We start from the raw sequence: 123,026 nt of genomic DNA, 5'->3' as shown, positions 1-123,026 counted from the left end.
TTTACAGTGTCCGCCCCTCCCCCCCCCCCCGAAGAAAGTCTACCGCCACCTCCCCCGAAAATTTCAAGTGACCCCCCCCCCCCCCCCCGGGGAAAAAAGTCTGGAAGAAAACACTGTAGTCAGCTAAAATAAAATGACAACTTCGTTTCAAAGAGAACCCTAATAATTCCTATTTCTATTCATAGAAATATATAGATCTATTACATTTTCTTTATAATTTCTATGAATACATGTCGTGATTCTATTGAATAAGATTACCAACTTGTGATATGAAAGATACGATAACAATGTACCCGTCGCTACATGATCGTGTTTATGTCGTGGAGCATCCTTTCGTGATTGGTGCCTCAGTGGTGCAGTGACGTGCAGAATTAAAGACACAACAACATTCTCGGTCAACATTATCACAACGCGTATTTCTGTGGAAGGCCATTATCATTGGAGACTAAAACAATTTTTTAACAATGTAATAAAAGCCAAAAAAACATTTTTACCTCCACTTCCCTTCGTCACACATCATCACATCATTACGACCCATCCAGAGGCGTAGCGAGGGGAGGGGGGGGGGGGGGCGGGGGTGCGGACCGCACCGGGTGACACCATTTAGGGGGGGTGACACCAAGGCAAAAAATAGCAAAATATATAGAGAAAAATTTGAGAGGGGAGGGGGTGCAAATCAAAAGTTTGAGGGGGGTTGCAAATCGAAAATTTGAAATTTTTTCCCCGGGAAGGGTCGCTACGCCTCTGGGGGTGACAACATTAAGTGCCGCACCGGGTGACACCCGACCTCGCTACGCCACTGGACCCATCCTTCCCAATAGCTAAAAAAGAAAAAAACTCTCTTGCATTTTTACCCTCCCCCCCCTCCCTCCCCTCTGTCACACATCGTCACCAAAAACCAGACCCCCCCCCCTAATATGAAGTCACACCTCAGCATACTACACCTCCCTCCCCTGAAAGTTGCAGTTTAACAGTTTTAAACATTGATTTCTTTCTATAATATTGATTAACCTCTGTCAACATAGAGTATTTTCATAAATTTATTAAAACAGTTTTCTAAAACGCAAAATAACTGCTAAAGTTTAGTTTCTAACAATGCTTTTTTAAAATGCAAAAGTGTGACGTTACACTATTTGAAACCCCCCTCCCCCTTATCACACATTGTCACAAAATTATGAACCCCCTCCCCCTATGAGTGTGACGTCATTTATGGCGAGTTGTTTGGTTATATCCTTAATGAAAAAGAACAAAATTGACGCCAATAAAAACAACAACTATAGACTATCAATTTTTTTTAAAGATTTAACTGCCTTGTTCTCGGCCTACTACTGCACATTAGAGTTGTAAAGGTAAACAACCCACTTGTTGAGTTACAAGAATTTACTAGAGTAGTTTCTCTTGTTTTCTGTTCTACTTCCGATTTGTCATTGTATTTTTTTTTTGTATTGGTTTTTTTCTTTACACTGTCGTGTGCCGTATTTCTTGTGGTTTGTGTGTAATAGGACAACTAGGCTACTGTGTGATAACCGCCAAGTGCCACTTTTATGTGCCAAACACAAGTTAAGGCCCACTGTACGGACTGAGTTACAGCATAACTTAACAAGTTAGTATCAATTTCAGAAGTTGTTCAATTTGATGATTTATCTGATTTTGATCAGTGTCTCTGTCAGTCAGTAGATCTATGATTTTGATTATTTAGTATTTAGATCTAGATCTAGATCTAGATCTAGATCTAGAATCTAGAATCTAGATTTAGATCTATCTAGATCTAAATTCTATATCTAGATCTAGATCTAGAATCTTAGATCTAGAATCTAGAATAATCTAGATCTAGATCTGGAATCTAGAATCTAGATCTACTGATCTAGAAATCTAGACTAGAATCTAGATCTAGAAAATCTAGATTCTAGATCTAGATTTCTAGATCTAGATTCTAGTGACAATTTAATCAATTTTCAATTTAGTCAGTGTTAGAGTTTGAGTCTGTTATAATGTGTCTGTGTAGTCTCAGTGCTGAGTGTGGGTGTACTTGAGTGTAGGGCAGGCCTAAGCAAAAGTTAAAGTATAATAAAGTATTAAATCAGAAGAGTCTCTGGACTCTAGTCTAGATGTATATTCTAGTTCTAGACTCTAGATCTAGAATCTAGATCTAGATTAGAAACTAGACTCTAGAATGCTAGATCTAGTAGATATCTACTACTGGATCTGGATCTAGTTGTAGATATTCTGATATCTTAGCCCAGATCTAGTCGACTTAAAGTAGTCCAGCTAGATTGAGATCTATATCAAATTTAATCTTCAAAATATAATAAGGTCCAAAAATCCTAATGAAATAATTTATCCCCACCCCCATCTGTTCTAGATTTATAGATCTAGTTAAGATCAACTATTGACTGTAGTCTTCATAATTATTTATTTAGTTAGATTATTCTAGATCTAGTATTAACTGGTGTGTACTTGTCTCACTGTACAGCGCACAACAGAATGTGTGTGTAAGTATTTTACACTTTAGGCGTACACCCACTCAGCTAGTCAACTATTGCGACAAGGCACTGCACTGTGTAGAGTAGATTTTAGATTCTAAGTCTAGCCAGAACTGAACTGTAGGGATGGCGTGGACGTGGTTGAACAGTAGATCATTTGATTGCTTACTTGGAAGTCCACCCAACTCTGATGGGTACATGACTCATGTTAGGGAAAGCACAAGCATGGCATAGTACTGACCACACTGTCCCTACATACAAAGAGGGCCTGCCCTATGGACCGTAAGGTTCAAAGAAAACTTTACTTTTTATACTACTGAACTGTGCTTTATACTCTTAATTACTATTAGAAATCAGTATAATAATATATATTAGATAATATTATTTATTGGTCCTAATTTGTTAAGAACTGCTGCTAACTTTTAGAAATAAGTGAGTCATTAGAGGGAAGTATTGTTCTGTTCTATAGCTTAAGAGTTGAGGCAAATATTGCTACTTGAGAATAGGTTAGTGCTAGGAAATAATAGTAGCAATTTCAGTACAATGTTATTGCCAGTTCCCTAAGGATATTGCATCCACTAAATTTGCTTATTCAAGACACCTTGTTTTGCCATACTATTACTTAGGTAGTTTTCTTTTTCTATTTGTAGTAAATTAAGAAATATAAATTCAAGTTAGGATTATATAATTTCTGTACTATTGTTTATCTTTTTAAATTTTTTGTCTATTATACCATACTATTATTACAATTTAAAAGGCAATCAATAATGCTACAGAAACTGTTTGATGCTTTATGTTTGTCTTGCTTTTAAAAAAAAATTACCCTAGATAGTTATTCTGCTGTGAGATATTTCGTTCATCGTAGCTTTTGTCCCGCTATATTTTGTTGCTAGATATTTTGTCCTGGAACCGGTCTAAACATCCAGAGTACTGTTTTGTCATCATTAAGTTCAGTTCCATAGTGGGGATCAAAGTATAAACATGTCCTGCAACCAGTAACTTAATGAAGTTCTTCTTTGTTTGACAGCATGATATCTTGTTGTGGAATGTTTGTAAAGTTTGTGTTGTCTATCTTCCCTATTTCCCTGAACAAACTGAAAAATAGAAAAACTTTATTAACCAGTGTTATAATTTCTAGCCTCCCCCTATCAAAATATCCAAAAGAAACCCTGATTATATCTAAAATCAGGGGAATAAAAAAAATTTTGCTATAGAAAATGGCAGTTTGATTAAATCAAATGTTTTTGACAGTTAATCAATTTTAAACAATGACTCATCTTGTTTGGAGTGCATGTTTCTGTACAACTCATCTTTCAACTGCCAACACTTTGTTGATGTTATTGGGCAGCTGAACATATCAGGCTCACCCACCTGTTAGCAGCCTAGGCTACCTTCTATTAAATTAAACAGTGGTCATCACTGGCCAGGTACCAGGTCAAGCCAGGTCAAACATTGACAGGTGTCAGGTATTTTAATCAGGTGGGGAGTTCACCAGCTCAGTCAGAGGCTAGTTTGTGTGTTGGACCTTTGTGGAGTCAATCTCACCATCACACAGTACAGTTTGTTGAGTGTATAGGACCTCTGTGTGATATGTAGGACCTATGTGTAGTCAATTTCACCACCACACACTACTGTTTGTAGTGTGTCTTCCCCTACATTGAATAGTTTTTAAGTGTGTGTAAAACATCTATGTTGTGTTTTGTAGGACCACTATGTAGAGTGTGTAGGAATACTGTGTTGTATGTGTAAGACCTCTGTGTAGAGTGTATAGTACCTCTGTATAGAGTATGTAGGACCTCTGTAGAGTTGTAGGACCTCTGTAGAGTTGTAGGACCTCTGTGTAGAGTGTGTAGGACCCCTGTGTAGAGTGTGTAGAGCCTCAGTGTTTTGGGTGTAGGACCCCTGTGTAGTGTGTCCATATCCACATAGCACAACGTTAGGTTGTGTGGTCTATCTCTATCACCCACATAGTGTGCCTTAAAGTTAAAACCGCCCACAAGGGAAGAAACTACCTTATTTATCCCCATCAGAAATTTATATTTGAATTATCCCCATCTCTGTTACACCCCCGTCCCCCAACAAAAGATTAGTTTTATCGATGTGGCCTTTACGTTTCTCATCAATCTATATAGAACACACATTAACCTAATTATCACGAGTGAGTAGTGCGATGATATTACCCTATCTGGTACATGTGTGCTCTCAAGGGTACACAGAGGATCTCAAACGGTGAACAGCAAAGTGTGCTGGTTTAGATCTCAATATTTTTGGTTCCTCAGGTTCGATGGAATCTACTAATCACAGACCTAGCTGGGGAGGGCTGCCAAATATAAAATCGAAAGTTGTATCCCGACCATTATTACTGTAGAAGTTATGTTTTTTCTCAATTTTTATGGAGGGGGTTATATATTGAATTGAGGTTACTGGCTGAAACTTTTTAGATCTAGAAATAGAAAAAAAAAAGAATTTCTGTTGATAGCGTTAAATAGTAACAATGAGCAGGACACCCCCCCCCCCCACCGGTTATTTCCCTCCAATCGCCCCCCCCCCCGCATAAAAAACTGCAGTAGGATATCACCCCGGCCATTGAGAGCTATGTCTCTTTCGTCTAGTGCAGGGGTCTCCAAACTACGGCCAGCGGGCCGGATTTGCGGCCCGCGAAGTCCTCTCATCCGGCCCGCGGAGATCTTTTTGTCCAAGGAAAAATCGTTTGTTGGTGATAGCTGAGGAACTTTGGCCAAAAAAACCAAAGACATGCCTGGGAGAAACTCCCCCCCCCCCCCCCCCCCCCGAACTGAAATTTGATAGTTAATGCGACCCTCGGATTCAAAAGTTTGGAGACCCCTGGCTCTAGTGAATATTTTGTTTAACCCACAACCAACTGCTTACCTCTTCCTTTACATCTCCCAGGAAATGGTCTACACCTAAAGGTTTTCTCTACAATGAATGGTTTACTGCCTTGTGAAGTGAACATTTACACGAGTCTATACAGTAGTTTCTTTTAATCTTTAGTTTTTTGCCTTGTTTTAAAATTGAGTTGTAGAGATATAAAATCTGAGTCTAGACCAAATAAACAGAGCTTATAGTTTTTAAAGGGTTTGAAGTTGTTGTTGTTTTTTCTAGAAAAAATATGTTTCTCGTGCTCTGTTGTTTTATAAAACTGAATTCTATCTTGATCAGGTCTAGACCAGACATCAGGCAAAACATTTTTAGATGTTTTTCATTAATTTTTCTTTTTTTTTTTTTTTTTTTAAAGAGGTGAAATGCTTAGATGCTAGACATCCGGCCATAAAGATATACATTTGTTGCGAACACAATTTTTTTTACTCTTAATGTGTTTTTGTAGCCCGTATTTCATGTTGTTTTTCTGTTGTTCTGTCTGGAAATTTATTTTGTTTTGTAAGATTTACAAAAAATAATTTTTTTACATTTACTTAAAAGCCCGCGGTTTGAATCGGCGTAACAATACCCACAAGGACAGCGATAAAACGCACGATGACCAATACCGACGTGTCGAGTTCGTTTCATATCCGTAGGTCGTCCCCGAGTCTACCCAGCTCTGATGGGTACCTGGCCCTACTCGGGGAAAGTAAAGCAGATATTCATTGACTCAAGTAGTACTCACTTTGTTGGTTGCGTTGTCTGTTTACAGCCCACACCGCCCGTAGCTTTTTATCTCATTTACCCAACACCACTTTAAGCACGGCGCGAGTCTCGGGCTAGAGGCTACCATATTTACATGAATAACCTGATCACTTGCTAGACACAACCTCAATACACAGTACCTGATAACTTCATAGACACAATACGATTACACAATACCTGGTTACTTCATAGACACAACCCCATTACACATTACATGATAACTTCATAGACACAACCCCATTACACATTACATGATAACTTCATAGACACAATCCCATTACACTATACCTGATTTCTTCATAGACACAACCCCATTACACATTACATGATAACTTTATAGACACAATCCCATTACACAATACCTGATTTCTTCATAGACACAACCCATTACACATTACATGATAACTTCATAGACACAATCCCATTACACATTACATGATAACTTCATAGACACAATCCCATTACACAATACCTGATTTCTTCATAGACACAATCACATAACACAATACCTGAGCACTTTCTAGACACAATACTATTACACCAACGATGTTATAACATCAATGATGATATTACACCAATGATGGTATTACATGAATGATGGCATTACACCAATGATAATATTACACCAATGATGGCATTACACCAAGACGCCCACATGGTGGTTGTACCAAAATATTGCAAGTCACTCCTATAATAATAAATAAACAAGTAGTACTTTGAAAACAATAGCCAATCTTAACAAACGACATTACGCACCTAGGTCTATGTTAGCATACAGCATCTTCGTTATTGTACAACTGTTTGAGGTGTTGCCGTCTTGTATATCCTACACTGGACGCAATTTGTGATGGCGTTAATGTAAGCCAGATAGGACTCTAGGTTGATACCAGGAAAAAACTTATATACTGTCCATATTGGTCACTGTAAACTGTCCAGCAGTTAATGTATCGGACGATGGGCAGCGGATGGTTGTGTAATATTGGACAGACTTTGAAGTGTGGGTATTACGTTAGACTTCTGTTGTAATCATGTTTATCAGATATAATGGTGTTGCCTATATTGTGCGAATGGTTCGCATTTTTCCGACTGTGTATATTTTCAGCAATACAGTTTAGTATACAAGATTTTCATTTCTACTTGTATGATTGTCAGGAGTTTGGTGAAGTACCCAGCTAATTAATACAATGGTTTAGGTATGACACTGTCGAAGCACGTAACTGCCAATTTATATATTGATATTCGTGTATATTTAAAACGGCCACATTCGTGGTGCACCGGATTCTGTTTGAAGGACAAAGTACCAAATGATTCTGTCCTGAGGGGAGTAATCGATGTAAGTGAATGGCAGTTAGCTCCCCTGGATGAACCCATGGGCTCAATCGAGTGCTTGGGCTAGCTGAGCAGTAGTTTATAATTTATATAGACTTTAGGGTAGTTTATAGCTCTAGTTTCTAGACGTGATTTATAGCTCCAGTTCTAGACGTGGTTTATAGCTTCAGTTTCTAGACGTGGTTTATAGCTCCAGTTTCTAGATGTAGTTTATAGCTCCAGTTTCTAGACGTGGTTTATAGCTCCAGTTTCTAGTCTTGGTTTATAGCTCCAGTTTCTAGTCTTGGTTTATAGCTCCAGTTTCTAGACGTGGTTTATAGCTCCAGTTTCTAGACTTGGTTTATAGCTCCAGTTTCTAGACGTGGTTTATAGCTCCAGTTTCTAGACGTGGTTTATAGCTCTAGTTTCTAGACGTGGTTTATAGCTCCAGTTTCTAGACGTGGTTTATAGCTCCAGTTTCTAGACTTGATTTATAGCTCCAGTTTCTAGACGTGGTTTATAGCTCCAGTTTCTAGACGTGGTTTATAGCTCCAGTTTCTAGTCTTGGTTTATAGCTCCAGTTTCTAGTCTTGGTTTATAGCTCCAGTTTCTAGACGTGGTTTATAGCTCCAGTTTCTAGACTTGGTTTATAGCTCCAGTTTCTAGACTTGATTTATAGCTCCAGTTTTAGACGTGGTTTATGTATAGCTCCAGTCTCTAGACGTGGTTTATAGCTCCAGTTTCTAGACGTGGTTTATACCTCCAGTTTCTAGACGTGGTTTATACCTCAATTTCTAGACTTGGTTTATAGCTCCAGTTTCTAAACGTGGTTTATAGCTCCAGTTTCTAGTCTTGGTTTATAGCTCCAGTTTCTAGACTTGGTTTATAGCTCCAGTTTCTAGACGTGGTTTATAGCTCCAGTTTCTAGATTTGGTTTATAGCTCCAGTTTCTAGACGTGGTTTATAGCTCCAGTTCTAGACTTGGTTTATAGCTCCAGTTTCTAGACTTGGTTTATAGCTCTAGTTTCTAGATGTGGTTTATAGCTCCAGTTTCTAGATGTGGTTTATAGCTCCAGTTTCTAGACGTGGTTTATAGCTCCAGTTTCTAGATGTGGTTTATAGCTCCAGTTTCTAGACGTGGTTTATAGCTCCAGTTTCTAGATGTGGTTTATAGCTCCAGTTTCTAGACGTGGTTTATAGCTCCAGTTTCTAGACGTGGTTTATAGCTCCAGTTTCTAGACGTGGTTTATAGCTCCAGTTTCTAGTCTTGGTTTATAGCTCCAGTTTCTAGACGTGGTTTATAGCTCTAGTTTCTAGACTTTGTTTATAGCTCCAGTTTCTAGACTTGGTTTATAGCTCCAGTTTCTAGTCTTGGTTTATAGCTCCAGTTTCTAGACGTGGTTTTTAGCTGCAGTTTCTAGACTTGGTTTATAGCTCCAGTTTCTAGTCTTGGTTTATAGCTCCAGTTTCTAGACGTGGTTTATAGCTCTAGTTTCTAGACTTTGTTTATAGCTCCAGTTTCTAGACTTGGTTTATAGCTCCAGTTTCTAGTCTTGGTTTATAGCTCCAGTTTCTAGACGTGGTTTTTAGCTCCAGTTTCTAGACTTGGTTTATAGCTCCAGTTTCTAGACTTGGTTTATAGCTCTAGTTTCTAGACGTGGTTTATAGCTCCAGTTCTAGACGTGGTTTATAGCTCCAGTTTCTAGACTTGGTTTATAGCTCCAGTTTCTAGACGTGGTTTATAGCTCCAGTTTCTAGACTTGGTTTATAGCTCCAGTTTCTAGACGTGGTTTATAGCTCCAGTTTCTAGACTTGGTTTATAGCTCCAGTTTCTAGATTTGGTTTATAGCTCCAGTTTCTAGACGTGGTTTATAGCTCCAGTTCTAGACTTGGTTTATAGCTCCAGTTTCTAGACTTGGTTTATAGCACTAGTTTCTAGATGTGGTTTATAGCTCCAGTTTCTAGATGTGGTTTATAGCTCCAGTTTCTAGACGTGGTTTATAGCTCCAGTTTCTAGATGTGGTTTATAGCTCCAGTTTCTAGACGTGGTTTATAGCTCTAGTTTCTAGACGTGGTTTATAGCTCCAGTTTCTAGATGTGGTTTATAGCTCCAGTTTCTAGATGTGGTTTATAGCTCCAGTTTCTAGACGTGGTTTATAGCTCCAGTTTCTAGACTTGGTTTATAGCTCCAGTTTCTAGACGTGGTTTATAGCTCTAGTTTCTAGACGTGGTTTATAGCTCCAGTTTCTAGTCTTGGTTTATAGCTCCAGTTTCTAGACGTGGTTTATAGCTCTAGTTTCTAGACTTTGTTTATAGCTCCAGTTTCTAGACTTGGTTTATAGCTCCAGTTTCTAGTCTTGGTTTATAGCTCCAGTTTCTAGACGTGGTTTTTAGCTCCAGTTTCTAGACTTGGTTTATAGCTCCAGTTTCTAGACTTGGTTTATAGCTCTAGTTTCTAGACGTGGTTTATAGCTCCAGTTCTAGACGTGGTTTATAGCTCCAGTTTCTAGACTTGGTTTATAGCTCCAGTTTCTAGACGTGGTTTATAGCTCCAGTTTCTAGACTTGGTTTATAGCTCCAGTTTCTAGACGTGGTTTATAGCTCCAGTTTCTAGACGTGGTTTATAGCTCCAGTTTCTAGACTTGGATTATAGCTCTAGTTTCTAGACTTGGTTTATAGCTCTAGTTTCTAGACTTGGATTATAGCTCCAGTTTCTAGACTTGGTTTATAGATCTAGCTCCAGTTTCTAGACGTGGTTTATGGCGCCAGTTTCTAGACTTGGTTTATAGCTCCAGTTTCTAGACTTGGTTTATAGCTCCAGTTTCTAGACTTGGTTGATAGATCTAGCTCCAGTTTCTAGACTTGGTTTATAGCTCCAGTTCTAGACTTGGTTTATAGCTCCAGTTTCTAGACGTGGTTTATAGCTCCAGTTCTAGACGTGGTTTATAGCTCCAGTTTCTAGACGTGGTTTATAGCTCCAGTTTCTAGACTTGGATTATAGCTCTAGTTTCTAGACTTGGTTTATAGCTCTAGTTTCTAGACTTGGATTATAGCTCCAGTTTCTAGACTTGGTTTATAGATCTAGCTCCAGTTTCTAGACGTGGTTTATGGCGCCAGTTTCTAGACTTGGTTTATAGCTCCAGTTTCTAGACTTGGTTTATAGCTCCAGTTTCTAGACTTGGTTGATAGATCTAGCTCCAGTTTCTAGACTTGGTTTATAGCTCCAGTTCTAGACTTGGTTTATAGCTCCAGTTTCTAGACGTGGTTTATAGATCTAGCTCCAGTTTCTAGACGTGGTTTATGGCGCCAGTTTCTAGACTTGGTTTATAGCTCCAGTTTCTAGACTTGGTTTATAGCTCCAGTTTCTAGACGTGGTTTATAGCTCCAGTTTCTAGACGTGGTTTATAGCTCCAGTTTCTAGACTTGGTTTATAGCTCCAGTTTCTAGACGTGGTTTATAGCTCCGGTTTCTAGACTTGGTTTATAGCTCCAGTTTCTAGACGTTGTTTATAGCTCCAGTTTCTAGACGTGGTTTATAGCTCCAGTTTCTAGACTTGGATTATAGCTCTAGTTTCTAGACTTGGTTTATAGCTCTAGTTTCTAGACTTGGATTATAGCTCCAGTTTCTAGACTTGGTTTATAGATCTAGCTCCAGTTTCTAGACGTGGTTTATGGCGCCAGTTTCTAGACTTGGTTTATAGCTCCAGTTTCTAGACTTGGTTTATAGCTCCAGTTTCTAGACTTGGTTGATAGATCTAGCTCCAGTTTCTAGACTTGGTTTATAGCTCCAGTTCTAGACTTGGTTTATAGCTCCAGTTTCTAGACGTGGTTTATAGCTCCAGTTCTAGACTTGGTTTATAGCTCCAGTTTCTAGACGTGGTTTATAGCTCCAGTTTCTAGACGTGGTTTATAGCTCCAGTTTCTAGTCTTGGTTTATAGCTCCAGTTTCTAGATGTGGTTTATAGCTCCAGTTTCTAGACGTGGTTTATAGCTCCAGTTTCTAGACGTGGTTTATGGCTCCAGTTTCTAGACTTGGTTTATAGCTCCAGTTTCTAGACGTGGTTAATAGCTCCAGTTTCTAGACTTGGTTTATAGCTCCAGTTTCTAGACGTGGTTTATAGCTCCAGTTTCTAGACGTGGTTTATGGCTCCAGTTTCTAGACGTGGTTTATAGCTCCATCAGTTTCTAGATGTGGTTTATAGCTCCAGTTTCTAGATGTGGTTTATAGCTCCAGTTTCTAGATGTGGTTTATAGCTCCAGTTTCTAGACGTGGTTTATAGCTCCAGTTTCTAGACGTGGTTTATAGCTCCAGTTCTAGACTTGGTTTATAGCTCCAGTTTCTAGACTTGGTTTATAGCCTCAGTTTCTAGACGTGGTTTATAGCTCCAGTTTCTAGACTTGGTTTATAGCTCCAGTTTCTAGACGTGGTTTATAGCTCCAGTTTCTAGACGTGGTTTATAGCTCCAGTTTCTAGACGTGGTTTATAGCTCCAGTTCTAGATGTGGTTTATAGCTCCAGTTTCTAGACGTGGTTTATAGCTCCAGTTTCTAGACTTGGTTTATAGATCTAGCTCCAGTTTCTAGACGTGGTTTATAGCTCCAGTTTCTAGACGTGTTCTACTCACACACACACTCACACACTTAAATGATGTGTGAATATGGACACCCAGCGTGATTGTATTTCATGCTTGTGACACATTAATTGCTGTCATTTCACATTTTATCCCATAGTAGGCTTATAGTTTTTGCTAAATTTGATAATACGTTTACGAGGGGGTGGGGGTCGGTCTGAGAGTAGTTTACTACTAGTTCCACCACTTGTTTGTTGATCCTTCCCTCTATTTTCAACACGTCGGATTTAGCATCTAACGGTGTATTGCCAGTGGCAACTAGAATACTTTAGCCCTGGACTGGAGGAAGCTTATGGCTACAAGAATAAATGACATAAAAATAAACCGGGAGTGATCTCCCCTAAACTTTCTCGAATATTTTTATATAAAATAACAGGGGATGGGAACTCGGGCTATAGACATGATTTTTAATCCATTTTAAATACTTAAAGTTTTAAAAATAGAATAAAATCTCGTAGACAAATTAATTGCACACCAAGTGAACGCGAAATAAAAAAGCGCATAATAGTGCGCAATATTATTAGTACTTTTAAAATTTACATTAGTTTTTTGAGAAATCGGAAGTGGCGTAAATTACTACTTCCAGTCAACGGAAATTACTCAAAATTTAACAGAAGGTAGAGAATTAGATCTTTTACTTACATGTGAAATTTCATTTATCTATCTGAAATAGTACTCAAGTTATAGGCTTTTAAAAAATTCAAAGTAGGAAAAGTACCACTTCCGGTTATCGGAAATCGCTCAAAAGTTGATACGGATCTACGATTTTGATGAAATACTTATATATGAAATTTCATCAACCTAGCTGTAACGGTACTCAAGTTATCGTGTTTACACACGGACAGACAGACAGACACACACACACACAGACATACGGACAGAATTGCAACGCCCAGTTTTTCAAACTGGATTACGCATAAAACCTCTTAATTTTGATAAATCTGGATTGATAATTTTTGCCCGATTAAAATAAGTCCTCTATACTTCGGATGTGATGAAGGACTGAGGTGTAATACGGTAAAAATTGTTAAAATTTCAATTGATTTTTGTGCACGATTACAATACTTTCTCTATACTTCGTATATACGAGAAAGTAAAAAAATTAAGAAACGCAAACCAAAAAGAAGAATCTGAGTACAGAAAATAACGCGCCATATTCGTACACAACAAATCTTGCCCCCCCCCCCCCAGTAACACGATACCTATGACACCTTTGTCCATAAATCAGAGTATGTTACCTAATAGTGCTGACCTTATGAGTGTTACAGCCACCTTTTTCCCAGCATGCATCAGGACAAACATGTTTCTTTTTCCTATCATACATCAAAACAAGATCTTAATCTAGCGGTGCATGCAAACAAGTAAATCAAGTATATATTGTTTGTACGAGTAAATCAAGTATTTATTGTTTGTACGAGTAAATCAAGTATTTATTGTTTGTACGAGTAAATCAAGTATTTATTGTTTGTACCAGTAAATCCAGTATTTATTTTGTGTATCGTTAAATCATTAATATTAACTTCTTATTTAAAAAATATTTTTTAAAACTAGTTTTCGTGATTTATATGTGAATAAAATAAACTTGCATAAGGCAGGTGAAGTAGAGCTCATCTATTTCTTTGACTCTGCGTTGGTTAAGAGCTGAGTATAGTAAACTTCGATACGACAGATGAAGTAGAGTTAATATATTTCTTTGACTCTGTATAGTGTGACCAATTCTATTGCGGGCTTGCTTGCACTTTATACAGAGAGCGGGGTGAAATATGTTACTTAATCCACTAACACAGTACATCTTTAAAAGACTATTGCTTCCAGGGCTATTGAGAGCATTGACATCGTCTCCACCCTACTGGAAGAACTCGCTGTTGGTTTATCAGCCCCAATAAACACAACGTTTTTCTTGCTGATTGAGAAGAAATGAATGAGGACGGACCCACCCTATGTTGGGGTGACCTTTACACCCCCCCCCCGCCCCAACACCCCACCACAACAGTGTACCAGCTCTCGTTTTAATTTCAACCTGCACGGTCGTGTTCCGTGGGCACCATCGGCTTGAGTTCTTCCTCAGACACCATCGATCTACCCCCCCCCCCCCCCACCCTCCCGTACATTCCCCTGGTGCCGAGTCCGCCAGCTCATCAAATGTTTTCAAGGGATAAAAGTTTAAATCACACTAGTGGATCCGTGTGAAGACCCCCTGAAAAAAATTCAGTGAATGAGTGGCAGTGCAGTCTGACCCTTACACTATCCGATTCATAGATTTTTTTTTGTTTTTTTTTAGAAAACCAGGTCACCTTTGACGCATGAGGAAATAACGTCATCGCTATTTTTAGTCTGTAAAATCGAACCCCCACTAAGTAAATCCCTAATGCGCTTGGTACATGGAGTCTGTAAACGGGTTGCTTGTTGATAGCCCGGGGCGGTTTTTTACGTCTGAAGCATCATCGGCTAGCTAGTTGATCATACCAGCTGATGGTGTTGTTATTCAGTTTCTTTCTTCCATTTATACATTTTAGATTAAATAGACATTCTCACCTTTTTTTCAAGATATGTTAGACGGTATCATAAATTGATTATTATCTTTAAAAAAAACAACAACAACAGGTTAGTGCATGATATTGCTATCCCAAAAGTCCGGAGTTTGGATCTCAGGTCGACAAGGATCGTTAGCTGAGGCCATCATCTCGTCATGCAGAGAAACCTCTATAATCAAACAACTGCTGCCTTGCTGGTTGTTGTTTAGAAGACAAAGTCTATGGAAGCAAATCCAAAAAGAAAGGCAGGCTGAAACTGGAGTTAGTGGTCCATAAAATTTAGTTATATTGGAGGAAAGTCCCTCCGATATTAAAAATAAAAACAAGATGAAAAAACTGTTCCTACCGTGGCATTTAATTGCTTTGTTATTGATAGGGAAAAAAATAAATTCGTTGTCTGAGTGTCGAGAGGAACAAGTAGCGCAAGAGCCGGTACCCGTGGGGGCTTGGGCCACTTGCGTCTCTTGGAGTGTGTTGCTGTGGTTCATTTCTTTTTCAAAACTTTCCTTTCATTTATTCGCGTGGTAATTGATGTGGTCATTGTCTGGTCATTGTGGTCACCGTGTGGTCTGTGTCAATGTTAGTGTCACCATCTGGTCAATGTTAGTGTCACCATCTGGTATATGTTAGTGTCACCATCTGGTCAATGTTAGTGTCACCATCTGGTCAATGTTAGTGTCACCATCTGGTCAATGTTAGTGTCACCATCTGGTCAATGTTAGTGTCACCCACCATCATGACATTTTCCTGATCACTATCATGTCAGCGTTATGTCAGTCATATCACACTGCTACAACCACACATAACCTACCTCTTCTACATACCATTACCCCACACACGCTGATCCCGACCCCCACAGCGCCGTGAAACACCTGTGTACTCTCACTTTTTAAAACTTGGTTCATCAGTATCGATTGGTTTTATCGATCCTTATCGTCCTTACACATCTAACCTATTATGTTGTTAGAATCCCCCCACCCCCATCCCCTCCCCACTTGCTGTCACGCCCCTACCCGATCCATTACGTCAACTACAGCCCTGAAGTACCATCTAATACTTTAATACAGTTTTTTTTATTTGACATGACCGACATGGTTATATGAGAAAAACAATTAACATTAATTGTCCCGTAAAAAGAAATAACAAGTACGATTAATATTTATTAAAGGCTTCATGATATTGCAGCGAATCATTTTATGATTAAATTAATGCTTAACACAGGCCATTATGGTTGAATAAAAATGGCTCAGCGTTGCTATATAGAATCTAGTACCTGACTAAGATGTTGATGGTTCAGTTTATGGGGTTCAAACTTCCGCTATATTTAATTAAAAACTGGACTTCATCTAGTTTATAAAACTTTATATTTTGTTACATTATTAAACGTAATAATATTAAACCTGGGTATAAAAAGGTTTCAAAATATTTTCATTGTTTTTCATTGTTTTTAGATCATTGCAGTGTTGTCCTGTTCGTGGCTTTTTGTTTTAATCGTTGTTTAGAATTATGGCTTTTTCGTTATAATTGGTGTGTAGAATTAAAAATTATGGCTTTTCAGTTTTAATTGGAGTGTAAAAATCGTGATATTTTAGTATTATGGGTGGAATTTTTATAGAAACATGACCTTTCAAACATTTTTATTTGCGTATAGTATGTAAGGTTTGCCCCTTTTTATAAGCATTGACTTGCAGTTGTATTTACATAATGTTTGGAGTTTGTATGTGGTTTAGCCTGGTTTAACTGGTTACTCTAACATTACCAAACATTGTACCTGTCTATTGATTTTGATCTCTTTGTCCAGCCCCTAACAATGCACCATTTTTCTAGCCGTTTAAAAACAAAAGGCGAACACGACCTATGACCCGGGTTAAGACGCTGTCAAACCCCCACCCACGGGGTCATTGAATCCGTTTAATTCCTGATGTTGTCCCAGCCACCTGCTGTCTTAGCCTGCCCGTCCTGGGGACACCCTGTTGTCTCCACGTGACCAGATGAATGGGGCACACACCGCCCCATTTTTGGTCTGTTTGTTTAACGTAATGTAAAGAGTCGGCGTATTCTACTATTGTTTGTCCCTGCCCTCTGCTAAAAGAAAAGAGTATCTTCTTACATAGATACGTTTTTTTCACAAGTCTTATCAATTCAATTAGTCTACTCAGAGATGAGTCATTTAGAAGGTTGTTTGTGTGTGTGCGTGCATTTTGATTCGTGCTGCATGTTGTTTCATTTATTTACGACTGTTTTCTTTTCGTTAAAAATTGTTTTTAAGGGGACGTAACATTCTTAATTTTTTTAAAGGGACGTAACACGTCCCAGCGAGTGCTAATACAAGCACGTATTTACACAGCATTCCGATATAAGTTTTTCAGTGAGAAAATTTAAACGGTTTGAAACTCCTTCAAGTTGATCATCTTTTGATATTATTTTCTTCTTCTAGTATTGCTCACATAGTCGAATAGCTAGTCCGTCTGATGATACAAGACATTAAACTTATTCTAGCTCTAGGCCTTACACTTACACAAATTACATCCACTCTCATAGCGGGTTACATACTAACGTTGGCTGGCCAACGCTTACATCAAACACTACGTGTACACATTCAAAAATCGGAAACATTCAACAAAACAAATGACGTAGATGACGGTGAAATTTTTTTAGCGAGTGATACTTTCACTTCTAAAATATTTTGTCCTCCAGAAAATTTTGTCCTGAAGATATTTTGTACGTGAGATAAATTGTCCTTGCGATATATTTAATCGTGGAATCCATTTGGCAATGACTACTTTTACTATTTACAACAAATAACCTTTGAAGTAGATTTGCCTCTGGCTCAAGAAATGTGTGTGTGTAAACTTCACTGTTTTAAAATCCCGTGTTTCTATAGACTTTGTAAAGGAGAGCGTGACAACTTGTGTTGTAAGTAGGGTGTGGGAGGATTTTCACTCCTGTAAGCGTCACCCCAGGGGTACATACATACATACATGGCGTATTTCTGTTTTACTTGTGTCGTTACATTAACACCAGCTATGACCTTAATCCTAATCCTAATCCTGACAATAACAGCGGAAGGAAAACGTCGACGTCATACTGTACTGTTCAACTGGTGGTTTTATTATAAGGTACCTAAAACAAAGTTTTTGCCGGTTCATCAATGCAAAAATAAAAAAATAATTAATAAAATAAAAAAGTGAACAGGTAGAAAGCTTTTGTAGACATGTAACGAGTGAGGTGTTAACTAATAAAACCTAGACCTAATCACCAGGGGGTAGTTCCCCCCCCCCACTCCCTTATTTAAGTAACTGAATTATAAATGCGAAGGGCCTTGACCCCTGGTGTGAGGCTGACGTAACCACGTGACGTCTGGGGGACGTCGCATCACGTGACGTCTGGACCCGAGTGCCGGAATAATCCGGCAAAGTTAATTGAAGGGGGAAAATGTAGGGTTGGCGGGATGGAAGTGATGTAGACTGGGCTGTCTGTGTCTGTCTATCAGAGGATGGTGTCTGTCTGAGGATGGTGTCTGTCTGTCAGAGGATGATCTGTTTGAGCATGGTCTGTTTGAGGATGGAATCTATGTCTGTCTGAAGATGGAGTCTGTGTCTGTCTGAGGGTTGAGTCTTCTCTGCTTCTGGTGTGTACTCATTCTTGCCTGTCTGTGTCTCCCTGTCGGCTCATGGTTTTAAAACTCTGTACTCAGTTGGCTTTGAACTTATACTGATTTTAACATATCAATGAAGATATCTAAAGATTCAAAATGTACGTGTAATGTGAAAATCTTGTATTTTTCTGAATTTAAACGGGGCAAAATACACACTTTGACTGTAGATTGGGTGGAGCATCTGTTCCGTGGATTGGGTGGAGCATCGGGACCGTGGATTGGGTGGAGCATCGGGACCGTGGATTGGGTGGAGCGTCTGGACCGTGGATTGGGTGGAGCATCTGGACCGTGGATTGGGTGGAGCATCTGGACCGTGGATTGGGTAGATCATGTAGACCGTTAAGTTAAAAATTACGCATGCTTCGATGAGACTTTTATTTTACAGGGAAACATTTATAACTATTGTTCTAGTTAGACTACATCTATATTTGTCTCTAAATTATATTTCTTAAAAAAAAAACAACTTTAATTTCACGTACTGTTAATGTTCTTGGTTTCCCTCTAATTAAGAAAAAATGAAAAGCCTCAACTACAAACCAAACTCAACTTGACCCCCGACCCCCGCCATTACCATTGACGTCAACTGGTTTACACCCCGTGGTTTTCCTCCTAGGGAGACAAGTCTGTACCCATTCATCAGCTCATGTGTTCAACTTTTATGTCCTCTACAACTTTTTTTTTTCCGCTTGCGTAAAAAAAAATTCTGAAAAAAAAAATCAACCAAATTCGCCTAGGCCACAGCTGAGTTCTATTTATTAGTAATCAATACACATTTCTCGGTGCCCTGGGCGGAGGGGTATCGATTTTGACTAGATATTGGAAAAAAAAAAACCACCGATCGAAACAGAGCGACCTCATCCCGCTGTCGTAATAAACAAATACAAATGTAGAAATGGGATCCCCCTTACAAATAATTGGCTCCATCAACAAACCGCCCCCCCCCCCCCTGCCGCCCAACATGGGCGCTAGCTGTCGACACGACTTACCGCCCATCGATCTACGAGCGCCCCGGCTGGGAATTGGATGATTGGAGAGTTTTTATCCGCTTGTTTGTTGTCTAGGAACATCGTAACTAATTATCGAATTGACGTGAAATTTTGATGTGTGCTGTTGTTAAGCTTCGACAGATCATAACAAACGATTGTGATATAAATTTTTTATATTTAGAATTAATTATGTAGGCCAGAAACATCAAGCGGATTGTTTTTATATATGTTAATATTTGGTATTTTAAGCGTGCATACTGTGAATCTTGAAGCTGCGCACATTTTCTCTGATCACAAATTATATGCGATCTTTTAAGCAGTTTTGATCCATTCCTTTTTTTTTTGTCAAGTTAAATCGCTGTGATTTTAATTTCCAAATTAGATTTCACGTGAATCCTATACAATGTGCAATATTTTAAGCACATATAATTTTAAATTTTGTATGCAGAATTTCAATAGTGTATTTAAACAACAGTTTCCGGCTGACCCAGTACTTAATGTCTACTCCACTCTCTGATAATTTTATTTGTAAAAAATTTAGATCCTCTTCAAAAGAGATAAAAATTGCACTTGGCGTGAATTACAACACACAACGTTCAATATATTAAAAAAATACAATCTGATTGGAATACAAATCTACCTTGACATATGAAGCGGTTTTCATTTTCTGTGAACCTCCTTTCCCCCCTCCCCCCTCCCGCATGTTCTCCGATTTCCCCCACTGTTGTGGCCGTCTAATGTTTGAACAATTTTTTTTCCGAGTGTTATTGTTTTTTTTTATCGTAGTATTTTTATTTTATTGATAAAGTGTGATAGTCCATTAGAAATTTAACGGAGAAATAAGACCAACTTTCTTTTTATTTGGCTGAAGCAAACAGCACTTCCGGTGGAGACAGTAGCATACTTTTAAAACGAGGCTGAGCTCGATTAGTCACAGTACAAATATCTCGTCAAAAACTTCTGTAAAATAACTTGTGAGAAAAAGACCACTCCAGCATATTGCGAAGAAGAGGTGTGTGGGGTACTATTGTATAAAACTTTGATTCACACTTACAAATTCATGTAGCCATTTAATTAGCTAGTTTGTTCCTGTGACTGTAGGTCGCTTTGTTTAGTAAATCACATTTTTCTTTAAAGTCAGCAAGTTTTTAAAATTCTTTTCTGGATTTTTTTTTTCGCAGCAACATGTATTTTGTTTTTTAATGCTCTTATTCCTAAAAGTCATTTCTTGTTAGAAAACAAATCACCTAAAGGGAAAAAACCGCCAAAAACAAAAACAAAACAAAAACAAACAATCAGTAGAACGTCAATCTTCTATCTCACACATCAGTAATACATGAAACGTCGGATCCAGTTACCTCAGTCTGTGTCATTTTATTTTTACAAGAAACACATAAAAAATTACATTTAGAAAATGTTGATAAATATTCTGCAAGACCGGGCATAAATTGTGTGGGGACATTTTTTTCATTTCGGCGGGAGGGTTAGGCCCAGATTTGTAATGAACTCAATAAGATTTATGTCTGGGGAGTTTAGCAAACCAACGTCTGACTGTTGGTATAGTTCATGAAGTAGCCAGTATCTTGGTAGTAGTAGTTGGTCTAATAACTGAAGCAGCCAGTGTCTGACTGTTGGTCTAATTACTGATGTAGCCAGTATTTGACTGTTGGTGTAGTTACTGAAGTAGCCAGTATTTGACTGTTGGTCTAATTACTGATGTAGCCAGTATTTGACTGTTGGTGTAGTTACTGAAGTAGCCAGTATTTGACTGTTGGTCTAATTACTGATGTAGCCAGTATTTGACTGTTGGTATAGTTACTGAAATAGCCAGTATTTGACTGTTGGTGTAGTTCATGAAGTAGCCAGTATTTGACTGTTGGTATAGTTAATGAAGTAGCCAGTATTTGACTGTTGGTCTAATTACTGAAGTAGCCAGTATTTGACTGTTGGTCTAATTACTGATGTAGCCAGTATTTGACTGTTGGTATAGTTACTGAAATAGCCAGTATTTGACTGTTGGTGTAGTTCATGAAGTAGCCAGTATTTGACTGTTGGTATAGTTAATGAAGTAGCCAGTATTTGACTGTTGGTCTAATTACTGATGTAGCCAGTATTTGACTGTTGGTATAGTTACTGAAATAGCCAGTATTTGACTGTTGGTCTAATTACTGATGTAGCCAGTATTTGACTGTTGGTATAGTTACTGAAATAGCCAGTATTTGACTGTTGGTGTAGTTCATGAAGTAGCCAGTATTTGACTGTTGGTATAGTTAATGAAGTAGCCAGTATTTGACTGTTGGTCTAATTACTGATGTAGCCAGTATTTGACTGTTGGTATAGTTACTGAAATAGCCAGTATTTGACTGTTGGTCTAATTACTGATGTAGCCAGTATTTGACTGTTGGTATAGTTACTGAAATAGCCAGTATTTGACTGTTGGTCTAATTACTGATGTAGCCAGTGCCTGACTGTTGATGTAGTTCATGGAGTAGCCAGTATCTTGGTGGTAGTAGTAGGTCTAATTACTGAAGTAACCGGTGTCTGACTTGGTCTAATTACTGAGGCAGCCAGCATCTGACTGTTGGTCTAATTACTTTCACCTGGATCTCAGCGCTTGACGAATGATTCGACTATCTGCCACGATAGAGAGCAAAAATCGATGGTGTGGGGAGAAAGTTCCGGTATGACACGCGAGAATTCTGGCCATAAAGACGTGAGAATATTGGCCGTACTGAGACGGCAACTGTGGCCATGCAGACTTGAACGTTGTAGGTATAAAGATACGGGAATTTGGGCCATTCAGGCATGAGAATTTGGGCCATGTAGGCGTGAGAATTTGGGCCATGCATGCATGAGAATTCGGGCCATGCAGAAACGAGAATTTTGGCCATTCAGGCATGAGAATTTGGGCCATGCAAAAACGAGAATTGGGACCATGCAAACATAATTTAAGCTTTACGGATAAGCGAATAATGACTATACGACTGTAGAAAAAAGTCACAGGAAAAAAGTCACAAAAAAAAAGAATCAAAGAAAAAACTCATAGGAAAAAAATTCACAGAAAAATGTCACAAATATTTATTTGCATGGATTTTATATTAGTGTAATTATTTTTTCAAACACTAGCTTTGAATTCGCGTGAAATGTGAAGAAGAAAATTTTCTATCACAATTTTATAAACCACAATAATGCTTTAAAAGTTTACTAATATGTTACCTAAAAGTCACCACCCACATTTATAAACAACCAAAATTTGATAATTCTCAACAAGTACATCAAATTATTTCTTCTTTTTTTTCTGTGATTTTTTTCCAATTAATTTTTTTCCTTTGTGACATATTTTCTATGAGTTTTTTTCCAAGCAAAATCGGTGGCCTTTTTTTTCTTGTGACTCCCACACCCCGACTAGACAGGTACACGAAATTTGTGAATGCAGACACGAGAACTGCATACAGCTACAGGCGCCTGTGTCCTTACTGACCCCGTTCTACAGCACATTGATCCATGTCCTTCAAACAGCCAGTGCATATTGCTGATGGCTATTTTTTATAATACTCCATTCTTCTTTCATACTGCCCTGTTTCTTCTCTTATTTGATTACATTTAGTAATTTAGATGTAGAAACTGTAGAACAAATTATTAATTTCGACTATCTCAGAATGGTTTCTGTATTTTATTATTGAAAATCCGAGTTAGGTCTATATATATATATTTTTTTGCCAAGAAGAACTAGATCTAGCTTTATAAAGTTGGACTATGGTTTGCACTTGTTCGAATACGCACGTGTGTGTGAGTGATAAAAAGCTGAGAGCTTTGGACGTATCGGTTTTTGATGGTGAGCCGACAGGAGCTGAATGATTTAACATTGGTGATGTGTTTGTAGCGGTGGGGTGTCTGGGTGCTGCCTGCCGAGCCAGGCCTGGTCTGTCATACACACGGGCCGGACGTAGGGGGAGTTGAGTTCAAATCCTGGAGTTACAACCGGTGCAGTTGTTACAGGTGATGTGATGGTGCTCTGTGATGATGGCAAGAGTTACAATCGGTGTAATATTTCAGGGGTGTGATGGTGTTCTGTGATGGCAAGTCCTAATGGCGGATGCAATTCTTTCTCGCGTCATATAGTGGTCTCATTCGAATTCCAGAGGCGTAGTCTGTCTTACACCAACCACTTTATCATACCAAAGTTAATATTCAATTTGTTGTACACGCGGTCTCACCCCCCCCCCCCCCCCACCACCCACCCCAATAAATATGTTTGAATACAGAGTATTTATAGACTAAATATTGGTTTTGCTATGGGAAGTTAAAATAAATAAAAAACGACTCAGTGATTTTAAGTACTAAATAACTAATGAAGGAGATTCAAACTGGTTTACACCGTTACTTTTATTAATTTGGCGTCTGGATATCTGTAAATCATTTATTGCAGTATAAAATGAATGCATTTTTTGGCAAGCCAATAGCAGTAAAATATTAACTGTGTTTTTAAAAAAAATTGATAGCGATTTTTAAAAATCTCTTTCTTTGGCCACTAGGCAAACATATTTGAGTTGAATTTACTTACGACCCTCGTTGAGAAGAGTCGGGAAGAGGTAATTGAAGAGTTTTTTTTATAAAGATTTGCCAGGTTATAGTCGAACCCTAAACTCAGCAATCCAGTGCTGCACTACCACCCTTCCCACAGAGGCCTGATTAAATGTTTGGAGTTTCAGGTTAAAACAGACGCAACAGATTCCACTTCTGTGACCACGTCATGGAATGTATGTTGATGCCCTTAAGCTAAAAGAAATTGTCTACCATTCACATTTATGGATTCTCCCCCCCCCTTCCCCACCGGTACACATTGTGACATTCTGTCACAGATGGACGACCAAACACACCATCACATCCACGCTTCCACCCCACCCCCCCCCCTGCACACATTACACAATTCTTACACAGATGGATGACCCAACACACCCTCACATCCACGCTTCAACCACCCCCCCCCCGTCGTACACATAACACAATCCTAACACAGATGAATGACCCAACACACCCTCACATCCACGCTTCCACCCCCCCCCCCCGTACACATTACACAATTCTTACACAGATGGATGACCCAACACACCCTCACATCCATGCTTCAAACTCTACCCTCTAGTAAGCAGAAAACTTGTACACATATTCTTTACAAACCCAAAGTTTATTATCACAGATCTATAACAACATATTCAATTGGTTTCCCTACATCTCTCTCTCCCGGGGGAGCGGCGGGATGATGTCATACCGTGACATACACGCCCTTCCCCCACTCAACAATGGACGTGCACACACTATTTTTTTTCTCTCTGACCATATCTATTTCCTATTCCAGCATGACTTGCTTCGTGCGTCCTACAACCATTCTATTTCCTATTCCAGCATGACTTGCTTCGTGCGTCCTACAACCATTCTATTTCCTATTCCAGCATGACTTGCTTCGTGCGTCCTACAACCATTCTATTTCCTATTCCAGCAAGACTTGCTTCGTGTGTCCCACAACCATTCTATTTCCTATTCCAGCATGACTTGTTCAGTACGTCCTACAAGTGGATGCCGACCATTGTAAGATGATCGCGTCGTGTATCGATATCCAGGCCGTGGTTAACACGGCGAGCTCGGTGTGTTCAACACGCTGTGCTACGTGTGTTGGTCTCTGTGGGTATTGATAGATTTCATTGTGTTTGTCTACGCTAGACGGTGCATGTGTATCTCCGTGTTTAGATCGCAGCAGGGGATCCTGAAATAGCATGGGATTATTGTATTCATGATATATGTGCATGTCGTACTCAAGCGTGAGTTGAAGAATTTTTTTTTGTATATTGGAAATAATCAATAGTTACATTCGGTTCATTCGTGATTTTGTTTATAAAAAATATAAAGCTTTTTGAAAATTATTCCATAGTTTTTTTTTGTTTATCAACGAATACAAAGCCATGTTAATCCTAGTGGTTTATTTATGTGATGCAGCGTCCGGCACTGATGATGATTAGCCGGTTAATGCCGGCTCATGTCCCGCGTTTGTAGAGCAGTGTCGATAGGGGGGGGGGGGGCTTAGAGTGGACTCTGTCGCATTCAGCACGGCATTTAATGTTGGGGTTTTTGTTTTTTATGTAGTCGGCTGTACGTGGGGGCTCCACTTGACGTCATGTGGGTGTAGGTGTGTGTGTGGGGGGGGGGGGGGGGGGGGGGGAGGGGGTCTAAGTATGGGACACAAAATAGGGTGTTCTGTAAAACAATGATGCCTGTGCGAGTGTATTTCAAGAGCTGACTTCATTACAGATACACACATACGGTAACATACGGATTCGATATTGGCAGTCACATACACTTGACTTCATTCATTCATTTAAAATGTGACTTTAGTAGCCGTACACATTCTGAACACAGATGGTCTATCGATGTCACTTAAAAGTTGACTTAATTCTTAGCACACTGAAAGTAAGACTTCAGTTGTATTACATTTAAAAGCTGACTTCATTCTAAACATACATAACATGTAATTTGCTTGTGAATACTAAAAAGGTGACTTAAGTAATTGTAATCCTAAAAGAATACCTAATTCACATTTCCTGTAAACACCACTTCCAGCAATGAATATCGGACGGTTAACTAATGACGTCAGCATCTCCACATGTGATCTCTGTTTAGACAAAATGCATGACGTCATTATAGGACCACACTTAAGATGACGTCAGTAGATGGACACTTGAAGCCGATTAATCAGCATAAAAAGCCCCCCCCCCCCCCTCCCAACGTTTCCCTTGAATATTTTTTTGTCCAGGCTATTATGTTATCTATATTTTTTAAACCAGTTATTATTCTGTGAGCTACGTGTCTTCCATGTCAATATAGCGCTAATTCTGTATGATGGCACATTGTGGCATAGAAGCCTCGCTAATGTAGTGTGGAAGAGAGAATCGTTTTGTCCGAATGGGGGGGGGGGGAATTATGATACATGTAAACAATTTTTTCTGTTCCGAATCAAAATATTAAAACAATTTTAATTCATTTGAACATATATTTTTTGGTCCGAATCAGGATACATTTAATACATTTAGACATGTTTTGTGTCTGATTCAGGATAATTTTTATACATTATACATAGATAATGTTAAAATGGTATCCATATATATATATATATATATATATATATATATATATATATATATATATATATATATATATATATATATATATATATATATATATATATATATATATATATATGCCCGCTTTAGCTGGCTAGTTTTTAATATAACTAATGACTGATTAGACTAATGACCCGCCTTAACGAAATGATCTACTCTGGCCACCGTTTTCCCCTTCCCCTTCTACCCCTCTCTGCATCCATCTTCTCTGCTTTGTGTAGCTAATCATCAAGTACTTGCTATAATTACCTTTTCTTTATCTCTGACAGGTGGCCTTGACCTTCTCACCAAAGACTGAACACCCTGCGATCGCCAGACGTACCTGCGACAGGTAACTGACCAGCCGTCTGGTCGGCCCGTGGGGTCAGCGGTCAAGGCTAGCCCAAGATGAGATAAGCCTTGCCCAGCCCTGGTCGCGACTGTCGTGCATACAAATGCGGGCGGACGAGGGGAGATCAGTCCCCCGCTTAGGTTTGACGCCGCGGTCTTTATCGGCCGAGTACTTGGATTATCGTCCCTGACCTTTAGACGGAACGACGGCGGAAGGCGGAGAAACTGCAAGTGAGTCGATCTGTTTGTGGATGCTCGTCTTTGTGTGGGGTTCTAGTGAGGGTGTCTGTTTCTTGTCTTGCTGTTTGTCAGAGGTTAGATGTTAGCTCAAGGGTGGCTCTGTCTTCTGTACCTTGTTATCGATTTGGTGTTACTGTTTATGTTTTCTGTATCTTGTTATAAATTAGTTACATCTTTTCTTCCACCCATTCGCCCAGTACGTCCACCTATTCAGACTGTCACTTCTCCTAAGAATAATTTACCACTTGGAATCTAACTGTCCATAGGGCTGGTATAGTAGAGTTGACCTGATTCATTGACCTCGGCATATAAAAGGATAGTATGGTCAGCACTATGCCCATACGCCTTTACTTTCCCTAACATGAGTCAGGTACCCATCAGAGCTGAGTGGACTCAGGGACGTCGTACAGACGAGATGGGGATCCGAACTGGAGACTTTCGGGTTAGCAGTTCGACCACACCGTCACAAAGCTACACCATAAGTTGACGTTAGTTTACAGCCTATTAGCTCCTGTCTTATACTAGTGTATGGCTTTTGACTTTCAACCCGAAAGCCCCGAGTTCGAATCCCCGGATTGAGTCTCTGATGGGTACCTGAATCATGTTATGGAGAGTAAAGGCTGCTGGGCATAGTGCTGACCACTCTATCTTCATATGACAAGATAAAAGAAACAGATGTAGCCTACTCTACCATAGACCCCCTGGTTCGAAAGTGTAACAATGCTGGTATATGACCTAGTTAATAGAATAATATCCAGTTGAATGGCTATCAACAACATCCAGCCACCAACCCACCTTGATAGAATCATCTGTTTACCTGTAACTGTCACCTACATACTAAACTAATCGATATTTAACGTGTAGATCGTGAATACACTTCTAACTTTTCTGCACTGTTCAATATTGTATAGACATTCGTGTATGCCTATGCAAAACCATTGATTTGATCAACATATTTTTCTGAACCATATAAATCGTCTAAGCTGCTTTTTAAACCAGCATTTATTTTTACTTTTGTGTGTGTGTGTTTATGTGTGTGTGATAACTTCCTATTTATTTTACCATTGGACTCTGTAAACAAGATTTGAGTAGGGCTTCTATTGTTTTGATTAACGGAGGTTTATTGTGACTTGATGGTCGTACATCGTAGGTAAACTAGTACAGCGATAAGATGTGCACTGATCTGATTGTCAGCTCGTGTCGCGGCCTGCAAGGTTCTTTGTTCCAGCGTCAGTCTAGTACTGTAGGCTTATGTGTGTGAATTTATAGGTCATATTGACATATGTGTGCGTTTAGTAGGTCATACGAACATGCGTGTCAAATTAGTAGGGCATGATGACATGTGTGTAAATTTAGTAGGTCATAATGACGTGTATGAGTTTAGTAGGTCATATAGACGTGTGTGAATCTAGTATGTCGTAATGACATATGTATGCATTTAGTAGGTCATACTGACATGTGTGTCAATTTCGTAGGTCACAATAACATATTTATGTGGGTTTAGTAGGTCATATGGTCATTTATGTCAATTTAGTAGGTCATAATGACGTGTGTGTGAGTTTAGTATATCATAGAGACGTGTATGAATCTAGTAGGTCATAATGACATTATGTGTTGATCATACTGAGAATTGTGAATCTCTTAAGTTATGCTGGCATTACGTGCGAGAGTCTAGTACAACTAAGCAGGTCATACAGACATCTACAATGTCAAGTCAACTAAAGATTTAAAATTATTTTCTGAGTTATGTGTATCTGTTTACAGTTTAGTTTGAGTTCACACTTCTAGGTTCTAACTCTGCTAACTACACCAGCATACAATTCAACACTTTGATAACGGGTTAGGTTTTTGGTTAGGGTTTAAGGACAGCTTAAAGAGAAACCCTGATACAGTAGAGTTATTTAGTCAGATCTGTTGAAATGGCAGGTTGTGTGACAGTTACGTGGAAATGTGAGTTCAATCTGTTTAATGTGTCGCTAAAGTCAAGTACCTCTACTTTTTTTTTATCTTAAGACAATAACATGTTGGGTAAGTTAAGAGAGGGCAGGCAAGATATGGGGCTGTAAATCAGAGCGGGCGGTAACTTATAGAGTGCAGAAATAGGGCAAGGGACTGTCGGCACATATTACGCACTAGCAGTGTTAAGAAACAGGGTGAGGTTTAGTTGTGGTGAAAACAGGTCATCGGCCCGGTTGTCTTAACTTTGAACTAGTTTCTTTGACCTAGTTGTGTCCTCATGAATTCCAGGGTGCTCGTTTCTCGACCTCTAACCTATTTACGTACATGTTCAGTTCGTGTTATCACAGTCAAGTTGGACTAGTAACAAAAGACATCAGACAGGACAATCTGTGTGTGGGAATAACAAAGATGTGTCCGGCTGATAAGCGTAGAGCTTTGTTCGTGGTGACATGGCTGGGGTGACGGGAGGTGGGACGGGTGGTAGCCGGGGGTGGGAGAAACTGTGACGTAGATATGCATGATAACAGTCACAGTTCACTGACTTTCTTGCCGTTAGGCGCGGTGTTTCTCTAGCGTACAGGTGATTAGTAGCGTACATGTGATAAAGAACATATTGAGTTCTTTTAGCAGGTGAGTGATTGCCTGCATACTGTTTCGTTAAGTGGGGTAAGTGTGTAAAGCTTACGTTTAACTCATGGGCCAGGGGTCGTGTGTAAATCTTACTTCACTTGTTGTGTGTAAAACTTACATTAAATTCAAGGATTGTGTTCATAGTCTACATTTACTATCAAGTGTAGCCGTGAAAGCGTATAAATTATTCAAGGGTCAGGTTGTAAAGATTACTTTAACTCGAGGGTTATTTACGTTTTATAGCGGAGACAAGTCAGTGTTATTGATTTGTCTAGTTGCGATGGAAGGTAAACTACGAATACCAATATATAATCAACATTTTGGTGGTAAATGGTTTATATTTACCGTAGAAGAAAAGCGGTACATATTTACAGAAGAATGGTAGCTGTTTATATTTACAGTACAATGGTAGCTGTATATATTTACAGTAGAATGGTAGCTGTTTATATTTACAATAAACAGTTAAGAGATTGTATTGCCAATAGATCTCTAGAGGAAACTAAACTGGTAAAGGAAAGCGCGAAGTGTTCAGAAGTAAATTTTAACGTGTTATGACGCTTCGATTTTATTATTGTGTTTAGCTAGCGAATTTCCTACTGAGGTAATTTAAACAATTCTCAATAAACACGCATTTTACTTAATTTAAATGCCGTTATTTATTTCATGCAGTTGATTTTTAAAAATGGTATTGCTTCTTGGTATTAAAATTGTCAAAACGAAATACATGCATTCAATACGTAAGGGTACATGCTGTTGTTTTGTAATTATTGATTTTAACATCAACGCCTCCGCATGTGGTAGGTTTTTTTTCATTTTTTTTACCAGCTCCACGCCTTCCCCCCTGCCTATTTTAGGATTTTCTCGGTATGATTTACGGTTATGATGTACTTGCCATTTTATCGCTACTCCGTACTGTAAAGCGGCCACTTTATCGCTACTCCGTACTGTAACTACTCCATCAGTCACGGAGACTGACCAGCCCGGGTGACACCGTGGAAACGTTTGGATAGAGCCATCGGTTTTACATTTGGGCATCTGATTCAGTTCCAGACACATAACCTCTCGAGTGGGATTTTCTCAGAACTTCAAAAATAATAATAATAATAAAAACCGCTAGCACCAGGGGTATGCATGGCTACACTGTTAAAAAAAAAAGAAAGAAATTTTGACTTTATTTCAGATTTAAAAGTTAACTTATCAGGTATGTAGTACCTAGTGATCATTGCTTATCACTAACTCACACACAACTTTCACCTAAACCCAGTATAACTGTACCACATTAACCCTAACGTTCTAACCTTATTCTAACTCACCCAAACTTATCCTACCAGTAATACAAATCTTTATTAGCGACGGTGGTGTGCCTCCAAATTTAATAGCAACATCAGCTTACTTGGTATATCGAGTGATTTAATACTTTTTTTTTTATCTCCCCTTCTGTTATTGAATATAATTATCTGTAAGCTAAACTTTTTATAGCTAATATAATATTAAATTAGATTTTAAAATTGGAGATTCTTGCGTTGTCGCCAGAATTGCGCCTACTTGTGAAGTTAAAATTGACTTCGAAGATTTGATCATTACCATACAAATTGTTGTGACCGAAGTTTCGCAAAAGAAAAAAAAATACAAATAAAAAAAAAAAAAAAAAAAAAAAAACAACAACCTTTCAATGCATAGTTATGTTTAGCTGGGAGATAAAATACCAAGGAAAGGTATCCTTCCTGGCACCTTATAACGGAAGTGAGCCCCAGATGTGATGATATTGATGACTCGATACAACAGCAACATCAGTCGAACGGGAAGGCAAATGTTTATTCAATAGACCTGTTGCTTAGCTCCGGTGTCTGCTGGTGATTACGTAACCTGTTTCATTCGGTGCCTGTCTGCTGTCTAAAGGTTACCTCGACACTGCCTCGGATGTGCATGGCGTGAGTACACCTAATCTGCTCACCTACAAGAGGACGTGCATTCTTGTGGCATCTAACGCCGGGGTCCACGCGCCGGGGGAGGGGCGGAAGAAAAGAGTTTTGAGACCGGCGACTGGTCTTTGCTGGTGAAATGTGACACAGACAAACATGTTTTTTTTTTGTGTGCTGTAGATAATATTTGTCAGAGGTGTGGTTAGTTTGTATAGGGGGCGTGTAGGAATAATACAATGGTCGGTGAGTGAAAGAGATTTGTTGGTCTCAAATCTGAAAATCTGAGTACCGAACTCTTGACTTTAGCGTTAGTTATTGCGCGTCCATTAGTTAGACCATGTTTTACTGATATGAAATGGTTAAAATGGGTCTAGCTTCATCTTTTGGTTGGCTTGAGACAATGCGTCTAGACCAGTGGTTCTTAATCTGGGTTCAATTGAACCCTAGTCTCAAGGGGTTTGGCTGAGGTTAAGACACACGCCCGACTCATGATTCAGGATCGGAATTTGTCAGTGTGGACGATACAACTATTAAGGGGTTCGGTGAATGCGTATATGAAACTGGTGGGGTTCAGTACCTCCAAAAAAGTTAAGAACCACTGTCTAGATCGACGATACACTATTGATACGAACACGCTATCTAGACTCCCACTAGACAAATGTTCTAGACCGACGCTAAACTATTGACACGAACACGCTAGACTCCCACTAGACAATTCTTCTAGACCGACGCTAAACTATTGACACGAACACGCTAGACTCCCACTAGACAGTTCGACTAAACAGACGCTAACCAATTAGACCCCTCCCCTCTCCCTCCTCCGTGTGTTACCACCAACGTGACCAAACCACGGAACGTTTCATCCCTTCAGTTTGAGACACACGACAGCCTTTCATTTCCGGCATCTCCCCCAATGTCTCGAGATTTTCCTTTTGGAAACAATCCCAGCTCTGACAATTTTCCAGTGCCGGCGCTCACACAAAAAAATTGAATTCAATTACACTTTTAATCATCTGCGTTAGATGGATCTACGTATGTGGAATTTCATTCTTTGAAGTTTTTTTTTTCTTCTACAAATGGAACTTGATATTAGTTTTCACAAACGTGCCCGTCAATTGAAGGTCTCTGTCCAGTATTCCGAATAATAGATCTATATATTGACATTGCTCGTATAGTTGTTTGATAGAGAATACAGTTATACGAGATAGTTCATTTCGAGTTTGAATGGTTCTCGGGTTTCACGGCGCCATTGTAAGAAACATCAATATTCTGTTTTAAACTAACAACATTCTGGGGTTTTGACAACCAAAAATCCTGTTAGTAGTGGTGAAGCTGATAGCTCACAGAGGGTATACTCAGCTGGTGTTTATACCTTTCTTATGTATCGTAATGGATTTATCAATCAACTAATTATTCCATAACCCGAAGGGGGGGGGGGGGTCGTTGGGGCACCGTTTTTTATTTGCTTCATAACTATTATTTTTTCATTGTACAGTCTTCTGCTGCTTAAGGTAGTTCTATAACGGGCAGCCTTGTCCATTTCTTGATGTCCTTCTTCCATTGCCGTCTTTTCCTCCATCGCCTTCTCCCCCCTGGCACCGTGCTTTTGATAAGCCGATAGATCGCGCCACGTGTCTCTGACAGCTGTGTTTCTTTGCATTGATGATGGTCATCATCATCTCTCAACGCCCATTGGCGCACGAGGCATCAACAAGTGAGCACCATTTGATCCTGTCTGGACCCAGGGGTATTGTATAGGGTTTTAAGCGGAAACCTAACATGTTAGCATTAGCGTGCTCTAACGCTCGACCACATCGATCGATATTTTGTTGCCCGGGCCTGTTCCGTATGGTAATTCCACAGCTGACACGTATGGTTACATGGTCCGCTCCGTAATAGTTTAATATCTGGACATTATGTTAACTTGGCCACTTTTAAAGTTAATTTGTTAACTGGCCTCTATTTCACAATGACTCGTTTACTATGCTAATTCGACATGTTGCCATTAGGGGTCATCCATTTATGACGTCCACACGCGGGGGGGGGGGGGGGTCCGAAAAAAACTGACTTTAATCAGGAAAAAAGTGGATTTTTGTGGACGGGGGGGGGGGGGGGGTCCAAAATCCAAAGAAATTGTGGACGTCATAAATGGATGACCCCTTACTCAACTTGTCTAGTCCCTCCTGTTGTACATGAACATTGTATAAGACCGGGCTGGTCCATTGAATGTGACCGGAATGCCGCACTGACCCTTCATGTGAGCGTGTTGACACGGGGCTAAACATTTGTTGCCGTGTCGGCCTTGAGGAGATTATTGACCTCTGGTCCCCGGCGCTGGCCGCCAATCTAATGGCCGTTAACGTGTTTGCTGTGGCGCGTTTGTCCGCGTGTTAAAGGCGCCGAATTAATGCATGGCTTGCCCGGGGGTGTAATCCCCCCCCCCCCTCCCGTCATCACAGACATCATAAGTTATTTACTTCATAACTTTCAGCTTGACCTACTTACAGTATTGTAGTCTTTAACAGCGATCATGGGCTTATAAATTATTCTCTATGTCGCATTTATCGTAGCATAAATCATGTAGCAGTTTTAGTGTAGAATCGAGATCTATAACGAATCATTCTTTTAGTTTTTGTTTCGAGAGTTCACTAACTAAAAGTACCTATGAATAGTTTTGCTACGTGTTTATTTCCTAAAGCTATTCATCCCGTGAAGTTTATTTGTTAAAACTTTAGCTAGAGCTTAGCGGCAGTTTTTTCACCGTTTGTCCTTTACCGCATTCATCGCTACCTACGGTGGTGGTGTATCGTAGCTGCGCAACCACAACAGAACCCCCCCCCCCCCCTCCCCCACCTCGCTCCCTCCGACCCTAACGCGAGGCGAGCGACGCCGACTATCGAGGACAGGACCGAGTTGTCTAATTCTTGATGTGGCGCTTGAAAGACGCGAGCGGTTTCTTCATAGAGTGCAGCGCTAGTTCATTTACTGACGCCAAATTTTTGTTGTGATTTTTTTTTCTCTCTTGTGGATAGTTACATAAAGAAAGAAGTGTTGTTTCTTTTTCCTGGTAAATTCGTTTTTAATTTAGTTGATTTTAATTGGACTGTGAAATTGTTTACTTTAATTGGACTGATTTATTTACTTAAAACATTAAAACAACAATACGATTTTAGTGTAAAATTATGCGCAGTTGTAGGTCAGTAAATTAAAATGTATTTATTTAATTCCGTGTGTTTTTATGTAGATAGACCGCATACGATTGTGGATTGCCTGTTAGTCGTGGATTGCCTGTATGTTGTGGATAGCCTGTATGCTGTGAATTGCTTGTATGCGATGGATTGCTTGTATGCTGTGGATTGCTTGTATGGATAGCTTGTTGAGCAACTGTTGACTGTCAACACGGTGTCATGTGGGTTGGTGGTGTTGTTACATTGGCGTTTAAGACCAGCCCAAGTTAGGCATTGAATAGTGGATGGAGACGATGCGACTGTTGATTTTATTAGATACATGTTTCTTGTTGTTCCTATAGCAGATTACTGACTTCATTGACGTTTTTTTTTTTTTTTTTTTTGTTCCTATAGCGCTATAGCCGATTACTGACTTAATAATGACATTCACTGACGGTTATTTTTGTTGTTCTTATAGCAGATTACTAACTTCATTAGGACATTCACTGACGATCATTCTAGTAGCATAAACACTTAGATGTCAAGATTACGACATTAAATCGTAGGGATTAGCCATTAGCACACTGCTTATAGAACTAGTATTTTAACACAATAGCTATATCTCTACCAGGCTATCAACTAATAAACTATAACATCACAGCTGAAAGCGTTTGCTGTATAGCTATTGCCACAAAGAGTTTGCACTATAGAATGTACATTGATTAAAACTTTAGCTATGTAGTTATTGCTGTTTACAATATAAAATAAAATCCACACTGATTTTAAACTTCAGCTAGTCTATATGCTGACTTTAATCCCACCTTTAGTGGAGTCTACACAGTGTAAGGCCCTACCAACTTAAGCACTACAGATAGGCCGACCCCAGCTTAACGGTCCAATACCTCTAGACAAACACGGGGAGGGGTGGATGTATGTTGGGACCTGGTAGGGCTGGAATATTTAGACCATGACAAACCTGTATTGATACGCCCCTTGCCTACCTCGCGTGTTATATTAGCTGAGGAATAGACGCCTTTATAGAGATCTATTTCAAGGACACGTTCTTTAAATAAGATTATTTTTTTGATGGATAGGGTTAATAAAAGAAATTTACATTTATTTAGATTAAAAAAGACATTTTACCATAATAGAATGGAAACATAAAAGCTGTGGACATAACTTCTGTGTTTTGAATAATTTCCATTGAATGTGATTTCCTGCTTCGTAGTCGCAGAACTAAATTGGAACACTTAATATTATGGATAATTATCTTTTATTGGTTGTCTTGGCAATAACGGAACGAAAATCTGCATGAGTTATTGATTATCGATATCTGGACTTCATTAACGTCACCTTTTGATGTGGCGTCAAAAGGGTTTTCGACCTGCTTCTAATGCGTGGACATTTCCGGTGTGGTGTTTAGTTATGCAGCGAGCGCTGTGGTCTGATTTTGTTTCCTTTACATGGTAAGTTTGACTTTTTACATTTTTAAATTTTTTTTTCCCTGCTGAATAAGGTTTTCTCTGCCCGCGTTAGGTAAAGACAGGATGTGATAAATTTCAACGTGTCTCAAGTTTGTGGTTTTTTTAAATTTGAACAAAACAACGCTTAGCTCAGCTGTATTGAGTGAGACTACGTCCCTTTGTTGACGTTGTTAGCGTGATGTAAGAGTCAATAGCTAGATAACTGCAGCGATTCCAACATTTGTAACATTGTTCTTACTGACTTAAAATGTTAACAATTCTTACAGACGTATTACAGTGCTTAAACCAACCATTACAGTTTAATAGTGCTTACAAAAACTCTTACAGAAGTATTCTAGTACTTACACAAACTCTTACTGATGTATTGTATTGCTTACACAACCTAAATACTTGTTTATGTACTTACGTCACCACTTACAGACTTTTTAATACTGCTTACACCAACCCTTACAAGCTATGTGTAATGCTTACATAAATTATCACCGATGCTTTGTAATGCTTACACCAATCGTTACCCCCCCTAGTCCACTCTCTACCAGCCCTAGACACGACCTAACCCTGTCAAGATGTTGTCTAGTCCACCCTCTACCAACTCTAGACACGACCTAACCCTGTCAAGATGTTGTCTAGTCCACTCTCTACCAGCTCTAGACACGACCTAACCCTGTCAAGATGTTGTCTAGTCCACTCTCTATCAGCCATAGACACGACCTAACCCTGTCAAGATGTTGTCTAGTCCACACTACGTCCACCATTTGAACAGCTCACTGGAAAATTGAAAACATTTTCTTGGGCCAATGAAAAAAGATTCCTTTTAAATATTAAAACGCACATTGATTTATAGAACACACTAATGAGAAATTGAAGTGATCCCTTTACATGGAACAAATTCTTCTCGTGAATGTGTTTGTTGTTTGCTCGTTAAAAAATAAAATGTTCTGTTTGATTTTCATGTGGGGGGGGGGGGGGGATTTGCATATCCATGTTATTCATCAACAAACTTTAAGCCCCCCCCCCCCCCCATTTTCATCACACAGCTGCACACCTTCACACCCGACCCCACAGCGATGTTCAATAATTAATCCCCACAAGGACCCGGCTTTGCCCTCCACCCCCCACCCACCCCAATGAATGTGATTAAAGGAAAAATACGATGATCAAATACAATATTACACTTGTATAACTCCCCCCCCCCCCCCCAACTCATCATAATAAAGTTATGGTTTAAGTTTTTTAATTGTTAATTTATTTTTCTCTAATATAAAGTTCGCTATAAATATAATTGTGTTATATTTATCCATAAAACCCCCATTTTGATCAGATGTATTGTTTTAACTATCTAACCATACAAACAGTACACTAATTTTCAAACTTTTTACTTCACTAACATGCATGCAGTGTTTTGTTTTTCATAATAGGCTGAATCGTGTATGTGTATAGTTGTTTTTTCATTATAATCTGAAATGTGTGTCCGTGTTAGCGGTGCCGATAGGGCTGTGTTGGCATAGCCTTAGGGCCCAACAGTTATCGTCAGTTATTGATATTAAAAAAGGCCCTAATGGTGACAGTATAGGCCTACATTTCACGGGTTCCAACCTTTGCTGTGTTTGTTTGTGTGTGTGTGGGGGGGGGGGGGGAGTGGTCGTTGTATTCTCCACGCCACTGGTAAACCTGTTGCTTCTAAGCTCGCCACTTGAGGTACTTGATGTGTTGCTGTAGATGTAACTGTCTGCTCCCGGGGGTACGTCCCCGTAAGGTGGGTATCTGATATTCTACCATGTTGTTTAACGAAGACGGAGTAGAGTACGTGATGTTCCATAATGTTGTCTCATGCACCGCGTCACAGTAAAGCCACAGGACGGGAGAGGCCGTGCACCCGGTGATCTCATTTAGGAGGGGGGGGGGGGTCACTCCATATTGAAAATTGTAAAATTGACTGTCAAAACGTTGTTTCTAGTTAAAATGATAAAAATATTAGTGGGGAGGGAGTGACACCTTACTAAAAAAGCAAAATGTAGATGGGGGTGGGACCCTCGGTGTCACCCTCGTTGACACCCGACTTAATGACGTCACTGCCACATCATCAGCAGTAGCCCCGGCTGCTAAGACTTACCAACCAAAGCCTTAACTCCCGCTTATTTTTCAACTGTTATTTTTTATGTTACTACTTTCTTTATCGTATTTATTTTCTCAACCTTAATTTGTTTTTTGTAAGTCAACGCTTTTTTACTTCAGAGTTGCTACTTAGTCAAGTTTTGCTACTCTGATAAACTCTAGCTACATAATTTAACTGTAGTTATTTCATCACCTTTAACTCTTTTACCCCAACTGTCGCTACACTCTCAACGGGAGCGAGGGATGTGACGTCAGTAGCTAACCGCGGGGGAACCACTGACGTCATTGGCGAACTACAGACAGATATTCGTCACCCAAAGTATCCCCATAAAAGTAAGACGGATGTCTCTAGGGGGTCCTCAGTTCCCCCTTCACTGATGGCTAGTATTAGATCTGTGGGAGGGGGTAGGGGTGTAAGGGGGGGGGGGGGTAGACGTTAGTAATAGTTAGTATGTTTGGGAAACGGAGGGATAGGCTTTGTTGGGTGGGAGTAAAGTTTTAATAGTTTATTGATTATCATGTAATGATTGGAGATGGGGTTGGAGTAATGACCATATTAGAATTTTTTTTTTTAAAGTAGAACAAAACGTAATTTTTAAATGCTTATATTTGCTAGTTTGAAACATGTTTTAGTATAGTTGTTGCATTTTTCAATGTTGAAAGTCTGCTGAAACTTTGGTATTCGAATACAAGAATGGTAGGAAGCTGTGTGGTCGCGTGGTAGAGTTGTTAACCACCCACTTCCCACGATACCGGTCATTTGGAGGTTAGGTTAAATAGTCTAGAACTTAGGGGGTAGTGCCGGTGTGAGTTGAGTTAGTCCCGGGGTGTCTAGGTATTGTTATCCCTAGGTCGAATGCGTGTACAAAAGCGGCGTGAACGATTGTGGGGGGACTTTTTATGTGGTTAGGTAGCTGGTAGAAGGTTGTTGACGGTTGGGAACTGTGTGGTAGGATATGACAATAAAGGAGTAAAAAATGCGTTGTGTAGTCTCTGATGAAGTTCTGTAATGCGGCGCTAACACCCAAGTGGTATAGAGTAACCGCGGCTGTTCATGATGCTGACCATCCATTCAGTCCACAGAAACACGTCGACTATAATGTATCTCTTACGGACCACTAAGGCCGAAAGTGCTCTGTCGTGATGATGTAGAGATCGTGTGGACGACGACCCCTCCCCCCACTTTACCCTCGACGATAGAGATGGTAACGAGGGTCATATGGTAACGCCCGCGCATCAGTATAAGTCACCGCGAGTACTATCTGTAGAGCTTTTCCTGGCCACAAGAGCATGATGGGAACGGCGAGGGATGTTCTATTAATAGACCACTGCGTCCTTGGTCACGTGGCATCTGTGTTGTACTATCCAGCGATATCGATCTACAACCGAGTTAATTTCTAATAATATAAAAGATGATAGCTGTGACGTGAAGGTCGTTTGCTCAAGGTCACCGGCTAGAAAATAGCACGTGATATAATATATTCACCCGCCGTGTAGTGACAGTACATGTGTCTGTTAAAGGTGACATTCTGCCATGACACTGCCACCGTGACACTCCACCGTGACCAGATTGTCACCTTAAGTTTTAAATGTCTCCTGACTTACCTGTGTCAATATGTTCAGTCATGCGGTGATCTTGTTGTGTGTGGGCTCTATTTTGTACACGCAGTTTATCTTTGCTTTTATATAATAAAATGAAGTGTATTTTTTTGTACGTATACATCTATCTATATACTACTAAAAGTCAACTTTGTTTACATGTTTGAATATTTATTTGTTTGCCTGATCGAAAATTGTGATATGTTCGACTCTATCTGGAAAGCTGTAAAATAGTATGCAGGTAGAGAATAATTTTTTAATGCAGACAGACTGTTGATCACAAATTTATTTAAAGACGTTAATTAATTTATTGATTTATTCATAGTTAAATTAACCGTATTTTTTTAAAAATGTTAATACTTTGAATAAACTTTGTGGGGATAGTGACGTCCCTTGATGTGTTTACTTTTTGGTTCAATAAAAATGGCGGACTCATCATAGACTTTGTGGCCCATTCAAAAGTTTAACGCGTTACAAAGCTAATTTTCTGCCGGCTATAACTTAAACAATACGTCCGTTTGCTGTATTTATTACGTTCCAACACTTATATCAATTTTCAACTGTCTTTTTCATTTAGTTTTACGATAAATTTCTCTAGATCTAAAGATCAGCTGTCGAAGGGAAGTTATGAATCTAGCCTAGATCTAGCCTAGATCTAGATCTAGATTCTAGGTCACTACTAGACTCAGTGTTAATTCTAGATCTAGACTTAATGTAAATTCTACATCTAGAATCTATTTCAGGCCTTAATACATCTAGAATCTATTTCAGGCCTTAATTATTTTATATAAATCTTTGTTTGGCTTATTTAAGATTAAATTTAATTTGAAAGTTACTACTACTAGATCTATGCGCGGAGACTCAAAAGTATAGTATAAAAATTCATTTGTGATGTCACGAGTAAATAGCTAAGTTGGTAGCGTAGCCCGCTCTCGTGTGGGTGGCACAGGTTCTAGACCAATATGTCAATGATATTTTTTTTTCAATATTTTTTTTTTTAGATGTGAATGATAAAGTTGCCTATCTGAACTTGGCAGGATACAGGGCAGGTGAAGTAGAGTTCATCTGTTTCTTTGTCCTAAGCATATGAAAGGATAGTGTGGTCAGAGACATGCTCGGCTGGAATCGTTTTTTAAACGATAAAAACAAGTTGTCTGAGACTTGGCGGGACACTGGGCAGGTGAAGTAGAGTTGAGTAGGTCACATGTGACGTCAGTATATGAAGGGATAGTCCGAAATCGGTGTTTTCGGTGTTTTTAAAAGATAAAAAACATATTTTTGAATGTGGGGTCTGTTTTTTGTGACCATAAGTGACACTGCAGTAGCGTAGCGAGGAGGGGGGGGCGGGAGGGGAGGCGGGGGGGAGGGGGGAGGCGGGGGGGGGGGGGAAGGGGAGGCGGGGGGAGGTGGAGGGGGGGCGGGGGGGACATATGTTGGGGCGCCAAAATGGTTTGGAAAAATAAATTGAAAGGTTGAGGGGGGTGCAAATCGAAAGTTTGAGGGGGTGGGGGGGTTGAAAATCGAAATCTTGGGGGGGGGGGGGGTTAAAATCGAAAAGTTTGTCCCCGGGCGCCGGGAAGGGTCGCTATGCCTCTGAGTGACAGACGTGATGTTTTTTTATGGATGACCCCCGAAACCCACAGTTATCCAACGGATGACGGGTATTCTAGTATACTACTAAAAGTCAACTTTGTTTACATGTTTGAATATTTATTTGTTTGCCTGATCGAAAATTGTGATATGTTCGACTCTATCTGGAAAGCTGTAAAATGGTATGCAGGTAGAGAATAATTTTTTAATGCAGACAGACTGTTGATCACAAATTTATTTAAAGACGTTAATTAATTTATTGATTTATTCCTATGCAGAATAACCCATTTTTTTAAAAAATATTTGAAAAGCCACTAGACTCGGCGGGACCGTGACGTCACAGGTTTTTGTTTACTCTTTAGTACAATAAAATGGCGGCGTCTATTGAAGAAAATTGTGTTCCCATTCAAAAGTTTAACGCGTTCTAAATCTAATTTTCTGTCGGTCATAACTTTAACAATACGTCCGTTTGCTGTATTTATTACGTTCCAACACTTATATCAATTTTCAACTGTCTTTTTCATTTAGTTTTACGATAAATTTCTCTAGATCTAAAGATCAGCTATCGAAGGAAATTTATGAATCTAGCCTAGATCTAGATCTAGATCTAGCCTAGATGTAGGTCACTAGATTCAATGTAAATTCTACATCTAGAATCTATTTCAGGCCTTAATTATTTTATATAAATCTTTGTTTGGCTTATTTAAGATAAAATTTAATTTGAAAGTTAGTACTACTAGACTTATTTTTAGATCTAGATCTAGAATCTATACGCGTAAATCAAGTTGCATAAGGAGACACATAGTATAGTATAAAAATTCACTTGTGACGTCACGAGTAAATAGCTAAAATGGTAGCGTAGTCAGCTCTCATGCAGGAGGCACGGGTTCTAGACCAATATGTCAATGAAATTTTTTTTTTCAATTTTTTTTTTAGATGTGAATGATAACGTTGCCTATCTGAACTTGGCAAGATACAGGGCAGGTGAAGTAGAGTTCATCTGTTTCTTTGTCCTAAGCATATGAAAGGATAGTGTGGTCAGATACATGCTCGGCTGGAATTGTTTTTTAAACGATAAAAACATGTTGTCTGAGACTTGGCAGGACACTGGGCAGGTGAAGTAGAGTTGAGTAGGTCACCTGTGACGTCAGTTTATGAAGGGATAGTCCGAAATCGGTGTTTTCGGTGTTTTTAAAAGATAAAAAAACATATATTTGAATGTGGGGTCTGTTTTTTGTGACGATAAGTGACACTGCAGTAGCGTACCGAGGAGGGGGGGGGGGGGCGGTAGGGGAGGGGAGGCGGGGGGTGGGGAGGGGAGGCGGGGGGTGGGGAGGGGAGGCGGGGGGTGGGGAGGGGAGGCGGGGGGGGGAAGGGGGGGGTGGGGAGGTGGAGGGGGGGAAGGGGGGGGGGACATATGTTGGGGCGCCAAAATGGTTTGGAAAAATAAATTGATAGGTTGAGGGGGGTTCAAATCGAAAGTTTGAGAGGGGGGGGGGGTGCACATCAAAAGTTTGAGGGGGGGGGGGTTCAAATCGAAAACTTTGTCCCCGGGCGCCGGGAAGGGTTGCTATGCCTCTGAGTGACAGACGTGATGTTTTTTGATGGATGACCCCCGAAACCCACAGTTATCCAACGGATGACGGGTATTCTAGTTATATTTAAATATCACAAATGTCTTAAATGTACCACTTTGTTTCTGCTGATATCAATCAAGTATTTGTAAAAGCTTGGTCGTCTTATGGCGTTACATTTGTGAATAATGCTCGTTAAAAAAAATTCCGCACTTTAGACTTAAGAATGTATTTGTTTAAAGTAAAGTATGTTTTTTTTAAAGCTGAGCACGGCAGATATCTTTAAATTTAGAAAACTTTCTAAACGATGCTTGAGTTTTATGACTGTCCCATCTTCTGTCAAGAGTGCCCACCCCTGCACGTAGATATCCAACTTTACGAGCAAGGGCAACTTACACTATCAACCCGATTTCCTTTTTTAAAACCTGTAACACACGCTTAAAGCAGAAAGGAATGCATAATGTCGAGTGTGCAGTTCATAAGTGAATGCATGATTTAGAATGTGTGAAGAATAATCCACAAGCTAGTACCATACAAGCTAACCTTTACCGTGCTATATATTTTTGGCAGGCGAAGTAAAAAAAATAAAATCTTCATGGTTGATAAATCCCTTTGATAAAGTTTTATGTTCTATTAACACTGCATATACGTGTGCTTATAGAATTAGTGTATGAAAAAATACGTCTGAAGGTAAACATTAGGATAGATCACATAAAGACAAGACACGTAGCTAACCTCCCCTAGTCTACACTGAACAATGGAACACGTGCATGTCGGGTACAGGTAGGAGACAGCAGCTTTGTCACCTGTTTAATGGGGACAGCAGCTTTGTCATCTGTTTAAGTTTAATGCAAGGTTTGTTTGCTTTTTTTTTTTTTGCTGTTTTTTTCTGGACACGCCACATCGACAAACTACGTTTAAAAAATGTGTTTAGGATTGTGTGTGTGTGTGTGAAAATCCTACGAGTGCAATTAGTTCACGCAATGTCTTATCAAGCCCAGGTAGTTATGGATTTAATATAAAACACGGCACACCTGTGCAAGGTCATGAGTGTTGACAGTCTCAATACACGTTAACATCTACGGGCATTGGCACATTTTGTAGACATCGTTAACATCGTGTTGTGTAGAAATATCGTTTATATCATATTTTGTAGAAATAATGTTAATAAAATACCCGATATGCTATTTAGTCAACCCCATGTATAACTAGGTAACCGAATCTTAACATTACCGTATTTTTAGAAATAATAATTTTCCCGACATCTAAGTTCGAGTTATGCGTCATGATTTATGGTGGGGGTCCTAGACTTTGAGAAGCACCGGAGGAGTTACATAAATCTCCGGCTGATTGTGTTACTCCTGCCACGAGTGCCGCCCCTGCAACAAGTACTGCCCCTGCAACAAGTGCTGCCCCTGCCACAAGTGCTGCTACGTGTTAAAGATGTCTCCCAGTGGTCCACGTCCCTCCCCCCCCCCCCATTACACCACCTCGTACGCCGCCCCGTTGTAATCGTAAAGTTTCGTTAAGATATCACAGAGAGGGCAGGGGCTTTATTACGCCCCCTCCCCCTATTCTAGCGATTATGTGGTGTACGTCATTACATCCTTCTGTGTGGTCGTTTATTTTATATTTGTTATTCTTTCGTTTCACGTGCTAGTCTTTTTATGTGTGTGTATATGTGTGTGCTAAGATAATTAAACTGTATTGGAAGCATGATAAAAGTAATCGATGACCGACCGATGTGTCATGTAAAACTTATTAGTGTCACCCTTCTCGCGATGAAAATGTTATCATAACATGGCAGACTCCTGTCTGTTTAGTCTGAGAGACAGTAAACAAATAACTTGACTGTTTTCATTCGTGAGACCCTTTTGTGGAACACCCCCCCCCCCTCCTTCTTATATATTCTCCACCTCACAACTTGTATCTTGAGTCCTGTCTACCGTTGTCAGGTTTTAGCTTCACACACCCACTCATCCCTGTTGTTCTTATAGTTTGTACTTTAGTCCACTACATATTTCTCGATCTTGTAACCCCCTTGTCAGTTTTTGGTACCACCCACCCACCCAGTATTGCTCATCTTATCAACCCTTATTGAGTTTTTGGTATCGCCCACCCAACCATATTGCTCATCTTGTCACCCCCTAACCAGTTTTTGGTATCGCCCACCCAACCATATTGCTCATGTTGTCACCCCCTAACCAGTTTTTGGTATCGCCCACCCAACCATATTGCTCATCTTGTCACCCCCTAACCAGTTTTTGGTATCGCCCACCAAACCCAGTATTGCTCATTTTGTCAACCCTTTTCAGTTAATTGCTTCACCCTTAGACTTGTATTTCCCATCAAGGTAAGACCACCCCGCTTACCCTATCGTATAGTGTTCAAGATGTCCTTGTTTAGCCAAGGTGCCTTCAAGTTGTTTGAGGAAAAAAAACAACACTACCAAACCTCTGATTGGCTCAGCACGTTATGTCCAATGCTGGCTTTAATTCTTGATCCTTATTCTGTTTATCTAGCGTTTGGTCCCCTGTGAAGTTTTGTCAAAAACAAAAACAAGGAAGTATTGAAAAACTATCTGGGTACAAAAACAACAAATGACTTATCGAGCTAAGGAATGTCAGAATAATAACGACAATATGAGTCTGGTTTACTAAACGTCCACTCTGTATTAGATATCTCCATCTGCATTAACGTTAAAATGTCAGTCAAATTACACGTCTGTCCCCTCCACTCTAGCGAAACGCCCAAATAGCTCATTGGATCACATTTTAAAGTCTTAGTTTTACTTTTATAAATAAAAACTTTTTTGTCTTTATTAAAAACATTTCTAGTGCATTTAAAAAACTTTTTTTTTGTTATCTTTTTTGTAATTCTATTATTTCTGATTTAATTAATTAATTAATTAATTTATTTATTTTTATTTTTGCCGTCGATCTGTATTAGTTACTTCTGTATATTTATTTTGCTCCTGCATTTTTACCTAATCTTTACGTCATTTGATATTTTTAATTTTTTCTTCATTTTCCTCTTATTTCTGTGTTTTTAAATGACAGTTTTCTTTGAAGCAATCACCTTGCTCCAACCCGACTCTGACACACCGATGCGTGTGTTTCTTCTCGTGAATATAATCACGGACGGCAGATAGAACCAGGCGCTGCTTGTCTCAACGAATGAAAATATCCGGTTAAAGACCGGTTAAAGACCGGTCTAAGGTGTACCAACTCTGGCACCGCCGGCTATTAAACGTCTGCCGGGAGAATGATAAAAATGAAATGAGCTCTCGTAGAGTAAATGAGTATATCTGTCGTGGTTGCTGGGGAATATGAATTATCTGGCATGCTGAGGTAGCAAGATGATGTTGTGTTTACCTGTGGAGGTTGGGGATGAGGTGGGCGTACGTGTGGAGGTAGCGCAGGAAAGAAGTTTGGACACCTGTCTATCCACATAGGTAGGGTGGATGGGGGGGGGGGGGGATAGAATCAATATTTTAAATTGTTTTAATTTCATTGGCTCAGTTTCTGGTAACCTCTTGGTCCAATGTGGCACGTCCAGTTATATTCTAGTCTTATGTGAGGCTCCCAGTTGGCCCACATAAAGGTTTTCGGTTACCTGTAGATCAAACGGTACATTTCCGGTCACCTGTAGTTCTGCAAGAAGATTTCCGGCAACGAATACCTGTATGTACAATTTGAGTCCCCTGGTTACCATTCGGTAACCTGTGAAAATTTTAGTGATCGTTTTTTTGGACTGGCGTGAGACTTCCGGTTACACTTTGGTCCACACGAAAACGTACGGTTACCTGCAAGTTTCACCAAAGCTTTCAAGGTTACTTGCAACTTCACATGATTTCCGGTTACTTGCAAGTTTACGTTATTTCCGGTTACTTGCAAGTTTACGTTAAAATTTCCGGTTACTGGCAACTTCACATGATTTCCGGTTACTTGCAAGTTACGTTATTTCCGGTTACTTGCAAGTTTACGTTAAAATTTCCGGTTAATGGCAACTTCACATGATTTCCGGTTACCTGCAAGTTCACGTAAAGATTTCCGGTTACCTGTTGATGCTTTCTCTGGGCAACTTCCGGTTGTTTGTGAAATTTCGAATATTCAACTTCTGATTACCTTTTTAAAAAAATACTTTCGTTTACCTGTTGGTATACATGAAGACTTCCGGTACCCCGTTGACCGCGAATAGTTGCACGTGGAATTTTAATTCCCTTCGTCAGCCATTTACCTGTGTACAAAAAAAATCAAGCCAGCCTATCATTATCAAACTAATTACAGCTCATCTCAACTCTTGAAACTGGATAGAAACCAAAATTGTGCTGATACATCGGTCTGAAGACATGGCAATGGGGCTAATCGACACAGTGGTACTTTGAAGGTTTCTTGTCCTTTTGTGTAAAAAAGATAGAAATATTGCCATATGAGAAATATGATGTAAAAGTTCAAGAGGAATGGAGATTCAAGAGTGGAGGGGGGGGGGGTCGTTCTAAGGGAGTGAGTTGATACCTTGAAACATTCCGTTTATGACTTGAATCATATGACTTGTACGACATGATTTGTACCATAAGACTTGTATCACATGACTTAAACCACATGACTTGTAACATATGACTGGTACCATATGACTTGAACCCAATGATTTGAACCCCATGATTTGTACCATATGACTTTAACCATATGACTTGTACCACATTACTTAAACCGTATGACTGAAACCACATGACTTGTACCTTATGACTTAGACCATAATTCCGTGAGATGAAACCCACATTGTACCAATATTCCACCTTCCGCCACATGAAAGAGAGCGCCAAAAATAACCCCGGCTTTATCGTCTGCGCTCCGGTGTCACGTGTGGTTATCCCTCACTTCTGCGCTCAGGTGACCTGGAGACAAACATCGTCTGCGGATACCGTTAGTTTTTTCTGGAAGGATTAGCCGGGCTTAAGCCCCGCTTTGTGGCCGGGGGTGTTAGGGTAGTGGTGTTGAGGCCCCGCCACTTTGTACTTTGTCTTCAGATGAGATCCAGGGTATTAGCTGGTTGGAGACAAGTCCAGTTTGGTTTCAATTCGCGAAATTATGTCCCTTGTCGACGTGATCGTAAAACATTCAAACAATTCCTCAAATGGAGCTAGTCTTTGAAAAGATTTGTTAAAAACATGTTTATAAATCCCGTGTTTAGTTTTTATTTTATTGGTGACCTTTGAACCCAAATACATGTGCCAGTTTATTTATATAACTATTTAAAATATAGTACCAAAGTTTTATCCCAGGCGATTAAAAAGATGAAATTTGATTCTGCTTGAGGCGTGTCTGCTTCTGTGTAGCCTGGCGACCAATCAATGAGAAGTAAACAAAGAACATCACGAGGGTGAACTCTTGCCTTAACCATACCAATACCATCGTATGGTTAGAGCTATTTTATTGTAACATTCGAGCTTTTAGAAAAAATGAGATTTGATCTTTATATTTAAGACAATTTTATAATAACGATCTTTATGTTGTCTTAGTTCTGCTTAGTTCAACATTCCTTTTCTCTGAGTTTCCCTTCCTCTCTATATAAGCTATGTTAAACAGATGGCATAGTTGTTTCCCTTCCCCTCTATGTAAGCTATGTTAAACAGATGACATAGTTGTTTCCCTTCCCCCTCTATGGTAGCTGAGTTAGCCACACGACATAGTTTAACCCAATCACACATCCCCTCCCCCATGCTCCATCTAATGTTCCCCCTGGGAAGATCGTCCCCATAACCTGAGGGTAACAGCAGGTCACACTGACCCCCTCAGGCGACCCCTGGCAAACATTTAAGTGACCGGAGACGGCCGTTTTAATTGTTGCTCGTGTGTGTGGGGACACGGCTGGGCAAGTTGTCTCCATCAGCAGTGGCTCGACCTCTGTGTAGCAGAACTGGGATAACTCGGCCTCTGTGTAGAAGAACTGGGATAACTCGGCCTCCGTGTAGCAGAGCTGGGATAACTCGACCTCTGTGTAGCAGAACTGGAGTAACTCGACCTCTGTGTAGCAGAACTGAAATAACTCGATCTCTGTGTAGCAGAACTGGAGTAACTCGACCTCTGTGTAGCAGAGTTGGGATAGTTCGACCTCTGTGTAGAAGAACTGGGATAGTTCGACCTCTGTGTAGCAGAACTGGGATAAATCGACCTCTGTGTAGCAGAACTGAAATAGTTCCACCTCTCTGTAGCAGAACTGGAAAAAATTTGACGTGTCTGTAGCAGAACTGGAATAACCTCTCTGTAGCAGAACTGGAATAACTTGACGTGTCTGTAGCAGAACTAAAATAACCTCTCTGTAGCAGAACTAAAATAACCTCTCTGTAGCAGAACTGGAATAACTTGACGTGTCATTAGCAGAACTGGAATAACCTCTCTGTAGCAGAACTAAAATAACCTCTCTGTAGCAGAACTGGAATAACCTCTCTGTAGCAGAACTAAAATAACCTCTCTGTAGCAGAACTGGAATAACTTGACGTGTCATTAGCAGAACTGGAATAACCTCTCTGTAGCAGAACTAAAATAACCTCTCTGTAGCAGAACTGGAATAACCTCTCTGTAGCAGAACTAAAATAACCTCTCTGTAGCAGAACTGGAACAACCCGACCTCTCTGTAGCGTGGCCGCAGTACCGGCGTGACAGGAAAGAACGGTTTTGGCATCAGTTGGTTTTGGATGTTGAGCATTTCTGTGGGATACCAGCTGGCTCATGTAAGTCGCATGTTTAGGTTAGCTTCTAACCGGTTTAACGTGTACCGGTTTAGTGTGTTAACTAAGGTTAGTTATAATGTGCTTTAGTGCAGTTCCTCTATACGGTTAACTTAGTTTACTTACGTTGTTTATTAAATTTTTTACCTTAATTTAAATAACGACTTAACCTGGTCTAGTTAATTTGATAACGTGGTTTGGATTAATTGGTTTACTTTAACGTAATTTAGTTTACTATCATGGTTTAGCTGGTAAAATAAAATTTATAATTAAAAAAATTAACTAATCTACCTAGCATGCTGCGAGATTTCGTTATTTTGATGTAAATAATTATTAATTACTTTTAGGTGAAGTGTACTCTTAATACCTTGGCGTGGTTTATTTAGTTTTAATCTTCCAAACCCTAGGCCGTAGCTTCAATCTCCATTCTAGGCCGGTGTATTTTAAAGACGTGGATGTTTTGAATGTCAGATAAATCTGAGATGAGACTCAGCGTAGATTTGATACGCTGTGTACGACTAGCAACACCTGCAACTGCTCGGAGTGCCACGAGTGTTTATGTTCGTCCGCCTCAGATCTGGGTCGATGTGCGTGACCTACATACTGCACGGTGGTATGAGGAAACTGGGTCAAACACCGACAGTCGATGTTTTTTTTTTTTCTTCCTGTGTTTTTTTTTTCTGACACGGATTAGCTTTCGTCATAGGCACGTGTTGTGATTACATCGGGGATCAGCTTACACCTGGTCTGGGCAGAACCCTCGCGCATGACAGTCGAAATGAAACATCAGCCGGCTAAATCTTTAGACCAGGGTCCTGATTTAGCCACGTATTTATTTTATCCCGTGCGTTACGTCACGTACCACACACAAAGTCCGATGCTGTACTCACGGTCAGGGGGAAGGGATGAGGAAGGAGGGGGATGCTTTGTGCGGATTATTTCTCATAAAGGACATTCTACTTTACTGGAGTAGTCGTCGCATTTTTTTTTCTCGCGTACGAAAACATCAAACTAATTTGAAAAGTTCCAGAATTAATATTTTATTTTTATTACATTTTACATTGGTTTCTTGTCGAAATGTTTGCTGAAAGAGTTTCTATAACTTTCGTAAGCTCAGGAACAGGAGCTGGTAAACTTTTTAGAGTAAAGGGCATTTCACAAACTAGGTGTGCTAACAATTATATTTTATCTCAGACACTTCGAACTAAATTGGTTAGTAATGCACTTTTTCGGACCTGACTTTCTACTGGTGAATAGAAAAAAAAATGTTTCTCTGAACATGATGTGGTGATGGTGTAGTAATTTTTTTTTCAACTGGAGTCAGGTGGTCATCAGAGCTGGGTGATCACACACAAACACAAACCTGGGGATCGAACTCGCGACGTTCGGGTGCTCTATTACTCTATTAATCTGGTTAAACAGTTATTGCACGGGTTGTATGTATAGGTTCCTATTTGGTGTATAGTCATACATATAATTCAAGGAGCCGAATCAATGAGTCGCATTTGGCTCCGGAGTCGTATGTTCCCGTTTCGTGCTCTATGACCAAAAAAAAATGTATAAGAAAATTTTCTTTAAAAAAAATCATTAAACTATTATTAATGTAACAGTCAATACAAATATTACTAGGATCAACAGTTTTATGGATTACATTGTAGCATAGCAATACCTAAAATATCTTCGGTTTTTTAACACGTTTTTATTAACTCAGCTTCGCGTGTGTTTGTTGTTAAAATTGACATCGAAAATTAGCCCACTTCTGATTGTTCTATAGATCTGAAATTTGGCATGCAGGCTACTTTCGCCTAACAATTTCAGATGCAATCATAAAAACTAGCAATTAGAGACCGTAATTAGCTTAATTTAATTACGCCCTAAGGACCATAAAATTGAGGACATGATTTCTAAAGATACCGACAAGACTGGAGGCCTATTGACACAGTTACTTCGGCCCCTATCGATGTGAGCGCGCTGGCCGTGATCGTATAGTGGTTAGTACTTCGCGTTGTGGCCGCGACAACCCAGGTTCGAATCCTGGTCGCTCAAGATTTTTAGTCCGTGTATTTATAAACACTTAGTCAAGTCATACTTAATCAAGTCATTAGATAAAGTAGAAAATAAACTATATAAAAAACTTTTTTAAAAACCACGTTTTTCATGTGTAGCAACGGACTGAAAAGGAGAAAATAAAATACTTAAAAAAAACTTTTTAAAAAACCACGTTTTTCTTGTGGACTAAAAAGTAGAAAATAACTATTTACATACATTTGATGACAAAAAACGTGGGTCGGGCAGATGGGTCGGGAAATTTGATGGTGAACGTACCCACGTTTTTTGTCATCAAATGTATGTAAATAGTTATTTTCTACTTTTTAGTCCACAAGAAAAACGTGGTTTTTTAAAAAGTTTTTTTTAAGTATTTTATTTGTGTTGATTTTAATTTTTTTTATCTTTGTTTAGTAGTTTAGTAGGACTAAGAATGAAGATAAAGTAGGGGGGATAATGCGAGTTGTTGTGACAGGGGAAGCTACTGGCGTTCCCCTCTAACTAACATGGCCTCGTTTACTTAGCCACCATTCAGCTCACGGAGCGGTGCTAAAAATAGCTCCCCCTACAGCAGTCCATGAAAACAACAGCGACTAATTAATATAAAACAATCAGCTAATTGGTTACTTGACTTGCTAGCCCTACTATTGTTAATCTTATAACTAGTCCTTGCTGAGTTCCGCTTACGTTTGACTTTCAAAGTCTGAAGTTGATATTGTTAGATAGATAATGTTAGCTAACTTTAGTATGAGACATTATTTCTGCCATCAAGATGAGTTAATTTTTGCTAGGAATTGAAAGTCGAGTTAATGTTTTAATCCACACCTTCCTCTAAAAGAGCAATACAAATGTACGAGCCGGCCCGCGGCATAACATACGCCGCTATTTAGTTGTTTCTAATTTTCAATAATTCATAATTTGTGAATTCGACAGTACCAACGCTGACACTGAAAATATTTCTTTAAAACACTATAAGTAGCTCGTTAAGGACCATAACCCCCCCCCTTCCTTCCCCCCCCCCCCCTTCCTTCCCCCCCCCTCTCCCCCCCCCCCCCCCTACGTTTAAAATCGTTGGCTCTGCTTGTAAACATTTAGAGTGAACACAGCTCACTAAAACCATGTAGGGGTGGGGAGGTAGGGAGAGCGTTTGCAGCTTGTTTTCTAACGGCTCGAAGAAGAGAATTATATATATAGAAGATACTAGGACTTAAGATAAGAGACATAGGTAGCGAAGGTACGTGTCTTGTAATCTGTCGTAAGTGGTTTAAAATGTAAGGTTGGATGGTTGGGTTGGGTTTGTTATCAGGTGATTCTCTGACTAAGACATTGGTTGCACAATAACATAGGGCGGGTCCTGTCACCCGGGGGGGGGGGGGGTCTTTCATATGATGGGCATTAACACAGGGTGGGTCCACTCACAGAGAAGCCCCATCACATTGTGGGCCCAAAATGGCCATACAAACCTGCCTGAATGTTGGGCGTATCACGTGCTACCAGACTGCTGCCCGCCCTTGCATGATTAGCCCGTCATTACTCAGTGTCGTCATTTGCTTTTTTTTTCAACCCGTAAATGGTGATCGATTTCTGTTTTCATGGATAATCGCGGACTGCCTTTATCTCTCGTGCACTTTAAATATTTGCAGGTATCGATACTAGTCAAACCTGGGAGTGTGATTATTGGGGGTGGGGGGGGTTGGTGGGGGGGGGGGAGTCAATGATTATTTTGAAGTCTGATTTTACCCTTGTAAGATATTTCCATTTCTCTGTTAGACAATAGGGGAAATAGTCTCATCTCTGGATTGTGGTAGTCTAAACTCTAGATTGTGTGTAGTAGTTTAATCTCTGTCTGGATTGTGGTAGTCTAATCTCTGGATTATGGTAGTCTAATCACTGGATTGTGGTAATCTAATCTTTGGATTGTGGTCGTCTATTCTCTGGATTGTGGTAGTCTAAACTTTGGATTGTGGTAGTCTAATCTCTGGATTGTGGTAGTCTAAACTCTGGATTGTGGTAGTCTAAACTCTGGATTGTGGTAGTCTAAACTCTGGATTGTGGTAGTCTAATCTCTGGATTGTGGTAGTCTAAACTCTGGATTGTGGTAGTCTAAACTCTGGATTGTGGTAATCTGGATTGTGTTAGCTGCGGGTATGTTATTGTCACCAACAGAATTAGCTTATTAACCTGAATCATTGAATGGACACCTGTTCATTTAATTTTGTGACTATTTTTATCTTTTGGGATGATGGTGGTGTGTGTGTTTGTAGGAGGGGGGGGGGCATTTGTTGATTACTGCACGCAATGTTAGCCGGCTTTGTTAACCCCTTCCATTCGGAAGTGACGTAACATATGGTAGACCCCCCCCCCCAACCTTGCACATAATTGTGCGTGCGTCACAAATGTGTGGACACAATGCACCCGCTTCTTTTCTCTCATTGACTGTGTCGGTTCAAAATTTCTCGAGTAACTATTCTCTCCCCCTCTTCCCCCCCCCCTCCCCCGGGCTGTCACTACACCCCAAACTGTCTCTGTTATCTAGCCCTGCACATGTCGGTGAAATAGGACAGCCGAGGCTTAAAGATATTCACATCACAACCTGACTTAAAACAATCAACACATTTACATACGCTGCGAGACAAACACCAGACGTTTCGACCTAAAGTCTTCGTCGGAACGAACGATAAATACAGTTTTATAAAACTCACAAAATCCTCTGGTAGGTCCTAGTTGTATGTGACTATAACCTTAACCCATGTGTTAAATTTTTTTAAAACCCTAACAACGTGAGCGATTCACTCGTGATATCGGCTACGAAAAAAAGTGATGTACATGTGTTTGAAGTCAAAAGACGTTGAATCATTATATCTTAACGTTTTAACCAGTCTAGTAAGACATTGCGAAAGACAGCCGTGCTATCATAGTTTTACATATACACCTTATATTTGCCACAAACACGTATAGTCGTATAGTGTTTCGTTCTTTCTTGAGAAACTAGGCCCACCTTATGTAAATACTTGTGTATTTTTATCATTGGAACTTCCCGATTCAATATTTTTATATTGATACAGGTATCCGAAAAGGTTTCTGCCGTTTATTTGAGCAACGCTCCTAAATCGGGCTAGATGTTTTAACGTGTCCATGAAAAAATAGTGCACACGATTCAGATAATAGCGTGTAACATAACACCGTGGTTGCGATGTGTCTAAAAATAGCACCACTTATGACTAATAATATAACAAGACAGCCTCTTTCCAATATTGGATAACATTAGTAGTGTAGAAACTCGGTTAAAAAAATCATTTCGAGCTTAAGTTTTAACCTCTGTATACCAAAACCACAGCACTAAATTTTATCCACACCCCCTCTACAAATCCATGTAAAGTTACCACCCCCTTCAAAAGAAGGTAAATCTTGACTTACGACAACTTTTGACTCAACAGTTACAGCTGTTGCGAGATTATTTGTCGTCAACTGGGAGGCGTTTCGTTTTGTTTACTTTTGACAATCTTGGTCCCGTTTTCGCCAAAACTTTTTGAAAGGCTGTGATGTATACAAACACGGCTGAAAGGTTATGCGTTTCTTTTAAGACTAAGGTCTACACTAGTCTACAGTCTATTTCTTATTTTCTAGAGTCTCTAAATAGTATTAGTCACCCTGGGGTCACCATGCTTGTACTTCCTGGGGTCACCATGCTTGTACTTCCTGGGGTCACCATGCTTGTACTTCCTGGGGTCACCATGTTTAGTACTTCCTTGGGTCACCATGTATAGTACTTCCTGAGGTCACCATGTTTAGTACTTCCTGAGGTCACCATGTTTAGTACTTCCTGGGGTCACTATGTTTAGTACTCTGGGGTCACCATGAATGTTTATCGACTGACCGTACGGGGGCGTATGTTTCTATTTTGGTACGGACGGCTCCGGCCAGATGACCTAGTCCCACACGGGCGATAAGCGCTGGATGAGATCTGAAACACGAACCAAAAGATACGGTTATCCTACATTCCTCTCTAGTGACATAATACGTCTTAAACATTAGCCTTGTTGCAGCCCCCCCCCCACACACACATACACGCTGACAGATGTACTAATACATGGAAACACTCATGTCTTTAAAAACCTTAATAGTCTTGTTTGGCTGACTCAGAATTTCGTAGTGACACTATCAGTGGAGTGGGTCTAAAAGTATAGTGTCAGTACCCTAGAGTTACATGCCATTTATGTTGACGTCATACATCTATTGTGTAAGGCAAAAGTTTTATAATAAATATGTTACATTTGTTTGAAGTTTGAAGTGTAAGCTTTGCCGTAAATTTAAAAAAAAAAATGTTTCCAGAAAAAGGGGTGTTTAATTTTTAGATTTAGAACCGCTGGCTTAAGCCCAGCAGTTCGTTTGTCTCATGTGCCTGCATCATGTTCTAGAGCAGCGGTTCTTAACCTGGGTTTGATTGAACCCCAGGGGTTCGGTGAGTCAGTCTCAGGGGTTCGATGGAGGTCAAGACACACACTCGACTCAAATGATTCACGACTGAATTTTATCAGAGCGGACGTTAGAACTATTGAGAAGGCTGCGTATGACACTGGTGGGGTTCGGTACCTCAAAAAATTGTTAGAACCGCTGTTCTAGAGAGTAGTTTAGTGCAGATGTCTGCGAGTAGCCCTCCGTGACATTTTTCTTAACTGAGTTAAAGTTGATATAGCCGATAGCTGGTTTTTTTTTATTTCTCTCGGTGAAAAGCGCCCAAGGGTCCTTAAATGAAACGATATGGTGGGGGGGGGGTCCTTAAATTAAAAGAGATGGTGGGGGTGGGGGAGGTAGAACGCATAAATAAAACAGGGCCCAGGGGAGGTCGTCTACTTCGCTAATTATTTAATCGGCAGTTATGGATTAGCCGTACCCGTGTTCTGGAAATCGATAACGATACTTTAACTCTGATGGTTTAGTCTTCGGTTAGACTTGGCTTACCTTTAGGGTAGATGTCTTTACCTGGGCTTAGAGTTTTATCAGGAGCTTAAAAGATGTCTGTTCCTGTACCATTTCATTATAATCAGTCACGTGATACCCTACTTTCTTACTTAGTAAAAACTAACTTATTTTAATTCTGTATTAACATTCCCAGATCTTTATCTGAACCGGCGCATGACGCTCGCTTGTAGTTCCTTCTTCTTTCTCTTCTCTCTCTCTAACCCCCCCCCCCCCCCCCCCCCCCCCACCCCCCACTTTTTATTTTTTTCATTTTTGCGTCCGGTATTTTTAGATGCTTGCGACATGTGGACCAAAATTCCAAGACATTTACACTGTTTACCTTCTCGTTAGAAAATGTCCAAACATTAAAGAAAGAAAAAAATCAAACTAGACGTTGTGTCGACCTTTTCAGTTGTTGACCAGCACTGGCTACCGAGTTGTTGACCAGCACTGGCTACCGAGATGTTGACCAGCACTGGCTACAGATATGTGGACCGTCGCGTGACGGCAACCTTCACTGGTCTAGTCCTCTGTAGCCAAACATTGGATTGTTGGCCTCGTAGGGCAGTTTCTTGTCTCGCAGTGTTCGCTGGTTTGGGGGGGGGGGGGGGGGGACGACAACGACGACTTGCCTGTCTGGGGATGGAGCGCTAGGGCGCCGTGTAACCAGCGGGGCGCCACCCACACATAGATACAATTATAACTTGGGACCTTTAAAATGAATGGATACCGCTTCGTGTTATTAAAAATCTAAATACATTTTAATTTATTTCGTTTGTCCTTGTAGATAAACCATCGGCATTTATACATCGATTTTTTTTTAAAATCGTCATTAACACCACTTACATTTTAAAAACTATGTTTAGGGTTATGCTTGTGGTTATGCTTAGAATTATGTTAAATGTTATGCTTAGGATTATGCTTAGGGTTAAAGTCATGCGATGATAATCAACGAATGAACAACTAGTACCCACTAATATGCTTTTTTAAAAACTAATACCTTCATTGGTTAGAAATAAAAACTCGATTTTTTTTTGAGTTAAATTTGGCCTATTGGCATCGCTCCTAATAATACGTTCTATCGCGCATGATCTAATGGAGATTAGGCCTCTGTAGTTCAGGGTTTAAAGAAGATTAGATTTTAATCGCTATTAATGGTGTACAGCTGTGAGCAGGAATTGAAGAAAGCTGTTCGTTTTGATCTAACCCAACAGCTTTGGTTGCATTAGTCACCCCAGCAACAACAACACGACAGGATGTAATGGCCTCCAACAATTAGCCCCGGCATTGATCTATTATGTCTGATCTATTTAATTATCTTCTGTCCGGGGAGTTCTGGAATACTTCCATACATCACCCCGCCCTCCTCCCTCATTCCTAACAAAAAAAAAACGTGAATAAATTTACACGTTTCCTGTTAGTAAATGTTTCTGTTGTGTGTTATCGTTACTTGTTAAAAGTGTTTTACCAGTCCAATAGAGCCGCCCCCCCCCCACACACACACCAACTCTCTGTTCCTTAGAGCCACCCACTCCCCCCACCCCTCTGTTCCACAGAACCACCCCCTCCCCCCACCCCTCTGTTCCTTAGAGCCGCCCCGTGCACTCTTATGGCCTGTACTTTATGACCTCGTAACTTCCTCGCTAACTCTTTGATCTTTGTCCCACCCTCCCACATCCACTTCCGCCTTGTGGTAGGTCTGTGACCCCATTTAATTGGCACATTCCCCCCCCCCCCCCCACACACACAACCCCCGACCCACGTTGAGAGTTCCCTTACCCCTGTCCTAATGTATCCCTGCTTCACGTTTTTCTTGGGTTTGTACTCACATCCAGTCCCGGGGGTCAGGCCTGGCACTGACCGATTAGCGGTGAGTTAAGGACATGGTATGAGCCGGACTGAATGACCATTTGTCTGGTCAATGAAGACAAATGACCAAGTAAGGACATGGTATGGGCCGGACTGAATGACCATTTGTCTGGTCAATGAAGACAAATGACCAAGTAAGGACATGGTATGGGCCGGACTGAATGACCATTTGTCTGGTCAATGAAGACAAATGACCAAGTAAGGACATGGTATGGGCCGGACTGAATGACCATTTGTCTGGTCAATGAAGACAAATGACCAAGTAAGGACATGGTATGGGCCGGACAGAATGACCATTTGTCTGATCAATGAAGACAAATGACCAAGTAAGGACATGGTATGGGCCGGACTGAATGACCATTTGTCTTCTCAATGAAGACAAATGACCAAGTAAGGACATGGTATGAGCCGGACTGAATGACCATTTGTCTGGTCAATGAAGACAAATGACCAAGTAAGGACATGGTATGAGCCGGACTGAATGACCATTTGTCTGGTCAATGAAGACAAATGACCAAGTAAGGACATGGTATGGGCCGGACTGAATGACCATTTGTCTGGTCAATGAAGACAAATGACCAAGTAAGGACATGGTATGGGCCGGACTGAATGACCATTTGTCTGGTCAATGAAGACAAATGACCAAGTAAGGACATGGTATGGGCCGGACAGAATGACCATTTGTCTGGTCAATGAAGACAAATGACCAAGTAAGGACATGGTATGGGCCGGACAGAATGACCATTTGTCTGATCAATGAAGACAAATGACCAAGTAAGGACATGGTATGGGCCGGACTGAATGACCATTTGTCTTCTCAATGAAGACAAATGACCAAGTAAGGACATGGTATGAGCCGGACTGAATGACCATTTGTCTGGTCAATGAAGACAAATGACCAAGTAAGGACATGGTATGAGCCGGACTGAATGACCATTTGTCTGATCAATGAAGACAGATAACCAAGTAAGGACATGGTATGGGCCGGACTGAATGACCATTTGTCTGGTCAATGAAGATAAATGACCAAGTAAAGACATGGTATGTGCGGGACTATGAATGACATTTGTCTGGTCAATGAAGACAAATGACCAAGTAAGGACATGGTATGAGCCGGACAGAATGACCATTTGTCAGGTCAATGAAGACAAATGACCAAGTAAGGACATGGTATGAGCCGGACTGAATGACCATTTGTCTGGTCAATGAAGACAAATGACCAAGTAAGGACATGGTATGTGCCGGACTTGATGACCATTGGTCTGGTCAATGAAGACAAATGACCAAGTAAGAACATGGTATGTGCCGGACTGAATGGCCATTTGTCTGGTCAATGAAGACAAATGACCAAAGACATGGTATGGACCGGACGCTGGATGACCAGACGTGTTGACCACCCTGGTCTCAGCTTGACCGTGCTGGTCAAGCCAATCAATGAGCCCGTGTCCGGTTTGAAATGACTTCCTTTTCTGATGACCCTTAGAGTTCTATCCCTTGGCCCAGGGTGGGTTTTTAGTGTGGAGGGGAGACATTGTGTAGGTAAATAAAGTAGAGGTGGACAGAAATGGTGAGAGAGTTTTGTGGCTGACTGTACACAATAGCGGTAGAATGCTGGGCTGTTAACCCGAAAGTCTCGAGATCGAATCTGGCTTCAAGCAGTAGAGTGTCCCTGAGTCCACCAAGCTCTAATGGGTACCCAACTCATGTTAGGGAAAGTAAAGACGGCTGGGCTAAGTGTTGACCACACCTTCCCTTCATATGCCGAGGTCAAGAAACATCTGCCCAATGGATCGCTAGGTCTTAAGAGAATTCTTTTTATACACAATTTTATACTCAGTACCACATTGAAAGACAATGCTGCCACTTTCTCTAAACTGTGAGTACACCTACTCTTGTAGCTGGGAATTAAAACCTACACCTTATCGCTGTGTCTAAGATAGACAGCTATTATGCAGCTGTAGGAGTAATATAAACAGTTTTTTTTACCGCTAAACAGTGTACGATGTACAGCAAATAGGGGTCGTAAATCTATCACTGGCATGTTGACATTACCCAAGAGTTGTGGGACGTGTTACCATAATGATCAAGGTCGTGACCAGCTCATGTTGTTAGAGAACTCTGGCATACAACTCGGGCTTACGTCCCCTTAAATCAGTCACCTGTCAGTGGCTTGTTGATCACATGACCTTCAATTGCCGTGTGTTTACAGCGGGTGTTTACAGTGTCAGGCTTTTGGCATGCTAATTTCACGGAAGGTATTCGGTCATGGTTAAATACACAAGTGCTAACCCGAAAGTCATGGGTTCGGATCCCGGACACATGTTTGTAGAACGTCCCTGAGTCCACCCAGCTCTGATAAGTACCTGACTCAAGTTAGGGAAACTAAAGGCGGCTTGGCATAGTACTGAGCACAGTATCTTTCCAATGCCGATTTCATTGAACCTTTATTTCATCTGCTTTATGGCATAAGATATGATATATGTGTCCAGTAGTTGGATGGTGTCTTGTCGCTGTCCAGCGTCGTAGTAGGTTTCTGCGTTACGTCATCATGAGCTATAGTATAGTACAGTGTCGTGACATCGTGGACCATTGTATTGGCCATCCTGGCCAGTTGTATTATAACAGTTGGCCATTGCCCAGTGTCATACCATCAAGGTCTACAAATGGTGAGTTGTTGCTTTCAAGTTGAACTCACGCATACAGTGATGTCCAGCACACGACCACACCAAGCCGACAGTTGTGGTCCACACGATCACACACAGCTCCCTATTGTGGTCCACATGAACCAGACTAGCGGGACCACCGTGGGCCCGCACGTCCAACATATTTAACTCACGTTATCGGCCCCAACGTGAGCTATGATCTAAGCCCCCTCACACTCACTCACCCACCCTCACACACACTCACACACACTCAAGTCTGGGTGTCCAGAAATAGAACGGCCGAGGAAATGCCGTGACTGCCCCCTGTAGTTAGACCCAGCCCACCCCGCCATTTGTTGCCATTGATGAAAGACTTTTCAATGTCTGCATTAAAGGGGGGGGGGGGGGGCTACTTTACCCTCAGACCGTGGGTCTAGTACAATGTCTGTCTTTACACAACCGTTTACGTTTTGTGGGGTTTCAATTTAAATGTATGCATCTCCCCCCCCCCCCCCCCTTCAAATAAAAATATTAACTTTTTTGTTATATTTTCTAACGAAATAACTTTCAATTCATGATATCCCAGTCGTTAATGTTTTAAATTGATTTAAATCGTGACCATATTAAACGTCGACTTGCAATAACGATCCGCGTAAAGAACGTTACCACATCTTGACGCTCGTAACTCTGACTACCACTTCATCTACACGTAGTTTCCGCGTGGTTTTAGTAGCTCTACATTCCATTGTCAAGACAATGCCTACGTTGCCTATTGCCATTGAGAAAATGGCTATGTTGTCTTAAACGCCAATCGCCATTACAAACGGTCCGAAATACCAATAGCGTTATGACCGCTCCAAAACACCAATCGCCGTCAAAAAAGGTCCCAAATTCCAATAGCGTTATGACCGCTCCAAAACACCGATCTCCGTTACAAACGGTCCGAAATACCAATAGCGTTATAACCGCTCCAAAACACCGATCTCCGTTACAAACGGTCCGAAATACCAATAGCGTTATAACCGCTCCAAAACACCGATCTCCGTTACAAACGGTCCGAAATACCAATAGCGTTATAACCGCTCCAAAACACCGATCTCCGTTACAAACGGTCCGAAATACCAATAGCGTTATAACCGCTCCAAAACACCGATCTCCGTTACAAACGGTCCGAAATACCAATAGCGTTATAACCGCTCCAAAACACCGATCTCCGTTACAAACGGTCCGAAATACCAATAGCGTTATAACCGCTCCAAAACACCGATCTCCGTTACAAACGGTCCGAAATACCAATAGCGTTATAACCGCTCCAAAACACCGATCTCCGTTACAAACGGTCCGAAATACCAATAGCGTTATAACCGCTCCAAAACACCGATCTCCGTTACAAACGGTCCGAAATACCAATAGCGTTATAACCGCTCCAAAACACCGATCTCCGTTACAAACGGTCCGAAATACCAATAGCGTTATAACCACTCCAAAACACCGATCTCCGTTACAAACGGTCCGAAATACCAATAGCGTTATAACCGCTCCAAAACACCGATCTCCGTTACAAACGGTCCGAAATACCAATAGCGTTATAACCGCTCCAAAACACCGATCTCCGTTACAAACGGTCCGAAATACCAATAGCGTTATAACCGCTCCAAAACACCGATCTCCGTTACAAACGGTCCGAAATACCAATAGCGTTATAACCGCTCCAAAACACCGATCTCCGTTACAAACGGTCCGAAATACCAATAGCGTTATAACCGCTCCAAAACACCGATCTCCGTTACAAACGGTCCGAAATACCAATAGCGTTATAACCGCTCCAAAACACCGATCTCCGTTACAAACGGTCCGAAATACCAATAGCGTTATAACCGCTCCAAAACACCGATCTCCGTTACAAACGGTCCGAAATACCAATAGCGTTATAACCGCTCCAAAACACCGATCTCCGTTACAAACGGTCCGAAATACCAATAGCGTTATAACCGCTCCAAAACACCGATCTCCGTTACAAACGGTCCGAAATACCAATAGCGTTATAACCGCTCCAAAACACCGATCTCCGTTACAAACGGTCCGAAATACCAATAGCGTTATAACCGCTCCAAAACACCGATCTCCGTTACAAACGGTCCGAAATACCAATAGCGTTATAACCGCTCCAAAACACCGATCTCCGTTACAAACGGTCCGAAATACCAATAGCGTTATAACCGCTCCAAAACACCGATCTCCGTTACAAACGGTCCGAAATACCAATAGCGTTATAACCGCTCCAAAACACCGATCTCCGTTACAAACGGTCCGAAATACCAATAGCGTTATAACCGCTCCAAAACACCGATCTCCGTTACAAACGGTCCGAAATACCAATAGCGTTATAACCGCTCCAAAACACCGATCTCCGTTACAAACGGTCCGAAATACCAATAGCGTTATAACCGCTCCAAAACACCGATCTCCGTTACAAACGGTCCGAAATACCAATAGCGTTATAACCGCTCCAAAACACCGATCTCCGTTACAAACGGTCCGAAATACCAATAGCGTTATAACCGCTCCAAAACACCGATCTCCGTTACAAACGGTCCGAAATACCAATAGCGTTATAACCGCTCCAAAACACCGATCTCCGTTACAAACGGTCCGAAATACCAATAGCGTTATAACCGCTCCAAAACACCGATCTCCGTTACAAACGGTCCGAAATACCAATAGCGTTATAACCGCTCCAAAACACCGATCTCCGTTACAAACGGTCCGAAATACCAATAGCGTTATAACCGCTCCAAAACACCGATCTCCGTTACAAACGGTCCGAAATACCAATAGCGTTATAACCGCTCCAAAACACCGATCTCCGTTACAAACGGTCCGAAATACCAATAGCGTTATAACCGCTCCAAAACACAAATCACAACCCCATCAGTACTAAACGGATCTCAGCCAATCGCTGTACGGATCTAAGGCAATCACTGTACGGATCTCCGTCAATCGCTGTACGGATCAAAACCAATCGCTGTACGGAACTTTCCTGTCGCAGCCGAAGACAAGCTGACAAAATGTCCGCCTTTCAAATGTCGGCACCATCTTGTTTCGTGGCTTCTCTGTTTAACGTCACGCGCGTGTCATTTGATACATTATTGTAAATATTAGTATTAATAGGTCAGCTCTAAAGGAAGCCGCCTCATTCATTTGCCTGTCTATATTTAGCAGGTCACATGACAGCAGTTTGTTTGTAAACAGGCGAGTTACCTCTCCGCGGTACACAGGAATGAAGCAATGACTCAGGGCGATGAGGTAATCCGGCTGAGATATGTGTAGTCAATAGCTGAGATAAGGCTCGGAACACTACCATCTGTGGTCTGGGTGGATGGCAACGGCGCTATCTCGTTGTCATGGTAACTCCCCAATGTCCACTTGTTCTACGTGTGAGCGTGTGTGTGGGGGGGGGGGGGGAATAGAAAGTCGGTGGGTTACCGCAAGGTTTGAAATCCTCTCTTTGAAAAAATCTCCGTTTTTTCCCACGTTTTCTTTAACTTGCTTTCTCTGTTTGTGTGTTTGTCTTTCCAATCAAATCTTGCGATCGAAATTTCTGGCACTTCCCAGTTAGCTAGCGCGCTGAAATTTTCAGGGAAGCTTTCTTTTGGATGACCATTGAATATTCAATTGTTATTATTACTAAATTGATCAATGGAAACATTTTATTGAGCATTTTAGACCGCTATATAATCTATATATATAATTCTCCTCTGCTAGCCATTAGAAAAAAAACCAGCGACGCGTACCTCGCGCGCAGTGAAGCGAACGATCACATGTCGCCACAGGCTTAGGGGCAGAGAATTTAGCTTGAACCGAGTTTAAACTTACAGGAGGTAGACCAGTTTGGGGGAGACGATATGGTCGAGTGGTTGGGCACACGATTGCTATCCCACTCGACACGGGTTCAAATCTATGTGTTCTAGTCAGTAACGTATTCAAACAACGTGTTTTTTACGAGTTGTCTTTTTACGAGTTGTCTTTTTACGAGTTGTCTTTTTACGAGTTGTCTTTTTACGAGTTGTCTTCGTTTACCCAAAAAAAGTGAAAAGATAAAATCGATAGCAAGATTTTAATGCAAACAAACAGACAAAGACTAAAAAGTAGAAAATAATAATCATTAAAAAAGTTTTAAAAAACCCACGTTTTCTGATTGAACTAAAAAGTAGAAAATAAATGCTATAGGCCCTACATCACAATAATGCAAGCGATCACTCTACTATAAGCGAGCAAAAACGTGGGGCGCCGTGATTTTCTTACAGTTTCTAATACTGTTGACTCTCTACAAGCTCCCTAATAAAAGTCAATAGTATTATCTAATCAATAGTAATATAACTTTTACTTCGGCGCCCCACGTTTTTCATCGCTTATAGTAGAGTGATCGCTTGCATTATTGTGATGTAGGGCCTATAGCATTTATTTTCTACTTTTTAGTTCAATCAGAAAACGTGGGTTTTTTAAAACTTTTTTAATGATTATTATTCATGTTATCCTTCTGTAGCACGCAATTCAACCCCCCCCCTTGATCCCTCAGGTGCGTATCGTCTATGGATATCCCGCCGCCCATCCCCCCCCCCCCCCCCCCCCATGAACGAGCTTATATAGATATATCTGGCTGTACATGGTTGTAATCTGTGTGATTAGTGCTAGTTGTATGAAGGCATGAGACTATCAGCGACTTTGATGTTTACCCATGTTTGTGTTTCTCTGATCACCGTCCAATCGTGTCATCTCGCCCGATCTCGTCCATACAGCGAGATCACGCGTTGTTGTCTTTGTGTCTTTGTGTCACGTGGGTGTCCAGTTGATGAACTCTATCGACACATTCGCCACGTACTACGGCGGTGTGTCGGTCAACAGGAATTAGCTGGTGATGGTGTTGCAAGATGGTACTAGTGTTGGCCGTACAAGCTGATGATGTTGGCCTACAAGCTGATTTTAAAGACAGCTCTATACTTGATGTTTACAAGACCTCACCCCTCAAGACAATCTAAGATTTAAAAAACCCATAAAGCACAACCACAGAGGACACAGTACTAGTACTGTAGTACTACAACTACTGCTACTCTCGCCAGAGTAAACCCACTTTGTTATCGTCTACTTTCAACATGCTATCTTGAACAACACATGGCACCTTGGTCCCCACATATTGTACATTCATAAAACACCACCCATTTATCAAATTTTATTTATAAGAGAGCCGTGTATGATGTATGAGTATTGTTTGTATGCGGCTAAAACAATCTCCATATGTTATTGCCATCAGTCATATTTTAATAGGGTGGTCACGTGATTTCATTGTACGTGACCTCTGAACTTGATTGATGCTTGATTGTTATTGCCCATTAAATGAGCCTATCGGTGTTCTCCTATTGGTCAGTATAGTACAGTGTATGTAAACACACCATAAGCGTACGCCTATTGTCCCAATATTACACCATACTGATACATTTTTCGGCCCAAAGTTTCAGTTTTTCTGGGCAGTATTTTCACCATCATGTGGCCCAATTTTCAGCATAATGTGGCCATATTTTAACACCTCATAGTCCAGTTTTTAACCTTTTAGCTAAATTTTATACCGATATTCAACTCTCTATTACTATGTGATGTAACTATGATTTCTGTTGCTGTACCAACGTGGTGTAACTTCGGCATTGCTATAGCCCAACTCTCTCCCCCCCCCCCACCAGACTCTCCTAATTAATTAATTACTTTTTCTCCCGCTGACCTAACGCCTGATACCCCCCGCTCCCACGGTGAGCCACCGTTGACCTGTTTCCATCAACCGTTCGATACTGTTGGGGAGTTGATCAGCTTAGATCGATATTTTTTTGCCGCCCAGTGACGCACGATATTGTTCATTTAAAAAAAAGTAACACCCGATAACAGCGACGAAAATAAAGACACGGGGAGGGAGGGGGGAAATCTTCATTTGAATCTTCATTTGAAAAATCTAAAAAGTAATTTGATTATTCAAACGGACAGCTTCCGGTTTTGTTAATGCATGAGGTCCGGGGGTTGGACGTTACTAAAATAGTTAGAGTAAGTATTTTAAAAAAAGATGGTAATGAAATGTGTGTTTTAATCTTGATTAATTTAGCCGAGGTTCGTGTGGGCCGTAGAGAAAGCGTGATCAAAGCTATTGATCTGCTAGACTACATCAGGCTTGTGAGGGGGTGGGGGGGGGGGGGGACAGGGCCAGAACACTCTTTTATTCTCAGGACGATCAGTACCAAGGCGCGTGTCCTTTAGCGTATGGGCTTTTTCATTGTCCTTGTGGATTGGTATTTTCAAGGTCGTTGTGGATTAGCTATTTCAAGATTGTTGTGGATTAGCTATTTCAAGATCGTTGTGGATTAGCTATTTCAAGGTCGTGATGGGTGGACTTTTTCAAGGTCGTGATGGGTGGACTTTTTCAAGGTTGGGGTACATTAGCTTTTCTAAGGACTAGACTTTTCAAGGTCACGATGGGATGGATTTTTGTCTCAAGGTCATAGGAAATGTAGTTGGATATTTTGTGGCGACGGTGTGGCTTCGAATGTTCGTTGCCCTTGCGTGCCTTGTTTCAAGGTCGTCGATCTGTTCCTCGTCACGACAGGAAGTTGATTAAAACATCGGGAATCACGTGATCTCTCGTGATGAATTTGGCTTTGTCAAGTTGTTGTTTTTTTTTAAAGTTAATGAGATATTATTAACAAAATATATATTTTTTTTTGAGAATCACGCTAATATGACAGAAATTGTAAGTAATTTTTCTGACCATAACATTTTAAAATTATAATCGGGACTTTTGTTCCGTATTTAAGATTTGTTTTATTCATTTATGAAATTGTATTTAAAAACTCTCGAATATTAAATTGTGAAACTAGTTCTTCTTAATTATTTATTTTTTATGTTGTAATATTACGTGTCCACTTGTTAAGCGATATATAGGCCATTGACTCCGATTTCAGCCTGCTTTTCTTTTTGGAATAACTTCCATAGCCTTTGTCCAACCAAGAACAAACTGTAAGGCAGCAGTTGTTTGAATTTTGAGTTGTCTGTCGTAGAAGAGTTACTGTCCCCAGCTATTAAGCCTCATCTCCCCGGGAGGGGGGGGGGGGGGGGTGAACTCGAGACTTTCCACTCGACCACGCCGACACCTATGCTAGTTTTAAAACTTGAGTTTTGTACTCAATAAATTTTAATTATCTTTTGCTGACCTAGCTGCCATATTTAACTAGTTCACCGGAAATGGCGACACTCTCTCTGACGTGTCTTGTTATCAAGACTTGTCACTTTTGACTTGTCATTGTTAGTTTTGGCGTCCTGCCTTGTCAGTAAACCCAAGTTTTTTTTTGTTTGTTGTCTCATTAAACCTCGTCATCAAAACAAAAGAGGGGAACTAGCTTCCGTGTACTGTAAATTTGTTAAACATTACCTCCCTTGAGGATAATCACCAACTCTTTAGTTTTAAACTCAATCTATTTCGTGGCGTGGTAAAAGCGAGTTTGTTTACTTTAGGAGCTGGGCGGGGCGGTGTGTGTAAAACGTCACAACAAATGATCTCGTTATTAGTCACATTTGAAGAATCGATTCTTATCGCACCCGTATTCGAAACAAGTTATTGTGGTCCAACCAGTTTAAAATAATAAAAAATTTCAATTTTTTGGGATCCTTGTTGTTTATTTTAGTTCCTGTCTTTTAGTTTAATTCAAAACCTGGATTAGAAAAGACATATTTAAAGTTTTGAAAAAATGAACGGAATAACGTTAAAGCTTCTGTGGATTATGTAGGTATAGAGTTAGGGGGTTAAAGCTGTCAGTAGATTAATATGCTGTAGTGTGAAGTTGGCCTAATACCATATGAACACACTGGTAGTTTTAGACGTGCTTAAAATTTATTTTAAAACTGAACTGTACACACTCCTTATGTATGCTTGCTTATTCGTATGTAAAATATGAATATGTATACCCGCAGTGAGGTGTAGCTTACATTATTCTTACCTTGTACATAAATTATTCTTACCTTGTACATACATTATTCTTACCTTGTACATACATTATTCTTACCTTGTACATACATTATTCTTACCTTGTACATACATTATTCTTACCTTGTACATACATTATTCTTACCTTGTACATACATTATTCTTACCGTGTACATACATTATTCTTACCTTGTACATACATTATTCTTACCTTGTACATACATTATTCTTACCTTGTACATACATTATTCTTACCGTGTACATACATTATTCTTACCTTGTACATACATTATTTTTACCTTGTACATACATTATTCTTACCTTGTACATACATTATTCTTACCTTGTACACACATTATTCTTACCTTGTACACACATTATTCTTACCTTGTACATACATAATTCTTACCTTGTACATACATTATTCTTACCTTGTACATACATTATTCTTACCTTGTACATACATTATTCTTACCTTGTACATTCATTATTCTTACCTTGTACATAAATTATTCTTACCTTGTACATACATTATTCTTACCTTGTACATACATTATTCTTACCTTGTACATACATTATTCTTACCTTGTACATACATTATTCTTACCTTGTACATACATTATTCTTACCTTGTGCATACATTATTCTTACCTTGTACATACATTATTCTTACCTTGTACATACATTATTCTTACCTTGTACATACATTATTCTTACCTTGTACATACATTATTCTTACCTTGTACATACATTATTCTTACCTTGTACATACATTATTCTTACCTTGTACATACATTATTCTTACCTTGTACATACATTATTCTTACCTTGTACATAAATTATTCTTACCTTGTACATACATTATTGTTACCTTGTGCGCTCACAACACCTGGTGTTTTAAAATACCATTGGTCAGAGCACCAGAGCTAATGTAAAATATCCGACATGTATTACCGTGTATTGCCTGCCTTGGTTGGTACCAGGCTATTTGTAAAGGGGCCAAGGTATCATTGATATTATCTAATCGATGTTGGTCACCCCCCCCCCCCTCTTTCTATCTGGATCCAGAATATTGTTGGTTTTTTTTTTTACTTTAGGCCTAAGTCATTCAACCTAAAGGGCGTGTCGTACGAACTGTTGTTCGCTGTTTTGGAAAGAGCATTGTTTACATACTGAAAGGATTTTCCCGATGATGTTTTTAAACTACCGGTTCTGCTAGATACCGAGATATTCCAGTCATTGACAGATGGCGCTGTGGTGTTGTGTATTTGCTAGGATAACACGGAATGTATCCGTGACAAAGTTGACTGTATTGTTGATGTGAAATATTTCCAGACCTTTTTGTTGTACATGACTTTTATAGCGTTCGTACTTAGAATAACGTTTTCTATTAGGCCTAGAATCTGTATCGTCACCTTTTCATAAACTTTAACTTTTAGCCAAACCAATTTGTTTCCATTAGGTCTGCTGCTGGAGTAATTTATTATACCACTTTGTAATTACCACTGTTTGACGTCACCACCTAATTTGATGGTTGACCGATTTTTGTGAGCGCGTGCGATGAATGAGCAAATTGTGGGCGTGGCTTGTGATGTCAACAGATCAATACGTAAGCACGTCACGTGAGCACACGTGACCTTCCGAGGGTAACCTTCATCTGTTGGACCTGGCGTATACTGTCACATGGGGGAGCTGTCTCACCCCACTGTGACCATTGTCTCACCACTTTACTTTTGTCTTACCACACTGAGGCAATCGTCTCACCATACTAACCATTGTCTCACCACACTTGTTCCATTGTCTTACCACTTTACCATTGTCTCACCACTTTACCATTGTCTCACCACTTTACCATTGTCTCACCACTTTACCATTGTCTCACCCCACTGACCATTGTCTCACCCCACTGACCATTGTCTCACCACTTTACCATTGTCTCACCACTTTACCATTGTCTCACCGCTTTACCATTGTCTCACCACTTTACCATTGTCTCACCACTTTACCATTGTCTCACCCCACTGACCATTGTCTCACCACACTAAATCTTCCATCTCAGCACACATTGAATCTTCTTACGTCACACTTTCCCCCCCCCCCTACTCCCCCTTACTATCTATCATTAAACGCTGCGTGTCTCCTACCCCTCCCTATCCACGCAGAATTCAATCAAACCAAAGAAAAACTTCCTTGATGCATCGATTGCTTAAATAGTCGAGGGAATTAAGACGGGCCTAGTTGTGGGGGAGGGGAGGGCTGTGTCTTATAAAACATGTACGATGTTCTGGCCCACGATTCTATGTATGACGTATTCGATATGAGCGTTGCAGTTTTTGCATGCGCGCGTGTGTGTATATTTACACACGAATGACGTAATCGTGTGGTTCCTATGGCACATGCCCGATGATATAATCATAATCATGACGTCAGCAGCCAAAAATTAACCGTTGATCAGTCGTTAATTAAACATCAGTTGAGCGTCATTAATCAGTCGTTAATTAAACATCAATAGAACGTCATTAGCTAGGAAAATATTTGCTTTCAACATTTCAGGCATGAAAACGCATGAGATTTTTAAAAACGTGATTTAATGGATAACTAATGACACGAGGATTGAGTTCTGTCCTTTGTTTGTCTTCAAAGTGAGGTGGTCTGGTTATGGGGGGGGGGGGGGGGGGGGGCAACAGTACAAAATATATGCAGGGTTTTATTTTTGTACTAGTCATATCGTTTCCCATTCGTGCCCAAGATACGTGGTGCAGATGAAGTAGAGTTCATCTGTTTCATGGATCTCGGCATATGAAGAGATAGTGTGCTCAACACTATATCTAGCCGTCTTTACTTTCCCTAACGTGAGTTAGACACCCATCAGAGCTGGGTGGACTCAGGGACGTTCTTCTGGCTTGAACCCGGTTGCCTTAGAGTCATACAAAAATACAGTAGCCCAATTGACGTCACTGCACTCATAAACCCACCAGCTTCCAGGCCGACACCAATCTGACGTCACCAGCTGACCAGATTGAAAGCTTGTACCGGAACCCACCTACCCCACCCCCTAATTGGCCAATAAACCCTGATACCCTTCCTCTCCCCCCTCGCCTTGCTGGGTCGACCAGAAACGAATCGATAGATCAATACGTGCTCGCTTAGATACCAGCTGATCATGTCAACAAACAGGGACAGCCTGTTAGCACTTGAGTAGCGTGCTAGCACCTGACTATAGCCATTAGCACCTGACTATAGCAATTAGCACCTGACTATAGCAATTAGCACCTAACTATAGCCATTAGCACCTGACTATAGCCATTAGCACCTGACTATAGCCATTAGCACCTGACTACAGCAATTAGCACCTGACTATAGCCATTAGCACCTGACTATAGCCATTAGCACCTGACTATAACAATTAGCACCTGACCGTAACAATTAGCACCTGACTATAGCAATTAGCACTTGACCGTAACAATTAGCACCTGACCATAGCAATTAGCACCTGACCGTAACAATTAGCACCTGACTATAGCAATTAGCACCTGACTAGCTGTTAGCACCTGACTATAGCCATTAGCACCTGACTATAGCAATAAGCACCTAACCGTAGCAATTAGCACCTGACTATAGCAATTAGCACCTGACTATAGCCATTAGCACCTGACTATAGCCATTAGCACCTGACTATAGCAATTAGCACCTGACTATAGCACTTAGCACCTGACTATAGCCATTAGCACCTGACTATAGCAATTAGCACCTGACTATAGCCATTAGCACCTGACTATAGCAATTAGCACCTGACTATAGCCATTAGCACCTGACTATAGCCATTAGCACCTGACTATAGCCATTAGTACCTGACTATAGCCATTAGCACCTGACTATAGCAATTAGCACCTGACTATAGCCATTAGCACCTGACTATAGCAATTAGCACCTGACTATAGCAGTTAGCACCTTATTATAGCAATTAGCACCTGACTATAGCAATTAGCACCTGGCTACAGCAATTAGCACCTGATCATAGCACTTAGCACCTGACTATAGCAGCTAGCACCTGACTGGTTCTTTATATTCCATCTGAGTACAAACAGTTAGTACTTGCCCGTGTCCCTTGACAATAGCCAGTTTCCCCAACCAACAACCACATTCAAAGACCTATATGTTCCGGCGTATAAGACAAGCCACAGTATCCACTTTACCCCACCCTCACCCGTATTTTTATACATACTTCTCACCTCCTCCATCCATCTCTATCAACCTCTTATCTGTTCAATAATTCACGTATTTACTTCTTCAAATGTCACGCTAAAGTGGACGATTGGATTTTCTGCACGGTTTAGCTCAGTGCATGTGTGCGCGCCGTTGTTTGTGTATGTGTGTCACTGTGTGTGTGTGTGTGTGTGGGGGGGGGGGTGATATTGATGACGATCGTGGTAAGAATACTGTCGTCCTCTCTCCCCTCTCCCCCCCTCCCCCCATTAACCGGCAATGTACGTGCCGTTCCACGTATCTCTGTGTGGCGTTTACTCAGTTATCTACTAATGGTTGGGTACCAGCCGTAGAGCCGGTGTTTGCCGGCTTTCCCCTCGCAGATTAAGCTATTGGTTTTATGGATTAGGGTAAAGCTTAGCTGTATACAAGAAAGTGTAGCACTGTGTGACTGCTGGTGAATGAGGTCACTAAACGTTTATAGCGTGTGTAAGTCAGTTTGTGTGGAGGATTGTACACAAACCCAGCTGTTGAGCGCTGTAAATGGACCCAGCTGTTGAGTACACAGACCCAGCTGTTGAGTGCTGTAAATGTGCCCAGCTGTTGAGTACTGTAAATGGACCCAGCTGTTGAGTGCTGTAAATGGACCCAGCTGTTGAGTACATAGACCCAGCTGTTGAGTACTGTAAATGTGCCCAGCTGTTGAGTACTGAAAATGGACCCAGCTGTTGAGTGCTGTAAATGTACCCAGCTGTTGAGTACACAGACCCAGCTGTTGATTGCTGTAAATGTACCCAGCTGTTCAGTGCTGTAAATGTACCCAGCTGTTGAGTACTGTAAATGTGCCCAGCTGTTGAGTACTGTAAATGGACCCAGCTATTGAGTACACAGACCCAGCTGATGAGTACACAGACCCAGCTGTTGAGTACTGTAAAATGGACCCAGCTGTTGAGTACTGTAAATGGACCCAGCTATTGAGTACTGTAAATGGACCCAGCTGTTGAGTACTGTAAATGTACCCATCTGTGGAGTACACAGACCCAGCTGTTGAGTACTGTAAATGTACCCATCTGTGGAGTACACAGACCCAGCTGTTGAGTACTGTAAATGTACCCATCTGTGGAGTACACAGACCCAGCTGTTGAGTACTGTAAATGTACCCATCTGTGGAGTACACAGACCCAGCTGTTGAGTACTGTAAATGGACCCAGCTATTGAGTACTGTAAATGGACCCAGCTATTGAGTACTGTAAATGGACCCAGCTATTGAGTACTGTAAATGTACCCAGCTGTTGAGTACTGTAAATGGACCCAGCTATTGAGTACTGTAAATGGACCCAGCTATTGAGTACTGTAAATGGACCCAGCTATTGAGTACTGTAAATGGACCCAGCTATTGAGTACTGTAAATGGACCCAGCTATTGAGTACTGTAAATGGACCCAGCTATTGAGTACTGTAAATGGACCCAGCTATTGAGTACTGTAAATGTACCCAGCTGTTGAACCCTCGATCAGTGACGGCATGTGTGTTGAAGTGCTCGCTGTATTGAACTCACCACACGTCCACCATAAAAGGTCTACCTGCGCCATTGTGGTGTACGTGTCAGGCGTCCATTAGCTGTTCAGCTGGAACCAGAACTAAAGATTAACGTAGAGCACGTTTTGTTCTAGGTATTGTTCTAGCCGGCTCTTGTTCCTTGGTCCTATTGTTCTAAGTGCTACCACTATAGATGAGTGGCACGTATCAAGATCAATATTGGCTGCTTACTGTGGGACAGTCCGTACATGTTTATACGTGGTCCAGTATGGCAGAGAACTTGCAGTTAGACACTCTATGGATCTCTACCTTTGTATGTGGCACTGTGTAGAGGTAAAGGTCTATAGCACTGTGAGTTAAGGACCTTCAATAGAGCGATTAGATTCGCTGTATCAGTGACGGCGGGTTAACTTGTACGAGGTTTTATTTGCCCCAGTCCAACACTCTAGTTACTTGAGTGAGTTCATGTATCAACAGGCGAATGTCCAGACATAGATATTATACTTTTTTAAAAACTTTCTTTTTTACGTTGCACTTTAATTTGCATAAAAAAAAAACCCAAGCTGTAGCTGCCATCAGCTGCTGTCAACATCATCACGTGCTGGCTCACACCTGGTGCACGTGCTTGACCTATGACCTCCGTTAGGTTCACAGTCCTAACCTCTGATCCCATCATTTACAGGTGTCTGGACTATGACCCCCATCAGATACATTGACTTGACCTATGACCCCTTCCCAATCAGATACACGGGCTGGCTTGACATATGACCCCCATCTAATACTGAGCTTGACAAATGACCCCCATCATATACACCGCGTAACTTATGATCCCCCCTCCCCCATCACGTACACGAATTTCTCCCCCCCCCCCCCCACTCGTCTACAGCCTGTATGTGAACAGCACCAAGTCCACCCCTGTATTTAACGTTAACTCTCGTTAACTAGACACTAGTGGCGCGGTCTAAACACCGAATGTTGACGTAATACTGCGCAGCATGTAGAACAGGCCCAGCTGTTGCAGGCTGTAACGGCTCACTTCATACAGCAGCACCACACGTGCAACCTGTTCATCAGGGACATCTAGCCTGTGTTGTTTTTAATTCGCCACTTCTAGATCACTCGCAATGTGGAGTTTAAATTCGTGGTTTCTGTTGTTATTTTTTTAGTCACCGTTCTGACGCATAGTTTTTTTTTTCTTAGGGAAGTTAAATTAGGAGATTAAATTTTTTTTAAAAATAAAATTCCTTTAGTTTAATGGTAAGGCGTATTGTTCTTGTTTGAGTGCTGTTTTAGAGTCAACATAAAATGGCGACGACAGACTGTAATATCAATACAAGTGGGTTACGGTGAGCCGTGGATATCATATTTCATATTTCTTGTATTCATGGTCACGTTGTTTTCTTCCTTCTCTTTTAGCTATTTCACAGGGCTCTAGTTACGCTAATACAAATACTGACATAGTATATTAAATTTTGTTATATTTTACTTTAAAAAATATATTTTGAACGAATTTTAAGAATATGTGTTTGTTCCAGCTTTTTCGCCTTTTAATTGTGCCTAAATTAAGTTGTTAAAATATCAAGGGGATTTTTTAAATTTTTAAAATACTTTTTTAAAGTGATAATAATCGTCTCCCTTTCTATTGCGTCCCCTTGCAGCCATGATGTCATCCACCCTGGTGGAGACAGTCTCAATCAACTATGACGACTTCAACGACAGCTTCCTCACCTGCGGCACCTGTCTCTGCACCTACGACGGCCAGGAACGCACCCCCAAGCTCCTCCCCTGCTCCCACACTGTCTGCCGCAACTGCCTGGAGAGGATCATCGCCGCCCAGACCCTAGACACCGGCTCCTTCCGCTGTCCGATATGCCGGGAGAACATTCACATCCCCCAAGGCGGAGTCGCCTCGTTCCCTCCCTCCTTCATCGTCAACCAGCTTCTCGACCTCATGGCCCAACAGCGGCGGGACGTCATCCCCAAGTGCTCCGTACACACGGCGCAGGAGCTGCTGTTCTGTGAGACGTGCGACATCGTCTTCTGCGTCCAGTGCGTGGACGGCAACCACATCGGCCGCGGGGCCAGCGAGCACACGGTCATCCCCTTCGCCATCGCCATCAAGAGGATGTCGGAGATTCTCTTGTACAAGGCACATCTGTGCATCAAGAACCTCAACTCTGCCTATGAGACTGTGTCTGACGAGCTTAGGCAGCTGGAGTTATCTGTGGATAAGACATTGGATGCTATAAATAGATCATTTCAGGTCGGTGCTTGCTTGTGTTTTTCTTTGTTTACACATGTATATCACCCCCACTCCACCCCCTGGGCTGTTTACATAGGTATATCACCCCACCCCCAGTTTTACATAGGTATATCACCCCCACCCCTTCAGGTTGTTTATATAGGTATATCACCCCACCCCCGGGCTGTTTACATAGGTATATCACCTCCACCCCCATGTTATTTACATAGGTATATCTCCCCCACCCTCATGTTATTTACATATGTATATCGGTAAACGGAAAAAAAGTCACAGGAAAAAAAAACACAGAAAAAAAGTCACAGTTTTTGCTAGGAAAAAAAGTCACAGAAAAAAAGTCACAGAAAAAAAGTCACAAAAATCTTTTTAGAAATATTTTTATTAATTTGTTAAGAATTGTAAAATTGTGTATGTTTATTGTTGTGGGTTGTATTTTTTATAGCATAAATTATTTATAGACGTTAAAAGCATTATGATTTATAACAATTGTAAGTAAGAAATACTCTAAGATAATTTACTCAAAAATCTCAACTTTTTACGTATTTAGTTAAATACGCGGTAGAAAAGTTAATTATAAAAGAAATTTAGGCAAATTTTGCCGTAGGCTATTCTCTGGTCGGCCTCTCCTCAGTAGGCATTGACCGAACATATTTTGTGTTGTTGACGTTACGCATCAATGACAGCCGTTGAACATTGTCGGCTTTCTGTTTTGATCCTAAGTTTTTTTATGTAATGAGCGTGATAAATGTGGGCAGTAAAGGTGATTCAACTAAATATAACTATTGTTGCCATGAGTCAAGGGCAGCAAGTCAAACGAACTTACCATTTCACGGTAATTTAATGTTGGTATTAAAAAAAACACACGATAAAAACTGTGGACTTAGAAGCATTCTATTAAATGCTACTAATCTTAAGTTTAACATAAGTACAATCTACATACTTCATAATAAATATTTTTAGATGAATTATAAAAATTCCTATGCGTATACAGCCTACACACATTACATTACATTTAATTAATCCTAAGTTAATTTGCACTCTCTAAATATTTAATACATAAAAGTATTAACAAATATCATGCAAATATATATTTGTGACTTTTTTTCCTGTGACTTTTTTTCCTGTGACTTTTTTTCCTGTGACTTTTTTTCTGTGTTTTTTTTTCCTGTGTTTTTTTTTCCTGTGACTTTTTTTCCTACAATCATGTATATCACCCCCACCCCTAGGCTATACACCTAGTTCTCAAGTCAAAATGTTATTTCCCACCCCACCACCAACAGATTAAGGAAATCCAGCATTAGTCCACATAGTTTTTCTACAAAATCAAAAAACATTTTACTACCTTGTTGTGTTACTGCCTTGTGCTGGTGACCCACACACCACATCATAGTGATGGTGACCCACACACCACTGTATGGTGATGGTGACCCACACACCCTGTATGGTGATGGTGACCCACACACCTTGTATGGTGATGGTGACCCACACACCCTGTATGGTGATGGTGACCCACACACTACATCATGTTGATAGTGACCCACACACCACATTGGTAGTGACCCACACACCCTGTATGGTGATGGTGACCCACACACCACTGTATGGTGATGGTGACCCACACACCACTTTATGGTGATGGTGACCCACACACCCCATGATGTTGATGGTAACCCACACACCACATCATGGTGATGGTGACCCACACACCACATTGGTAGTGACCCACACACCACTGTATGGTGATGGTGACCCACACACCACATCATGGTGATAGTGACCCACACACCCCATGATGTTGATGGTAACCCACACACCACTGTATGGTGATGGTGACCCACACACTACATCATGGTGATGGTGACCCACACACCACATTGGTAGTGACCCACACACCACTGTATGGTGATGGTGACCCACACACTACATCCTTTTGATGGTGACTCACACACCACAGTATGGGGATGGTGACCCACACTCCACAGTATGGTGATGGTGACCCACACACCACGGTATGGTGATGGTGACTCACACACCACAGTGTGGTGATGGTGACCCACACTCCACCACCTGATAGTCTCCCTTACCACTTGATTACTGTTTTTTGCAGCTCTAACTAATTATACTCATACTAGCCCTTACACACAACTTAACCTTAATCCTAACCCAGAATAACTAGAAGGATGAGCCATGGCCATTAGGTACCCTCTAATAGAAAAATGCTAAAACTATTAACTTGAACTAACATTAATCTGATACTACTGAGTCTAACAAGTTAATTCATGCATTTAGTCAAGTTAATTAATTTCTAAAAGAAAAATCAATAACAGCCCTTTAAAAAATGTATAATAGACTATTGATTTTACTTTTTAATTTACATTATTTTTTTCCATGGCTTAGCATCCACAGTAAAAGTTATGTGCATTGATACTTTCAAGTCATTGCATAGTGTGTTGAGTCTAAGAGACAGTGTTGTCATCAACATGATCAGTTTTCTTTTTCCTTCTTTGCAGTACATAGGGCCTCTAGCTTCCCATTCTCCATGGTGTCCTGCCACTCTTTTCAGCTGTTCCCAATTCCTTCTGATCCTTTTGGCCTCCTCTAGCACACTACATCACCATGCCTTCCTTAGTTGACCCCTGCATCACCATGTCTTCCTTAGTTGACCCCTGCATCACCATGCCTTCCTTAGTTGACCCCTGCATCACCATGCCTTCCTTAGTTGACCCCTGCATCACAATGTCTTCCTTAGTTGACCCCTGCATCACCATGCCTTCCTTAGTTGACCCCTGCATCACCATGCCTTCCTTAGTTGACCCCTGCATCACCATGTCTTCCTTAGTTGACCCCTGCATCACCATGCCTTCCTTAGTTGACCCCTGCATCACCATGCCTTCCTTAGTTGACCCCTGCATCACCATGCCTTCCTTAGTTGACCCCTGCATCACCATGTCTTCCTTAGTTGACCCCTGCATCACCATGTCTTCCTTAGTTGACCCCTGCATCACCATGTCTTCCTTAGTTGACCCCTGCATCACCATGTCTTCCTTAGTTGACCCCTGCATCGCCATGTCTTCCTTAGTTGACCCCTGCATCACCATGTCTTCCTTAGTTGACCCCTGCATCGCCATGTCTTCCTTAGTTGACCCCTGCATCACCATGTCTTCCTTAGTTGACCCCTGCATCGCCATGTCTTCCTTAGTTGACCCCTGCATCACCATGTCTTCCTTAGTTGACCCCTGCATCACCATGCCTTCCTTAGTTGACCCCTGCATCGCCATGTCTTCCTTAGTTGACCCCTGCATCACCATGTCTTCCTTAGTTGACCCCTGCATCACCATGCCTTCCTTAGTTGACCCCTGCATCACCATGCCTTCCTTAGTTGACCCCTGCATCGCCATGTCTTCCTTAGTTGACCCCTGCGTCACCATGTCTTCCTGGGTTGACCCCTGCTTTGCTTGTCTTGGGGCTTCCAGTCCAGGGCATGTCTGGCTCTATAGCCAGCATCCTTCCTAAGTGTATCTGGATCTATGAGCCAGTGTTAAGATAGGGTTTAACAAGCTTGAGAATTGTCTATAACTTATGTTTGATGTTGAACTATCATTTAGATTTGAAATTTGAAATGTTACTGTATTTAACTCACGTATGCAAAGATTTGTGTTTGAAAAATCTGGCCAACACTTTTCACATGATCCCCCACATATTCAAAGACTCACATGTTTGAAAAATCTGGCCAGTACACTTTGTACATGATCCCCACATATTCAAAGACTCAAATGTTTGAAAAAATCTGGCCACCACACCTTGCACATGACTAGCAGCAGATGGCTGCATAACATTAACTTCTAACATTAACTTCGTCTTTCCTAGAAAAAAAATTAGTTCATCTTCTAATAATTATCAACCAACTCACTCAAATTGTTTCAAATCTAGAAAACTTTTTACTTCAAACCCCACATGTGTCAATGTTAATATAAAATATTTATCCACTTCCTTGTTTGATTTTAATTATTTTGAAAATTGATATTTTAACCGAAATAAAATTTCAATCAGATACAATTTTTTTTTAATTAAATGAGGTAAACAAATTATTATTTTACAAACTGAAATAACCTGCTGAGGAGGAAGAAGAATTGACTTGATCATGTAGAAATATTTTTTGACTTGATCATGTAGAAATATTTTTTGACTTGATCATGTAGAAATAATTTTTGACTTGATCATGTAGAAATATTTTTTGACTTGATCATGTAGAAATATTTTTTGACTTGATCATGTAGAAATATTTTTTGACTTGATCATGTAGAAATAATTGTGTGAAACTTGAAGCCTGACACTGTAGGAGGGTGGAAACAAAACCGCAGTAGCAAATCCTGGAGTCTATTTCCACAATAAAGTTTTGCATTACATCTGCACTGTGCTCTGTCTTTCACAGGGAGAAAATAATTGTTTGTTTGTGTCTAATTACTGTAATACATTTTCTCTTGTAGGGTCCATTTAATAATACATTTTTTGCTTATATTAATTATTGAAAAACAATTTCCTTGAGGAATTTTATTAATACAATTTTCTTTGCTTATATGCAAATAACTAAAAAAATGTGTTAAAAGAATTAGGTAATTTTTTTTTCTTACACTTTAGAATCTAATTAGTTTAAAATATTTTTTCAATTTTATTTAAAGAATTTAATGCATTTTTGTTTGTGATCAAGTTACAGCAAAACAATTTATTTGTTCATTTAGCATTTGTATACTAAATAAAATAAAATATGGTTCTTGCAACAATATTTGGTGTTGGATTTTAAAAGGTTTAACAAGTGAATGTTTTGCTCCAGGATGTAATGGCTGTGATAGAGAAACGAAGACACGACTGCCTGCAGTGGGTGAGGAAGATCAGAGAGGAGAAGAAGACAATTCTGAAGGAGCAGCTGGACCTGATACAGGCGGAGAAGGAGAAGGTGCAGCTGGAATGTGATGGTTTACAGTACCAGGTGAGTCAAGCCAGGGATGTGTTCAAGTATGAATTAATCCAGTCAAGCTAATTCTAGGGACTTAACTCTTGTTGTTGACTGTATTTTATGTGAGGTTCTGTTCTTAGAGGGCTTTGTTTTTGTGGGTCCCAGCTCAAGTGTGGCTTAGTTAATGGTGCTTAGTTCTTTTGTGAATTAGTTCATCTGGGGCTTCGTTCAAGCATGGCTTAGTTAATGGTGCTTAGTTCTTTTGTGAATTAGTTCATCTGGGGCTTAGTTCAAGCATGGCTTATCCAATGGGGGCTTTGTTCATGTCAGGCTTGGCATTTTATCTATGGCTTATGTCTAATGTCTCCCTGCCCTTCTTCCCCCCCCCCCCCCCCCCCAGGTGGAGGTGAGGAACATCACCAAGAAGATCAGCGACCTGAACGAGAAGCTGGACACCACCAGCACCCTGTCTGAGCCCAGAGAAAACTCTTTCCTCCAGTACGAGTACAAGCACAACGACGCCCTAAGGGAGATCGCCAAGGCCGTCAGCAACTTTGGGGCCATCCGCGTGAGCACCACATTCCCCGCGCTCACCACTGCGGATGCCAAGAAAGCCACGGCTCACCTAAGAACTTCTGTTAAGATCCACACTGTCGATTACCATGGTAACCCCCGCTCCTCTGGCGGAGACCCGATCATTGTTGAGCTGCGCAACGAAAAAGGGGAGTTGGTTGATTCCAAGGTGAAGGACAATGATGACGGGTCTTACGAGGTTTTGTATATACCAACAAAACCAGGGAAGTTAAAAATGTCTATCAGTGTATTTAACCGGCCAATCAAAGACAGCCCGTTGATGATTGACGTGAGTGAGCATATTGAACCTATATGGAGGTTTGGCTCTAAAGGTTCAGGAGAAGACCAGTTGAACCAGCCAACAAGGCTGGCCACTGGACCAGAGGACACCGTCTACGTCCTGGACACTGGCAACAGCAGGATCAAAGTCATGGGGAAGGACGGCTCCGTGCTGCGGCACCTCGGCCCTACTGGGGTGGAGAACCAAAGCTCCACTGGCATGGCCGTCATGCCAAACGGCCACATTGCTGTCATTAACTGGCGGACAAAGTTCGTCAGCGTCTTGGACCCGGTGGATGGGTCAAAGGTCAAACAGTTTACCTGCCCAGGTTTTATTGACCCCATCGACATTGCCGTCAACTCTCGGAATGAGATCATTGTGGCCGACAGCTCCGCCCACAAAGTTTTTAAATTTGACCAGGCCGGGAATCTGGTCATGACCTTCGGCTCGCAGGGCGACAAGGACGGTCAGTTCAAGGACATCCACGCCATCTGTATTGGCAGGAGTGATGAGATCCTGGTTGCTGACCACAGGATACAAATTTTCACCAAAGACGGGAAATATTCGAGAAAAGTCGTGGACTCTGGTGAAGGCTCGTACGGCGGGATAATAGTCGACACGGGCGGCAACATCCTGGCCACTAGCACAGAGAAGGCATTTAAGTCCGACAAGGTCAGCGCCACGTCCAGCAGCAGTGGGGCCACCAAGGACAAAGGCTCCTGCAGCGGGCGCAGCTTCGTGCACGTGTTCCACTCTAACGGCAAGCTGCTGTACTCTATAGACAGCAGCACGGATAGGCTCAAGAGGCCCAATGGCCTGACCATCATCAGTGACTTCAGGATTGTGGTTGCAGATCTGGGCAACAACTGTATAAAGAAATATTACTATAAATAGAGTAAGGTTTTTTTGTTAATAATACTCTGTTGCTATATTAGTAATGAGAAACTCAACAAAAAAATTCATTTAAAGATTTGAAACACTTAACTCAACATCCTCTATAACATTCACCTTCTATTAAAATTAACACTTAAATCCATCTTAGCAAGTTCCTCATCCACCTCAATATCATTTTTCACTTGTACTATAACATCCATATTTAAATATTACAGTTTCTTATTTGATTACTAATTTTTTTGTTAAATTAATTTTTACTAATTTTTTTTCACAGAGAGTTCCTCTAAGAAAGCAAAAACGGGTTAAAGACAAGAAAAAGACAATCTTTTTTTTTTTTTGTTCAATTTTTTAACAATCACCTTGATGCATTAGAGACATACAAATCAAATTAATCATTTGCTCCAGTTTGTGTTGAACTGTGCCAACAATAGTTGTGCCAACTGCAAGTTAGAAAAAAGGTGTGCCAATAGCTTACACAGCTTCTCCACCTCTCAAGGACACTGTGACTTCTTTCTTCCAACCACTGCAAGCAATTTTAACAAAGGGTTCAGGTCTGCAAGTTTGAGATTGAAAACTGTTTTGTCTAAAACAAATTATATATCCACCTTTTTCACTCAATGTAAACCATAATACCAAGGGGAGGTAATCATATAAAAATTTTTTCCATTTGAAATGTGCAATGGAAATTTTTTTTTTTTTTGCAAGTTTGTAATGATTGATCTAAAACAAGCCCCAAAAAATGTGTGCAACATGAAAAGCTGCAACAGCTTTCTTTGTCCACTAAACCTACAATCCAAACACAAAAAATGATGAATTTTAATCATTTGACAAGAGCAAGTTATATTTAAGACTGCAACTAGAAATTTTTGAACTTCATTACATCAAATTAAAGACAAATTTTTTAATTCAATTGACAGATTGAGATCTGTAAGTGTAGCGCCTAGGCTGGTGAGGCTAATCTGCATTGATAGACTAGTGTTAGTGTTTAGACTAGTGATTGTACATTTGAACTAGTAACACTCTATGGACTAGTGAGGATGTGTATGTATAGACTAGTTATAGTGAACAGTGACACTGTCAAATTTACACCAGAACATAACACCAAACTAGACAGCCAAGTTGACACCAGAATAATGTGTCTAGTTATCAGGTGAACATCAGGTGTACATTATGTGTACACTGTACATCATGTGTCTAGTTATCAGGTGTACATTATGTGTACATTATGTGTACATTGTACATCATGTGTCTAGTTATCAGGTGTACATTATGTGTACACCATACATCATGTGTCTAGTTGACCTCACTGAACTTTCTATAGTTGTAGAGCAACACCAGACCTGTATAAGATGTTTACATGTTGTCATGGACACCAGTAGTGACCAGGATTCAAGTGGACAGTTAGTGACCACCATTAGAGAGATTATTTCTTCTCTCTGTATCTAGACAGGGTAGACCATGTCTAATTGTGTGTCTTGACCCAACTGATGTAAGATATAGAAAAATGTGAACTTTTTAATTAAATGTGGCAATAGAAACATCATCATGTTATGTGACAAGTTGTATTGAGTTGTGTGGCACATACATGTTGCTACAATTGCACATGTGTGCTGCAACAGTGGCACATTTATGTTGCTGTTTATGTGGCACATGTATGTTGCAACTTATTGCATGGGACATGTTTGTTGCAACTTATTATGTGACACGTGTATGCTGCAACTGATTCTGTGGCACATGTATGTTGCAACTGATTCTGTGGCACATGTATGTTGCAACTGATTCTGTGGCACATGTATGTTGCAACTGATTCTGTGGCACATGTATGTTGCAACTTATTCCATGGCACATGTATGTTGCAACTTATTCCATGGCACATGTATGTTGCAACTTTTGTGGCACAAGTATGCTCCTGTCTATCATGTAAGATTGTTAACCAACTGTCTGTTGGTTTCATGTTTCACCTATGCAATACCATCAAACCAGTCAGTGTCTCATTTACTTTTCTTATTGTGGCTAGCTGTATGTCTTGTGAGACCACTGATAGGCACATTAAATGTCTATGCATCAGCATGTGTAGATTTTGAGTGCAATGTTAGAGTAAAATACTTGACCTTTGACCTCTACACTATGTAGTTCTAGAAAAGTTGGACAAGTTTTGGCTTTCAGTGGTCAGCTAGCCTTGTCAGTGGTCAGCTAGCCTTGTCAGTGGTCAGTAAGGTTGTTCCTTAATTAGCTAAGCCAGTTGTCATCTCTAACTTGTCATTTGGGGATCAATTAAAACATGTACAAGTTTGGGAATGAAAGAAAAGACCACTAATGGCCAGCATTAGAGGCTAGATCCACCATCTAGACTAGAATATATATGTAACTCATGTATTTCTAATCCTCTCCACCACCCAAACCCCACCTAGTTGTCAACCACTTCTCTTTGATATTTTTCTGCACAATTTTTTTCTATAAAACAATCTCTTTAATCTGTGCTGTTACCATAGTAACTAGTGATTAAGGTTTCCAGACAAGTCTTTTGCTGTTGAATGTCAGCTGTACCTAGAAACTGTTCACCTAATATTTTAAGGATACGTTGTAATACGCAGAGATTGTTCATAAATGGTGTCATGCACTTGTAGGAAGTGCTGACTTTTTGTGACGTGGGGGAGGTAGGGTGTTAAGAAAGGGAGTTGTTTTTTTTTTTTTTAAATCATGAAAAAATGTAAATTTCATTAGAATTATGGTTGTGTTTTTGTAGCATTATGGTACAGTCAGCTTAGATAGCATGGTGACATTTATGAACAATCTCTGTTGGATTATACTGGGATTATGTGACCAGAAGTATGAACTTTTAAAAAGTTTCTGAACTTTATTGTCATGCAATGTGATTTTCTAGCAGGTATTGATGTCTTTTTTATAGCATACAAAATGTAAAGGTTGTGCTTGCAGTGAAAAAATTGTTTTGTTTTTTTAATTGAATTGTAATGTGTTCATTTGAAAATTAAAACATTTAATTTAAATTTTGATAATTTTTTACATATCAACTTTTAGTGCATTGATTATTGTATCCTAAAATTAATATTAATTGTTAAATACTTCTTTAATCATTTTTAACAAAGATTTACATGAACAGAAGGGACAGTACTACACTGGAAAGTTTTTCTTTAATTAGTAGATTTTTGTTTAATGAAAGAAGTTATTAAAAGATTTGTAATTTATTGTATGATTGACTTGTATCTTAAGTTTAGTATTTGTGCTTGTGTTGATCACAATACATTGTGACAGATTTTTTAAAAATGTACTGCAAAACAGGGTAAAGTGGGAAAAAATTGTATATGCCAGGTGGTATAAGGAGAGCCAGATTTTATTTTGACATATCCAGTGCAGTCCAATTCTAGTAGTATAAGCTTATTCTTGTCTTTTTTTAGTTTTCTAAACATACCTACAGTGTGAACACTACCTAAAGTTTAAATACTACCTAAAGTAAGAATTATATGGATGAATGACGGTTTACAACATTCCACTTTATGTCCTCACATAATAAACATATCATAATAGTGTGTGTGTGTTTTAGTGTTTTTAACTTAACATTTTTCAGTTTTGGGGAATCTCCGTTTCTATTTTTATGACAGATCTGCTATACTCTACATTGCACCTACCTGATGGTTCTAGAGATGGTTGGTTAGTTTGATCTTTCAATGCTGGTGACTACTGTCATGTGACTGTTTACCCCATGTGTCATGTCACATCTGACCCTTACGCCATCACGTGTCATGTGACCCTTACCCCATCATGTCATGTGACCCTTACCCCATCATGTGACCTTTACCCCTCTATGAGTCATGTGACCTTTACTCCTCTATGAGTCATGTAACTATTAACCCCAGGTGTCATGTGACCTTACCCCATCATGTGACCCTTACCCCATCATGTGACCCTTACCCCATCATGCGACCTTTACCCCTCTATGAGTCATGTGACCCTTACCCCACAATGTGTCATGTGATTTTTAACCAGCCATGTAACCATTTACCCCAGGTGTCACGTGACCTTTACCCCTCTATGGGTCATGTGGCCATCTGCCCACCCTTTGTGTCATGTGACCAGTATGTCATGTGACTCCTAGTGTTAGTTTGGCAGGTTTTTTTAAAAATAGTCTCCCCCATATGTTTCTGTTTCTTTTCACTATTGCAACCACTGTTGCCTTCAGCCACATTTGCATAATACACCTGATTATCAAGACATCTTCAGCTTTTTTTTTCTTCCATAAAATCAATCTAACACACAAACAGGAATAACCAATACATCTTTATAGCAAACTGAAACAGTCTTACCTGAATAACATCAACATCTAAAATAATTTGATGTTAAAAATGTACCTAAATTGGTAGTTGTCACTGTATTTAATAGTTTATAATATAATTTTGATATGTAATGTGAGACCATGTTTAAATTATTTTGAAGGTGAAAAAAAGAGTATCTTTAATGCAAGCAGTAGCTGTCAAGTACATTTAAAAACTTGAATCGGAAATAAATAGAATTTAGATATCTAATTAAGGATTTCCTTACCAGAAAAATTAATAATTTGATGCTTATTTTTAAGTCGCTTCAGATAAGATCCAATTTATTTTACTTAGATTATGGGAAAAAAAATCATAGTCTTGGAAACTTGGTACTGGAGATAAAATATGTTAGGTAAAGTGAGGATAAGAATTAGTTTGTACAGAATTCATTTTACCAGTAGTGTGTATTGGTTGACCACTAGAATGATTCTCAGCCTTCGTTATACAATTGTACCAAAAAGTTTCCTCTGTTTCAAGAGGTTGTGTTGACATTTAAGTCCTGAATTGTCTCAGCCGTTTCAATTGTGTTTTGTCATTTTGTATTTTTTTTTTATTTTTCTTCATTAGCCTTCTAGCTACTGGATACATTTTTTATTTAACTTAAAAATATATGTGAAACCATAAACATGTTTTTGTAATACAACCCAAAGATTATGTTGCATTTATATATTATTTTTACTGTTTTGAGAATAGATGTTTATGATTAAAATGCTAACATGAACTAATTTCTGGTCTAAAATTGTTGTTGGCTGATAGTGGTTTAGCGAGATTCACACCACAATTTGACCCAATTGTAAGCCTACATCATATTGAAAAAAAAATGAAAGTTTTTCTACTCTTAAATAACCAGCTAGCTAGTTTAGTCAGGTGCTTTAGAAAAAGTATGTTAAAATAATAATAATTAAAATCTTTGACATTGCATATTTTTTAAATACAGAAATGTTAACAAGTATACTAAGGGAGGTAAAATATTAATAATTTCTTCATCTCCCTTTAGTTGTTTTAACGTCTAGAGACTTGCTTCCAAAATATGATTTCAAAATTTAGCATTTTATTATTTTTTTATATACTTTTTATTACTTAATTGTGATCTATTGCAGTGTAATCAATTAAATTTACTGTAAAAATTCTTTGAAGTGTAGAGAATTGCTGTTACATTAGCAGTTTTACAATATTCTTTTTTTCCATTCAGGTTATTGTTTTTTGTTTGTCATTTATTTTATCATTTTTGATTGACATGTGTTTGTGTGGTTACTAGGTTGATTTAGACATAAACGAAGCACCACAAATAGATTACTTTAGTTGGTGTGAATACCATTTTAGCTAGCGCCCCCGCCCCAAAAGCGTGAATTGTTAGTTCCTTGATGTAAGCTCTTATTTAATTTCTGAATTGTGGCACTATTTCTAGCTTTGATAGCTTGAATTGTTTCTCACTTATTTTGGATGTTAGACTAACCTATCAAGTCATTTGTCTAATATAAACTCCTTTGTTTTATAATCCATCCTTTATCTGTATAAGATTTTGATGAAAAACAAAAAAAAATATTTCTGTATACAGAAATCTGACTTATTTTCATGGCAGGGAGGGGGATTTGAATTTTGATATATGTGGAAACAAATTCTGCTACTTAAAAAAAATGTGTGCATAATTAAAGTATTTAAATTTGTAACTTCATCTAAATTTTTTATCTCAATCTCTTTTAAAATATGTAATGAAAATAATGCATTTTCTTTGTTTATTTTTCAATAGAGAAAAGACAAAGTTATGCTCTCATTTTAACAGCTATAAATTTATATGAGAGTTTATAAATTTCCGTAGAAAGTATTTAGTTCCCCTTGATCATCAACAGTATGAACCCCTTCAATGTATAAATATTTTACTTATTTCCCCTCCTTGAGCTTTCTGTGTAACTATTTGAATTAGAAGCACATGGGCTGGTACAAAGATACAAAAGCCATTGGTATCTTCCGTTAAGAGTTCTAAACACCACCTCAATATCTAACTTGAATGTATCCATCCTATTTCTTTTTCTGACACATTCCTCTCTTCTTTTTGTACCACATTTTGTTGTTGATCAAAGCTGTTTATACCTTGTTTTTTCTACAAAGGAACCACACATTACCTTTTAATATTAGACTCTATGTCAGCTAGGTCAGACCCAGGCATTTTGCAATAGGAGGTAGTTTTTTTTTTTTTTTTTTAAAGATCCCATAATAGTTGAGCACACTTAAAAATGAGTCAACACTCAAGCTAGCATCTGTCACAATTTGTGAATCTTTTGAGCTTTATTTTCACTCTTATACTACTGGATTTACATTTAGAATGTAAGCATTTTTTTTATAATCTTATGGGTTCTATAATGTACTGCAATTTCATTGTTTTATAGATAATAAAGAAATTTTAAACTGATATAGTTTAAATTATTTTCACTTTAGCAGTGAAGTTGTTTGTGGAATGTTATTTTTATAATTTGAATAACAATTATAAAAGAAATTGGATGAATGGTTCTAGAAATTAGTCATTTTATGACAGACTGAAGGGCATTTGGAAAAAACTCTGGAGCAATAGAATAGATACACGTAAATTCCTCTGTTGTCATCTTTGAAGCTACAGGTTTTACATAATGAATCAACTCAAGAAATGTTATAATAAAAACTTTAATCTACAAAATCTCCTTTTGCTGTACTGCATGTACTGGAGACATGACACAAGAACACAGGTGTACATGATATAAAACCATTGGCAATATACAAGAGCTATTTCTAAATGAACAAGAATGGCAGAACACACAATAATAAAGCAAAATTTGTCATCTTTCTTACAGCTGTGTAATAAATACATCCAGCATTATTAAAGGTACCGTAATAAAATTTATATAAAAGTTGTATGCTTATAAAATTAGATGTTTTGTGTATAGAAAAGACAGGATTTAAATTAGCTTTTGTTTGAGAAATGTTCGTTGTTTTGAGACAAAATGAGCATCTGAACACATAAGATGTGTGATACTGTCATAATCATCCTAACTAGTGGCAAAATGCATTGTGAAACTGGCAGTGAATTTGGAAAGTTTTTGGTTACATGAAAGATAGCATCCTTTAGTTTTAATTATTATCATTTTTCTTACACCTCACAAAATTAATAATTAGAGTATTTAAAATCTTTCTAGATATTAATATTTAAAAAATAAATGCTGGTTAGACACCTTTAGTTTATAGGAATGTTAATGGTTAAAGTGGAACAGCAAATTTCAACAAAGATGTAAAGTGATGGAGCATGTGTAAGGATAAATTCTGAACAAGTAGGGCAGTTCTGAAGCATTCGAAAAAATATTTGGAGAAAAAAAAAGTGCTTCACGTTTACAAATACAAAAAAATGTAGGTGACACTTCTAGAAGATATCCTTTAGTAAATTTAATTAACTTACATTAACAATAAATGACATAGTTTTGTGTTGAGATGTACATTTTAACTAGAGTTAACAGGATTAATATTACCCACCTATTGAGGAAAAAAAACATTGCCATCCCACGAAGAACTGATGGATGATATGTCATTGAGCTTCAATTGAACACATAAAGCAAATTGTGAACACTTTGTAGTTTGGGCATAGAGTGGACGGATCAGTGGGCAAAACAAACTTCTAACATGGGCTCGCCCGTCTAAAGGTAAGGACAGATTGCATAAAGATGTTAATGGCTAAATGCTTCTCCCCCTACTTCCCATCATTAAGTAGAAATATATTTAAAGCATTACATTTTTTTAACATAGACTTAAAAAATGAATCAACTGGTCAAACAGACATTTTAACAAGTTATACATCTAGAAAAAGTGATTATTGAACTAAATGAATTTAAAGCACCTGATCTGACTTCCCTGTTCAGATCAAATAAGATGATTAGTATGGTAACAAAATAACTACATACTATAATATATAAAAACTGTTATAAGGAGCAGACAAAAGTGCTGTAGTTTAAAGTGTTATTTTTGTGTGGATGTGTAACAGATGTGGTAAAAATAACTTTTTTAGGAAACTGTAACAATAATATTCTAAACTATCTTTCAATTCTCACATACATCACAGTTTTAGAAATATGGCTTTAGCACAGATAGAAAGTAACAATATAATACAAACTTAAACTGGTTTAAAAATAATTTGTTCTCAAAGTTTAGGAACAAATAATACAAAAATTATTATTTACAATTTAGCTAGAAAACTTTCCAGCATTAGGTAGTTTCCATTAAGTTAATATTGAGGTTTGTTTGATGGAGTGTCTTATGCATCATGATTTAGTTACATCCACTGCTTATCAACACAAAATTTAGATGAATAAAATACTTATACAAGGCTTAAAAAACATCTTTGAATTACTTGCCCTTAAAAAACTAGTAAGTCATTTAGAGTTGTGGCTGTTGTGGTTTTGCAATAAATTTCCAACACTTTAAAGAACAATAAAACCTGAATTTTCTTAGCAGACAATAAAGGAAACTTTTTTTTTTTAAATTAAGAAAAACTACAAAATATCCTAAAACAAAACTTCAGTAAAACTATAAATTACATAAAATTTTACATTTTAAGGCAGTTTTGCATAGATTAATTCTCCATTAAAAGGATAATGTTATCCAATTTAATTTTTAAAAATAAAATACTGACTTTCTTAATTTGAATGTGTGAAATATGCAAGTCTCACAAAGCAGCTGAATAAGATAAAGCATTGGTATGTGAGTCTTAATGCTGTTGCATATTTTAATGTTCAATATTTAATTTAATATATACCAGCATTTGAAAAAATTTCTCCCATTAAATGGTGTTACTACTCAAACAGGCATTTAATGGTATGATATAAAGCATATAAATAAAATAAATTCTATTATATTCAAAGGCCAAATGAAATAGTGCCTTTTAATTTTGAAATGGCAATACTACACAATCAATTTGAACAGTTGGCCAAGTAAAATTATTTAATAGAAAAATACCAAACAATCTCTCAAATACAAACAGTCAAGATACAGTATAAAAACTCCCTTTGCTGGCTATTAAGGAGAAAAAAAAATCAGATCACAAGAGCACTATCTAACTGCATTGTTTACCTGCATAAGTACTTCAATGTTGGCCAACAGACTAAATAATCAAAGACCAATCTAACTGCATTGTTTACCTGCATAAGTACTTCAATGTTGGCCAACAGACTAAATAATCAAAGACCAATCTAACTGCATTGTTTACCTGTATTAGTAAATGTTGGCCAACACTAGATAACCAAACTTAAGCATTCAAGTGGCTTGACAGTTTTTAGAACTTGTGTCATAATTATCATTCAGAGATTACAGCAGTTATCCCATAACAATTTTTAACATCAATAATGTATATACAACTTTTGAAAATGACATAAAGGAAGGTGAAGTTAAAAAAATATAAAATTGCTTTAAATTAGTATACCTTTAGTCTTTGATTGATTTAAAATTTTAAGTGTCAAAAAGTTCTTATTAATCTCAATTAAGTTTAAGGTTTACTTAAAGTAAAGCTACTTAACCTGAAGTTAAATGCATCTGCAAAATTACAAAACAAAATTTTTAATGTTAACCTCTTAATCAATGAGGTAATAAAATTATTTAAAACAAAAATTAAATAAACATTTTAATAATTTAATAATAAAACTAATTCAATCATTTAAAATAATCTATAGCCTTTTTTTTTGTTGTTGTGATCTTAGAATAAAGGAAGTAACATGTATGTCTTTCTTTGAAACCACACCCAATATTTATTCCTTCATATACAGTACTAATAGGAAATATGTACAGACCAATAAACATGAGTAAATTGACAGTGCTAGTTTTTTGCTGCCCAAAGAGCACCAAAAACCAAAGAGATTCAAATACAATTGTTTCCAGCTCTGTGGTTATCTATTCAACTATCAATGCATATCCCAGACTGATATACAATTTTAGCTTCAATAACAGGAAAACAGAACAAGGACCTCATAAAAATGTGTAGCTCTCTACTGTTATGATGAAATCATTTAATTTATTGGTATTTAGCAATTGTGGTTGTTAAAAAAAACTCTATCTAGAAAGATTCAGCATTGACAGCCCTTTTTCAACATTGAAAAATGTAACAAAATAGTAATATAAATATAAAATCAAGTTTGAACACAGAATTTTTTTATACAAAATTTAAAACAAATTACTCATATTTGGAATATTTTTTTGGCCTTGAGAAAGTGTGCTTGAAAGTGTAGCGGGTAACTTCGTAATACCCAGGATTGTATACACTTTGCTGGCTGTGCTGTGACTGGGAAGTACTGGAGCTTGGCTGGGGACAATTTTTTATGACTAAATTATTAACTCGAGACAAAGAATAAGATTTAAAAACACTCATCACAATAGTTACTACTTTAAAGTATGACAGAAATGTATTTCACAAAAAAACCTGTTAGTACCCCCATACAGCACTTATTTGTTTTCAACCCAAAAAAAAAAATGGATGGCATAAAAAATGTTTAGTGAGAGAATATATAGATGTACCTGTGTTGGGAGAAGCATAGTTTCACTTGAGCTGCTGCTTCTTCTTAAAGCTTGAACAACATCTGTCATTTGATTTGCTTGATGGAACTCAAGCAAAGATTTCCACATTATTCTTCTGTGGGCCTCAGGGATTCCCATTCGCTCCAAATTCTGAAAAAAATAATTTCAGAATAAACTTCCATACTTATATTCATGATGCTTTTATCAAGTATCTACAAGGTATGCAAGAAAAAAAATTGCAATTTTGCAAAATAATTTTATTTACCTCTTGGTTGAAATCATCCAACTGAAAGAGGTTGTCATAGCCACTTTGCTGAAATCTGTCAAGGTAGGAAGAAAGACCTAATTTATCAAGCCAACTGTAGAGGAAAATAAAATTAGGTAATTAGCATAATATAGTTAAAATATGAGCATTTTTTTTAAGCTGGGTCATTTAAGCAGTTACACTTTCAGAAATAGATTAAGCTAACTCTACAAGTAAATTATGTATTTTACATATCCCAGACAAAGAGAAGAATATACAACGAAATATAAACCACCTTTAAGAGAAATAAAGTAAATCACTATTTTAGTTCTCTAAAACATAAGGCTAAAAACTTAATTATCACTGCAGTTGAGTAAATGAGTTAGACATTTTATTTACCCTGAAACAGAATTATCAGTAGGTTCACTAAGTAGACCATCAATGTCTTCCTTTTTAACTGCAAAGCTAGAGCCATCCATCAGTTCATGTGGACTATTGGAACTTGTGACATTGTTCAGCAGATCGTTAAAGTCATCCTCATAAGGCAAGGGATGATGATGAGGATGATGACTATCAGTGCTAATCGTAGTGGAAGTTGAAGCTTCGGAATGGTCAGAGCTACTTTCACTGAATCCATTACTTCTGGTTAGAAACATGAAATACTGATGTTATATTTTATGTTATGATTATATTATTTGTTTCAAACAAGAAGAACAATGCAGACTTTCATTAATACATGCATTTAGTCCACAGTATTTTGATATGCAATGACTATTTGATTATTTTACGTAGAATGATGTTTCATAACACCCGTACTAATTTTTGCAATAATTACTTATCCCATCCCGCGAGTCATAATTTAAAAGGAACAATTAGTTAATAATGTGATCATACCATGAGTAATATATATTTATAACACATAAAACAACAAAAATATTTTAGAAAAAAATTTCAAAATATTTATTTTCATTAGTTTCATGTAAACATCTAGCATGACAATGTTTCACAGAAAATAAAATAATGTTTGTTAGTATTTTTAAACTAAAAGAAAATTAAAATACTTATAGATTCTATAAGTAAATCAAGATGCCCCATAAGAGGTGAATTTTTTTTTTAATGGTTTATTTGATTGCTGGTTTAGCCTTATTTCTCTAACTAACATATAATAACAGATCATTAAATAAAGTCAACATCCCCAAATGAGATTTAAGGCACAAAATTTTTTTTTTGTCTGTAAGAAAAAAATTTCCCTATTTCCCGCAAATCTCAAATATATACGTTCTTGATAAATAAGAACAATCATGTTTATAGTTTTTGTAACTATTTTAAAATAAATTTAACACCTGAACATAGTTAATGACTTAATGAGTTACATAATAATTAACAAAAATTTTATAAAATTGACATAATACCACAACATATCACAGATTAAAAAAAAATAGCAATCAAAATATATTGCTTAATATATAATACATTGGTCTTGTTATTGTTAGCTCAGTGTAAATGAGCCTTTTTCTACTTTATTAAGAACCCATACAAAATTTAACAGGTTTGATTTTGACACTGAGTGTGGAGGTCTCATACAAAAGAATTTTAAAATGCAATAGAATCAAAATTTAAAAAACATTCTCTGCTAGCTGCAATTGAAAACAAAATGTGTACGTTTGTCCATTCAAGTTACAAACTTTAGTGTAATCATTTGTGAAATGAATATTTTTCAAGACCAGTTTTAAAAACAAAAAAAGATTTCTATTCTGATATATTAGACTTCTTATAAATTGATGTAATAATAAATAAATAAATGTACTAAAATCATGGAAAAAATAATGGAAATATAGACTTCCTTTGAGAAGTGTACTAAAGTACAATAAACTAATTATTACAAAAATTCCTAACTAAACAATGTATGAGTACAATGTTGAAGACTGTGGAAAAAGTTTTATATATATATTTTGATTTTAACTTAAAGCACTTTACAGCACATTTATACACACTAATTTCAGAGTTTTATAATAAGTAACCCTACTTAGACACAATCGGTTCAATGCATTTACAATCAGATACATTTCAGATTCACTTATACAGTATCTTTTTTTTTTTTCAGTGTTTGCTGTCTTTGGCAGTGAGTGATTTATTTTCAAATTAATGAACAATATAATTATACATATTCAGTTTGCAAGTTAAGTTAGCTAGGTCAAATAAAGTTTACAAAAAAATACAACACATAATGTTGGGCATGCATTTTTAGGACGGAAAAAGAGCTTCAATATCAACATAAATTGAATTTATAAGGGGATAGTTGAGTTCTGATAGTATGTACAAAATATGTTAAGATCCCTTAATAAATGTTTTAAATTAAAAAGACTAGTAGGAATAAGTGGGAAAAGCTTACATTGAATTTAAGTACACATTACCAAAGGAAATGTAGTATGGCAAGTAAAAAAAAGTCTTAAACTTATAGCCTCATTGACAACAACAACAATGGTCATTTTAAATGAGAAATGTGTATATATACATATATACACACAAAATACAGTATGTATTTATTCTATAACTAATCTCTCCCCCCCATCCCACTGTATTGAAGACTATTATACATGTTTATGAAGCCATTATTAGCATGACAGTAAGGCTAAGCAATAAGGTACTAGCTTTACCTTGTCATGTAGGCTTGAAAACCAGGGTAATTCTAGACCCTCTCACCTTCCTCTTATGACACACGAGTAGGAGACATGCACATTAAAGAAAGTTTTTTTTAAATTAATTTAATTGTTAACCTGGATGTTTATTAAATGAAACATCTACTTGGTTATTAAGAATGATGCTTTTACAATAACAAACAATTACAAACACATTTGTCTTACTTTCCCCACTACACAAAAAAGTCTTCTTATGAACCAGTATTTACTGTACTTTTATTTAGCCCAGACAATACATTAAATTATGTAGACTAATGGAGGGCTATAAAAAGTATTTAAACTATAAACAAGGATGTATATAGTTATGTTTTAAGTAGTACAACATTTTTTGGCAATAATTCTCACAAGATTAAAATATGCACATATAAAATGTTTTTCTTATTTTGAGCACCTATTTTAGTGACAACCCTATATTTGAGCACATAAGTGCTAGGTGGCATGAAATATCTCCTACAGACTTTAACCCTGGATTAGCAATTAAGAACCCCACCACTTAACCAGAATATTGTTCATGATAAGGCAAGAGTCTGAGCCTACCCGCCACACCTAGATATCAGCTTCCAATTACATTTTTACAGGACCCATATTAGGGATAAAACAGATCTAGTTAGAACAGATCTAATTTAAATCATACATAAAAAATGAATAACACATTTTAATTTCTAGCCAAATATATCAATATCATTTTTAGAGTGTACTTTTAAAGTATGTAATACACTACATATAACTTTTTATCCATCAAATTTTTAAATGCAGTTAGTTCAACTACTTTAGTGATTCCTGCATCCCCCCCCCCTTTTTAAAACTATAGAAATCAAATATATCCTATCAATAGTCATACAGCAGGTACACGAAGAATATCTTTGTCTTCCATTGAAAATGTGCAAGTATGTGAATTCTATTTCTTGAATAATTTTCCTGATTTTGAAACCATCTTCCTCTTTTTCACCTTGGACTCTTGACCCACATGACTAGTCAACCACCTGCAATGAGCCAGAGCGAAAAAAAATGTAAACTATTTGATTCTCATAACTTTTTTTTCTATTTCCTATATAATGTCGCTTCTTTTTTATTTTAATTGTCACTGTATTATTTTTTTTTTTACAACTCATTAGGTTTAGAGTAAAGATAAAATTTTAGCCTAAACCTGCTTTAGAATGGTGACTTAAAATTTGCTGTGATGTAAAATTTATGCTACCAAAAAATGTTGCATTTGTATTCGAAGATTGAAATAAAAGCACTACAGATATAAAAGGCTCTGGCTCAATATATGCAGGTGGCTGATTAGCTTGTGTAGTATTACATAGTATTTATAATATAAAAGCTGAAAACAATATCAAAGCACACATAACATTATTTTAATATAGTTAAAATCTCAATCAAGAAAGAAACAAGTCATGTAATAATGATAAGATATTTCTCATGGTGTGATCACAGGATTAAGAAAATAATCTGCGCATGGTAGTGTATATCTTACACATACTATTTTCTATTTATGACCCCTCCCTGAATATAGTTCGACTTAATTATTAGTAAGTTAGAGGTTTCATGCAATAGTGTTGCAAGTAATTTGTTCTCCTTGCCTTACTGCCAAAACTATTTCATTCATTATTAAATGGTTTATGTATGTCACAAACTTATAACACAAAATATGTAATTATTTTGGCTACATTATGTTAAAAATAATGAATCATTGAATGATTTTCATTAAACTGGTGTCTTTTCTCATAAATGCCAACACAGCATATCATAGTCACGCTGGCCCTCAAACAACAATCCAATAATACTTTTAAAAACTGACCTCTATACATTTGTATTTAATAAAAAAAAAAAAACTTACTGTCGCTGGACTGCTAACTGTTTTTGTTTGATGGCTTCTGCAGTTTCAGGTGGAATGATGTTTGCCAGTTCAATAGCATCGGCTATTTTCTTGAGCATCTCAAAATTTTCTCTTCCCCTCACCTATAATTAATTCAAAAGCAAAATACAATACAATTTTTCATTAAACTGAACAAATAAAATCTTAAAATTATCATCATCAAAGTCAAATATTTTTTTAAAATCTACCAACCTAATGGAAAATGTTTAACTTACAGTCAGTGTAAAGACTTCAGCATCATCATTCAGCTTTCTTTTCTTTGCAACACTGAGCATTTCTGTGCTAACTGACAATCTGGATCCAAGTGACCCTAAGCCTGCCAAATAAAGCAAATTAAATTATTTCAAACTAATTATTTCATAAATACATTTCTTAAATGTTTCTCAAACATTTAAAAATTAACTACACAATACATTTCAGAAACGTACCATTTTTTGGCAGAGATTTAGCAGGTACAACTGCCTTCTCATCAGCTTTCCTATCTCTCCCAGGGCATGCACAAATTCTCACTTCTACAGCTCGACGACCTAGCACTCTTCCATCTTGCTCCAATGTGAATACAATCTGTAATGGTCGCCTGTTAGGCCCCCCCACACATGAACCAAGGCACATAAACTGGAAGAGGTTTGTGACCCACTCGGCACCAGCCTGGGGAGTCTCGTGTGGAATGATGACACTCTGCCTGCATGTGCTCTGGTCCTCCACATACCTGGCCAGCTTGTGCTCACAACGAACCAAATGTGCAGGTGCTGGATGTTTTTCATTGTGTTCTTTAGAAACTGAATGGTTGGGACATCGTTTAACAACCTCTTGGACATGCTCTGGTTTCATAAAGAGTGGCATTGCACGAATTAGACAGTTAAATGGAGCTGGTGATTTTGTTTTGAACCGGACTGGACAGGTTGTGGCCATTCGAACATACAGCTTTTTCAAGCAATCAGAATACTGCAATTTAAATATACATTAAAACTTTTTTTCATAAACAATAACAAGTATGATAGATGGTAAGATAAAAGGTATCCTAAATTCCTTTTCTTTTTGAGGCATAATAAGAATGTAAACTATAAGACTTTACTAATGCTAAGTAATTCATCTGACATTTGCTATAAATATAAATTACAATCACTTTCACTTACTGTCCAAGTGGTTGACTTTGTTTCTTTAGAAGGCTGAGAGAAGCTGATTTCAAATCCATAATCACCTGGATAGTCAGTACTAAAAAAGAAATAAAATAATATCATAAAAGAGGTTCAGTTAAAAACGGCCAGTTCATTTTAATGAAAATGACATGTTGAGACAACTTACTTGGATGGCACTGTGGGCATAGATGAGGTTCCTGCATGTGGTGAATATGGAGGTGGTGATGTGATTGCCTAAAATAAAACAAAAGCTATAATCAATAAGGAGCATTATTTGTGAGGATATTGTACATTCCCTAGCAAGTGCAATGAAACAGCTTCAGTTGCTGTGTGAAAATGTATGATTAAAGAAAAAAAAAGTTTAATCTTACATCATCATATGGACTTGAAGCTGTGCTGCCAATAATATTGGTCTGTGAGTCAGGACTCATGCCAGATGAGCTGGCTGTATTAAGGATGGGGTTCAACTGAAAAATATCATTTTAAAGTTGTCTTTAAATTTACTAAAATTAAAATGATTTAACTATCTTAATTGTAAAATATTAATTTGTAAGTCAACTATAGGAAAGCTATTATATTTCTTTTTGAAGTATTCAAAATTAATGAGAAAAGGCTTGCTTTCTTTCTTATGTAAGTAATTAAATAGAAATAGGAACTTCAGAGCATGCTCCATAAAATTAAAATAATCTAAAACTTTTTACTTTCCTATTAAAAATTTCAAGTAGTTGTTACAAGCAATATTTTTTTACAACACCAAGTATCCAGGCTAAAAATTATTAAAATTCTTTGTGATGTAATAAGAAAACGAAAGGGAAGAAATCAAAGTAAAACAAAAGATGCTTTTTAAAAAAAATACTGGGCCAACATTTTACTAAATACTATTTGTTTTTAAATAGATTAAAAAAATATAACAATCACTGGGGAAACCACAAAGAAAAGCAATGACTGCGTGCTACATTTTCTTTCATGTAGATTACGTCAGGGTAAAGAAATCAAGATATAACGTAGTCCAGATTGCTTCTTGAAACATTGCGCCATTAACCAGATCAAACTAGCTCAAGCCATTAGCCCCACTATCTTTTATCTTTACTTTCCGCGCCAATCTAATTTTCTCTTCATGCTATCAATCGATGTGCGTAAGGACCAAATTTACACTAATTAATACCGAGTAATTACTCGCACAACCAACACGTCCCGCCTTCTACCAGAAACCTTCAGGGAACGTTGACGTAAAGTAGGTCAAAGGTCACATTACGGCTATCGACACTCGTTGACCTTGAAGCCTTTGTTTTATTTTATTCATTTTAAAACAATACTACTTATCCACCACAAAGTTGGTATTGAAAGGTTACTTTCCAACTCAAATGATCTCAAATGTTATTACTTCAACTAGACACATTTTTGTCTCACGTAAAACAACGCTAGCTTGCAAGGAAAAAAGACCGGCGGTTAATAGATACAGACTTTCTAGAAACAATGCACAAACCAGTGGCGTAGCCAGGATCGTCTCAAGGGGGGGGGTTCCAATTTTTACCCGGGGACAAACTTTCGATTTGCACCCCCCCCCCCCCTCTCAAACTTTCGATTTGCACCCCCCCCCTCAAACTTTCGATTTGCACCCACCCTCATACTTTTTATATATATCGAGAGGTCTATGGGGGGGTTATGACCCCCCCCTAACCCCCCCTGCCTACGCCACTGCCACAAACAAAACCCTGAACACACAACAAAACGATGTAAAATAAAACAAAACAAAAAACACATTAATAATTTCACTGTAGAATAACAGCATGCTCAGACATACAAGAGAAATATAATTTAACGGGAAATTCAATACTAACATCGGAAAATAAATACAAGATCGCCTAACACAATATTTATTTAGTATTTTAAAACTTCGTTCAATCAAAGTTAAAAGATGGTTGAAGTGTGGGTGGGCGGGGGCGGCATTGGAAATTACGCACATTTTATAGCTATTTTTATCAAAAAATAAAAATTAACTACACAGTGAAAAAAAAAGCGCATTTGAAATTCGACAAAATAATTACACGGTTTTGGATGGTTAATTAGCGATTCTGCGCCTAATTACAGAAAACATCGGCCATAATCCCTTCATTCACTGGGCTCCACTGATAAACAATGTAACACATGCAACCGTTTCTATTTGCTTTCCATTTATTAAGAAAATAACCCAACAGAACGCGTCTTATTAATATCTGTTTATAGTCAAATTACAAAAGAAAAACGTTTACAAAAATAATTTTTTTTACAGTTAAAAAAAGCACAACTTAGCCACACCCTCCCGTAATACAACTTTTAAAAAAATGTGAGCGAGTCAAGTGTGTAAACGTAGTAGGCACTGTGCTTCACACATAGGACATAGCAATACCCCCCCCCCCCCCCCCCCCAATATGAAAATAGATCGCCGACCAAATAAATGACACGTTTTAAATACAGTCATATAAATTTTGACTTTAACGATGTGCGGTAATTATGGAAGTATTTAATATTTCTTATGTAAATATAATGAAAACGTTTATTTGCGGTCATTATAGGGGTATGGCTGCAGAAGCCCGTAACCATTTGAGCATCTTATTTTGTGTGGGACAACACGTAACAACGGAAATGGAAGCGGCTAAAACATCGTTGATGGGCGATCCTTCGGTGAAAATAAAAATTCAAGTGGTATGCTGAAATTGCACACCTTAATTCTAACAACCATTTTCAATGTTTAACAGTTTTCCTTTTTAAAGGCATAAGCGTATTTTGTGTGTTGGGGGTGTAGAGAGGTCATTTATACATTTAAAAAAAAAAAACTATTATTCGAAACCTGAACTGAAGCTTTGTTTTGTTCAGGGAAAAAAAACGAGCTGAAAACAGTGCTAAGTAATCAAAGTCTGGAATTACTGAAAAACAAAACAAGGATCGGATGGGATAAATAGCGAAGGAAAAATCAATTGAGTACTATACTAAGTGACCAAAGCGGGAGAGAAAAATAGGATGAAAATGCCATCGGGAGACTGTCATACAAGTATTGAATAAATGTCAAGCTGGACAAATACAGGCTACGTCAAGGGTGACGACTTTTTCTACTAAGAAGATAATAGCCTGGACCACAAGATATTAGCAGCACACAAGAGGACCAAAGGTTGCTGACTAAGACGGAGGTGGAAAAAACTAACTAGGAATTTCAGCTGTTTATGCGAGTCGGGATGTCACAATCGTATACTAAATTCTCGAATAAAAAAAGACAATACTTTTTCACATCGTATGTTAAGTTGTTGGGGTGTTTATTTTCATATGTATGTATTTAAATACACACTTATATACAAGTGTATACGTATGTATATATAAATACACATACATACACACATATATAATATATACATGTCTACATATAAATGTATGCATACATGTGCGTATGTATGTATATTTTTAGTAAACGTATGATTGCGCATATATATAAATGTATCTATATACACACATACATGTATATATACACACATACGTGTGTATATATATACACATACGTGTGTATATATATATATATATATATATATATATATATATATATATATATATATATATATATATATATATATATATATATATATATATATATATATATATATATATATATATATATATATATATATATATATATATATACACATACGTGTGTATATATATATACACATACGTGTGTATATATATACACATACGTGTGTGTATATATATATATATATACGTGTATATATATACACATACGTGTGTGTATATATATATACACATACGTGTGTGTATATATATATATATATACGTGTATATATATATATATATATATATATATATATATATATATATATATATAATCCGTCAGGGGAGAATGAAATATTATTTATAAAGCACAAAATGTTTTAACAATTAAGTTACATAATTGAAAGACTACAGTAGGCAGCTTTAAGTAAACATTGCAACAAGCCTATTTAGTAAAGAGAAAAGTTAACGCCCACTATATAAGAAAATAAATTACACTCACCCTGTATGTTGTAAACCCTAATCTCTCCATTTTAATCATGATTAAAGATTATCAAAATAAAATAATCCTTCACTAAAACAAATACTGGACGGAATAAATACAAATCCAAGAGTGTTGTTATAAATTCATAGCTTATTGCCAACCACAGCAAGTGCGGCCTTTTGGTTATTCCAATGTTAACGCAACGAGATAGTGATAGTATTGGCTGTAGATCGAACTTTAAACAAGTTCGATCTTGTCGCGAGGTTGTCAAGGCAAGCTAGGACACGAGGACGTTGACAACAGATTTACATACACATAGATAGGCGCACACACAAACAGCGCAGTGGGGCGCTGATCGGGCCGATAGCCAATCATGCGCAGGGGAGACAATAGGCCGGTATCGAAAGGTGGATAGCGGTACTGGAACTGTTTTCCAAGCTCGTCCGCTCGCCGGTGCCATTCGCGCAAAGCTTTACCGTGGTGTTCAATACCCGATAGCTATTGGTAACTGAACATTGGTAGTGATCGATTTATACATTCGATCCCCCTCCCTCCCCAGCCCCATAGGCTCTTGAATCTAAGCGTTATGAAAAAATGTAATTCTAAACTAATTACAAAATTAATATTTTAAAAACTAAGTGGAACATAGTTTTTTCGTTATTGATAATAGTTACACAACATAAACAGAACAAACTTTTAATTTAGTAGCCATTACTGGACGTTAGAATCGATCTTTTATTAGTAACGCGCATTTAGCGCGAAGAAATATTGATTTTCTACCGGCACTAGCAACCAACACGCCTGCTAACTTTCACTAGGTGAAATATACCGTTATGTTGCAGGTAAATATAGCAAACACCACCAACACCCCCTCTCTGTAATGTCCCCGAATTTAAAAAAACCGGGTCGTGTCTTGGCATGCGAGAAAAAAAAACGGCCTGTATTTACCGTTATCATAAACACCTTACAACTCTACTGCTCTGATCAACTCAAAGATATGACCCAGATTGTGGCGTCAGTTAATATCAAATACGCCCGCCCTTCTTTTTTGACGTGTGCTGTTATACACCACTCCACTAAAAGCCTTTCGTTCGTTCAAAAAAAAAAAAAAATACTAAGTCACGCAAGAAGAGTAGAAACTGGATGAGTATATATTTGATCGTTTTGTTTTCTAGTATCGGTATTTTGCTCAGAAACTAAGTTTTAAAAATAAATACATAAACCCAATCTTAAGCACAACTGGTTATGCTTCATAAACCAAAAGGAATTCGAGAGCAGGCCTCTATACCTTATCTAAACAATCGTCACGCTTCAGTTGAGTTGGCAACCACGTGACTAACATTTACCGTTATTCCTTCCAGGTAAAAAGCAAGCATTGTATATCCTACGCCGACTAAATCCAGACAAGAGTTGATAGTTTGAAAAAGAAAAATGTACAACTAGAAACATATCCAACTCATGGCGTCATTAGTTCACGTTTCAACTTCTTGAAAAATGTAGTCGGTCTTTTCAATTTCAAAACACAATAACCGATATCGATCAACAGGACTAAAGAAAAATATATTTGTACACACTACACAGACGTCTTTAAAGAAAAACTGTACACGATAAATCTGCCAATAACACCAACACAGCGTTCAGACAGCATCAACAAAGTATTGTTCATCACAAACTAAAACATACAACCTGAATCACGAGCGGGAATTCAAATCGATGAATGTAATTAGGTAATGAGTCAAAGACCAAACAAGATAGGACGAAGAAGGAAATTCCAGGATGATGGCACCGTATGATACAATCGGGTTATTCCTACCGGTTATTCCACTCACGTAAAACATGAGCACATCCACTTACGGGTACATCATTTGACGTTTTTTTAGGGCTTTAACCCGACAACAAAAAGGCAACTCATTAAAGGGGATGGTATTTTAAGATTGGTAAGCGAATGCCATTTGATCACAAAACTTGCGTAATACACGGGGAATAAACAACTTTTATACTATAAGCGGAGATTCGAAATTCCCATAAGATTTCTACCCGCAACTTGTGGAGTAGCGTTAAAAGAGGGAAAAACTCCACAAAATCGATAAAATTTTGCGGGTCAACGAAATATCAATAAGCAGCCAGGTAGAGGTTTGCTGTGAGGAAATCGATAGCGCGCATTCACATCACATCTCTGCTGATAACTGTGCAGGTTTAAATGCCCAGATAATTGCCGCTAGAGTTTAATAAACAACCCTACACTAGTAGCCCGTTTCCTATAAGCTAAAGTGTCCTCACTCTTTTGAAATAAAGGAATGTAGAATTAAAGTTGCAGAGATCAGATCACACCATTACCGTGATCAATGTTTGTAAAAAAAAAAAAACACGATGATTTTTAAAAAAAAACCCAGTAAAACGGTGCTGCGGTGCAAGTAATAATAGGGGATATGGTCTAGAACAGTGGTTCCCAACCTTTTTCGAGTGGCGACCCCCTTTTATAAAAAGTAAGTGACCCGCGACCCCCATAGAATTAAAAAGCCGAAATTAGTATGGAAATTAATAAGCACTAAAATAAGATTTTCTAGTAGACTTTCAATATGAACTACTCTTGATAACTGTTATAATAGCGAGGGGGGATGGGGGGGGGGGGGACATATGTCCTCGGGCGCCGACCTTAGGGGGGGGCGCCAAATTGAAAGTTTGAAGGGGGGTGTAAATGAAAAGTTCGAGGGGGGGGGGGGGAGTGCAAATCGAATGAGGGGGGGATGCAAATGAAAAGTTCGAGGGGGGGGGGGGGTGCAAATCGAAAGTTTGTCCCCGGGCGCCGGGAAGGGTCGCTACGCCTATACTATTCACTAAACCTTCGTGGTTAAGTTTTTAATTTAAAAACATTTTGTTAACGCCAACCTATGTCATTATAATTATCTTAATTTTGTTTTTAATCGAAGAATAGTGTTGAAAATATATTCTCGAAAAGTCAATCAATTTTACGTTTGGGTATGAATGGTGAATACTACACCAAAATTGTGTGTGCAGTTTTTCATCTTACTCGGAATCATTCTGCAAATCAAAGAATTCATCTTGTAATTCATCGGGAATGCTGGCAACATCAAGGGAAGTAGAGAATGGGTAATGCGTAAATGCAGATTCTTCTTTTTTCAGCTCAGAGAAATAGCGATGCAGTTCGTTTTCAAGAGATTCAAGATGCCCAGAAATCGCTTCTTTCAAAATTTTAATTATCTCACATTCAGATTCATCTACCACACCGCAGAGTTTCTCAAATTTACAATATTTCCAAGATTTATTGTCTTTACCGATTTTGCAGCTTTGATAAAAATGCCCCGAGATTATCATGGAAAGTTATAATATTCGTTCATTTTCCCCGAAGCTTCATGTTAAGCTTATCTTGATGTTCGAACACATCTGCTAGGTATGATACTCTCTCCAACCACTCTATGTCGTTTTAAGTATACCAAAGAGTCTTGTTTCCTTTGCACTTCCAAGAACAATTTGATTTCAGATTTCAATTCAAAAACACAATTAACAACATTTCGTTTGACAGCCAGCGTACTGTAGTGTAGAAGAGGAGAACCTCGTGATCTATATTAATGTTTTTTTCTCAGTTCTTTGAAGGCTCCAGATTTTATATAATTTACGACTTATACTAGCAATGGACTCTTGATGTCGATTGGTTAAGGCAGTGGTTAGGGAGCTAAATCTTTTCTGTTTTCTGAAAGCCCGATTTTGAGCTAAACATAGATGGCGCACCATCCGTACAAACCCCCACAGCCGTTCTAACACATTTTAATCATCCAGTTTCAAAAAAGGTATTTATTTTCTCCATGTTATCTTCACAAAAGAGCAACTCTTCTTAGCTATCATCCGCATGAATATAGACAGAGACAAGCAACTGCGAACACGAACTCACGTCTGCTGATTTATCAACTTGAAAAGCAAACAATGGTGAAAGCTTAATTTCAATAAAAATGTGTTATTTAACATTTACGTACATACAGCGTTTGATGAGATTTTCTCCTATTGGTTTTTTTTCTGTTTTTTTGCTTGGCATTTTCTATCGCGACTTCATTTGATGCTTGCACTAATGCTTGTGAAAACTTCCTGTTCGATCAAGTCTCTGTCGTTTGCAACAAGCTTCTTACCGACGAAAGAACTCCATATATTTTTTGCTGTGTTCCGAATGACTCGTCTCAAATGACGTTTTAGTTTTGAAGATTTCATAGATTCGTGACTGAGAACAACTTTGCACAGTGCGCTTTGTTTCTTCTCTATTACATTTCCAGTGATGTTAATGAAGCCGAATGTCAAAAATTCTTCTAAATATTTATGTTTTGTTACTAAGGTTTAGTTAGAATACCAGTTGGCGACCCCCCAGAAAAACCTTCGCGACCCCCAGGGGGGTCGCGACCCCCAGGTTGGGAACCCGTGGTCTAGAATAACCACACCGTGACATGCATCAACTAATAAGCCCAGAGCTTTTGTAAATAAAGATTAAAGATAGTAATAAGTATAACATACATTACACTGGTGTATGATGCTTATTAGACTGGTATATGAAGAAAAAAAACAACACCAGAAATAACAGGGGGAATAAATTATGTTACTAAAGCAAAATTAACGTGGTATCGATAAATCATGGGAACATTAAAAAATAACTTGTTTAGGATAAGTACAAAATATGTAGGGATGCTGAAATAGCTGGTGAGTAGAGGAGCTACAAGTGTAACTAAAATACGTTGCCTAGTGGGAAAAAAAGGAACACAGACAAAGAAAACATAATGCTCTACCCTTATGACCTTCTGTATTGCAGACAGACAAGTAACATTAACTTTTCCATTAATTGGACTGTCACATCAAGTACCCCTATGTTTCAGAAACTAATACAAACCACCTTTTAAAACTAAATTACTTTATCTACCTCTAGATATGTATGGACTTAACCCACATATTGTGATGAAGATTTTATTATCTCAAAGGATTATTTCCTTAAGGTCTCAACTAATAATATGGGGGTCATCCATTTATGACATCCAGACAGGAGGGTAAATTTTTTTTTAAAAATGACGTTTTGGGGATGCATGTTGATTATGGTGGGGGGAGCTTCAGCTTGATGCAGACCTCCACATGAATAATTTAACACAAGTATTTACATTTTAAAACCAACATAACTCTTATCCACCATAGAAAAAGTAAAACAAAATTAAGACAGCTCTTGCTTTTCAAAATAAACCAAGCTCAACATGAAAATCACATAACTATACTGGGGTCATTCAAATTATGTATTGACTACCCAATTTAAAAAAACAAATTGTTACACCCCCCCCCCCCCCCCCAGTTAGAAAAAGAAAAGAATCCTTGTTAGACCTAGTGATCCATTGAACAGATAAAGTAGAGTTCGTGTGTTTCTTGACCTAGGCATATTAAGGGAAGGTGTGATCAGCATGTTGTCCAACCGCCTTTACTTTCCTTAACTTGAATTAGAGATTCAAATTCAGCAAGCAGCCTAGAGCTTTACTGCTTTAGCCATGCCGTCCTCCCTAATAATACACGTCACTATAAGGAGAGCATAACAACTAAAATGACATCACATTTTAGTGTAAGATCCCTCTCAAAATAGCGAAAAAATTTAACCAGTGATTTTTTTCCTGAAATATTTACTGAGCTTAGTAAACATTGAGTATATTTTAATAATTATTTTTTTGCAATTTACAAAAAAACCAACCTTTTAACTAAGTGAAATAATGGCTAAAATTCAGTTATTATATTACAAAAGTATGTTGTCACTCTTTTAGAAAACCTCCCCCCAACCCACGGTGATGTCATTTATGGTAGAACTTTACTACAATTAGCAGGCCTACATCTACTATCGCTGGAGTAAACAAAGTCTTAATCCTCAGGAGACCTTATGCCATATTAATATTATTGATATTAAGAAAGAGAATAATACTTTTAACACTTAATTCAAAAGACAAATAAGTGTTCAATACTTTGTATGATTTTTTGGTTGAAAATGGAAAAGTCCTTAGGATTAGTTTAATACTTTGCTGGTTAAAATATGCTGCTAATTGCTCTTATTCTTTTGTGGAAACCTGAATGAATGATCCCTATGTATACCCCTCCTTTTCTCATGCCGTTAAAAAAAAACCACTAACCACAACTCTTCTTATAACAAATAAAGAAATGTCAATAGGTGGTTTATCTCTAATCTCAGCACTTTTAAGATACAGCAATCAGTTCAAGAAGAGAAAATGTATTAGTTAATAGCCTTCACAAGTAAAGATAGATAATAAATGTAGTATCATTACCACTTCAGTTTTATCAATGTCAATAGGATAATTGGTGATATAAACAGTGGTAATGGTAGTAGAAGTAAACAGTTTAAAAAGAAACAAATGATCAAAAACCATGCCAGGGAACATGTAATTTCATATTTTTAAACTACATTAGTAAACCTCATAATATGTGAATTATTGTCAACAAAACTGTAAATAATCTGTTAAATATCAAAGCTTAATTTTATGTAAATGAAATTAATTAGTCCAGATCATCCTCGGTGACTTTAAAAATATATTCCCATAAAATATTGATAGAATATTTTAAATGCAGTTTAAGAGACTATTTCATAATGTTTAAAATTAAAAATGTGATTTTAAAAAGTGACCTTCTAAGATTACACTAGTCATTTTACCATTGAGTTTGAGCTAGAATATACATTTTAGTATATATATTTAAAGATTTTAATTTCCAAATATTAGTTCATATTTGTATTTTAAGTTAAAAAAAAACAACAAAAAACAAGCTTACTTTACATTATTCAAATTATTTTAAAAGTAGCCAACTAAAAAGCTGGGTATTAGATGTAAAGTTTTGAAATTCCTCAGATACACAATTTGAACAGAAGGTGAAAATGTACTTTTGAACCTTTAATATAGATAACAGGTGCACTACCAGTTATTATTTTTACATAAGCTTGATGATGAAGCTTTGGGATAATAGATAAAAGTCCATATCTTCCACAGCATGATACATTTTTTTCCTTATTCTGGTCAGATCCACATAAACATAAATAAAATTTGCATAGATACAGACAACCCATTTTCTGCCACATTTTTCATGTCTCAACAAAAAAGATTCATCTATAGACATTTTTAAAAATCCATAAGCAGGTTAGAAATGCTAGCTTTAGGTACCAGAAGTAAAACTCTGCAACAAAGTGGCCATTAATTAAAACAGATACATCTATAAAATGAATTTATTTGGCCCAATTTAAACATAGAAGAACTGTTGAGATCCACAATAAGATTATGTTTAATAGCTTATGGCATTTGAATTTATATGGGACAAAAATGTGTTATAGATCAGCTGAATATATAATGGATAGGCCCTAAATTTAAAACAATCTCAAGTTCAAACCACTAAGCAGATGAATCTTGCTAATTATGTGTAATTATGTTGAGGGAAATCCCCCCTAAATAAAATTAATAGAAAAAATAACCAATTATGTAGGCTAAGCTGTTTTATCACCTGATGCTAACAGTTTTTCTCTTCAATTTATTTAATTATGGAAGGATTTGATGCAGTAATGTTTGTTGCCACGGTTTAATTTGTTTTTAAAGATTTTCTGATTTATATCCACTCAATAATCATCATTTGCACATACACATTTGGTTCAATATAAACTAGCCAATCAAACTTTTATAAAAAACACAACAGATATAGAATTTTTTTTAGAACTAAACCACCCTAAAAAAATCATGCATAATCTGTACCAAAACAACTATATACAAGAACTGAAAGACAACAGGAAAAGTATGCCCAACTTACTCAAGTTAACATCTTGAATTAAGTTTGAAAGACAAATAAAAATCATTTAGAGCATAAAATTATTTTTTTTAATTAAATTAAAGTAGGCCCTATTATAAACCTAGGGAGTTTTGCACAATGTTGTTTGTGCAAAAAAATATACATGTCAAGGGAGTTAACCTGAATTTTCTTAAAAGGGCAGTCTCAAAAACCGATTACTCCCCTTTAGTGAATGAAAAGCCAGAACATGTCAAAGTTTGAAATAATTGGCAATCAGAATAAAAATCTAAACTAGATCTACATATCTAGCAATTAAAATTGACCTTAAAACATGAAATCTGATTTAAAAAATGCTGAAAATCCAACATTTGGTTTCCAAACTTTTTAATTTATGCATAAACCTTTAAACACTTAAAATAATTATTTTGGAAAACACAACTTACAAAAACTGCAGTATACTACTATAATCATGATAATATGCACTTACATGCTTGTGCACTAAATAACAGCATTTACATACTCCAAGACTGTCAACAGAAGTTGGCAAGTAAAAACAAAAGCACACCAGCTGTCACAAAGCCTAGATGTGTTCCGTATCATACAGTTAAAGGGGTGTCAAATTATTACCTGGGACTTATAAAACCCTCTTTAAAAGGATATTTACTTTTAGCAAATTTAAAAAATTCAGTATATTAAAAACAGTATGTTTACTCACAAAATCTGTGTGACCTGCTGGTCGAATTTGAATCCTCTCCACCTCCAATGTGGTTTTCTCTTCTCCATCTTCACCAAGATATTCAAAATCAACTTTGTCGTCTAAGCTGGTAAAGTCGCTAGAAACAAGGACAAAAGTTAAAAAACAATTACTTTAAAATACCAATAACAGCAAAACACATCAATGTTAATAGCTGACTACTGTAAAATTTTGCAACAACAAACACAAAATATAACCAAATTTTAGACAATGGCCATGACAAATTTAATGCAACATAGTAAAAACTGACAGGACATGTCACAAAAAAAGCTCTTCCAATATACTTAATTTCTATCCTTTAAGCATGTGTCTTTTGACATATCAGTACATAGCACTTACTCTGGATCAGCTCCAAAACTTTGCAAGCAATGCCACAAATCATTGAATGAATTCTGAGACATGGGTAAAAGTGATTGGGTTGATGAACTTGAAATTTGAGACATTGGAACATTTACCTTTCCATACCTAAGGGACAAGAATGTAAAAATATTAAATATAAATAAAAACACAACAAAAATATAAACATGTCATCAATGAATTACTGGTAGATCTACTATTGAAGAATGCAACACAAGACTATGAAACAAATTGGTTATTTAAGTCCAATACATGGGAAGGCCTGGCCCAAAAGTGGGGCATTTGTCTGCTAACAGGAAAGTCTCAAGTTCAGGTCCCTGAGTCCATCCAACTCTTATGTCAGGGAATGAAAAGATGGCTTGGCATACTATGCACAACACACCTTCATGTGCCAAATCACAGAAACAGGGGCACTCTATTTGACCTGCCCTGTAGGACTCCAGGTCCAAAAGGGAACCTTTTAAGCATATTACAAACTATTAGGCTATAGGCTCTTGTTAATTTTTTTTAAATAGTTAAGAATAAGTCAAATTTGTATGGATATTTAATTAATAGGCTTCATAAATTACTAATTAGGTTATATGTAATCTGCCTCAAAGAGTAGGCATAACTAGTGACTACTAATACACTAGGCATACTATATAATACTGGAGAGTTGCCTGAGCACTATAATTTTACACTATACCTAGATTAACCTATTTAATACTTAGACAATTACTTTAAACTACTTCAGTCATTCAGCAACTTTAACTACTAGATCTAATCTATCTTAGTTGAGCATTGGTATTACTCACTAACTCATGTTCTACAATAGACTTTTCCAAATATAAAAGTGTTATGTTATCATGTTAGAAGTATAATAATCTAAGGTTTTGTGTAGGCCTAATTGTTAAAATTTGGATTAGAACTACAAGTCTCTTGTTTCAATGATTCCTTTCTGTGCCATTATCAGTCACTGGTATAACATATAGATCCACCATGCTAATGTAGAATCTTAGATTTAGAATCTAGTGCAGTGGATCTTAACCTTTTTTTGGTACAAACCCCACCAGCTTCATAATTCCATTCACCCAACCCCTTTCTTAATAAATAGGTAAAATAAGATTTTTTTTTCACATTTATAACAGGTAGGTAGATATATATATATTTTACTCTGCAAAAAATAAACTGTGCATCAATATCACTGTGCTTAAAGAAAAAATCAATTAAAATATGAGTTTCATATCAAAACGAAAACATAATTCATTAGGCCTAAAATTGTAATTGAATATTTAGGTTTACTGCACAAAAGTATGACTTCTGCTGTTGCCTTGAGACACACATTCAGAAATGTGTGGCTTCACCTTGAATTTAGCTAGAAATATGTTCTTGTATTTTACATTTGCATTCAGATTCAAAGAAGTGTTCTAAAAGAAAATGGTCAATAATATTGATTCTTGTGGTATAACAGAACTTAATCATTAATGGGAGTTCTAAATGCATGATTTCTAGATCTAGACTAGAATCTATTCTAGCACCTGCAAAACTAAGAGAACCCTTCCTAAAGAAGAGTAAAGCTGATTGCTGAATTAAAGTAAAGGTGTCTGAAAGGCACTGGCTAAAGTCACACAGATTTGTAGTAAATATTCATTCATTGTATTTGTCAGAAAATATTTTAATGATCATATGATGGTTTTGTAAAATTAGTTATTGGAACACAGTGATAATAAAATTATATTACTGATGCCTGATTGATGCACACATTAGTTTAGACTCATTTCATAAGTATTAAGTACTAGATCTAGATCTAGATTAAAACAAGTTAATTAAAAAGTCTAGTGACATTTATGCGCAATTTCCTTATGTTATCTAAAAATAGCTCTGACGTATAATGTTGGGGTGCGTTCAAGCTAGAAGAACAATCGGTTTGTAGGTGTTTATGTAATTTTAAAATTTGTGACCGAACGAGAGAATATTTTTGAAAACTTTCTTCGGCAATATTGTTCTAAATTATGACAGGAATCGATTGGTACATGTTTCAAGTCGCTAAGTGGTCTGGTTGCCGAGATATGGGCCAAAAACTGCATTTTTTCGAGGTTTTTTGGCTTTTCCGGGAAATACATGAAAGAAACCCGGAATTTTTATGGCCTATGCTCATTCTCGTAACTTGCTTAACATAATTGCTTTTGGAACTAGTCATCGATATTGCTTCGTTGAGGAGGAGATACGACTTAAAGCCCGGACACACATTCATCCATACATTCATCCATCCATTCCCAGAAATGACGCGTTAATAAACGCAATTCTCCAGAATGGAAATTGCGCTAAAAAATAAGGGGCCTATTCTTGATATTCTAGTATAGACTCTAGCTAGAGATCTAGAGTCTAGATCTTCTAGATCTATCTACTAGATCTAGAATCTAGATTAGATTCTAGATGTATTCTAGATCTAGACTAGATCTAGAAATCTAGATCTATCTACATTCTACACGTACAGGATTGAGAATATTAATGCCATTTATTATGCCTTATGAATGCAATATGACTACCGCTAGTGACCCGCTAGTCAATTGTATGGATTGAATTTTTTTTTTAGTCCGGCTTATCTTAGGTCTCAGAGAGAAATTTCATGAGATTAAAAACTTTTAAGTTGAATGAATGATATTGAAAAGTAAACTCAAAAGATTCCAAATAATATTCAAAGTGCATAAGAAATAAAACTGTAAATCCTTTCGAAATCGTGAAAAAGAAAATAACAGGATGTGTGTTAAACTTAAACAATGTTCATGCCTGGTGTTGTCCACAAACTCAAGTCTCTGACGCCCTCGCCCCTAACTGACCCTGCATAATCAAAACAATGAAATTTCTGTGCTTTACTGCTAACCTAGTCTGCAACGGAAGCGGTGCAATAATCGGAAGAATATTTACTACGCGCGATAGGCCAAGGCTTAGGGCCTACCCCACAATCGTGAAATGTAAACCAGGCTTACCACGTGTTAATAAAAAAACATCGATCTATATCATTTTCGCTGAAATTCTTTTTTTCAGAACATGTATTAATAATAAACTAAAATGTTATAAATACATTAAACATGAGTTACTTTGCTTTCAGAAAAATTAAATGTATTTTACGTAAAATATAAAACTATATTTTTATTCGGCAGGATACGTCAAGAGCCATCAGCTTTAAGCGGGAACATGTCAGCAGAAATCACAATTTGTACATTACTATTAAAATAATAAAATAGTATTAGAACTAATTGTATTTTTATTTTTAAATCTAAATTTATTCGATAGATGTTCCTATGCCTATATATCTACGCTAAAATACTTTTTCTCTCCTAGCATGACAGAATTCACTTCGTATCTATTGTTTACAAAATGGCTACCATCGCATGTCAACACTTGACAAATTTTGGATTCAACTTCATCAAAACCAACATTTTAAATCGTTTTCTTAAATTAAATTTTTAAAACTATTCATTTGATGCCAACATGAATTTTTCGGAGCTATTTAGACAGTCGGGACAGCTTTGTATTTTTTCTCCGGATGGAAAATTTTTGGTAACTAGGAAGCGAAAACTTAAAATTTAAAAAAAAAAATTAGTTTTAAATTAGGCTTAGCCTTAGGGGGCCTATATTTAATTATATTAAATTCGGAATAAAATAGCCTAGATTCTAGAATCTCTAGGTCTAGATTCTAGAATATTTTAATAATTATGTAGATTCTATATTTTAGTTAGTTAGGTAGGCCTAATCTATTGCTTTTTTTAGATACGTAAAATCTGCCGAGGCTAGTAATGTGAAAAGAAGGTGCCTCATTAAATTTTAATAATTATTTCACATTTTGAGAAAGATTTGTGTTTTGAAACTTTCAAAAATGTTTCATTCATGTAGATCTACCTGTTTTGAAACAATTGTATTAAACTTTTCAGTAATAAACAAAGACTAGCAAGTTAAAATGCAACATAGCTCGTTTACTTCAGCAGCCATCTTGTTTAAGTTTTTTTTGTAAACTTATAGCGACAGATTCAGGGGAAGCCACTCTAATTTACAAATGGCTGCTGTTTATATAGCAAATATTGCTTGCAAACACTGCTGTTTAAAGTTAATTTCTGGCCTATATTGATATATTTAGCCATTGATTTTGGTTTATTATTCAATTATCTATAGGCCTAATATTTGAGACAAATAAATCACAATATACTTCTATTAAAGCCTTAACAATGAGACAACTTAGTGGCACATTACTAGCAATGTTATAAAAATAAATGTGGTTATAAAAACTTTATTGTGATCATTTTGTTGTGCTTTACAAAAGATTGGATGTGTAGGCCTATTTGGTGTTTTTAGTATTTTTGTTACTAAACAAAAATTTTTATAAGCCCATAACAATTTTTTCTTAGTTTTATCACAAAAAAAGGGCAAATTTGAAAATAATGATTGCACCAACCCGTTTACTTCACTGCTTCCATCGAGTAATAAATTGTAGTATTATTTACACTAGTTTAGCTCTGTTCTACTTCTAGTAACTTCTACCAACATGAGTATCTAGGCCTACCTCCTTCTGCAGTTGTGTAAAATAGTATTGTTAGAAATGATTCCCAATAATATTGCATGAAATGATAGCTGACTTGGAATAGCCTCTGCCTCTTAATTGGTTTCTATTAATCTATTATTTGGTCATAGCTACCACCTAAATCTAGACTCTTTTTTTTTCTTTTCATTATTATTATAAGGCTAGTGCTGTGGATTATAGGCTTGTAATAAGAGATGTTGAAACTCTTCAAATTCAGCACCTGTTTTCCTGCCTTGATGAAATACAATCAATACAGGTAAGTTATTGTTTTATTTGACATTAAAACTTATTTTCATTGTTTTGGACCTGTTGAATATTACACCTGTTTATTTTCACTGCCCTTTTATCCAATGTGAATATTACTGAAATGTATGGGACTGCATTACATGTTTTTCAAGTTTTTGAAATACTATAAAACTACTTTCTTTAGAATACATGGTACTGGCAAAAATAATCTTATTACTAAAGCATATTGCCCTCTTCATATATAGAAAGATTTATTTTCATTTGTTGTTGTTTCTTTTTCAATCGTAAATATATTTATGTTTCAGTGGTCAGGAGATTCACAGTTTATACTCTGTGGAATGTTTAAAAGAGGAATGGTTCAGGTATGAACAAAGTTTTATTTACCCCCCCCCCCCCCCCCCCCCATACTTCTTTATTTTTTATATTAATATAATAGTTAAATTTAAATAGGCCAACTGAAAACAAGTCTTTTATACTAACGCCGTCTTTATATCTTTAGGTTTGGTCACTTGAGGTACCAGATTGGCATTGTAAAATAGATGAAGGCTCAGCTGGCCTTTGTTCTGTCGTGTGGGGTCCAGACAGTCGGCATATTTTAACCACTGCAGATTTTCATGTAAGTGATATCCAATTTGCTAGGTTAGTTTTTATTTTTATCATATTTATTTACTTTCAAATAAAAATTTCAATGAATTCACAAACTTTACAAAAGTAATCTGTCTCGTTTCAAAGTTACGGGTAACAGTCTGGTCTTTGGTTACAAAATCAGTGTCATACATCCGCTATCCCAAACAATGTTCTAAAGGTCAGTATTGTTTGTTTCTTATTTATATAATATTGTTTAATTTTTTAATGCAGTTTTGCATAAAAATAGTATAACAAGTAAAGGTACTTATTTACAAATATGTCTTCAAAGTAAAGATATTTAGTAAAGTAAGGCTGTAATAAATATAATAACATTTTTTTTTTAAATCACCCACACATCAACAGGTCTAGACTTCAGCAGAGGTGGCAAATATATGGCCCTAGCTGAACGCAGGGATTGTAAAGACCATATCAGTATATTCTCATGCCAGTCATGGTCACTTATTAGGGTAAGTTTGGCTCAGTCCCATTTGCCTTAGATATAATTCCTTATCACTTTGTTCCTGGCTATTCACCATACTGTATTACATCTCAGGACTTTGTTCCATACTGTTTACCCTAAGAAGTTATTCCCCAGCACTTTGCTTTGTGCTATTTACCATTAGATATTTCTCAGCATTTTTCACATGCTATTTACCGTATAAATATTATTTCTCAGAATTTTGTTCCACGCTATTTTATCGTACGATATTATTTCTCAGAATTTTGTTCCACGCTATTTTATCGTATGATATTATTTCTCAGTATTTTGTTCCACGCTATTTTATCGTACGATATTATTTCTCAGAATTTTGTTCCACGCTATTTTATCGTATGATATTATTTCTCAGTATTTTGTTCCACGCTATTTTATCGTACGATATTATTTCTCAGAATTTTGTTCCACGCTATTTTATCGTATGATATTATTTCTCAGTATTTTGTTCCACGCTATTTTATCGTACGATATTATTTCTCAGAATTTTGTTCCACGCTATTTTATCGTATGATATTATTTCTCAGTATTTTGTTCCACGCTATTTTATCGTACGATATTATTTCTCAGAATTTTGTTCCACGCTATTTTATCGTATGATATTATTTCTCAGTATTTTGTTCCACGCTATTTTATCGTACGATATTATTTCTCAGTATTTTGTTCCACGCTATTTTATCGTATGATATTATTTCTCAGAATTTTGTTCCACGCTATTTTATCGTATGATATTATTTCTCAGAATTTTGTTCCACGCTATTTTATCGTATGATATTATTTCTCAGCACTTTGAAAGTGAAACAGACGACCTTGCTGGGTTGGAATGGTCACCAGATGCCAGGGTATTGTGTGTGTGGGATTCTTGCCTTACGGTAAGTTGTTTGATAAATTAGAGTTTGTCTTTCATAGCCTACACTTTCCTTCTACCCCCTTGCAAGCTGTCTTTTTGGTTTTTTTTCTGCTTTTTATCGTGGCTACTAACCTTGTGTCAATTTCTCTAACCTAATTGGGGTACTGCTCTACCCCCCTCTTCCTATAAAAAAAAAACCCTAAACTTGATCCTAACTTAAAATATAACCCTGTATGGTAATGTTTGCTTCAGATTTTATTGAGGGAATAAACTTATTCTCCACTTTGCCTGTTCCCCCATTTAGCATTCTGTGGAAGTACAAAATGTTATTTTTCCAGCAAGAATGTTGGATTTCTTCTTCCCATAAAATTTAAACCTCCATGATGAGTATTCTTGACGCCTAATTTTAAAACCTTCGTTAAGGCATCAGATTGGTTTCGAAGTACTTACTATAATTGTTTGTAATTGGTTAGTGATAAAAAATGAGAGAGGAAAATAGATAATTTTAGAATATATATATATTAGTCAGTAACTTTAGAAAGGTCTGCACACAAAATAAACAAGCAGTGGTGGCTAGCTACTACAGGTATATGCAGTGTTAAAAGTAGTTCCTACACACTAGTACTACACTTCAATGGATACAGCACTGCTCTATATGTAAAAACGATTGTACCACACTGGCTAGCCCTAAGTAGGCAAATAGTACTAAAACACTAGTTAGCAACTACAGCAATGAATGAGTACTCACATGCAATCAGGATTTATGTTGATAGTGGTCATCTGCATGCTCTGGCGCATGTGAGCTTGTCTAGCAGGGCTGAACATGGCTGGTGTGGAGGAGCTTAATGGCTGGAAGTTAGGCTTTCTTCCAGTGGGGGTAAACTGTTGGGTCTGGCGGAATATATATAGTGGGATATATGGCGGTGGAATATATATGGTGGTGGTAATAGGATGAAAGTTAGGCTTTCTTCCAGTGGGGGTAAACTGTTGGGTCTGGCGGAATATATATAGTGGGATATATGGTGGTGGAATATATATGATGGTGGTAATAGGATGAAAATTAGGCTTTCTTCCAGGGGGGGGGGGGGAACTGTTGGGTCTGGTGGAATATATATGGTGGGCAAATATATATGATGGTAGAATATATATATAGTGGTGGTAATAGGATGAAAGTGGTGGTAGTACTATTTACAAGTGAAAAATTCAAAAAATTACTGCAAAAAAAAATATATTTTAAAAAAAAAGTTTTTTATTGCTTAATGTGTTACAGCACACATTCTGAAACTCCCCCTCCCCTCCTTACACATCTTCACATAAGTCAGACCACCTTCCCCCCATCCTCCCATCTGCACTGGGAGTTGATGTTTTTAGCATTTAGGATAGACTTGTTGCCCATTCTCAGTAACAGAGTTGAACAAAATATATTTAACTTATCTCTTATTCTCTTTTAAATGTGTAGTTACATTCTCCATTACTTATTAATTGATTTAATTATTTTTTTCCTGTTATCATTTTTTTTCTAAATTCTGTATATACACAGACATTTTATTGATGATAATTTAATCTTCAGCCTTTCAACCTGATAGCTTTTTTTTTTTAAATAGCCTTAAGAAATAAGATAAACTATTGCAAAGAAAACAGTTATTATTTAAGTTTAAAGTACACAACAGTTGTTATCTTTTACTTGGGTGTTATATCTTTTATTCTGATTGGATAAGTGCATATTTTAAAAACTGAAGATTTCTCTCCAGACTTACTAGTTGTGTTGAAGTGAGCAAGAAAGGGGAATTCCCATTTTTTTTTCTACTTTCACAATCAGTGTGATTAGGTATCGATGTGATTGGTCCTACCTGTTTGGGTTGGACATCATTAGGTTGTGATGAAGGATTCATCAGAGAGGCCTGATTGGTTCCATGGCTTGATGGGGGTGGTCCCGTAATGGGAGCAGGCTGCGCTGCGGTGGGGGATGAAGCCGCGGTGGTCGGGTAGTAGTTGCTAGTTATAAGCTGGCAGCTGGAGTTGTGGATCGGGGCTATTCTTTGAATGGATGACATGTTGGGTTGGTTGTTTTTTTTTTTTTTTTTCACAAATGATCAAGTTTTTTAAAAGTTGATAATAAAAGTCAATTTATCGTCACTTGCATCTTGTTAGCTGGTGAGAATCAGAATGACCTTGACCTGTGGAAATAATGGAAAGGTGATCTAAGTCTTAATCTTGATTATCTGCATCAGCAACAGCCTGCATGTTTAGTTGCCATTTGTACTATTGCTATCTAACCTATCCTTGTGTACCATCTGTAAAAAACATCAGGATGGTCTTATATGAAAGAAAAGTTACCATTTCAGACCGGATGTGGAGGATGGCAGGTGAAGTAGTGCTCACCTGTTTCTGTAACCTCAGCATATGAACGGATTGTGTGGTCTTTACTTTCCCTAACACATGTTAGGTTCCACTCAGTGTTGGGTTGATCATGTCATACATGCTCCAACCCTGCACTCTCAGGT

General features: G+C 38.1%; 3 protein-coding genes across 9 annotated transcripts in view; 2 read left to right on the top strand and 1 right to left on the bottom strand.

The window, feature by feature from the left end:
• The first annotated feature begins 1,478 nt into the window (after positions 1–1,478).
• LOC131953605 (tripartite motif-containing protein 2) lies at positions 1,479–85,053 on the top strand. Of its 3 annotated transcripts, XM_059316851.1 has the most exons (6): positions 1,479–1,603; positions 26,688–26,979; positions 76,697–77,301; positions 82,130–82,285; positions 82,653–84,000; positions 84,274–85,053. In XM_059316851.1, exons 3-5 carry the CDS (start codon positions 76,699–76,701, stop codon positions 83,997–83,999), a joined length of 2,106 nt encoding a protein of 701 aa, XP_059172834.1. In that variant the 5' UTR covers positions 1,479–1,603; positions 26,688–26,979; positions 76,697–76,698; the 3' UTR covers position 84,000; positions 84,274–85,053. The 3 variants fall into 3 exon arrangements, with proteins under 3 accessions (XP_059172834.1, XP_059172837.1, XP_059172836.1); XM_059316854.1 differs by lacking the exons at positions 1,479–1,603; positions 26,688–26,979 and adding an exon at positions 35,791–36,132; XM_059316853.1 differs by lacking the exons at positions 1,479–1,603; positions 26,688–26,979 and adding an exon at positions 76,074–76,384.
• Positions 85,054–93,794: 8,741 nt separating this feature from the next.
• On the bottom strand, positions 93,795–121,405 carry LOC131953610 (cellular tumor antigen p53). Of its 5 annotated transcripts, none has more exons than XM_059316864.1 (13): positions 121,271–121,405; positions 113,731–113,856; positions 113,353–113,470; positions 101,185–101,280; positions 100,980–101,047; positions 100,811–100,889; positions 100,103–100,619; positions 99,890–99,990; positions 99,636–99,757; positions 95,496–95,738; positions 95,118–95,211; positions 94,853–95,002; positions 93,795–94,640 (listed from the first exon to the last, which is right to left on the bottom strand). In XM_059316864.1, exons 1-13 carry the CDS (start codon positions 121,345–121,347, stop codon positions 94,512–94,514), a joined length of 1,920 nt encoding a protein of 639 aa, XP_059172847.1. In that variant the 5' UTR covers positions 121,348–121,405; the 3' UTR covers positions 93,795–94,511. The 5 variants fall into 5 exon arrangements, with proteins under 5 accessions (XP_059172847.1, XP_059172848.1, XP_059172850.1 ...); XM_059316865.1 differs by having other exon boundaries at positions 95,496–95,735; XM_059316867.1 differs by lacking the exon at positions 121,271–121,405 and adding an exon at positions 116,277–116,635.
• LOC131953611 (WD repeat-containing protein WRAP73) overlaps positions 117,103–123,026 on the top strand; it is a 29,683-nt gene continuing 23,759 nt past the window's right edge. The window contains exons 1-7 of the mRNA XM_059316869.1: positions 117,103–117,291; positions 118,467–118,562; positions 118,858–118,914; positions 119,052–119,168; positions 119,285–119,357; positions 119,543–119,646; positions 120,458–120,544. Of these exons, the coding sequence (XP_059172852.1) occupies positions 117,223–117,291; positions 118,467–118,562; positions 118,858–118,914; positions 119,052–119,168; positions 119,285–119,357; positions 119,543–119,646; positions 120,458–120,544 (603 nt within the window). The 5' untranslated portion in view covers positions 117,103–117,222. The remainder of the gene's footprint in view (positions 117,292–118,466; positions 118,563–118,857; positions 118,915–119,051; positions 119,169–119,284; positions 119,358–119,542; positions 119,647–120,457; positions 120,545–123,026) is intronic.

The sequence above is a fragment of the Physella acuta genome, unplaced genomic scaffold (assembly GCF_028476545.2).
Source record: "Physella acuta isolate Inbredline_101_S28 unplaced genomic scaffold, ASM2847654v3 ptg000933l, whole genome shotgun sequence".
NCBI lineage: Eukaryota > Metazoa > Mollusca > Gastropoda > Physidae > Physella > Physella acuta.
The sequence above is the reverse complement of the archived record's forward strand: the minus strand, read 5'-3'. Positions and strand labels throughout refer to the sequence as shown.

Coding starts and splice junctions, on each gene's coding strand:
- LOC131953610 (XM_059316864.1), bottom strand. CDS start 121,347: ATGTTCAGCCCTGCTAGACAAGCTCACATGCGCCAGAGCATGCAGATG. Junction 113,857..121,270: donor AACATAAATCCTGATTGCAT/GTGAGTACTCAT, acceptor CTTGTCCCTTAG/GTATGGAAAGGTAAATGTTC. Junction 94,641..94,852: donor CTATGCTTCTCCCAACACAG/GTACATCTATAT, acceptor AATTGTCCCCAG/CCAAGCTCCAGTACTTCCCA.
- LOC131953605 (XM_059316851.1), top strand. CDS start 76,699: ATGATGTCATCCACCCTGGTGGAGACAGTCTCAATCAACTATGACGAC. Junction 77,302..82,129: donor CTATAAATAGATCATTTCAG/GTCGGTGCTTGC, acceptor GTTTTGCTCCAG/GATGTAATGGCTGTGATAGA. Junction 82,286..82,652: donor GTGATGGTTTACAGTACCAG/GTGAGTCAAGCC, acceptor CCCCCCCCCCAG/GTGGAGGTGAGGAACATCAC.